Genomic DNA, 142,766 nt, shown 5'->3' with positions numbered 1-142,766 from the left:
CGTTTTATCGAGTTGCTTTACTTTTTCTGAGTTTTGGTACCGTCTATTTGTGCCCCAGGCTCTCTAGTAGTACATGTACAGACTGCTCGAATTATCTTGCAGCTTTTCTTTGCAGCTTTTATTCACGAAATCCTAACAATATTTGACATGGAAGATGTGCTTCCTCAGGTCTTTCTACAGTGGCTGACAGCTGAAATCTTTTCTTGTAAGGTCACATGGTTGCAAAGGGTAAACTCTTACATATTATAAATATTGAAAGCTTAAAATAAAATTTCTATCATTTTAAGGGCGGGAAACTGGAATCTAAATGTCACTGTCACCCTATGCTCACATCATCCATTAGAAAAATAATAGATGACTAAATGCTTTAAGAGTTGGGATTTGTTTACTTCCTGTCTTTCCCTGAACTCCAGTATCTTGATTCTATGGATGAACTAATTGATTGGATTAGCTTTACAATTATAAAGGGCAGCATAATTCCCAGACAGTATCCAAATGTGGAGATTCTAATGTGAGAGAAGTAAATGTAGAAAGTAAAAGTTGATCAGAAATGTGTGGCTAAAGATGGATGGCGTTTTCCAAAACTCATTTGCATAAGCCTACTAATAGAATTAAACAAAGTTTATATCATGCTTCATTTGACTTCATCCTTTAATTGTATGTGCAGGTCTAGGGAATTTGTTCACATTAGTGTGTACACAGCATCACTGGAACTTTCTCTTGGCAGGATCATTAGATTCTCTTCTCATCATTGAAGACAGACATCAGGGCCTTATGCCTGCTAGGCAAGTGTTCAGCTCAGAACTGTATCTCCAGATCTGTTGTACTTTTTAGTATGAGACAGCAGCTCACTAAGTTGCTTAGATGGTCCTCTACTTATGCTCCTCAAGCCTCAGTTTCCTGAGTAGCCAGGAGTACAGGCCTGTGTCACCACGCCTAGATAATTCTTTACATGTATTCTGATTTATATGTCCTAAATCTAAAAAGCAATCTCTACTTGGAAACATTTTACAGTGATTTATTAGCTGATGAGAGTCTTATAGGCTGGCTGCCTAGTTTTGTTGACCTGTTCAAAACCACTTTACTTCCAAAGGGTTCTTCAAGAGCTGTTGGGTCAATGCCACCACAACATCTGGGATCATCTCCCAGTCTGTTTTCTCAGACAATTTTAAAATGCACTGTAATGCAGCTAAGTTCTGTTTGTCAAGTGTGAATGGTTACTGTGAATTGTGTGGCTAGTGTAAATTGTTTTTAAAGGGAAATTTGGGGGAGAACTTTCTTGATAGCTCAAGTTCAAAGGCATGCTCAGATATATTGACTTGAGGAAAGGATGTGTGCGCATATATGTTCTCCTAATATATGGGTCTACCTACATATGTATGAAAGCTGAGGATCTAGAAAACAATTTCTTTAAAAATAATTTTGCGCTGGGCGGTGGTGGCACATGCCTTTAATCCCAGCACTCGGGAGGTATAGGCAGGAGGATCTCTGTGAGTTTGAGGCCAGCCTGGGCTACCTAGTGAGTTCCAGGAAAAGGCGCAAAGCTACACAGAGAAACCCTGTCTTGAAAAAACAAAACAAAAATTTTGCACTTAGACCATCTAATGCAATTGTACACTTCACCAGAATACCTTCTTGAACTGATGACTGTTATTATGAATGTTTTTTTGTTTTTTTTGTTTTTGTTTTTTTTTTTTTTAGGTTTTTCGAGACAGGGTTTCTCTGTGTAGCTTTGCCCCTTTCCTGGATCTCGCTTGGTAGACCAGGCTGGCCTCGAACTCACAAAGATCCGCCTGCCTCTGCCTCCCGAGTGCTGGGATTAAAGGCGTGTGCCACCACCAACCCAGCTGAATGTTGTATTTTTTAAAACGTCCTGTGGCGGTCACAGAGGGTGGAAGCCATGGTGAGAGACACACCCTGTAGACCACATTCATGCAGAGAGTTTTATTGGGGGGAAAGAAGAGAAGGGAGCTGAGGAGAGAAGAGGCCCTCATCTAAATAGCCAAGATGTGGGAAGCACAGATGCAGCAGATGCTAGGTACATCTGGGAAAAGGAAGGGAGAGTGGAAGAGATAGTTTTGGAGAGTGTGGTTCTGGTGTTCCTTGATAAGCAAAAGTGCTGGATAATCATTCCCAAAGAGCTGAAATTTCCCCCCATTAGTTAGATACAGAATTTAGTTCAAAGAGATTTCAAAGTGTCTCTTGTCCTCTTCACAGATCTCAGCTCAACTGATAAATGTCCCACATCCAACGTAGCCCCAAGAATCTTTGCCCATAACCCTCACATCCCTCTTCTCTCACTGACCTTTGCATTATAAAGCCAGGGCATCTACAATGCCAGATCTCTAGGTAGATGTGTTATCTAACAACACTCTCGAAGTGCCTGATGAAGGCCTCTGTGGTAGCTTCTGGCTCTCTGTCCAGTTAGCTTTATTGATGATAGCCACAGTGGCCAATCCCTCCCTCTGGATCTCATCATTGAGATTCAGGCCTCTCTGAAAGATCTCAGCATGTGTCCTGTCACCGCACTGTCCAGGCAAGCACTTGTGAATGGGTACTTTGGAAGAAGCCCTAAAAGAAGCAGCTTATCAAGTTCTACCAAGTAGCAGAGCAGCATGGACTTCAAGGTGTGAAGAAGAGCTCTGGGCTCCCTGAGAGCTGGAGAAACCCCTTGCCTGGGAAAGTCACTGTTCAGACTCTATGTGGGCCAGGCATTCTCTTCTGATGTGGCTTGGCTGGGAGGTTTGCCTCAACGCCTCCCACGTACAAGCAAACTGGCTGAACCAGTTGTCAGGGCCACAGTAGAACACTAGAAAAGGGAACTAGAGGCACAAGCTGTTGGGGAGCAAAAGAACCCAGAGAAATGTGGATTTTCTAACTGAGTTGTTTCTGTGGGCCCCAACCATGAGACCATTTTTCATCCACTCTTTTGTGGGTGTCATTTTATGCTAAATTGAATCTATGGAAGGAGACATTTCAGGAAAGGTGATGGTGTCTCCCATATATCTGTGCTAACTCGTGAGAACGTAGTGAAAAATAAGGCTGAGAGGGGCAATAAAGACAGATACTGGAAGGTATTAAACATCACAAAAGACGCTTGTCCAGGGTTGGAAATGTACCCAAGGTGAAATTGAAAGAATTTTAGTCTTGAAGTAATGGATTTAACTTTAGGCTGTCTGAATGATAAGTTCTAGCTTATTTTTTTTCAGAGACTTTTTTTAAAAAAAAAATTCCCAATGTAGGGAAACATGCATTTACTTTTCAGACTATCTTAAAATAACTTTGTTAACTGTAAAAATGTTTTTTTGCTGTAAAGTGACAGAATGGCAACACCATGGCAGACCTCACCTCAGTTTAAGGTATTCAAGCTCACTTGTGAAACCCACTATCTGTATAACAGCTGCCTGTCAGTGAGTGGGCGGGAGATGTGCTAACGTTGTGTGTTAGGATGCATATTAGAAACTGAATCTAGTCATTCACTGAACAAGTTTTGTTGACAAAAGTAAATGGCAGGGCAATGTCGTTTGTATGCAAGGCAAGTTCTAATGTTAAACTCCTAAGGAATAGTAAAATATACAATATTTCATTCCTATCTAGTTTTAGCAAATGCAAGAAAATCTTGGCCTGACGTTTTCTTTTCATTCTTGTTCCCAGACTATCTGGTGATTTTTGCATCAACATTATTCCATGGGCTCATTGCAATATTAAAATATGTTATTCCCTTAGAGTCTCCATTTTATTTTTTATTGAAAGTATTAGCTACTGAACAAGGCTTGTCTTTTTGAAGTCAGTTTTGGAGTCATTTGTACATCCAGAACCAACTTATTAATGAGCAGTTCTTCCTCAAATAATGCTCATAAAAATTATTGAGTAAAGCAGTTACCATCTTCCTAGGTATATGGCAGAGATGCCAAGTTCAAGCCTAATTATACTACTTTTGTTTGTAATTGAAGGTATATCAAGTACTGGTCTTTTCGTTTGTAAGCCATGTAATTTTCTATGTAGAAAGGAAGGGCAAACATTTCTCATGCAAGTAATGTTCCAGGGCTTTATGCTGGTCACTCCCGTCTCACAGCCTATCATCAGAACTGCTCTGTGTCAGCGGGGAATTCCAGCTGCAATAGCATCTGGGAACAGGAAGGACACATGACCACAGCCCAGTCAACGGTTTGGTTGCACCATAAAGAACTTTTCCCTGGTTTACCTAGGCTTTAGGAAGGAACCATAAAAGTAGGCATTTAGGATGCAGGATGTTCTTAAAGGAAGAAGGGTATCTTTTAAAAATAAAAAAGTATCTTAGTCTAAAAAGCCACGAAATATTTTTGGAGCTGCTCACTCTCTCTCTCTCTCTCTCTCTCTCTCTCTCTCTCTCTCTCTCTCTCTCTCTCTCTCTCTCTCTCTCTCTCTCTCTCTGTGCATCTCTTTCTCTGTATTGTGTGTTTGTGTGTGTATGAGTGTGTGTGTGTGTGTGTGTGTGTGTGTGTGTGTGTATGAGTGTGTGTGTACATAGTATATTTATGTGGGTATGGGTGCATGTGCACAGAGGTTAGAGGTCAACTCTGGGTTTTCTTCTTCACATGTGCCATTCCCCTTCTTTTCCGAGTCTTTCAGGTGGCCTGGAACTCATTCATTCACATAGGCTGGCCAGTGTGCTCAAGGGATTAGGGGAGGATTTTTGTCCTGTAACTCTCTCTCTAGGTAGATACTATTGAGGAAGCTGTGCAAGTTAGAGATTATAGTGTGGTAGTAATACTAAGTATCTTTTAGGATATAAAAATTATTCTGATGTAGAATTCCTGCCACAAAATGCTATCATCTGAAGGTGGAAATATAAAAGTGTTCAGTTGGCTTATACAAGATATGTACTATACACAAGTCTGTAACTTACAACCAGCATCACCATCACCACTACCAAAATAAGAGATCAGATTTCATCCCAACAGTCTGTGGTGTGATGAGGATGTTAACAGCCTCTGCAATAGTCAGTACTGAAGCCAATCATTTAATGCTTTCTAGGGTTGGCTATCTAGTACAAAGGAAAATTCTAGTACAAAAACACAATGTGTTTTTCCCACCTGCCATTGTACTTCTCAAAGTTTATATGCCAATTTTGAAAAGATAAGTTGGGTTCTATGTACCAAAATAACGTTGTTTACTGTGAGGACTAAATTAATGAGGCTAGGTTAGTCTAAGCATGCTTTTAAATTTTAATGCCTGTTTTCAGCTTAGGGTAAGATAACATCACCTGCCTATTTTACTTTCCAAGAACCAGGGTATTTGATTAGAATGTTTACATCTCATTTGTAGAATGATTGGTCACCATATGTGGATAAAAACCTCATATCTGATGAATGGCTACTTTTTATTATCTTATTAACTCTATAAAATATAGGCCTCATTTGGTTAATAACTGCCCAGCCTCTGGTGTTGCCTGCCTAATAAAATGTATACAATGTATAGCATTGTCCACCTCTTTCGATTCTCCAGGAAATTTGAGAAAACTGAATTCCATAGCAAGACATGAACTTATACTGGATAAGTCACCAGTAGCAGTAATTAGAGGATTTCAGAGTTTCCATTGTGGAAGCAACCTAGTGACATCATGTCTAAGTGCTCAGTCTCTATGAGGCACAATGAGGCCCTGGAAGAACAGATTGCTTTTCCAAAGCTGCACAGCCTCTTTGAAGGGAACCGTGACTCAAACCTCAGACAGCTGAGTATCTGACAGTGTCAATTGTTTCTCGACTCCCCATCCGGTTTATGGCAGAAGACCATGATGAATATCCTTAGGAGAAAAATAGCACAGTACCCTTGTGATGAAGTGAAACATCCCACTGAAACCTCTTGAGTACTTTTAATTGGCTATCTATCAAAACCTTGTCATATGTACTTCTTGTGGTTGAGAAGCAGCTGACACAAAGTGCCAGTAACCCTGAGGGGTTGCCACGCCCTCATAAGTGTAAGCTACAATGATGCACTAGACAGTCTTTGATTTAATTGATGAGAAAAGGGACAGAGTTCAAGAGCAAGAAACTAAAGACAAGTAGGAAAATACCTATTTTCATATAATATCATGTAGATTCTCTCCAGTCATTTGCACTTGTCTGTCTTGATACATGCTAGACATCTCTACTCCCCAGTTGTAGACATTAGCAGACACAAGCATGTTGCAAATGCTTAAGAGCTTACATCATCCATGTTTGCCATGAAAGCCAAACACAGAAACTTCAGTCTTAGTGACAATTGAAGAATTCAGCATCAATGACCACTAAGATTACCAAGGAGAAATAAATTAGCACTACCCAAGTGAGATCCTGAGAACTTGAATTATGATACTCATTCCAGATCAAAGAAATGAATGAACTCTTCAATTAAACAATTTTATCATTAAACATGCCTATGCAGAAAGCAATAAGCTGGATTGAATGCTTATTCATTGCTACTAAAATCTTGACAGTTGTCATTTCCCATGATAAAAAAAAAAGGTATACTACAAAGAAAGCATGAAAATAGCCCATAAAATTCTAGCAAGAGGGACATACTGACACTTGACTCTAGCTTTGAAGTACCCAATAGCTTCTGGAATCTTCCTTCAGTCCCCTTTTCATTATTACTATTACTATTACTATTATTATTATTATTATTATTATTATTATTGTTATTATTATTATTATTATTATTATTATTATTATTATTTTACTGGCCTTTGCAACAGGGCATTGCACTGATATCTGGCATTTTATAGACTATTTTTTTTAAAGAAATGTTTCAATAATCTATCTCCTAAATGGAGGATGGAGTATTCTACTACTGTTCTCATGTTCCAGTCAAGCTTGGGTTGTGTGCCCTTGGGCAGAGTTGGTACCTGTGCCACATTTTCAGTCCACTGTAATGTAGACTCCAGAATAACTTACTGTGCCAAGTGGTCAGGGATGCGTTCCCACCACTCCCAGCCCTGCCTGGATGCCCTGACTGATGAAAACAATGTTCCAATGAGCCTGGATAATTCCACTGCCTGAGAACAGCATGGCTGCCACTTGGCAAGCTTCTGCTAGGGCAAGCTTCTGCCAGAGCACACATTAGGACATTCTGAGAGACTGATAGACAGCCAGGTATTTGATTCTCATTGAAAAAAATATGCTCCCCCCTTCTCTTTATCTTATTTTTAAGATATACTTTGACTGACCAGCTCTGTCACTTGATCATCAGTTGATTTAAATCTGATCCTATCTTAATTGTCTTAATCGATTCTTTAAGCAAAATTTTCTAATTGACAATAGTTTGATAGCTTGTCCACTCCAACCTTGGCTTTTCTACAGACGACATGGAATTAGAAGTAGCTGTCGCTCTTCTTTCCAGGGTCGGATGCTGGCTATATTTGCATGGTGGGAAGTCTTCCACACCTGAGCCACCACAGAATGGGATTGGATTGAAGTAGTTCTATATTCAAAGCACAGTGTCTACTTTAAATAAATAGATCATCTAGATGTTTCCTTCCTAGCCTGTAGGGATGTTTTTATAATCGGACTTAAATATTTCATAAGTAGTTGCAACATAATTTTGACATAGTTGACCATCCTCTACTTTGCAGGAAACTCACAGGTAAATATTTGGGTTTGATAAACTTTAGCTCCCTTCAAATTTTAAGCCCTTGAATTTTCATAGCAATCTGTCTAATTTAAGTATAAATAAAAGAGAATATAAAATTGTTATGTCCAATTATGAACTTTAGAAATTCCCTAGTGTTAAATCTGATTTGATGTCATGCTGAGTTAATCTAATTCAGTCCAGTCCCCCATGCCACTGAAAGGTCTTGGGGGACCTACAGAGACTGAGTTTCTTGTTCTATCTTTGCAGAAAGCAGATTAAAAATAAGGAAGTCCATGTAGAAAGCTGGAGGTGGACAGAAAAGGCAGGAGCTGGACCTTTCTTCCAGGGCCTCAATTTTCACTTACCATGAGCAGAATCAGAAGACAAATATTTCTGAAGAGAAACCAATCCATTTCTTTGGGTCTCTCTTGCCCTTGAGCCCCAGCGAGAGTCAGTTTTAGTCCTGATCTTGCAGCTCCCAAATTAGGTTCTGCAGCAGGATGTGCGTGGAGATGCCCTGTCAGGAGGGCATGGGTGATAACTATGGTGCTCTCTGGGCAGAGGGATGAAGATATTCTCTAATGACTCTGTTTCTCCACCCCAAACTCCTGGGCTGGTCTGGAAGGCTGGCATTGTTTGGGTTCTGGGTAAGAACTTAGACACACCTTGATTCTTATTGCAATGAAACCCTTTGTTGGACACCAAAGAAAAATCTTACAGAGTGAGGGCAAGATTTACAGGGAAGATACCCAATGAATAATAAATTACTCACAACATGAAAAATAATTAAAATGCTAGGGCCTATCATCATGGCGAATAAAATTAGAAGGCTCCTTCTGACTGCCAACATTGTAAAAGCAAAATTACATAGACCAACAACACACACACACACACACACACACACACACACACACACACACACCCTGCATGGCCACTACACAATCAGCTTCAACTGATAGAACCTTTAGCAGAGCGAAGGTATCAGGCAGAGATACTGAAGGGGAGATAGAATCATGAAATTCTTTTCATTCTGGTGCTTTCTGCTTTACTCTTAAGAAGTTCTGTGGTTGAAAGACAATCTCAATTTTAAAGATTTCCTGGAATAGGCAGTTGAGTTGAAGAGACTCTGGCTTAACTGGTACCAGTGTGTTCCTTTCCAGAGATGGACCTCCATGATACAATGCTTATGAAACTTAGTTTTCTTACTGCTCATGGAATTTGTGTGAGAAATTGGTGTCAATTTCAAGTCAACTAAGTAAAAGTAAATAATACAAATGAGGAACATGTTTTAAATCACTACACATATTTATTAAGAAGCTGAACTTAGGAATTAGATGACTTAGGAGAAAACCAACACCAAAGTAGTATCTAGATCATATGGGTGTCATTTTTTTTCTTTAATTCCTCTCTTCCTGTTTGTGAGGATATGTCTTGAATGGAGTGAGAGTCTCAAATGAATAAAAAGGAAATGCAGTTTGGCAGCTACTCCAATAGACATGAGAAGAAAATGCAGTTAAATGGTCTCTAATTGCTAATTCACACTGGCTGGAGAGTTTCAAAGGGAAATTGCATCTTAGGTCCTGGCACTGTAGCTCACAGACTACATTACAGGAGTGTTTCTAAAAGACCTTGGTCTCTTGAGAAACTTAGCTTAACATTTTAAAATTAGAGGCATAGGACAGAGTGCAGGCAATAAGAAGGCTGGTGTGGTGCACCCAAAAGAAGAGAAATGAATTATATATTGGAAATTTTTGTGAGAAAGACAGAAGGGAGTTTTAGTTTTGTTCACATAGTGGGGAAAATTAATTGTTACAAAGAGTCAGTATTTAAAGATCCCTATCAAAGTGAAGCTTCAATTTTTTAGAGGATCTGCCTACTTCGAAGTGATGTAAAGTGAACAAATAAAGCTCACATCAGTCTTAAAATGCGTCTTCAGCTAGCTCCAGGGTTATTTAATGGTATGTGCTATGGAGAACAAAGCCTTAAAAATGGATTTCTAATCAGAGTACAAACTGTACTGTCTCAACAAATAGTTGAAAGAGCAAAAAATTTGGCTTGAAATCAGCACTAAATTATAATTTATTTCAGTGTGTTTCAATAGCAGAGCATGCATTTGGATTGGCATGGTGTTTAGAGTAATTTTTAGAATAGCAGTGCAACCAATATTTGCCAGTGATTTATTAACCCATGGTTTCATATTTTAATAGGTCCTTAAAGCAAACCACGGAGGAATAAGATGTACTCAAGTAACCATTTAAAGAGATTCTTTTATAATTTATTTTTTGTAGAAATGGGCTTTCATTGTTCTATCCAGACTAGAGTAGTGCCCACACTCTGCTAACAATATGTTTGGCCTGTTACTGATGGCAATGAACTGTGGACACTTGGGCACAGGGAAAGTGCCTCTTGATTCTCAGTGTGGAGGAAGTCCACATGATGCCATGGACTGGAGACCATTTGCAAGCAACAGTGGAAACGATTCTTTCTAACATACTATGTCAACTTTTCCATCGGCTGTACCTTCACTGCAGCTCTTTGAAAATTGTTAGTTCACAAAGCATTTGGTTTAGTTTGAAATAAAAAAGACAGTGAGAATTTGTGTTAGCGCATGTGGGATAGCCCTTAGCTTACAATGGGATAGCATCTCTAGTCTTAAAGTCATATTGTCAACACACATACAAATGTTTTGTATCTCAGAAATTTTAGATGCAAAGCTGCCTGAAATTTGAATCATAGAAGCATAGGAGAATATAAAGTGTTTCAAGTCAACGGACATCTAGATAAAATTTGGCAGGCCCCTTTCTCTTAATCTCCAGCTAGTCTGCTGGGGTTCCTGAATAGAAAGTCTTTTTTGGTTTTCATCAGACAGGGAATATCAGAGGCTGTTGGAGCATATTTAGAAATTTCAGTATTCAAGTACTGTGCTCTGGGGATAGCAAGCAAAAATAAATATGGGAGACTTAAGATTGTAAGTTATTTTATTTATATTAATTAATTAACTAATTAATTAATTGTGTGTTCATGTACATACATGTGTGTGCCATGACACACATGTAGATGTCAGAGGACAACCTGAGGGCGTCAGGTCTGCCATTCTACCACGTGGGTCCCAGGATTCAAACTCAGGTCATCAGGGTTGGCGGCAAGCACCTTTACCTGACAAACCTTCTTGCCAGGCTGTGTACGACTTCATTGCCACGAGGACCTGCAGCAGTTTTGCTGAAGGCCTAGGCCACCACAATGTGAGAATTCTGCAGAACTCATGGCTACACACTATGGGTCAGCCGGAACATGAAAAGGAACCAAGGGAACAGAGAAGGGACTGCAGCGATGGTTTTCTATTTATGACTACTTCAAGAAGACCCTGAGGTGACGTAAGCTGCAGCGTCTCACTGACGTGCGTCATCTAAATTTCTGCTCTTTAGCCAGTTAATGGGGTGGTTCTGTTTTTCATCCATGTATTATTGAATTAGGGTGATTCTACTTTCCTGAAAAAGGAATGTAAGCAGTTTGAATATTTGTGTCACATTGCTTTTCACAGGGAAAATATAATTGTTTTGTTATTGTTGCCTATAGTCTGATGGACAGACGTAGTTTCCATGTTTTCTTCTTCTGAAAGATACATAGGGTTTTCTGTCTTCACAAATATAATTCATAGAATGAGTTTTAAAAAAATCAAGCAACAGAAGGAAGTGCCAGATAGTTTGGCTGTGTTTCTACATCTGTAACTCTTGAGTTTAGTGTCTCCTAAAACCTGAATCTAGAGATCTTTTACTGATGACTATGTACCAGTCCTTGTTATTGTTGTTGCTATGACAAAATATAAAGGGCTAGATACAGTAAAAAATAGAGATTCATTTCTTTATACACTTTTGGAAGCTGGAGAGTGTAAGATTGAACGAGCCTATTGGTGTCACTGCTGATGGGGATCTCCGGTGATGCACAACAGGGCCAATGGCATCATGGGGGAGGGATTTATAATACAGAAGATACAAAGCAAATACGCGTCAGAGGTCAGCCTTGCTCATTTTATTACAACACACACACTCTTGGGAACTAGCCAGATCCCCCAAGAACTACAGTAACACTTTCTGGGATCAGATCCGCAATGACAATTCTTGAAAGATGAAGTGTGGCCGCAATGCTCAGTACAGATAAAGAACAGCTATTCTCTTTCTCCTGGGGACTTCCAGGCATGGTAGGGACAGAGCAAGAAATATTAGTACATGAGGTCCCGAGGAAATCTTAAAATCCAGTCCCTCTTCTCTTCCTCCTCTGTGACCATTGTTTTATTGATAGCTCAGACAATTAGACAACAAGATAGGCAACAATTCCACCTCCTGCTTCAAAGCCAATACAGATTTCTAAACAGCAGCTACTTTTCAGTATTAGTTGCACGTGTGAAGGTGATAATAGTTGATAGCCAAATGTTACAGCTTAGAAATGACTTTTCCATACTTCAGAGTTTACTAACTCTTGAGTTCGGTAGTTGTTCTTATGAGCAGAATGGTTTTAGTAAGTCCTTTACTGTATGTATATCTGACATCAAACTAGTGGTACTTTCTTAGAAAAAAATGCTCCTTGAATTTTTTTTTTACACTGTGAGTATCACAAGAGTTTATTTAGCAAAAAGTTTCATATGAAAATGTACATGACCCAATTCTACACCCCAATCAAACAGTCCTTAGGGGAAGGATGTGGACTCCTCTGCTGACCAGCCATTGCTTAGACTCTTTCCAAGGCTTCTAACATGATGATATTGTTTCCTCATATGACCACCATGCTGATGTTGTTCTGTTGCCCACTAGTTGCCATTTCCACACACTCATCAATCACAAGATTCATAAAGGGATCTTAGTAGTATACTGTGTACATGTCGGCCACCATTTAACTTCAATTATAACTTTTTGTCCATAAATTTCTTCAGCTCGGGAGTTGCCTTGCTCATGGCAACTTTTCAGCGGGCTTGGTACAATGGAAAAGAGTGGGTGGCCTCACAAACACACGCGCAGCACCGATGTCTGATGTCCGCTCCTTGAATTTTAAGGATTCTTTAGGTAGTTTATCATTGTTTGTGTGTTATCTTCCTGTTTCCAAAAGATCAGAACACCACTGTTTCACACATCCATGTGAAACACAACAATTGAAGTAATGATACAGAAATTCTCTAATGTGATATCCCCTATGACAAGTTCTCTTTGGGAAGAAAAAGGTCCAATACCATACACAGGCCGAGAGGCTATGGTGAGAATGTCAAGTGAATATTTTCCCTCACGTTATGACAGTATAGGATTCCCAGAAAGTGCTATTTAGCTACCTCCAGACAACTTTTCTTCTGAAAGTTAATGTTAGAGGAAAAGAAACTTAGAAATTCTTAGGGTCATGAACTAGTTTGTCAAATACAATGCAATAGTTTTAGAACTATGCAGACAAGGAGGTTTTCATTAGCCTGGGCCTGGGAGATGGACAAACATAAACAGCCTTGTCTTTGTGTTGACCCAGAGTGGTTGCTGTGACGATGTGTCTGATGAGTTGCCTACAGCACTAAAGATAAACATTCTGTGCTCTCATTAAAGCTAATTTATGTATGGTGACAAAGGACCAGCCACCAGGTTATTTAGTAAGTGTTAGAAATCATGGAGGTTAAATGTTAGTTTCCTGAAGAGTCATGTTAATACCATAAGGATGATGCTAGTTTGCACCCTAAAATCATACATGCACCCTAACTGAGGTGCCCTGCTGATTTTCTTTATGTGTAGGATGTATTCCAAACACATAGATACAGAACAGCTTGGCTTCTGGTTCTGTATTAATTAAAGTGTACCGCTTACATATTCACTACATACTTAGACTAAAAATGGCCTCTTCATTGGCTTCTTCATTCCTGATTTTGACAGAGGTACCTGTACGTGTTATTATCACTTAGATGTCTCTCTGCCTTACTGAGTATATTGTTCACCTTATTGCTGTCTACAAGTCTGATGGACAGATGTATTTTACATGTTTTCTTTTTCTGAAAGATACATAAGGTTTTCTGTTTTCACAAATGGCCAGCTCTGTATCTAGCCAACTCAAATATAGTGGGCAACTCAGTCTGGGGAATAAATCAAGGAATAAGAGGATCTGAAAGTAGATATGACTTTTGAGATGTATTTCTTAGGTAATGTGGGGAAAAATGAAGATTTCTTGTCCTCTAGTCTACTGAATTCAAATCTGGGATGAGTCAATTACTTAGTGGATACATGCTCCTGAGGTAATTTTGAGTTTGTTGCCTGGAGTTAGGAACTTTTGACTCAAGGGCCAATGAGATAGTTTAGTGGGTAAATGTGCCTGCCTCCAGCCTGACGACTCAAATTTCATCTTGTGGTGAGTTGAATGAGAATGTCCCCATAGAATCGGGCATTTGAACACTCGGTCTGCAGCTGTTGACATTCTTTGGGAGGTAGTGCAGCTTTGCTGGAGGAAGAATGTCATTGGGTGGACTTGGAGAGTTCATAGACTAACCCCACTTCCCGTCTGTTTCTTGATTGGTATTAAGAACATGATTGCTCAGATTCTTGTTCTGGCTGTTTCCTGACACACCTCTCTAGTTGTGGATTGGACTTTGTAACTATAAGCCCAGGTAAATTTTTTCTTTCATAAATTGCTTTTGATCATGGTATATTTCTATAGCAACTGAAATACATCTTCAGGATCCATATGGTAGAAGGAGAGAACTTATTCTTGAAGTTTTCTTCTGACCTCCTCAAAAACTCCATGCATATGTGTGCCTGTTCCTGTATGCCTACCTGCACACAAAGAAAATGACGTGTGATAAGAGCATTTTAAAAGAACTGTTGATTCAGAGTCATTATCTTATTCTATGGATGGAGCAGAGAAAGAGGGCATCATGTAAATAAGAACTTCATTTTTTCTTTAAAAGTATTATTTATAGCTGGGTGGTGGTGGCGCACACCTTTAATCCCAGCACTTGGAAGGCAGAACCAGGTGGATCTCTGTGAGTTAGAGAAACCCTATGTCGAAAAACCAAAAAAAAAAAAAATTATTTGTAGTGTGTGTGTGTGTGTGTGTGTGTGTGTGTGTGTGTGTGTGTGTGTGTATGCATATGCCCATGTGTGTGGTATCATCCTCATGTACCATAGAGTACATGTGGAACACAGGATAACTTGTGGGAGTTGATTCTGGCCTTCTCTCCACTCAGTGGACCCCTGCTGGGTTGAGTTTAGATTATCAGCCCTGGTAGATTAGTATCATTACCCACTGAGACATCTTGCTAGTCTGTGGACAGTTTTTCTCATGTAATTTAATGTCTTTTCATGGAGGTGGAGAATATTAACCATTATTTATTTTTATATGAGAGGGTTACTTCCTTTCCCCTTTAGTCTATCTTGTTAATGATATAATTGATGCTAATTTATAAACATGCCAACTTACTTAGAAAAAAGTACAGGTGACATCTTTTGGGAGTCTGACCTTCCACATTCCCTCCCCTGCTAATCAATGATGTGGAAACAGGTTTCCAGGATCAGATTATTTTATAGTTGTTGGATGTCCTTATGCTATGAAGGATTATGTTTGGGGAACACTATATTCTTGTCTCAGCTCATTCATATTGCTAAAACAAAAAGCCAGAAACTGGTGAGCTTATGCTCATTTGCTTCTTATAGCACTGAAGGCTTAGAGGTCTAAGACCAAAGCACTGGCAGATTCTGTGTATGTCAAGGGCTTGCCTCCAGCCTCATAGTTGACATCTTGCTGTTCGCTTTCATGGTGGAAGAGGTGATGAGCTTCTTTGGGTATGTTTTTTTATCAGAGTAATAATCCCATTCATGAAGGCTCTGTACTAAGTCTTCATCATTTCTTGAAGGTTCCACTCCTAATGTTGACACCTCAGGCTTAGTATTATATTAGTTCCTTTGAGGGATGGAAGGTTTAATTCAGCGTACAGTGTGAGGGGATGCTGTGCACTATGGTGAAGACATCACGGCAGCAGGTACTTGACTGTACTTCTCATCCACAGTCAAGATGCAGAGAGAGATGAACGCTGGTGCTCAGCATTTTTCTTTTCATTCAGTCCTGGGCTCCAGCCCATGGGATGGTAGAGCCCATAGTCAAGGTGGCTCTTTGAACCTCAATTAACTCGCTCTAGTAATCTCTTGTCATCTACCCGGAGGCTTGTCTCCTTATGATTTTAGAACCTGGAAAGTTGATAATCAATGGGAACCATAACAAAGGTTTCAACATACTGGTTTGGAGGCATGCAGGCAATCAGAGAGCATGGATTCTGAAATACAGCTAGAAATGGAGTAGCTCTACCAGGCATGTTCACAGGTTGCACATGGCTGAGTATCACTACAAATGTGGCCCAATTTACAACTCTAAACTTGCTTGAAACATTGTGAGGTTTTTGTGCCTGTGTTACTTTTTAAAATTAGATCACAGGATCTTTGAGCTTGAACTTTGCTTTGCCTTTTGAGACAAGGTCTTACTATGTAGTTTTGGCTAGCTTGGAACTCGCTAAGTAGACCAGGCTGGCCTTGAACTTGTGGGAATCCTATGCTTCTACCTCCCAAATGCTGAGCTTGCAGGTGTGAGCCACAGTTCCTGGATTCAAGGATTTGTAGATGACAGTGTCAAAAGGCTCTAGACTGAGGCTAGAAAGATGGTTCAGTAGCTAATGCTTGCTTGGAAACGGGGGAGGGGGGTAGAGGGGGGAGACACGGGACTGGAGTTGAGATCTGAGCATCCACAAATTCTTGTAACTCCAGCTCCTGGGGATCTGATGCCCTCTTCTGGCTTCCACAAGCAATGATGTATTATCTACTGTGCATATATATACCCACACAGACTCACATACATATAAATAAAAATGTAAAAACCAAGAATTTGACTAAAAAAAAAAAAGGTTGGACATACCTGGGAGACCTTCCTACTTTGGATGTAGATTTTACCAGATTTATCAGACATTCTTTGTGTTATATGCATATTTGATTAGAGGAATTAGTTACCACCCTTCAATTCCTTTAGGAGAAGGATTAGTGTCCACTCTTACTCTGAATGCTATTTCTGTTTGAGCTTCTGGAGCATAGCAGAATAAAATGCATAGACTCTGCCCCACACCTTCATTTGTCAGTATTATCAGGTCTTATCTGAAGTTAAGTTAAATGTGCAATGCCAGCATGAGATCCCCGGAACCACAGGACCTTTAGATCTGGCTCCACTATTGCCACTCACAGGCTGTGCACGCCCCCCCCCCCCCCCGTGAGTTAATTAATTGCTCTTAATTATAAATTCCCTCTTTTATTTTCTTGGGGAGTCAAATTAGATGTATTTATGCAACAAAACTAGCATGCATCACCTTCTCTTTAAGCAATAACTTTTTCAGCTTTCTAGCCCTCTTATCTTCAACACATTTGACATTTGTTAAGATCTATGGCAGTAGGCATAGATATAAGTTGTTTTTCTACACATTAATATACTTTGAATGGTAATAACTGAATATAGGTTTTATTTCTTATTATTTTCGTTCATCGCATCTCCTTCCTGGTAGTTTTCTCCTGTTACCTGTTTAATGTTCTCCTCTGTTCTGTTTTAATGTGTTTTTGGTGGAGGTGATGAGCTTCTCTGGGTATGTTTTTATCAGAGTAATAATCCCATTAGTGAAGGCTTTTCAAGCACTTCATGTATCTTCTGAGGTTCTGGTCTCTTTTCCTTACTTCAGAGAGAGTAGCTCTCAGGTGTCACAGACAGTCTTCCAAAGAAGGCTGACTCAGCCACAAGGGAGACCCTCCTTCCCTTGCATCCCATTCTCCCTGTGAAAGGTTCCTGCAGGCTCACGTTTGCCCTTTGTTTATGTTAGAAGCAGCTCATTTTGTTGGCAATGAAGTCTCAGCTCCAGCTGATAGAAGATGCTGCACAAAGGAGTTACTCCGTTAGTGTGGAATAACGCTGTCTGTGGATGAGAAGCTGAAGTCCACGTCTTCTCTGCAAAGGATGACCTCCGCTTGCTCTAGCAACTGAGGGGGCAGTCTAAACATTACCCCTTTGTCACGAATAGAGGAAAGATGGAGGGATATTTTGACGTACATCATTGCATAGGGATTGAGCAATGATATCATTTTCCCCTTACAGAGGAAATGTTTCTTTTTTTTTTCTTGCAATGAACAGCATGTGGAAAGCTTTAGAAGTTTTTTTTATGAATTTTACCTCACTGATTAGGCAGTTTTTTAATACATTGTTTGTTACGTTTTGTAGTTCAAATGTCCTCCAAAAGCTTGTATACTGAAGGATTAGTTCCCAGATGGTGATGCGGTTGGCAGGTGATACAACCTGTAGGAGGTGGGTCTCACTCCCAGGAGGAGAGGCCTTGGAGGGTGTGCTGGGTGTCAGTGCCTTTCTGCCCATTTCTTTGTTTTCAGACCACAGTGCAGTGAGCCGGTTCTACTACTGTGTCTGCCATGATGTTCTGCCACACCACAGGCCAGAAGCAAGAGAGCCACGCAACCATGTCCTGAAGCCTCTGAGGCTGAGGGAAGAGCAGCCTTTCTCTCTTAAACTCATGCTTTGAGGTTCCTTGTCTTCCCAATGGGAAGTGACCAGAGCCAATGCTTTTCATCTGCCTGTGGGTCTCTCTGCATCCAGGATGGATTTCTGTTTTACTGTGACTCTGGTTTAAACAAAATCACATGCTTTATCCCATTTTGAGAGTTTTTAGAGGAGGAAGTCTTCTTCAGCTATTTAGAAAATAACCTTTTAATAACCTTTTTTTTTTCATTTTTATTATCTTTTCAGTTGACTTATGGTTCAAAAAGACACTAGTTAGGTCAAATATTTCCAAATCTCATCTTTCCTCTGAAATATTTAAAACACCTGGGCAAGAAACAGCTGCGTTCTGACAAAGTGAAAATGTTTTGTCACTCAATTTGTAGAGACCTGATCACACCAAGGAATAATTCAGAGCAAGTAGCTGTCTCTGGAAGGATAGGAATTTGAGGGGCAGCATGGTGTGGTCCAGGGCTCAGTTCCCACAGCAGGTCCTCAGAGCAAGGATAGATTTCATGTAAACCTCACTTGTCCAAGGACCACATAACTTCCTGAGATGCTGGGAGTGGTAGTTCTTGGAAAGTAACAACCAAGTCACATGGGAAGCACATTGGTGGCCTTCAATAGCTCTTTAACATGTTTCTGGGCCACTCAGGAGGAAGTTCCAGGGAGTGGTCCTGACCAAAGTCCTTCCAGGTCAGTATTTAATATTTAAATAAAGCTTGAACTGATTTTTCTCTGGTGAAGCTCAGGATTAACAACGTGAACCTCAAACAGCCAGCATTTATTCATATTCAGCAAGCAACTGTCAAGCTTCTATTTAACATGTTAATTTAAAAATTGTCGTATGTCAATTCAAAATTTTGTCTTAATTTTATGCGCACACACATATATGTATCTTATGACGATGTAATTTTTTAGTGTGCCCCTTTTCTCCCTTTACAGTGTTATTTTATTTATTTATGCTGAACAAACAAACAGAAATCTCATTACTAAGCACCCCTGTGTTTGAAGACTCTGTCTTGTTTCATGTGAGACTATGGACCATAGCTCTAACTCTGAGTGATTTCGTTTCCCGATTTAATTTTTAATTGTACGGTTACATGAGGGCATTTCCACACATAGATGATAACATACTTTGAACACATTCTCCTCACGTTCTCTCAATATCCTCTTTCTCCTTCCCGTTCTTATTAGTCAGTTCCCCTTTTTCCCTAGTTAGCTTGTTTCACATCATCAGTACATCTATGACTCAACGTATTTCTACTGTCTAGGCCCAGAAACAAGAGAAAACGTGGTATTTCTCTTTCTGGGACTGATGATTTATCTAACATGATTTCCTCCATTTTCTTGCACACAGCATGATTTCATTCTTCTTCATGGTTGTAAAAACTTCCACTGTATGTAAGAGCAACATTCTCTTTATCCAGTCCTCTGTTGTTGGACATCTAGGTTGGTGTCATTACTTAGTTGTGAATAGTGCTGTACTAAATATTGATGTCCCCTTTTAAGATAAGCTAGCTGTCTCATACAGATTACACTGGCATGATGCTATTAGCAATGTGTTGGAAGATACTGCGGTCATGGCTGCAGTGATTACTTTGGTGAACCAGTTGCCTTTGTTTCTGGCAAACAGATTCCCAAAATCCTTCTATCCAGGCCATTTCATAATAAGCAAAGTTATGCATTAGAAGAGAGTGCCTGAGTTCCCAGCAGGGGCAAGCATCTAATTGACGTTGGTGCTATAAACCCACCGATGTTAGTGACAAGGGGGCCTTTACACCATCTGGCTTTGTTACTCAATGCACCAATATGTTGGCTCAGGTGTCATCTTTATTTTTAGAGGAATGCCCAAGCAAGTCCTGTCCCATCAGAAAATTCAGAGAGTAGGTGTACAGATGACTGACAGGTCTTGATGAAATGCTCTTCCTATTTTGCTCATATCCACCTATCCAAACAGTTAGCATATGCATTTCTTTACTTCAGGGATGCCTGAGTTGCTTTACCTCCTAGGTGGCAGGTGGCCTAGGGTATTTTCTGGAAGCAGTCGGCATGTATAAATGTACAGCCTCCCTTACTCATTGTGTGCTTGCTTCTGCAGTGAACACAAAATTCACTGGCTTCAGTTGTTTGTCAGACAGACCGACAAACTTCACTTTGGTTGCCTGTGGCAGCAATTGGTGTTGTCTTGTGGCTTTTTTTCAGCTGCCTTCCCTTTCCTTTCTTTTTTCCTGTCTATCAGTGATTTCATTACCTTTTCCCAAAATCATCCCTGTTGTATAATATTAGTCTAAGATGTGCTACATTAGTTTATGAAAAGATGTGCTGCATTCTTTTCTGTTGCATTTGTTTAACTCCGTGAAGCTGAGTTACTTTGCCTGCCTAAAATACCTGATTGGTTTAATAAAGAGCTGAACAGCCAATAGTGAGACAGGAAAGAGAAATAGGTGGGGCTGGCAGGCAGAGCAAATAATTAGAGAGAGAAGAATATTAGAGAGATCAGAATGAGGAGCAAAAGATCAAGGAGCAAGAGAACAAAGAGAGAAGGATGCCAGGGGCCAGCCACTCAGCCACCCAGCCAGCCATGGGGTAAGAGTGAAAGTAAGATACACAGAAGTAAGAAGAGGAGAAAGCCCAGAGGCAAAGTAGATGGAATAATTTAAGTTAAGTAAAGCTGACTATAAATAAGCCAAGCTAAGGCCTCAGTATATTTATTTGGGAGCTGGGTGGCGAGCTCCTCAAAGAGGAAAGAGGAGAAACAACCAACTACACACGCCAAATTATGTGTTGTGATCTAATTCTGTGTAAATCTAGAATTAGGTCATAGCCAGAATAGATCAGAGAAGCCTAGGCCTGCAATTGATCAGGGGGTTTGTCTGAAAGTAATATCTCACAAGTTGAATAAGGTGTTTTCCTTTGAAAAGGGGTGACATTTATATTCTGGGTAAAACTATGAGCTTTGGTGAGAACAGAGTCTGATATTCTGATGTTCTGGGGGCAGAATTTCTTTCCCCTGGGTTTTGTTTAGGAGAGTCTGAAAGAGCCAGGCTGTGGCACATGCCTTTAATTCCAGCACTTGGGAGTCAGAGCCAGGTGGATCTCTGTGAGTTCAAGGCCTGGTCTACAGAGGGAGTTCCAGGACAGGCACCAAAACTACACAGAGAAACCCTGTCTTGAAAAACCAAAACAAGAGAGAAAGAGAGAGAGAGAGAGAGAGAGAGAGAGAGAGAGAGAGAGAGAGAGAGAGAGGAAACAGATGCACGGGAGGCAGGGGCATGCAGACTGGAGTGTGCAGACTGGGTGCCAAACTAAGAAAAGTCAGTCTCTCCTACAATTTCAGAATTTGTCTTATTTGAACTTAGGCACCAAGCACATGACAAGAAAATGGCACCATTAAAGGCATGCACCACCACACTTGGCATTTCCATACTTTTTGATCAATGTAATAATGTTCCTATTATTCTCAACTTTTTCTTAAGGCAATATACAATGAGATTTAAATTTAATTGTCTGATTTGAAGTTTGTTCTTATGCTTTTCTCAGACATTTTTTTTTTCTGGGAATCTCATAAGACTAAACCTTTGTTTCTCATTTTCCCAAAAACAAAGCTTCCCTAAATGCCCTTTGAGAATCCACTTCAGAAGTCACCAACAACCAGTGTCTCTAAAGATACTGAACCCCTACTCTTTCTTGAGAAATACCAATACCCTCTTGAACCCTGACTCTCCTTTGAGAAGCCCCTCCCCCTTAGATCTTGGATGTCTCTTCCTCCTCTTCTGAGCATGTTTTCTTTTAACTTCCATTTTTTTTTTTTTTTTTGGTTTTTCGAGACAGGGTTTCTCTGTGTAGCTTTGTGCCTTTCCTGGATTTCACTCTGTAGACCAGGCTGGCCTCTAACTCACAGAGATCTGCCTGGCTCTGCCTCCTGAGTGCTGGGACTAAAGGCGTGCCCCACCACTGCCCAGCTTAACCCCCATTTTGAAACCTGTTGGAAAGTCTTCTACTGAACTCCAACTCTGCTCCATCCTGGCTCATCCTCAAATTCTTTGCTAAGGCAAAACCAAAACTCTTGCTTTTGTTGGTGGAGATCTTAGAAAAGCCCTGCTAGGCACTGCAGGAGGCAGCATGGAGCAGAGTTTCTGCTGCCACCAATGCTGACATTACTGTGGGTTTGTCCATCATCTATATGAAACATTGTTGGTGTGTCTACTCAATGACTGCTCTAGCATGTTTTTGGCTTGCACATCTTTGTTTTCTGGCTAGAGACTCATGTAATGTTTAATGAATGCTACTGATACCAGAAAGAGAAATCCCTTAGGGCTATCCATACCCTACTCTTGAGCCAAATGAAACAATACACAGATTGTCCTGAAGGGCGTCTTTATAAGGACACTTCCACCAATATTCTAAACTACACTTTTGACTTCAAGAGGACACTTTAAGACCACTTTGAAGCAAACTGGCTTGGAGTGACACCCAGAGGAACCAATTTTATTAAATAGCACGTTCTGGATTCCAAACACACTTTGTCTTTAAAAGGAATTCCTTTAGCTGCTGGCAATAGCCTGTGGAGGAAAGCTGTAGGCAGAGAATGGAGCCTGCTCCCACAGAGGCTGTGAGTGCTGTTGGAGGCTAAGCTGGAAGGAAAGAGCTACTCATGCCCTTTGGAGCCCAGATGATTCCATCATGAGCTCCGAATACCAGACAGGCAGGTAGATACTGGACAGGTGGATAGATACTAGACAGGTGGGTAAGATAAAGGGCAGGGAAGTGAATACTAGATGTGCAGATACAGGATTTGGTATTTGCTCTGCTGTGTTTCAATCTTGCTTTGGTCCAATCTCTCCTAGCTGTCTCTACTTCTCTTTTTTTTGGAACTAGAATTTTTACTCTGGGCCATTGTGTATTGACAATATGTAACTTGTATTTTGATTTTACAATGGCACACACTTACAGGGTTACCTTGAGAATGGAGTGGTGGACTGCTTGCTTACCATGCATAAAGCCCTGGGTTCAATCCCCAGCCCAGGGAAATTTAGCATAATGGACACACCTGTAATCCCAGCATGTTGGATGTGGAAGAAGGGGGATCACAAGTTCAACATCATCCTTGGCTACATGGCAAATTCCAGGGGAGCCTTGGGGTTGATGGGAGAGAAGAGATTACCTTGGAATTCTGAGCAGTGTCAGGGCTGTTACAAACTCTGTGGGCCTTTGTGGAACTGTAAATGCAATGAAAAGCCTGTTGCTGGGAGGTCATAGACCCCAGTGGAAAAGCTCCTGTTGTTTTACTAAATGGACACCACGAACCCGTTGAATTATCCTCTACATAACTGTGTTCACATCCAGAGGTTAGTGCTGTGTTCACGGTGGTGAGAGAACCTCTTCTCTGAGTGTCAGTGGTGACTGCCGAGATTCACAGCTGGTCAAAGTCCTGGAATAAGGGACTGATGGAGTCCTGTATCACTTCCTTGGAGCTCAGGGAGCATCACAGAAGAGATGGAAGGAATGTGAGCCCGGGAGGGGCTGGGGGTGAGGAGTGGTATAGAAATGACTTCCAGACACAACACAGCCTTGAACTCTTGAACTCACAGCAGCTGTGATTACATTTACAAGGTCTAGACAAGATTGGGCCTGTTGACAGTCTGTCATGGAAGAGGGAGGGGCTCATGAGGTCTCCTCCCCCACTGAGGATTTATGTACACTTAATAGTTGATGGGAGAGGGGGAGTGTTTTCTTTAGTGGTGTAGTCACTGGTAAAGTGGCCACACTCCTGTAAACAAACCTCACCTATGCTCATGTAGCCAACCCTAATGAAACACACTGGAACACACACATACACACACACACACACACACACACACACAGAGGCACACACATAGACAGACACACACACACAGGCACACACACACAGGCACACACACACACACACACACACACACACACACACACACAGAGGCACACATACACACACACACAGACAGACACACACACACAGACACACACACACAGACACACACACACAGACACACACACACAGACACTCACACAGACACTCAAACAGACACACACACACAGACACACACACACAGACACTCACACAGACACTCACACAGACACACACAGCTAGAGGAGAGGAGGAAGCAGATTGCTGAGAGTGGGATTGTAGTTAGAGAGGGAAATTGGAGGAGGATTAAATATGATTGAAAACATTATATATATATATATATATATATTAACAAGAGACATAAAAAGTCAGCCCAAACACACAGGCAAGGAAGGCTATGGAGACTCTGAAGGCAAGGCTGCAATGAAGCATCCTCCACTGTGAGCTGGCCACCAGTCTACTGGGCCAGGGGCAGAATGTCAAATGTCCCCCAAGGTTTGCCAACTAGGGTAAAGCCTGATGATTGGTTTTGTCACAGAAAACATTTTGAAGATGAGTCAGTATGAAGCAGAGCTGAAGTTTATTAAAAGACATTTTTAAACAGGTTTAAGAATGTCAGTTCCCAGACAGAGGGAAAGAATGAGCTATCCTTGAGAGGATGGCTCTGGGCTTCTCAGAGAAGAGCTGTACTCCATGGTCTTTACAACAGTAATAGGCAGGATTTGGGTCATTTATGAAGTTATTGTCTTAAATGGTTACTAAGGAATTCCAATGAAATCAGTGGTGGTTCCTGGGGGCCACCTCATAGGCTTCCAAATGCTGTGGTGGAAGTGTAGATGGCAGAGTTGTGGAAGGCTAGGGTGCCTTCACTATCCACAAAGCTAATAATCTCATTAGTGAGACTCCCAGAAAACTCCAGGGCTTGAGAGGAGCATGTCAAATACACTTTGGCCTTAAGAGTGGGTTATTGCCGTTTTAGCCTTCTTGTTTATAGAAATATGTCCTATTAGAGAAAGACTGTCCCTTAGAGAGTCTAAATGCAAGCCTTATAATTGCTTTCATCTGCACTTCTGAGTGTGGCTAGCTTCCTAGTGAGGGCTACTCTGAGTTGTCACTAGGCAGTGTTGGGAAGAAGACGCCTACAGGAGACACAGAAAGAGAGGAAGCTAAGCAAAGGAGAATGAAAACATATGGAGATACTGTGACAGTAAAATAATGATCTCTCTGAATGTGGAACTCAAATAATAACTAGACTTGATACATTTTAATTATTTCTTCTAATCTAAAATCTCCCAACCACATAATTCCAGAAAGACAGTGGAGGCATATCAATCATTTTATTGTTGTAAACACAACTATTCAGAAATTACACACTGTCTTAAAATAGTCAACAGATGATGAAGCAAGGAACTAGCAGCTCTATCATTCCCAAATGTTTATAGTGAAAGAAAGCACTTTGTGTTTAAAGACTGCAAAAGGTGGATATGAGAAATTAAAACGCTTGGAAAACAGTGTAAGAAAAATACATTAAAGTAAGTACACTTTGGTCATAAAGCATTCTTGCAAATACAGTTAAATAGAAGGGAATATAGAGAATTAAACAATAAATTATTCATCACTTTAAAGTATTTGGTGGATGGCAGGATGATCTACTCAAGCTTTGTCTTAACAAAAACTGAGTAATCTGCAGTGATGGCACATGTCTTTAATCCCAGCACACCAGAGGCAGAGCCAGGTGGATCTTTGTGAGTTCTAGGCCAGCCTGGTCTGCAAAGCAAGATCCAAGACAGGCACCAAAACTACACAGAGAAACCCTGTGTCAAAAAAACCAAAAACCAACCAACCAAACAAAAACAAAACAAAACAAAAAACCAAACCAAACCAAACAAAACAAAACAAAAAACAAAAACAAAAAATTGAGTAATCTGGAGGCAGAGGGCAGATTGAGTTGCATGGGTGTGAGAGCTATATTATGAATACCCCAGGGCAATGTGTGGTGGAGCCTAAAACACTAGGACTGTCCCACAGGCTAGGGCTTATTATGCACATAGGAAAGTGTGCTAAGCACTTGAGAGTTTACTTGGATTTTCAGTGTCTCTTTGGAAGACACTATAATGTTTTTAGGCTCCATTAAAGTTATGCAAAATGTACTTTAGCTGTTAACAAAATCTTGGCATGAATTCAGAATTAAATGGTGTAACTGAAAGCATCTACTTAATACAGAAGTATGATTTTTGAAGATGCATAATTAAAATTCTGTTAGCACTTTACACTGAGTGAAATAGAACACTACAGTCTTTATACATAATATTGAACAGATGTCCAGATTAACTTATATCATGAATCCTCAAAGAATACTTTTTCTGCAAAATTTTCTACAACACTCATGTAGGTAAACAGCACACAATAGACATTTCTGGAGTTATGTGTCAAAATCAATGGTGCATGTCATTTGGTTCATATTCAACAATAAAGAATTTGTGACACATCTTTTTCTGTTCCTATGGACTACCTTTTCAAAAAGCCAAACGTTGTATTGTGGTTTATTTTCAAACCACACACAAATAACACTACGTTGCTATTTATTTCTTTTTCCTTTGGTTGAAATTATGTGAGTTTAAGGTTCAGCCTAATTTATGAATCTAAAATTTAGCTATTTATTTGTGAAAAGATTCTACCTCTCTCCTATATCTGGGGAATAACACCTGTGATTCAGATTAAATCACTGAAAGAGCAAAGTCCTGCCCAAAGGCCATTCATGAGCAGCTACCTTTCAGTGATGCAATGATTTTTTAAAAGTATTATAGGATTCAGGACTAAACAATGCACCATTGTACAATCCTGAAAGAAATAGTTCTATCTGGAGTTACTTTTCCTAGGAAAATGGGAGACAAGTTTTCTATTTAAAATTTTATTTTCTCAGGTCTTATATAATTGATGAATGCTAATCACATTTGTTAAAGATGGTCTTATTGTCACTTGTTAGACAACCCCCCAAAATCTTTGGAATTCACCATGTATCTAAGTGAAGATACAAGGATATAGTTACACTACTTTCCATAGCTAGAGATCTTTCCTTTGGATGAAGTAAGAAGTAAAATTACATTATTACATTATTACATTATTTCTATCTGTTCAAACTTCCAACCAATGCATCTTCAAGTATATGTCAACAAATACCTTTTGAGTTTATTTCTAAAAAAAAATTACATATCTTCAGTGCATTATCATAAATGTTAAAACAAAATAAGAGAAAGACTCCCTTTAAGTGACTTTATTTACACCTCTGCGTTTTGGCATGCTACAAGTTAGCAAAATTTTACATGTTCTTTACAGTTAAAATTAGACGTATTATGGCTTTTAAGACATTCACTGCATCTGCTCTTATACAGAACAAAGTACTCTTGCTGGACTAATCAATCTCTACTAGATCATTGACAAGTGCTGGAAGCTGTATAATGATGTTATGATTCTGTAACAACCTGAGAAATGGATAGTGAGGGAAAAAGAAGTCTTTAAAGGCTGTATATAATTCACAACTCCGGGGCCGGTGTTTTCTCCATTTCTATTTTGCCATGTCCTATTTCAATTTAGTGCGCTTATTTTAACTTTGAAATTAAAAGCAAGAAAGATTCCTCTACCTTGTAATGTAGTAAATGCACCTGTCTCTTAGAAGGCTTTGATTCTTCTGAGAGATTTTAAATCAGGTAACACCATATGGCAAACAGAAACAACACATCATAAATAGCACATTGCTAAATTTCAAAGCTAGAAAAATATAGTCATACTATAACTTGTAAACTGTCTTTAAGTCAGAACACTTAGAAGCCAGGAGATTATTGACAAACCAAGTGAAGAATTTCAAAGTTATATGCATGAAAAATTTTCCTTGAGGAATGGGTTTGTCTAGTAACTATTTTATTCTTTCCAAAGTAACATCAATTCTGGTAAAGGGTCCTGGTTAATCACTTCCAATTGACAGCGGAGGGCCATCAAAGAAAAACACTAAACTCAATTATATCTAATAGTTTGCCATTCCTTTACTGAACAAACAATTCTTTTCTAACATTCCCCACTCAAGACAGTTTTCATGTTCTAAAAACAGGGTTTTCCCCCTTCAGATCCCTTAAAAAATTACCCCAAAGCTTAGCCATACTGCAGGTGCCCCACCCACCCCACCCCACAGCTCAGCGTAAGCAGACTATTTTATCTTTGGAATTATGCACTAAAGACCTGTATAGGATTGAGTGTCACTTACTGCTTAGACAGCAGATATAATACTGCCCCATCTGTGTACTTAGGAGGTAATTTAACACTGGTGAGGACAGCCACATCATGGTCGCTTGCTTTAGTCTAATGTAAACTTGGCAACTTGCCTTTATTATTAATTCACGACTACAGTGGTAAAGAGAAAAATGAGCACTGTGCCCTACATCCTCCCCAGTAAACAAGATTCGTCACAACCATACTTAGGAAACACAACCGGAACCTGCAAAGTCCTTGACTCCACAGGCTTACCTGAAACTCCATATTGAGAGCAGGCTCAGTTTGTGCCGAACAAATCTCACTCTATTGTTTCTGTTTGTGGTTTCCTCCTAGGACATAATTCTTAATTTGAAAATTATTTCCATTAAGTGCAGTTTAGATGTGGTTAAGGTGAGAATAACTGGAGTCTTATAGACTTAACTATGTAGTTAGAATTTCATTAGCCTTGTCCTGAATCTGGGGGAGGGTTTTTAATTTGTATTACCTGTGAAACAAAGTATATGTGAAGAAAATGTCAGAATTTCCTCACCTCAGTGAGCACAAGCAACGCATTGAAACTTTTTGGTTAATTTCTGAACATCAAGAAGAATTCTTCCAATTGCCATTTAAAGCCAATGCTTTTACATAACCACATTTTATTTATTCAACATTTTGGTGATAGCCTACAGGACACACAGATTAAACAAATGAACAAACAAAAACTAACCCTGTAGACCACATAGCCACAAATAAGACTGTGCCTCAAGTTCACTGTCATCATTTCATTAGTGTTAATGCAAGAAAAGGTTGACCAATGCTAGGGAACGCTCTCGCCTTGCGATGTTGCCTTTTGTTATTCTCACTGTGGCTCCTCACCTTATTCTCCAGGTCTCCTCTAACCTGCTCTGCGTCATAATTTGTACTGTTAGATTTGGGGGGCAGGAGTCAAATGTAAATCACAGTGATGATGGTGAACAGTATTTTGGGACCCTGACTACTTGGTATACTGTACTGTACTATACTTTGTTATTCGACTTCGAGCCATGCTTGGGGAGGCAGATCCAACTGTCTGGCTAAAGTGATGGTCAGAAGAACTCCTCATGTGGCCGATAGTGGCTGTCCCACCCATGCTGCTCATGCCCCCACCTCCACTAAAGCTGCTCAGCCCAGTGCCACCGCCAGCTCCACTCAGACCCCCACCACCAGCACCCATGGTTGTGCTCACCAGACTGCTGCTGCCTATACCTCCAATGCCACCACCTATCCCAGTGGTGCCACTAATTCCACTTACACCACCACCAGAAACCACCCTCTCTGTCACAATCACATTGTGGGCATTTGATAACTCAGGGGACATGCTCAGGTTGCCCATCATGGTGGAAGTTGGTTGGATCACTCTTTCTGTCACAACCACATTTGAAGACTCTCTAGGGTTGGAAATGGTCAGAGTGGTGGGTAGACTTGAGCCTGGGGCTATTACCCTTTCTGTCACTATGACATTTGATCCATCTCTTAAGTCAGGTATCTCTAACATCCCATGCAAATCAGCACCAGAGATGGGGCCCACCACCCTCTCTGTCACCAACACATTTGAAGCCTGTCGGTTATCATGAAAGTGGACAGAGGGCTTCAGAGTGCCAGAGGTGGCATATGACTCCATCACAGTGACATTACCATAGCCTAGAGGGTCAGGAATCTGCATAGGATGCTGTACACCAGGGCCAGAGGGGTAGGTGTTCTCAGAAATTACTGTGGTAGTGCCAAAATGTGGGGAGATGGGGGGGTGTCCACTAGTAAGGGGCTCTGTTTGCTGGGGGCACACTGGTTCAGTGCTCTGAGGAGGCCAAGAAGGATCAGGACCTTGATACGAGTCTATTTCTTTTCCCAGGCTGATGTCGGCCAACTTCTTAAACTTGGGCCCCAAGGTATCCAGGAAGCTCTCATCTAAATCTTCTCCAATGAAGCTGCAACAGCCCACGGAGCCTGCAGGGGAACCTACACCTTCAATGTCATAGATGAGCAAACAGTCGTTGGATGGGCGTCCTTCATCTTCATCTGCATAAGCATAAGCTTTCTGAATTTGTAGAAGAAAGAGAAAGTGAAACAAACAGTAACAACATTTTTTTAGATCTGAATGTAATCTAAATTCTAATATTCACTAGAATTACTCTAAACACACGATTTCATAGGTGCTTGAAAGAATCCAGTTCAAAGCTATTTTAGCTATACTTCCAGTACATTTTGATCTTCAAAATTTTCTTTAGATGAACTTGCTTAAAATAGTGCACTTTGAACGTAAATATCACATATAAAACTTCACACATGTCTATTTTGTTACTAATTTAGAAGGAAGGAAATAAAAATAGTATGCTCAAAAAAGTTAGTGGGAGGAACCGTGTTTGGTCCAAAGGGTATTTACAGTTGACAGGTTCACGAAAGATTACATTTTCTCTCTCTTAGGCAAGGTGATACAGTGATTCTGGATACTAGTTTTGATAATTTTTTGGTAAAACAGAACAATTTGATTCTGGATTCAGGTTTTATTTGACAATATTGTAAATAATTAATGGGTTGGAATTAAAAATAGTAGACACATGAACTAACAAATTTTTATCAATGATAAATTTTATAAATTGTCTTAAAGGAAAACACAACAAAGTGTGGAATAAACAGGCTCCTGTTCTGGATGAGAGAATTCACTGCTAAAGCTTCTGGGAAGTGTCGATATTTGAACCGAATCTTGCAAGGTGGGTAGGAATGTGTGAAAGAGGAGGGATGAGAAACACAAACAAACAATAACAGTACACAGCATCACAGAGTGGACCAGAATAACCAGAGGTTCGAGGTGAGTAGTCAGCTGTGAATAAGGGAAGTGCGCTGATGCTCAGGGTGGATGGAGCTCTAAGGTGGCACCTGAACCGTGATTTAGGACTTCATACTAGATACAAAAGAGAGCCATGGGCACTGTTGAAGTGGAGGAGTAAGATGCTCCCCAGTCAGAGCTCCAGAAACACTCAGCGGCAAGTGGGGGCTATTGGGCATGAAGATTAGATTGCTTTCGAGGCCCTCCAGGGAGCCAGTGAAAGCTTGAAATACGGTGGATGGAGAGAAAAGCCTGTGGCTAAAAGCCTTGCCTTACCTGACAGAAATAACTTTCCATGAAATTCATATTGAGACCTCCGTCTCTACATTCTCTCATTGAATTTCTTCTTAACGTTCCTGAATATTCTTGGCAGATCTCAGGTGCGGCTGGTGTTTTAACTCCATCCATCAGTTCAAATGCTGTAGTTCTTTCTCCTCCACCCAGATCTTGCATTTCTCTGCCACAGTACTCATTTGTATAAACTCCTAAAAGCAGTGGGCACATCAAATTTGATTTTTTTAATATAGTGTAAGCTAAAAGCTAACTTACTCTCATGTATAGTTTCTCCATTCAAGGTTGTATTTATGAGCAGGGAAGAGAAGAAGATGATTCACAAAGGATGGATAATTATGATATTTTAAAATTAATATTAATAAAAACAATATTAATAAGTTTGCTAATTTTATCATCTGTTGACATCTTTTCTATGTGGTGCACTGATAGAAGTGCAATGAAACAGTAAAAATTTGTGGGCTGAACAGTTTGATCTCAGACTGCATTAAGTTGAGTTAAGTAGCTCTATTTCTAAAAGTTAAATAATAGTAACAGTATACCTACAATGCATTCCTGGATGCACATGGCATCCTGTAGAAGGCGTAAGGACCACTGGGATTCCAAAAGAGGGGTCATAGTTAACAATGAGAAGAAAAGTTTCTGGAAGTATCTTGGATAAGCGCTTGGATGTGAGAAGTGGGAAGAAGCATGCCACATGCTTGAGGTAGTGAAATAAAAGTAGGGAATTCACAATAGGATGCATGCTGAGCTGGCTTTTTGGAGTCCAATACCTATGGTGGGACACTTTGCACAGCCTTGATGCAGGGGAAGGGGCTTAGACGCGCCTCTCCTGAATGGACCAGGCTCTGCTGAATCCCCATGGGAGGCCACACCTTGTTGGAGGAGGAAATGGGGGGTGGGTTGGAGAGGAAGGAGGTGAGAGAAGGGAAGAGAGGGGGATCTGTGGTTGGTGTGTAAAATGAATAAAACATTTCTTAATAATAATAAAAAAGAAACAATACAAAAATAGAGAGAGAAACAGATGGGCGGTGGTGGCACACACCTTTAATCCTAGCACTTGGGAGGCAGAGCCAGGCAGATCTAAGTGAGTTCGAGGCCAGCCTGGTCTACAGATCGAGATCCAGGGCAGGCACCAAAACTACACAGAGAAACCCTGTCTTGAAAAACCAACCAACCAACCAACCAACCAACCAACCAACCAACCAACCAATCAACCAACAAATAAACCCACAAAAGAAACAATAGGATGCGTGCCCCATCATACAGCATTTTAATTTGAGTTTGAGGGAAACACACTTTTCATATTCCAATTATCCTGATGCCTTCCATGCTACTTTAGTACTTGTGTGAAAATTCATAGACTTAATGAAAGAATCAATGCATAAATAAACATTGGTGATTTTGATGAATTGATGGGTCTCTGGAACTAACTGCAGACTAATGGGGCAGATGTGATCCAGTGAGTTTCTATTTTCTGCATGAGGAGATATTGGCAACACTAACAAAAATGGACACATGATGAGAAATGGGACATGTGATCTATTGTACAGGAGATACGCAGACTATTGAATCCAATTCTACAAAATAGAAACATTCCTATGTTTGATGCATTTTATAGTATTCACAGTAGAAAAGTAATGGAGAGATGGTGCATTGGTTAAAAACACTGGCTGCTCTTGCAGAGGACCTGGGTTTGGTTCCTCGCACCCAAATAGCAGCTTACAACTAATTACAGTTCCAAAGGTTCTAATGTCCTCTTCTGGCCTCTGAGGGCATTGCTCACACATTGTGCACAGATATACAAGTAGGCAAACACTTATACACATAAAATAAAAATAACTAAGTCTTTAAAAAAGTAATAATTGCTCAAAAAATTAAAAGAAAACTAAAGAATTAAGTAATATTTACTATTAAAAATATAAAATAGTAAGGCTATTTCTATTGACAGAAGAAGTTATTTTACTTGTTCTTTTTATTACAGGAGTAGCTTCCTGGTTTCTGCTTGGGAATTACTCCAGACATTGGTTCTAGATGAGTTGTAGATATCCAGTCTTAATTAATACCGTGCAAGGAGAAACTCCCCCATGTGTGCACAACCTTAGCCGAGGGCTTTGGAAGGTTTTAAAAGTGTTTCGTCTTTTTGCTTTCAATTTAAGAATTTAGACAGATGTTTTAAAGGTCAGTGTTTATACTTCTGCCAAACATGAATGTATTTTTTCTCTGTGGAAATGAGTAAGTAAAATAAACAAAACGAAAGAAGACAAAAGTGAGTCATTCTCTTTTGCTTACCTGAGTTGTCAATACATTCTATAATATTGGCATTACCAGGTGGCATTTGTGGCACACAGATAGTAGTTATACCCTAAAAGACAAGAGACATTTTCCTATTAGTAATGAAGCTCTTCTTTTTCTGCTGGAATATAGTCTTATTATAAAATTATCACAGAATTCCTAAAAGAATGCTATGTAGGAAGCTTCTGAATTCTACTTGAAAGTTGAATCTCATGTTTAAGTCTTCCCTGGTGACTTCTATGGAATCTTGATGTACCTCCGGCTCCTCTTCCTTTCCTCATTCACTACCCAAGAACCAAGCATAGTGTAGACTGAATTATTTCTGCCATCTTAGGGCATGTCTGGACACTGGGTTTTTGTGAGTCCCCAAATCTCATTCTTACAGATTAGCACTTACATCGTGGGGTTCAGGCTGTGGGCCCTCTACTGCCCATGTGTGAATTGCTCCATCAGAACATTCTGGAACAGGCTCAAAGCCAGCTCCACCACCAGGGGCACCTCCACAATCACAGCAGAGCAACAAGAATGGGACCACTGAGGGATAGAGAGAGGAAAGGGTTTAGTTGTGGGCTATGTTAAAAAGAGAACAATCTGATTTTCAATCATTCAATGAGAATTCCTGAGCTGTCTGAAATTAAAATTACTATTGTAAATGCCAGGGCAATAAATTAATAATGATCAGATCCCTGAATAAGCGTGAGCTTGGAACCACCAGACTGCAGTGAATTTCAATTTGTTTCATAGTATTAAAATTACAGATGAAATCATAAGATTAAAATAGTTGATTCTTTTCCCTATCATCACTCAGAGAAGAGCAGAAACTAAAGGAAGTTAATTCAGGTAGCACTTTTGATCCTTCAAGCCTCTACTTACTTTTCCATTTTCATACATTTTTGTTTCTCTATTTTAAGGGGAAATCTTATTCAATTACTTAATTATCCTCATGAAGGTTATTGTTTCCCACAGAGATATCTTTTCTTTAAACATTTCTCACATAAATAGAGACTATCACTTTCGCATTGTCTTTTCTTCCTCATCTGTTTGAGGCATTCACTCACGTGTTTACTATTGTCAGAGAATCTTGTCAGATCATTTTGAATGAGTGAATAGAAAGAAAGAATGTATAAACAGTAGAAAGAAACAGAGAAGGACGTAGAAAGAAACAGAGAAGGACGGAAGGAGGAGTGGATGGAGGACAAAAAAGAGAGAAGGCAAAGAATTAATGAGTTTTGCTCTTTTTGAAAATCTGTAAAGCTGAGAGAAGAGTAATTAACCCAAAGGCTTATGTATAACATCGAAAGCCTTTATTAGCCACATTATCTGATATTGGACACTAATCTTAAGGAAACTGAAAATGAAAGTTAGCTATTATTTAGAGTGGTCACCATCTACTCTTTAGTATTAGTTTGCTCTGGTAGAACAAAGAGTTGACTACAAATTGCCAAGGATGATCTGTGCTCCTGTGGAGTTCTTGTTCCATTTCCTCATGCTCACATCTTCCTTTATTTGATTCATTTTGAAGAAAAAGTGTATTTTTCAACTCATTATCTTTCTCATGGAACTTTTTCTGGTCCTTACTTCTATTTTTAATGAGCCAATAGGGATGAATTTCTGTTACTTAACCCAGAATGTTCATTTTTTGAAGTGTATTTCAAATTCTAGAGGAAGTGCTCAACTTTAAACTGTTCTCTTCAGTGTGATCAAATTTCCCCATGGTTTAGATGGATCTATGTCAATGGAATGTTTCAGAAGGTGAGTTTAAAGTCAGCGAAAACCTAGTGAAGAAGTATCCATTTGTAGCTGTTGACTCATTAAGAGAAAAGAAGAGCGTTTGGGGAGGGGGCTCAGTGGCTAAGAGCTCTTGCTCTTGCAGAGGACCCAGGTTCTGTTACCAAGCATACATGGCACCTCACAACCACCTGTAGTTTCAGTTCCAAGGGATTCCTGGCACCCTCTATGGCCTCTGCAGGCACCAGGCCCACATGGTTAATAAAGGTTACACGCATGTAGGCAAAACACTCATATACCTAAAGTAAAAATAAGTATATTTTTTGAAATGAGAGAAATGAAGGCAGAACAAATATTTTAAAATTTTGTATATGAGTTATCTCAATGTACATTTTGTGAATAATTAATTAAATATGTGAGACATATTTTACTACCAAGATTTTATGATTCTACATTTGAAAAGGGCAGTTTTCACATTTTTGTATTTATTTATTTGGAGTTTTGCTGCATATACCTCAGGTTTGTTTCAAACTCATGATCCTCCTGCCTCAACCTCCCAGCTCCCTGCATGGCAGATGTGTGCCGCCACACATAGCTGCAAATGTCAACATTTGTGTTAACTTAATGACATTGTGTAAGCTTCAAGATACTACCCCGTTTCCATCATAATCCAGGGCAATGTTAAAGTTCACCTGAAACATCCATTAGACTCTATGTCTGTATTTCTGTCCATGTCTACTGTGCCATAGACTGTAGCAGCTTTCCATCAACTAGTGGTGTTGTAAAGGAAGTAGCAGTAATTATTTTGCAAGAACAGCAAAACTCAGAATGGTTAGGTAATCCTTAGAAGACATATATTGTTCAGTTGAACACTTGTCCTGTCTGGTTCTTTTTTATTAAATTTTGCAACCCTGCATTGCCTGAGATCCCTCAGGATCCAGCCTGGCTTCCTAGCCTGATTCCTTACCACACAGTTATAGGCTGAAGGTTTCTCGGATCCAGCCTGGCTTAATATTATCATTCAGAGGCTTAATATTATTTATAACTGATCGGCTATTAGCTTAGGCTTATTACTGACTAGCTCTTACACGTAAATTAACCCATAATTCTTACTTATGTGTAGCCATGTGGCTTAGTACCTTTTCTCAGTTCTGCCTTGTCATCTTGCTTCCTCTGTGTCTGGCTGGGGACTCTTGACTCTGCCCTTCCTCTTTACAGAATTCTCTTAGTCTGCTTGCTCTGCCTATACTTTCTGCCTGGCTACTGGCCAATCAGCATTTTATTAAACCAGTGTACAAGAGTATTATCCACAGCAACAGTCAGGCACAGCCTTTATTTCTTCACCATGGGAGTTCTCTATTTCAATGCCATGCCTTTCATCCTCTTGACTTTTTATATGTAGTTTTTTTTCCTCCCAGTAAATTCAATACCTGGCACAAACGTTTCTGGATAACTACATAACATAAGAGGGTGTAAAATATATTTCAACCAAGAACAAAAAAATCTTATTTCTTGCCAGGCGATGATGGCTCCGCCTTTAATCCCAGCACTCGGGAGGCAGAGGCAGGCAGATCTCTGTGAGTTTGAGGCCAGCCTGGTCTATCTACAGAGTGAGATCCAGGACAGGCTCCAAAGCTACAGAGAAACAGAGAAACCCTGTCTCGAAAAACCGAGAGAGAGAGAGAGAGAGAGAGAGAGAGAGAGAGGGAGGGAGGGAGGGAGGGAGGGAGGGAGAGAGGGAGGGAGGGAGGGAGGGAGGGAGGGAGAGAGAGAGAGAGAGAGAGAGAGAGAAGAAAAAGAAAGAAAAAAAAAGAAAGAAAAACATCTTTTTCTTTCCCCATCTTTTAAGAGGCCCATGCCAAAGGAAGCGTTGAAGTACTTACATCCTAGGACTAAGAACCCCATGATGAGCAGCCCGATCCCAGCAGGACCAAAGTGAACGTTGTCTCCAGGGGCTCTTTCCCGGTTAGTGTCCCAGTCTTCCTTATCGTAGGTTTCGCCGCCACTGCCGCCGTTTCCGCCACTGCCGCCGTTTCCGCCACTGCCGTCCCATGATCCTGTGGTTTGCTCGGTGGAAGTATTTCCACTTGTGCCACCTCCTGTACTGCCTCCACCTCCTGTACTGCCTCCACCTCCTGTACTGCCGCCACCTCCTGTACTGCCGCCACCTTCTGTGTTTTGCTCTGTGCTTGTCACCCAGCCAGAGCCACTAAGATCAATGATGACTGTTCCGGTGCAGGTCCTCTGGAGACTGTCTGTAACAAGGTTCACAGTGGAAATAGTCGTCTGTACACAGACTAGGAATTGTCAGAAATCCAGAACCCCTTTCTTTTCCCACCTCAGCTTGTTCCTGTAGTTATTCCATCAACTCAGTAGCTTCCCAGTCAGTCTGTGTGACTGTCATGCATGTGTGATTGTGTGAGGATGGGGGACAACCTCACTAGTGGATCCTCAGGGGCCTGAAACTCCCAGAGTAAAGGCTGGGCCTACTGGCGAGCAAAAGACTCAGTCTCAGGTGTCACCTCCCCATTGTCATTGAGATTACAAGTGTCCACCTACATGGCCAGCTTTTTGTGGGGGCTCTGGAGACTCTCACCAGTCTGTCTCCTTAGTTCTTCTACTTGGTTTTTAAGCCAATCAATGACTGCATTATAACTAACCTAATCATTATTACCAGCAATACTGTCTACTGGATAGTTTATAGTGTTGCAAATTTGATATTATATTTAAGTTGAATAATGTAAAAACACAGACAGATGTGAGTCACAACCCCAAGCCAAGCCATAGCACCAGTACACAAGGATAACTTTGTAGATTCCTTCAAGATCAGTTGTCCTTAGGACAAGGCTTATGCTGCTTATCTATGGTACATTGGTTTGATCTTATGGTTCATCCTACTTGAATGGGATTTGAGTATTTTTTTTCTTTAAATTGTACTCACTTTTTCATGGTTAAGTACACATTTGATTAACATAGTTCCTGACAGATACACACTTTTGTAGCAAATGGACTATGGTTTTCTCACTCAGGTACCTGTGGCTATTGCTTTCAATAATACCTAGTGAAGTCAGTGCTGTGTTAGCCTCTCTGTGCAAACAGCCTTCTATATTTAACACTTTCCCAAAGATTACTGGAAGTGGGATTATTAGATAGGAATAAGGACAGGAGTTGAGTTTGGTTTGGGCTGTTGCCAAGCCATGAGCCTTACTTTCATGGACAGAGCTCTAGAGCCGGCACAAAAGCTGGCACTTACTTAGTTAAGACTCAATAATACTTTCTGAATAAAAGACATGACAGCCACCCAGTCTCACCACAGTCTTCACAGTCTTAGCTGCATGCTACTGACAGTTTGAGCATACAGTGTTCAACATGACAGCTTTCATTGGAAAGGGGATTTCTTTACAAGAGGATAGTAATTTTTAAATTATCCAAGAATATTTATGCTTGTTTTCCTCTGGAAGGAAGTTAAATTGATTTCTTACCATCTATTGATAGTATTGTTCCTTCATATCTCTTATTAAGCATTTGGTATTGTTCCATAGTAACTCTGTTTCTTAAAGTTATTATGCCTGTTCTTGAATCAACAGCCAGCAGGTCAGCCGGGTTATTTCCCATTACATATCTGTATTCAAAAAATGCAATAGAAATTAAAGGTATCTTAAAAGAAGACTTTGTAACGTTACTTTTAAGGTTAGTTAGTGTACAAAATAATGGGTTTATTGTATCTTTTCATAGGTAAGTGTCACACACTTTGTTCTCATGCATCCTTCTTCCCTTTGCCCACCTCAGACCTGTCCTCCTCTGCTGGTTCCCCCCAATAGTTCTTACTTCCATGTCACATACACTCCTTCACCCTCCCTTCCTTCCCCCTTAAGATTGCTTATTCCCTTCTTACGATCCCCTAAGATTATGATTTTAGTTGGAAAATGCCCCTTACCTAACATTTGTTGACTGTAGACCCGTGTCCAGGTCGGTGGCTACAAAGTCTCCTACTTTGTAATTTGCTCCCATTTGACTGTTAACTACGAATGTCTTTGAACCTGGCCGGAACACTGAGCCCTCAATTACATTTAACACAGTTACAGTGATCATAGTTGCTGTGAGTCTATATTGAGAAATAATTGACTGATGGAATTCAGCTACATTTCGAACACCAATACTAAGTTGTAGATTCTTCATGGCTTCATAATCTAGAGGCTAAAAACACAGAAAGAATTAGTTTTACTGTAAGAAAACATTTCAGAGGACAGAGGAATCCTTTGAGACTAGTCAAAGTAATTTATTACATTCTTGTTTCAGTTATAAAATTGAACATAAATCCATATGATTTACCTAGTGTAGTCTTACCTGTTGGGTATTTAGTTTAAGGCGTATACATGAAAATATAAGTAAGGAAAAACATTGAGTTGCTCTGGTACTCTTCTTGAAAAGATTGAAAGCATAGGACATGAATCCTAATTTCTCACCAAAGCAGCTAAATACTTAAATTCAACATGTGATCCAATTAATATATTTGCAGTGCAGAGACAATTTATGTTAGCACATTTCTGAGAAAGTAGCTCTTTTTATAACAAAATATAAGTCAAATATATCACAGATCATTTACCTAGTTTTATCCCTGAAAAACTGTTTTTAAAAATTCACGGGGCTGGAGAGATGGCTCAGTAGTTAAGAGCACTGACTGCTCTTCCAGAGGTCCTGAGTTCAATTCCCAGCAACCACATGGTGGCTCACAACCACTTGTAATGAGATCTGGTGCCCTCTTCTGGCCTGCAGGGACACATGCAGGCAGAATACTGTATACATAATAAATGTTTGGCCCTGCCAGGCAGGGGTTAGGGATTTAGCTCAGTGGTAGAGCACACACCTAGCAAGTGCAAGGCCCTGGGTTCGATCCTCAGCTAAACAAACAAACAAACAAACAAAATCTTAAAAAACAAGGTTATAAAAAAAAAATGATGCCGGGTAGTGGTGGCACATGCCTGTAATCCCAGCACTCGGGAGGCAGAGGCAGGTGGATCTTTGTGAGTTCGAGGCCAGCCTGGTCTACAGAGCGAGATCCAGGAAAGGCGCAACCTGTCTCAAAACAAACAAACAAACAAACAAAAATTCACTTTAGGGTGACTTTTTGAATGTCAATGTATATATACATACATACACACATACATATATATGTGTGTGTGTATGTATATATATGTATGTATATATATATGAATAAATATTTTTTCTTCAACATGTTCTAAAAAATTATTTCATACTATAAAATAATCAAGCAGGAAGTTTTCTTACGAAAGTTGATATCCAAACGCACAATTCGTAAAATTTGCCAAATAGCTGATGTATTCCCCATGTACCAAATATATCTTTCTAATGTTTATGATTATTTTAAATAAAAATATTTATACAATGAGCTCTCCTGTTCATCTAAAGTTCCATATAAAAGAATTAGTTTTATTTGCAACTCAAACTACCAATTATAGCATGTAAGTGTATATAGCATAAGTATATATGCATATGCATACACACCATACTCATATTACTTCTCTATAATTATAATAAAGGGTTTAATGTTTGCTATCATATTTGGGAGAACTATCCTAGTTTTTAGGTAGAGATATTAAGAACAAATAAGATGAATAATTTTTAGAGTAATATAAAATTGTAGGGAAATGGGTTAGAAATTAATTTCCCTAGCATCCAGTTCTAGATAATATCACAGAAAAATAATTAATTTAACAGTTAAGGAAACCTAGATTTAAGTGTCTGTGCCATGTACTAGCAATGAATTTAGGGTAAGTGCATGTTGTCTGAGCCTCCATCTTTTTTCTACAATACGGATTTGACATAATCTAATCTTCAAGGGGTGCTGGCAAAGCTGACCAGAAACATCTGCAAATGGTTTTAAGCAAATGGAAGCAATAGTTTCAGTGAATGAAATTTTAAGAGACATGGGAGCGATAAGCCCACACTCCCTGAAGGAAGGGACTGAGTCCGTTGGAAATCTGCTTCACAGTGTTTTTCTGAACTGCACTGAGCAGGACTAAGGGTAAGTCTAAAGAGACCAGAGTGACAGAGCTAGGGGAACCCTGGGTCTACACTAAGAGACAGAATCCCCAGGGAATGGAAGGGCTCCTGCAGACAGGATGAAAGAAAGAGGTAGATGAAGAGGGAATGATTGTACCATGAATGGTTCGTATTGTGTGCATCACATACAATCATGAAGAATTATTGAAGACTTAAGACATTTGTCCTAGAGTCTTGTACCAGAGGCTGAAAACATTACTATCAGCTTCTCATGAGTCAGGTTTTCACTTTACATCTCAGAGGACATTTCACTTCATGTAAATGTGGTGAACAGTTGACTTAGAGGAGAAATAAAATAAGCCTTGGCCAAAGGCCACAGTGAGATGAAAAGATAAAGGTTCTATAATTCTACAATTGTCACAGTTTAATTCCATAAAAGCACGCTGGAAAATTATGATTTAATTTAGTCATCCTGGAAAAATAATAACTTTTAATTTATGTGATGAATATTCTTAAAGCATAGTGTTAAAGACTCATTGTGTTAGCATGGGTAGATTCTTAAAGTTCATGTTAAATCTGCTTTTTAAAATATTGTTTAATTGTTGGGCAGTGGTGACACATGCCTTTAATGCCGGCACTTGGGAGGCAGAGGCAGGTGAATCTCAGTGTTTTGAGACCAGCGTGGTCTACAAATCAAGTTCCAGGACAGCCAGGGCTGTTACACAGAGAAACCCTGTCTCAAAAAACATAAACAAAATGTTTAATTATTGACTTTGGGCTGGCAAGACAGCAGAATGGTTAAGAGTACATACTGTTCTTGCAGATAGTCAGGGTTCAGTTCCTAAGACCAACACTGGGCAGCTCACAACTACACATGACTTCAGCCGAGGGGATCTGATGCCTCTGGCCTCTGAGGGCACTACACTCATGGTACATGCCCCACACAGATATAGGCACGCATACATGTAATTAAAAATGATAAAAATAAATCTTTAAATAAATACAAACAAAGCCTTAACTTTAAACGTTAATCATACTTTTTTGTTCAAAGCCCTCTTATTTAGAAATGCTTTCCCCGATGTGATCTTTGGAAGACTGTATTGATAAAAAGAGTCTCAAAGTGTTAATGCCTAGTTTCCTGAAGCAATATAAGCACATATATATTCATATTAAAGACATTTGTATTTTATATAATTTTAAAGCATGTAATTTTTATTATTTCATAGACTCATTTATAAAATGTTAATACCAATGTAACTTTGATATTTTGAAAAAGAAAAGACCAGCAAAGCAAATTATTTAGGATAATTATGCCATACCTTGACAACCTTTAGAATTCCCATATTTGTTCTTTCATTCATTTCTATTTCAAACCAATTTCCTTCATTTCCAGAGATGAAAAAAATGACTGCCTTCCAGTTATCTGAGAACTCCTCATCCAGATCAATGACTCTGATCTGCATAAGCTCTGAGTGCAGTTCATTTTCTTTAATGCTGATGTCATACTGAAAAAGAAGCAAAATATCAGAGCAAAGTGGGGGAGAGAGCCTGTACCAGGCTGTCTGCTGCTTGTTTACAGTTAACTATTCAGATACAACATCCTTGCTTGCAATTGCATACTTCATTGTTCAAATCTACTTTTCCTGCTGTAGGAAGTAATTTAAGAGAAAGTGTGTGTCTACACTGGTGTTGTAAACAGCAAATGTAGCAACTACACCTGAATGGGTTCCTAAAAGAGATGGAATGTAATAAATATAATCAAATCTAATTCTCAAGAACAAATGCTTACAGATGACTGCTCCAAGTATGGGATGTTGTCATTGACGTCCAGGATTCTGATGTTGCACTCACATTCTGCAGACATGCCGTCTGCTCCACCATCACGGTCTGAGCCTCTCACGACAAGGGAATACTGGCTATATTGCTGAAAAAGACACATTGCAGGCTATGGAACACTAGGTATAGACAGTCGGTCTTATGCAGAGGTCTTTTAAAACACTGGCTCAACATTTACATAAATCCATGATAGAAGACAAGATATCACAGATGAAAATCCGCAGATCTCTCATCACTCAGTATGGAATTCGTCACGTTCATTTCCAGTGATGATTTCCTAGCATAATCTCAAAGAAGCAACGATTTTGTTAAAGACTTCATTTCTTACTCATTGTATGCCCAGAGGGAGGAGAAGTCTCTAAAGGATGAGACCGGCCAGAATGTTCAAGAGGAGAGAGATATGGTTTGTAAAAGATTCATGGCATGAGCAAAGAACCACTGAATACCCAAGGCAAATAAAGAGGTGGGAAATGGAGTCACTGAAGATGTTTATATTTTGCTGGGCAGTGGTGGCGCACGCCTATAATCCCAGCACTAGGGAAGCAGAGCCAGGAGGATCTCTGTGAGTTCGAGGCCAGCCAGGGCTACCAAGTGAGTTCCAGGAAAGGCGCAAAGCTACACAGGGAAACCCTGTCTCAAAAAAAATGAAGATGTTTATATTTTTTATTCTATTCAGAATTTAGAAGTTAGTGAAAATCATGGAACCTTCCTTAGACTTGTGCACAAACGCAATAATTCTCATTTATGGGTATAATTTCTGTACATCTCTTCATGGTCCCAGAGTACTCTGTGATTGTGGAGGGCCACAAAAATCCCCAAAATCTCAGCAACGAGAAGTGGACACAAAACTAACCAAGAAGCTACTTGCGACTGATACCTGCTGTGAAAGAGAAAACAGTTTCCTCCAGTGGAATGTCACTGGACATATCAACTACACACCAGGGCAGGGCCTATGTCCAGGAGTGTGTACTGTGTGTATGCACATTTTTATTGTAATAGTTATTAATTTTATTTTAATATTTAATATTTTATCTTATTATTTTTTGTTAATTTGTTTTGATAGTTGTTTTCTTTTGAGAAAGAGAGAATGAAATTGGGTGGGTAGGAAGGAGAGGAATCTAGAAGGGAGTTGGAGGAGAGAAAAGAACATAATCAAAATATCTAGTGCATAAAAACATTTAAATTAAAATGTTGATGTAAAAATAGGGCTAGTGAGATGGCTCAGCAGATAAATGTAGTTACCACAAAGCCTGACAACTTGAGAGACATCTTATATGATGGAAAGAGAGAACCAACTCTTAGAAGTTGTCCTCTGACCTTCACAAGCATATCATAGCACGCACATGAACACACCCCCCAGAAGTAAATAAATAAATATAATAAAATATGCAAAATTTGAACACATCCTTTTAGTTTTCCTCTCTAAGTACCCTTACTTTTAGAACCATATCCTTTTGAATGAAACCATTTTAAAGATGAAGAAATACCTCTCGGTCTAGAAAATTATTCATTGTTCGGATTTCTCCATTCTTTCTGTTGATGATGAACATTGGTGAATCTGAAGGTTCCTGTGTTACGATCTTAAAAGCGATCATCGAATTCAAGTTATTCGGCTCATCTGCATCGGTAGCATTGAGTACCATGACCAGCGTGTCTAGGAATAGAGACAATTGCCATAATTTGACAATGAACATTATTACAATAAAATATGTTATCTGTTTTCAAGCAGTGTGCGTTCAACTTTCTTCACTTTGTACAACATCAGCCTACCAATATATTAACTCCTTTCTTTACCTTTGACGTGATAAAAAGACCATATTTGAATAGGAGCCTAGACACTGCTGAAGGGGAAGGGCAATCTTTTACTTTGACTCCCTGTTTATTATTCTGATACAACTTTTATAAACAAGATGCTTATGGTGAAATAAAATAGCATTAAAATTCAGTGTTTTCCCAACTGTGCTATATGACCTTTTTTTTTTTACTGTGTGCTCTTGTCCTTACTTCCCACAGCTACAAATGAGAATTTTAATAACACCACACTCATGTGAGAATTCAATAGCAAATGAGAATATTGGCTGAGTGTCTACTGAATAATGATCTTTTAACGTGTATTATTGTACATTTTGGGCATTTAGGAAGAGGTATTGTTGTTTAGATTGGAATTGACTCTTGTGTAGATCCTGTGTAACTAGGAGATTATAGGAAATGCTTGTTTGATCACATACATTGCCCTGTCCTTATCTTCTTTCTTAATCTAATAAGTAGTTTGATGAGTGATACTACTGGGCATGAAAACATTCATTCATCTACTGGAATTTTGCTCTACTCTCTACATTGTTTCCAAAGTAATTTGCTAGTGTGCCAGGGCATCCCATCCCTTCTCTTCTCTTTCTCTTTCCCCCTCTCACTTCTCCCTCTTAGATCTATACCTCCTGAATAATCTTTAGTGGAATACAAATGGCTAATATGTAGTCCCACTTAAGCAACTGAGTGATTAGTAATTAAATTTGTAGGTTGAGGAAGTCACAGGGTAGCAACTCTACTTTGAGATTGTCAGAGCCCTTGCAGAGAAATTCTAGAGGGGAGAATAGATTCCTTAGTGCTACCTACTTAGCACCAGCTCACCATTTGAGAGATATGCTACAAATATTCACAGTGAGCCACATGCAATAACATTTATAACACACTTCCAATGTAAAAACCAAGTAACGTGAACAGAGAGCAAGCACAACTACTGAAGTTGGCCCTCTGCAGCTGTGGGCCATGCCTACAGTTCAGCCCATAATAAGTGAGAACAATTCAAAGAACTTGGCTGAGTCTATAAAGGCCCATTCATGTCATTAGTTATTGTTATCTAAGAAACACGGGATAATAAATATTTATATCATATTTACATTGCATTGGCATTGTGGTCATCTAGAAATAATTTAAAATCTATGGAGGGATATATGTAAACAAGACTTCATTTGTAAAAGGATGTGAGCTCCCTAGATCTCTTTATGTTTAGGGTTACTGGAGCCAAACCCAGCAGATAAGAAGAGAAGACTGCATCACATGTGAGTGGGGTTCTTTCAACACACTCAGGCACAGAATGAATTCTTATCCCTCTGAGCCTGTCACTACTGTGCAGATCCTGTTGGGATTTATTGCACATCTCTCCTAGGAGCTAGGCCATGAGGCATGAGTGTGAATCCCACTTTTTGCTTTGGAATTACTGAATCGTTGCTTCTGAAGGCTTTCTACAGTTTCTCTCCCAGTTGATGTTTACCTTGACCCAGCTCAGCCCAGTTGCCTAGCAACAGTAACTTAGTCATCAGCACATAGTTTCTTTAGTAGTACAGGTGACTCACTTGCATTAGAATTTTCTTCTATTTGTCCTATGAATGTAGTCATGGAAAACACGGGAGGGTTGTCATTTATATCCAAAATTTTAACTTTTAGCTCCAGTGGGTTCTCCAAATCTTGACCTTGTGCATTCAATGCTCGGCAGTAGATCTAGACATGGAGGCAAAGGATCTGTGGTGAGGTATGCATTCGTAAGTTCTTACTGAATGGAGATATTGCCCTGGTACCACATAGGATTAAGGGATACCATATTATTATTTCCCACTAAAATATGGACACATGCAACACATGTAACAATAAGAAAAGGCAAACAAGAGCACAAAACGCAACTTAAAAGGTAACTTGATACATTAGACAAAGGAAATGCTGTAGATTCTATGTTTAAAATCAAGAAAAAGTGCCAGAGGAAGGGCCCTAGAGAATGTGGTCAGAGAGTCAGAGGACCACCTTAAAATCAATGTGGCATTCTTAAGTGCTGGGGGGTTACATGGCTGTTTATTTCATTATTACTGTTTCCCTTGTGAAGATGTGTAAAGTGTATATTTTCACAGAGGTCATCTGCTCTGTGTAACAATACACTGTGCCTTAGGTGGACTGGTTTGCTGATTTGCTGAATTTGTTGGGAGACACTGTGGAGGGAAGAAGTCAAGAGTACAGATTTGGACCTGGAGGCTAAGGGATTAGAGTAGTTCTGGGGGTGGAGATGAGCAGTGTGAAGAAAAACAGCAAGGACTGAAGGATATTTGGACTTAGTTTGGAATATTTTTTTTTTCAGGGCTGGGGATTGAACCTAGGCTTTTACACACAATAAGCAAATGATGATCACTGAATTACATCCTCAGACCTTTGGTGGGACTTTAATAGAAGAGACTACAAGGACATTGGAAAGATTGTTTTTATATCATTATTTTGAGACAGGGTTTCTCTGTGTAGTCCTGGTTGTCCTTGGACTCAATTGTAGACTAGGCTGGTCTCTAACTCATAGAGATCTGCCTGCTTCCGTATCCCAAGTGCTGGGACTAAAGGCACACATCACCACCGCCCAGCTTATTTTCTTTTAGTTTTTGATTAAGAAGTGTTAGCCATGATGACAGACAGAAATGGAGACAGTAAACGGCTAAGGAGAATAAAAGGGGAGAACTCGGTGATAGGATTGAGATTGTGATGGGTGACAAGGAACAATAGGGTGGCAGACATGGCCTGAGGAAAGCTCCAGGAAGGCAGAAAGCTGATCATGCTTTTAGACTCAGCAGCGAATGTATCTGAGCCAGAAAAGAGAGTGCTATGTGTATGGAGGTATTGGGATAGGTGGCATGTTTGGGGTGGGGGGGCGGTGAACTGCTTAAAGAGAAATAAGGTGGAGCATTAGAAGAGAGGCTATGTAAGTTGTGTAACAGCTTCTACAAAGAGAGAGAGGGAGAGAGAGAGAGAGAGAGAGAGAGAGAGAGAGAGAGAGAGAGAGATTAAGGATGAGTGAGTTTTCAAATTTCCTTTAGAGCTCAGATGATCTCGAACAGTGTAAAGTTATGATGATGTCCATATGGAACAAATAGCAAGTAGCTCCAGGCTCATCACTTGGCAGTGGAGTTAAAGGGAAGTGTTGATTTCCACTGATTTTCTTTTTTAAGACTGAGTAAAAGCTAAAGATTTGCTCTTCCAAACAAATACTCTAGTTTGTCATGGAGCTGATGTTAACTAGCTTTTTTTGCTAACATATGAGGGAAACATTTCTGTATTATTTTTTCTCATCTATTAGGGTACCTGTGAATTAAGAAAGATCTCAGAAATCCCAATTTTGGGACTCTTGAAATCAAATCTGGTACATTCTAAGATTTTTCCAAGAATAATTTATACCTGCATACAGATATTGAAACAAAGCCCACTTACAATGAAAAAGGGGGTGACTTCCCGATCAACGATGGATGTTATATTGATTTCGCCAGTTTTCTGATTAATAATAAAGATTCCATAAGGTGGCTGGTCAATTCCTACTCCAGAGATGCGGTATGTCACTTGCTGGGTTGCGGCACAATCAGAATGAATCTGTAGAAAGATACAAGTGAAGATGTTACAAGGGCCATGTGGACTTCTAAATGTGACATAGGACAACTGTTGTCCTTGAGAATTGTTGAATGTGTTGTCTGTGACATCATTTGGGAGGCGTCAAAAACATAGAAATGTAATAGTAGGTATATGGTCAATATTGTATTTTTAATGGTAAATAGCAATATAATAAAATAATTCCATTTCTAGGTATTTTTTGTTTTGTTTGTTTATTTATTTATTTTTTGTTGTTTTTTCAAGACAAGGTTTCTCTGAGTAACAGCCCTGGCTATCCTGGAACTCACTTTGTAGACCAGGTTGGCCTTGAACTCACAGAGATCTGTCTGCCTCTGCCTCCTGAGTGTTGGGATTAAAGGAGTGCACCACCATGCCAAAACCTATTTCTATGTCTACCAAACAATGAAGAACTAAATGTCACCCTAAGAAGTCTTCATAGCTGTTGTCCATAGATGCCATAATCATAAAACATTTATAGCTCTATTTTTGTATTAGTTTTGGACTTTATGCTAGCTCTTTGTCTAATGTAGGTTATTCCTTGCCTTCTTGGAGAGTTTTATAATGCAATTATCACATAATGTTGATCTTTAAATGAAAAAATAACTTTAAAAACTACAAAGATTCAGAAAAAAATTTTAAATAGATTTTTGTAGTAACAAGTCATTTGAAACTTTTTTTTTTTTTCAGAGCTGAGGCCGAACCCAGAGCCTTGCACTTGCTAGGCAAGCTCTCTACCACTGAGCTAAATCCCCAACCCCATTTTAAACTTTTAATTCTGAAAGTGGGAAAGTAAAGAGCCCATCTCAATAAAGGATTAAAGTCTGGCTTTTTTGTTAAAATGAATGTCTGAATATAAGCAAATCTTATAAGGCAGTTGCCATATCTATCTGTATGAATGGTTGTGTTTGTATCTGTGTATGTCTCTATATGTCTATCGGTGTGAATCTGTGTGTATGGACAGAGTAGTTTCCTGAGTTTGTGTATGAAGAAAGGAAAATAGGGAAAATGATAGGAACTTGAGGTTATGAATGAGGCATGCATTGAATGTTTATAAATACAAATAGGAGTTAAGTTCTAAGCAGAGAGAGCACACACTCTGAACATGAACTGTAAATCCATCTGTAAACCATGGTCTTTTTGGAGTCTAGCATAACAAATATTCATGTGCATTATTTCTGCCAATGAGATGAGACAATATTTAGCTGTTTACCCAAGTACCTAACTTTCTTGGTTTATCCTTTTAGGAATTTTGGCTTTCGTAATGTGAATAGGGAAGTGCTGTTGGGCCATAACTTTTCAGTAGAATGTGTGCACGAAGCATATGCAAGCTGGGTCCTCCTAGAACCGTGACCCTATCCATTGTGCTGTTTGGATGCGTGCTTTGGGGTTGACACTTACTTTGGCAATTGGGTTTCTCTTTGAGTTGTCTTCACCTTCCCGACAAGCTGCAGCAAACTTGATCCATTCACGTTTCTGTCTTCTGTTGGAGTGCCACTTAATGGTACCATTTTTGGTATTATAGTCTCTTAGCTTGAACAGGTAGAGTAAAACATAGTGTCGATTAACTATTACTTATTATTGGTATTCCACTGGAGATTTGGGAGGAAGACTAATTATGTCAGGAAGAGAAGATGGTTAAGCGGAAAATTAAAAATTCTGATTACTTTAACATTTGCAATAATAACATTGCAGTAATTTTGTATTTAGAAGAATGAGGGTTTTCTTGAGTATATGTTGGCACTGCTAATCTATCTTTCCCTATGGTCTTCTCCCTCTCTCCCACTCTCCCTCTCCTTTTTCTCTTTCTTATTTTTAATTTGTTTATTATGTGATTTTTGAGATATGTTTTTTAATGTAGCTAAGGCTGGCTTCTAATCTACAATCTTCATGCCTCAGTCTTGGAAATGCTGGGATTACACTTTATGCCTGGCCCTTTTATTTCTCAGTATAGAAAAATAAATTTGCTTTTTCTTACCTGGACTTGAAATTCACTGTTAACTTCAAGCACCACCTATAAAAAGCAGTCATAATAGTTCATTTTTAATGAGTTTTTTCAATGTTTTCTGTGTTTCTATGTTAACAGATAACTAAAAACACATAAAAATAAAACCAAACAATGCAAATTTGGGCTAAGTTAATGGTAGTAGATGTTTCTTAGCCATTTTTTTCCTGATTAGGGAACTTCTCTCTGCAGTAAAGCAGTGCTATTAAGTAGAGATCTGTTTAAGTTAAATTCCAGATTTGAGCATTGCACGGAACTTGTAGTGAAGTATTGGGACATATTAAATTATTTTGAATCTAAAAGTCTAAAAAAGTCATCAGGTAAAACACCAATATTTACATGTCAAATTAATATTTCTATATTTATTTAAGGCTTGGCAAATGTACATTTAAAAGTTAAGCATTTTTTTTGCATTTATTGTTTACACCAATGTACACCCTTAAATTTTGTAAATACATTTTCAAATAAGAGGTATGGAACTTATAATTGAGTTTTCTCATAACAGCAAAGTCTGAAACCCATGTTAGCACTGATATTAAAAGGTATAGTGTGCATTAAAAAATGAATATCAATAATTTTAAACATAGTGATTGGTTTTTCACACCTGGTTTCAGTTTCATCCTTAAGGAAAATATAAATTTCAGTTGCTAAGAAGATGTTTTGAAAAAAAGTGAAAACAGAAACATTAAACAAACATGTATTTATGATCAACATGAGTATAATGAAGAGAATTATTACCCGTGATACTATGTCAGTCATTGTAACTATTACTATTGCCATTAAATGGATGATAACTAAGTCTAAGTCAATGTGGTCAGAAAAATCTGTCCATTCTCATCATTGCAAACCCAGTAATGGACATTACTATTATTGTCTCCTTTACACAGAAGAGGAAACTGAGGCCTGGCTACTAACTTATGGAAAAATGTAATCCCATACAGTTCATCCTACATATGTGTTTGTTTTACAATCAAGTATAAGATAGACTGTTTGCTCAAATAATTTATTAAGTGAAACATTAGCAAAAATTGATATTACTTCTTAGAAAACCAAAAATTACTCTTTTGATCTAACTTCACATTATGCTTATTAGTTTTGTTCTTTTGTGTGTGTGTGTGTGTGTGTGTGTGTGTGTGTGTGTGTGTGTGTGTTTGGTGTGTGAGCACATGTGTGACCAGGTGAATGCCTGTGCACATGTGCAGAGGAGAGAAAATGACACTGAGTGTTCTGATCTAATGCTTTCAGCCTTATTCCCTTGATATAGGATCTCTCAATGAACCTGGAGATACGCTGGTGGTCAGCCAGCTCCAGCAACCCTTCTGTTCCCATCTTCACAGCAGTAGGACCACAGGAATTTGTGGCCACAAAGCTTTTTATGCAGATGCTGAGGATTCAATCTCAGATCCTCATGGATGAGGATCAGCACTACTCTCATCCACTGAGCCATCTCCCCAGCGTCACTGGCACTGGTTATATGGAAACAGTAGCAGCAGCAGCAGCAGCAGCAACAACAACAACAGTGATACAAGGCAACAAAGGAATCCACACAGCTTAATGATTAGTTAGGGTGTACAACTGCAATGTTGTCTATAGAGCCGAGCTTGACTGGAGAACTCACTTACTCCAGTGAGTAGTAATTTTGGGGACCCTTCTCTTGCTCTTGCTTGTGGGTGGGACAGGTCTGCAGGACTGCCTCATTTGTCTCTTTGGAAGTCATTTCTTCATAGCTACAGCTCTTGTTCACTCATCTGCTATCTGTTACTGCGTTTCCCTTCCCAGAGTGAAGCGCCAGGGCTTACTGCTTTGGGTAACTGGCCAGGTGACTAAGAACTCTTTCCCCAACTTTATGAAGCCAGGTCATCCTCTTTCCCATGAGAAGCAACTTAGGCAAAATACCAAGTAGGTTTCACCACAGTGTCAGACTCACAATTGGATGGGTAATTAAAAAAACTGCCTAGTCTGCTTTTTAAAATGTGGTGGGTAGATGTGAGCTTTTTTTTTTTTTTTTTTTTTTTTTTTTTTTTTTTTTTAATCAGAGTATAGAATAAATTCAGATACAAAGTATTAGGCTTTTATTTTCTTGGAGCTGAGGACTGAACCCAGGGCTTTGAGCTTTCTAGGCAAGTGCTCTACCACTGAGCTAAATCCCCAACTCAGTATTAGGCTTTTAAAGACAAAATGATGACATGGAAAGATCATTGGGTTGTCAGAAAACTATATATACATATATACATACATATATATGTACATATAAATGTATGTATATATAGTAATTCTCTGAACTTTATCTCATTTGAGATGTGGGTAGACAGACTACACACGAATACCTTTCCAGTCCTAACATCAAATCCTTGTGTACCGTAAAAGGATATTGAAGTATTTTGGTCATGGGAAAGGCATGCTGAAATTATAGGTTTGAAAGCTTACTTGGACAATAGATGGTAGGAGCAGTGGGAAGACTTGGAAATTACAGGCTGAAGGCTGTTGGGTCTTATGCACCAAACAAAGTAGAGGTGAGAAAGAGCTAAGTAGATGCAAAGGCAGTGGAAGCCACAGGGAAAGATCTGGAAGGACAGGATCTACAAGGTTAGAGAGTAGATGGGATGCTAGATAAAGAGCAGAAGGGGTCCCTGGAGCTGGCAGTCCTAAAGCGTGGACTAGGGCCAGAGGTAGGACATTGTTTGAGGTGCTGGAAGAATGCCATTGAGCAAAACCCTAGCTTGGGTATGTAATGTCAAGGTGCATCCACTCCCGTAGAACTGTTAAAATCATGGCAGAATTAGATACTTGTAAAGTGGAGGGTGTAGTAAAGAAACAGGCTGTGGGTGAGGGTGGTACAGGGAACTCCTGCATTTCTTTAACTGGGAATAAGTGCAACGTGGGGTGTGGGGAGGGAGCGAGGGAGTGAGGGTGGCGGTTGTGAAGAGGTAGGAGAGAGGGAGAGAGACACAGAGAGAAAAAGAGAGAGGAGGAAGAAAGGACAGTAAAGGGAGGGAGGCAGGTGGAAGGATGAAAGGCTGAAACTAAAGTGTGCCATGTGGACCGGAGGACATAAAATGATTCACAGCTGTCAAAGAGGGGCGTTGAGAGACTGATGGGCATGAAAGCCAGATGATCTGAAAAATGCAACTGTGTGAAATTTGAGGAAAGAGTAGAGTTTCAGTGACCTTTTAGAGGACGTTTTCAGGTAGACGGGACAAAGATCAGCCCTACCAAAAGAGAACAAGGGGTGGAGAGAAAAGGAAGACAGAAAATTACTTTCCCAGAATATTGATGATAAAATAAAAGAGAAAGACCAAATGAGCTTTAGGTGTGGGAATCAGCAAAAATTGTGTGGGTGAGCGAGATACTATGTTTGAAGGTTGAGAAGGGATTTTTGATTGGAAAAAAAGCCATGTAAAAGAAGTGTGACAGAGAGAGCAGGAGAAGACAGGCTGGAAAAGAGCAAAGAGAGAGGAAGGGTGGGTAGAGAGAGGAAGGATGGGGAGAGAGGAAGGATGGGTAGAGAGAGGAAGGATGGGTAGAGAGAAGAAGGATGGGGAGAGAGAGGAAGGATGGGGAGAGAGAGGAAGGATGGGTAGAGAGAGGAAGGATGGGTAGAGAGAGGAAGGATGGGTAGGGAGAGGAAGGATGGGTAGGGAGAGGAAGGATGGGTAGAGAGAAGAAGGATGGGTAGAGAGAGGAAGGATGGGTAGGGAGAGGAAGGTTGGGCATTTTGATACATTGATAGGGGAAGCAAAGTTAGAGAGAAGGTATTCTAAATGACTGAGCCCTCTTCCCTGGCACAGGTATAGTGATTTTCTGATGATGGCAGAGTAACTTGGACTCAGAAACAATTCTGGATTTTGTGCAATGCGGACAGTTATGGAGATCACCCCTAGAGACATGGGTTGCCAAGGTGTTTAAAAAGACTCTGCTCTCTTGTCCACTGGAAACTTAATCTGTCTGAGCCACAGTTTTGTCACAAACATTGAAAACTAAATTTTCTTGGATTCCAAAAGTTCTGTAACAACAGTAAATAACTCATCTCAATGAGTTCTTCCCTTCACATCTGCTTCCAGAGCCAATCAAAATATATTTATTTAAAAGCCACAGGATGCAAATTCATGACACTTTTAATAATTATCTAGTTAAAGTGAAATTCAGCAAGTTTTTTTTTTAAATTAAAATTTGTCCTTTCCATATGCTAAAATTTGACTTGAAGGGTAATTTCTTGCTGAGGAAAATCTTTGGTATTTAATAATAGTGAGATAGTGGTAATTTGTTGAATAAAATGTCTTTGGTAACTATTAGGTACATCACAAGGACAAGCCAGAAAGAATAGTAAAATAAAATTTGTTTCTTTACCAAAAAACAAAACAACCAAACAAAAACAAAAACAAAACAACAAAATCTTTCTTTTGTCTTTCTTTGACAAAGGATATGACATTGGAATTGGTCATACCTCAGTGGGTTAATTTCTCATATTTATTCATGATTGTTCATTTCCTTGACAAATGTGTACTACAATGTTCTAAGACAGCATGATGGTGCTAAAACAGTGGTTTTCAACATGTAGGCCATGATCCCTCTGGGATCTAATGACTGTTTCACAAGGGTTGTATATCAGATATTCTGCATATCAGATATTCACATTGCTATTCCTAACAGTAGCAAAATTACAGTTATGAAGTAGCAATGGAATAATTTTATAGTTGGGGGTCACCACAACATGAGGAACTGTGTTAAAGGATTGCAGCATTAGGAAGGTTGAGGCCCTGAAAGTTCAGGTAAGCCTAGAATGAAATGTGAAGTGGATGCATCATTATACCACAAAGCATTAGGAAAAGGCAACACAATTATTTCTACACTGATTGCCTTGAGAGGATATTCTTCGGATTATGTGTGAGAAAGGGAATTTGAGCTACCCCCAATTTCCCTTTTGGTGTTTCTTTTCTGTACAGTGAGACACGGTGGCTCTCAGTCTTGTATGGAGTCTCTGTTGAGAGAGCTGTGAGTGATCCAAAGGTTAATCAGACATGGAGCTTGCCTTCAAATGGCTTAGAGTCAAAGAGTTTCACAAGCAGGAATCAGCTGTTCATTTGTAGGGATGTGATTCTAATTAGACAAGTATAAAAGACTGTACTCCATGCTCACAGAGTAATTAAGAGCATGGATCACCAGCCATTGGCATGAGAAAGGTTGGACCTGTCTCGGTCCATTACAAGAGTTTGCACGCCAAGCATAACTAGTATGGGCGGCATGACCCAGTACCCTGGAGGGTGTTAACTCAGCAGAAGGAGCAGAAGAAATCTAAGCACAATGCCTAGCAGATCAAGCTTCCTGCCTGTACGTTAAGCAATGTTTGTTCTTATGACACCAGGATGTTCGGCACCAGAGTCCTTGTTGAACACAGAGCAGAGAAGTATCAGAAAGTGACGTGCATAGGGACCCAAGTGTCCTTTGTCATCATCCACCAGCTTCTTCGAATAGGTGCATCTGGATTCATCCCTACCGCATTTGTGGGTTAGCTTTTCTTGTCACTGAAGTGCCCTCTACACTGTCACAGCCCTCATTAAGTGGGGATGGATTTGACTCCACATTTGTGAAAAGTGGAAGGAAGAGGAAGATTTTACTCCTAGATTTTTGGTGAATAAAGAAAACCTTAGTTGTTGGGCGTTGGTGGCGAACACCTTTAATCCCAGCACTAGGGAGGCAGAGGCGGGTGGATCTCTGTGAGTTTGAGGCCAGCCTGGGCTACACAGCGAGTTCCAGGAAAGGCGCAAAGCTACACAGAGAAACCCTGTCTTGAACAAACAAACAAACAAAACCCCCAAAAAACAAACAAACAAACAAAAAACCAAAAAAACCTTAGCAAATATCACATCTGCGGAGATGATCCTGCCTAACTACAGTTTGTGTTTCACTAACCAGAGGAATAGAAACACTGATTTCATTCCCCATAAAATCTTGGGCTGAAATGCTCTTCTCTGCAGTGCGCAACAGTTAAATATATGTACAGGAAAGCATCAGAGTCCCTTCAGGATTGTCTTCTGTTGGGTCTATACCAGCTGTTTAGTACTTTTCTTGGTGTCAGTGAACTTCAGTACTTTCTTTTGTGGTGTCAGTGAATGTAAATAAGGGAATTTACAATATCAGGTTCAAATAAAGAAAGTTAATCAACTGTCATAAATGAGTACCATTTTAACTCCTACTTGTATTCTTAAAATGTTTAACAAATCTCAAAGTGTAGGGTTAGTTTATTGGGTGTCAGTTAATTGAATGAAGTAGTAATCCCATAAAATCATCACAAAAAGACTAAACTAGAGCCTGGTCTAGTGCTGCATGTCTATAACCCAAGCATCTAGGAGGCTAAGACGTGGGGACAGGAAGCTCAAGACCAGCCTGGGCTACATAGTGAGTGTAGGCTAGCCTGGGCTGCAGAGTAAAACCTTCCATCAAAAATCTAAAATGAAGCAAAATCCAAAACTATGATTAGCATCATTTTTGTTAACAGATAAAATGTCTTTTCTCTGTTCTTTGAACTTAATCTGCAGAATGTGCCTCTATGGAAAAGGATGTCATCAGATTTGTCCTCATGTTTAGCAGAGTAATCAGACTTGGTGACTTTGCAGGTGATTTTCTCAGCAATCCCTAGAGTTCTCAGATCTTACTGTACTCCTTCTCACGGAGGTTAAGGATTTCTTTTCATAATCATCACAACCATCTGCAAAGTTTTTTTTTTTTTTTCTGTTTGATGCACTGTTCTCTGGTAGGAGAAAATTATAACTACTCACTGCATATAGATAGATAGATAGATAGATAGATAGATAGATAGATAGATAGATAGATAGGTGATAGAAAGATAGATAATTAGATAGATAGATAGATAGATGCATGGAAGGATGGATGGATGGATAAATAATAGGAGAAGGAAGGGGAGGGAGAGGAAGAAGAGGAGGAGGAAAAGGCAGAGATGAAGAGGAGGGGGGAAAGAGTCAACCCGTGCCTTCATCTTGTAGTGCTGTCACAGATGTGAGCTCTCATCTGTCCAGGAGATGTTTGGATTGGTAGAAAGCTCATGCAGCAGCCTTGGTCCTTTTAGGAGCAGCTTCTCTGCTTTAGTCTCTGTGGTCTAATTTACTAATTTGGACAAGGCTTAAAGAATCCACTTCTACATGTGCTGAGCAGGTCATGCAATATACCACTAACACAAAGTTGCCAAGCTCTCTAAATAGCATTGTTTGAAAATATTATCAAACATCTTAAATATATTGGCCTTTTTCTAAATGTATTTCTATCATGTATTTTCATTTATTGACTTTGAGCAGCAAAGACTATAAAAACTTTGTTATTTATTTACTTATAATCTTTTCATTTGATAAAGAAAAACACACTGTGTGAGGCTAGAGGCAGAAGACTAGGGATGAAAATCATCTGCTAAAATTAGCAGTGAAAATAGGATCTTCAAAACTAGTGAAACATCTTATCAAAAACGCCATATTAACCTGAAAATAAAGCGTTTTAAATCATTATAGTAAAGCTTTCTAAAGATGGGCTGGCACAGTGGTAAAGGGCACACATTGCTCTTCCAGAGGACCTGAGATCAGTTCTTAGCACCCACATTCATTGATTCACCATTGCCTATAATTCGAGCTCCAGGGAACCCACATACTTGTTGCATACATTTACACAGATTCACACGTACCTACACATAAGTGAAAACAGATAAATACTGTAAAGCATCTGAGAAATTTGTGCTATATTCCACAGTAAATATGGTCACAGACTCCCTCTCTTCCCAAAACTAATTCACAGACACAGACATGCAGACAGACACAGACATAGACACACACACTATCCAAGCTTAGAGAGAAAAGTACAAATCCCCAGAAGTTTCTTTCTCTGGGCTGACAGTTCCATGAGAACTTTGATAAAATGGTGTATTTTACTGATGAATGACTAACCAGGAAATAGCTGTTTGGAGGAATTTCATAAGATGCAATTAATTAGAAATAATCACAGAAATCAATAAATAAAGAATTACTTATAATTTCAATAAAAGTTAGCACACAGGTGTTGGAACTGCATTAATGAATGGAAATGCTACAATAAGCCTTAATGAGCCAAATTTAATGGAATTAAAAATTAAAGTATTTGATTATTTAGCAATAGACAAACATTCCTGTAGTCAAATGACCTGCTATATAATACTCATTGATCTTTGCCATAATCCAGGTTGTGACATTAACTGAACCTAAAAATCCACTAAAAGGCCTATTGAATAAAAGTCACATTTGAAGGGCAGCTTAGAACTAAAGCCATTGAGAGTCATTTATAACTACATGTTACTGCTCACAATTCCCTTGCCCTTTTATCATTCACTTCTGGGAACTGAACTCAGGACCTCATGCATGCTAGGCAAATGTCCCACTATTGAGCAACATCCCTAGCCCTATGACCCCTCTTAATAAATAAACTGAATTCAAATCAGCCAGCATATAGTAAACCAAAACTCTAACTTATTACAATACAAATTCAACATTCCAGTTCAAAAATTAAGCAAGTGAGAACAGATAAGAGCCACATTCTGCAAAGCTGGAGGGGGATTTACTTGGCACTTGCCTTTTAAGATTACATTTGTCCTACTTTGAACTTTGAGAGAGACTAAAACTTTAAAACTTACTGCTGAACATTGGTATTGGTATTGGTGTGGCACATTTATCAACTCAAAGAGGAAATGAATGACCCATAGAGGGGCAACAATAAATCATTGAACTGCATGGTCTGACCATCAGATGTGTAGCTTCTATGCCACATCCTTATTGAAGGTCAAGGACAGCTTAATTACATTTACCTCTTAATTATGCTCATTCCCTCACCTGGTATATTAGTTATAAATCTCCTGTACTTGCAGTTTTTGACATTAGCAATGGCTTTTTAATTCAAGTTGCAAACAACGTAGGGTTTTGGGTGTTAGTTGGATGGAGTCTGACAACATCTGGAAGGGAAGAGAGTGCTAGGATGGTGAGGCTCATCACAACATCTGCAGTCCTCATGAATATGAAGTCTTTCGTGGCTTTAAAGCATACCATCAGTGTGTCAATCAAACTACTCAAAGAAGGGGAAAGTGTTTAGATTGAAAACCCAGACACACCCGGAATGTTTAGTTCAAAAGCCCCATCCCCGCCAATGAGAATTTGAACAAGCAAACACAGCAACTTTAAGACTTTCTTCAGTTCAATATTTTCCCAATCAGTATCTGGGATGTCAGAGACGTGGTATGATGAGTGGACTCTGCAGCATTAATATGATCTGGAGTCTTCAATTAAAGAGAGAAACACCACTTAAAACCCCAGTTCGTAAAAAACCACCTTGTCATTAACATAAACTTTTAATGGTTTAGCAGAGAAGTGCCTGCAAATAACATTCTCTGAAAAGGCCTTCTCGGTTATGCTGAGGCTAGAGGGTGACGGATAGCTTTCAGCAGAATCCACTTACCAGGAAAGTGAGCAGCAGGGCAGCTAGTCTGAAGGAGTGCCAGTCCATCGCCGCAGCTGGCTTCTGTTACATCCACGACCAAGGCAGTTTTGTTTGTTCTTCTCTGCTCTTTTTCTTTCTCCCACTCAGCTGGTGTCTGATTAAAATAATTCCCAGTAGATGTTCTTACATGCAGGCTTTGAGGTGTTTCTGCCTTCCGCTGGGGGAAGGAGGGAAGGTACGTATAACCAGTCTGGATCCCCACCCTAAAAACTTGGGCTGGTCTCAGTGAAATGCTTGACAAGATCATCATTGCTCCCAGGTAAAAACTCAGGGACACACCCTTCTGCCAGCTGGAAAGCTGCTCTCTGTGGGGTAGGTTGTGCCTCTCCTCTACTGAAGGCTTTTGGTGGCAGATAGTCAAAATGGCCAAAACATGGGGGCTCCTGTTCGAGCTGAGGGCTCTTCAGCTGCTAAGAAGTTAGCTCCTCATCAGATTGAGAAGGCAAGTGTATTTGGAGTGTCCGTAACATTCATAGGCTTGTACAGCTTATGTTCAGAGCCAAACCCTCAGGTCACGGCAGAAAATTATAAGCTTTTCATTTTAGTAGATGTTAGGAAAGATAAAACTATTTCCTAAGCTGTTAAGAGAATAAATTGCTAATGATCAGTGAGCGTTTTTTTTTTTTTTTTTTTTAAAGCATTTCTGAACAGACAAGACATAACCCTTACAATCATTTGGTTCTCTGAGTAATTCCTTTCAGTGACCTGTTTAAGTCCAGGAAGGCCTCTATTTTCTCTCTATGGATATTTTTTTCTCTGTCTTTAATTTTCTCCTCTTTCAGAGTCTGTCCTTTGAAAACATAGTAAAGCAAACTTGAAAATTTAGCCCAGGTAGATGTAAAGGAAACAACCACAGCTCCCAGTTAAATCCTGTTGAGGTCCAGTGTTGAAATACTAATGAGAAAACAGCAGATGCACTCCAGGTGAGGTGGGTTAAAAGTCAGTGATGATTCCCAAGCACAGGGCCAAGACTGCAAAGTGAGCCAATTAGAACACAGGGAAAGGCTGCCCACACACACAGAGCTGCAAGAGCCTGAGGTTAGCAAGAATGTTGACCCATACAAGGCAATGTTCAGAAACTCTCTTGGGATATCTTCTCTTGAATACTGTCTCAGGAATGGTATTGGAGCTAGATATCGTCAGCGTTTGCTGTGGCATGCTGAAGCAAGACCTGTGTGATAATATGTAGATTATTGTCAGAGAATGCTAAACATATCCCAGAAAAGAGAGAGCTCTCTGGGGGCCAGTCTACAGAATGTTGTCATTTTGCTCTGGGTATGTGGCAACAGTTACTTGACAGTGGTTTGAAATGACACATAACTCATTGTAGCCCTCAGAGGGGTGGATAAGGGAGCCTGTGTTTGCAGTTAGTGAAAATGCTCGTGGTAGGGATTGGCTGGTGTGAATAAACAACATAAGAGATGAGCAGACAAAATTCCTCATTAGTAAATGAGAATGTGAGTATCCATCTATGACACTCCAAAACTATGACTTAGTTTGAACGATGCATTCGTAGGTGGATCTCATGGCCAGGAATGACAGAACACTCACTGGGCACTGAAGGCTGGAGGACCGACTCTTGAAGGCTGTCAGCGACAAGGAAGTGGTCTATCCATCTGGAATTCTGGGCTTGGTGCCAGTGAGCGCATGGACCTCCTTCATCCATTGAATTATCTTTCCCTGAGCCCATCCCAGGCTCCACCCTAACTCAAGGCCTTGTTCCAACAATCCCAACCAACCAGATGGTTTGAGGGACAGCAACTTATCTAGCAGCTTTTTGGGGAGGAGATAGGGTGGAGCCCCAATCTTTCTGAGTAGTGGCAGTCTCAACAGGAGAGCCAGCTCCATCAAGCAAAGTGAGGAGGGTGCTTACAAGTCATCCTTTCTCTTCATTGGCCTCTTCCCTTGTCTTCATTTCCTCAGTGCTGTCTAAGTTTCGACAACGCAGAAATAGTTGCCACTCTGTCCAATAGAGGCCACTGACTGTTAACTGCCTGCTGAGCATTTGAAACAGGACCATTGCAAGGAGGAAGTGCAATTATTTACTTTGTATGTTGTGCATATATTATTTGTATGTGTGTGCTACTTTTGTTCCCATTCCCAACTAGCACTTAATTTTTAAGGCGAAGTGTCTTTACATAGCCCAAGCTGACCTTGAACTTAGTGCCTCCTTGCCTTAGCCCCCCCCACTCCCCAGAGCTGGGCTTGAAGCTATGTGCCACAAGTGTCTGCTTATCCTTTCATTTCCTTTCCTTTCAGGAATTCCCTGAATTGTAGGCTCAGACACTTTCCTGCTCGGCACTGCTCCTGTGCCCTGATGCTGAGGAGAGAAGACACCTTCAAAGAGACTGTGTGGCTCTTCTTCCCCCTCTTCATGTGTTTCCAGTTCTTTCAAGTGTTCTCCTCACAGCAACCCCTTCCTCATTGTGGTGTATGTAACTGTGACACAGTTTGCATCTGTCCATCTCCACACATTCCAAATCGCCCCTCAGTGTTGGTGACTATGTATGTGAATTTCATTTCATAGAAACTTCATGAAATTTGGCGGGCGCGGGGGGGGGGGGGGCAGAGGGTATTTTTGAGTTGGAGTTCCCCGAGTGAGCTGACCAGGTTCGATAATGGGACCAGAATTCTGGTGAAGGGATTTTCCTTTAAACCCCAGAATGTCACCTGAAAGGGATGGCATTTCCACATTTGCTCATCACTTGGGATAGCATAACCCTTTCTTGGAAGACACACATACACACACACACACACACACACACACACACACACACACACTCCTTAAGGGTAGTAGGTTTTACTGAGCTTGCATCCTATTGGCATAACTAACAGAACTCACTGCTTGTCTGAGCACGTTTGCAGAGTGCTCACAGTCGGAGGAACCTTTGAGAGTATGCTACTTTGACATATGCGAACCTCTGGCTTCAATATGGGTCAAAACTATCCTCCCCAGGCCTACACATTCTCTTATGTAGGACAGCTGAGGGGGTTTCAACTACAGTGCTGTGTAAACCCAGCCAGTGATGCAGGCCTGTAATCCTGACATTCTGTCATCCTTAGCTACAGGGTAAATTTGTGGCCAGTTCATTAAGTTTGTTTTACATCTGTACTAACTTTCCAGTGATAGAGTGTTTCATGTTGCTCAAAATGAGATGATGCCTTAATGAGTTAGTGTCATACACAATGATATCCAAAAGATGCATCTCTGCCTTAGATGAAAAAAATAAAGTGCAGTTTTATGCTTATTAGATTCCTGGTTCAACAAAGCCGCTGTGAAATTAGTTATGGGGATGTTTAGGGAAATTTAAACAGGATTATTAGAGAATTAATATTAGGTTTGCTAGGGTAGGTCACAATACATACTTATATACACCCACATATATGTCATATATGCTTGATTATGAAAGGAACTCTTGTAATAATATAAATCCCTTCTGATCATTCAGCAATTAAAATAGATGAAATAAATACAGTAAAATGTTAACAGCTATTAATGCTCAATGGTAGTATAAGGTATTCTCTCTTTTTTGTTTATTTGAAACTTTCTATAATAAAATAAAAGTAATAGAACAGAGTAGGTGTGAAAAATTATAAACATAGATCAAATCTGGCTCTCTGCCTGTTTTTGTCTATAATTGGAATGCCACCAGACTTACAGCTTCTATGGGTAATTTCATTCTGCATAGGCAGAGTGAGTTTTGTAGAGAGCAGGGTGTCTGGAAAGCTAAAAAAAATTATCAGTCTAACCTTTATCGACAGTGGTGACTGACATTTGTTCAGAATGGTTTTCATTAAGGTTTTGAGAACAGTCAGTGAACAGGTAAACAATTCACTTCAGTTTTTTTCAGAAATCATTGTCTTTGCTGTGTTTTTAAAATTCAGTTCCAACCATTTCTTAGGACTATTATGGACGGCAGTAGTTGTGGGGGAGGAGATCACAAAAGTCCCCACTTATTTCCCATTGGTTAGAGAGTGAACTGGTGTAGCCTCTGTGAAAATCGGGGCAGAGGTTTCTCAAAAGTCTAGAAATAGACCAACCCTATGACCGACCCACTTATACCATTCCTGTGCATAATCCCAAAGGACTCTATTCTGCTATGGAGATGTTTCCCATTCATGTTTATTGCTGATCCATTCACAACAAGCAGGAAATGGAAATAACCTAGCTGTCCAATAGCTGATGAATGAATAATGAAAATGTGGTACATACACACAATGGAATATTACTCGGCTATAAAGGAAATGGAATTGGGAAATTTGTAGGTAAATAGATGGCGCTGGAAATAACCATTCAGAGTGAAGTAATCCAGACCCCAAAAGACAAAAACCTCATGCTCTCTCTCATACATGGATGGCAGCTTTGAATCTTTAGATATGTGCGTTTAAATTGGAGTACATGTAGAAGTCAGGAAATTAGTGAGGCCCATCGGAGGAGGATTTTATGGGAGAGGGACAGAACACAGGTGGTATGAAGAGGAAATGGGAATAATAGATCAGGAAGGGCTAGATGGGGTAGGAGGTAGGAGGACAGGTTAGAGGAGGGAGTATGGGGAGGTTTTAACACTTAAAACCTTTGAAAAATCCATGTGGAAATCTATTATTTTGAAGACTTCCTAAATATATACATATAGTAAGGGGACAATGCTTCCCATAGACATCCTAGGCTATTAAATGAAAAGCCCAGTGCTTGAGGCTCTCATTGACACCCCAAACCTTGCATGCTATTGTCATTGCTCTTGGTTACTCCCCAGAACTTGATTGTAAGACCATATTGCTGAAGACATCACATACTTGAATAAAAAGACAATGAGAAATCCAGCTGGTACTGACATCGAAGCTTCATTCCCGAATGCCTAGATTTCATAGTGCTGGGTGTTCTATACATACTATGAGGGAAGAAAAGTCATGGACAGTCTCACCGGCCAGTTGTGAACACTGAAAGCTACAATAACAACTGGCTTGACAGAGGATGCTCTGGTTCCACACCAGCACGAGTGTCTCAGCAGTGGCTGTGGTGGTGAGAATGAGAGCCTCTCCCACAGGCTCAGATGTTTTACTGCTTGGTTCCCAGTGAGTGGAACTGTTTGGGAAAGACTAGGGGGTGTGGCCTTTTTGAGCTTTTAAAATCCCATGCCAGGCCCAGTCTCTGTCCCCCTGTCTCTCTGTCTCTCTGCCTCTGCTTCTGTCTCTGTTTTTTTTTCTCTTTCTCTGCCTGCTTGCCTGTGGACCAGGGTGTAAGCTCTCAGTCCCATGCCTGCCTGCTTGCTGCCATGCTTCTTGTTATGATGATAATGGACCAAACCCTCGGAAACAGTAAACAAGTCCCTAATTAAATTAAGAGGTGCCTTGGTCATAATGTCTTTTCACAGCAATAGAACAATTACTAACACAATGGCCGATCAGTTTATTACTGGATTTAAAATCTGCTCCATAAGCTGGAATTCATGTTGGTATGAACCAAAAACCTGTGACTTGCAAAGTCCATAAGTCATAAAACCTAATCCTTTTATTCTGTAAAATGGCCATAGTAATTAACTGTCCCCCTAAGTTCTTACTTTTATACCTATATATTAGTGCATCTCTCAGCCCTCATCAAAGTAGCTTCCTTTTGCAGTAGATGGCCATTAGCACAGAGACCCAGAATTGGTCATATGTGGAGAATAAGAGACTGTGGAGTGGTTATCTCTAAACAGGACATCTATATCACACTCCTCTTCCCACATTGTTGGGAGCACAGCAGGAAGGTCCTTGTGCTCACAGACTTCAGACAAAGAAGGAATGTTAAGCTCACAGGATTGTCTTACCAATGGGAAAGATGAAAAATGTGTTGTTCTTCTATCCAGAAAGCTAAGAAACGGAGGTGGTTAGAAACCTAAATGACCCTGACAGTCAGGGGGTTCCCCAAGGTCCCACAAACAGGACCAGGAGTGGCTAATAGCCCAAATGACCTCTATGCTATCTGTAGGAACAATACCAGACCAGACCCTGAGGCCCTAAGCTAGCACAGGTAGCCTATCTCTAGAACCAATCTTCTTGGAAGGAATGCTATGCACCCTGAGTTGAGTGAATAGGCTTCTTTGTGCACTAAGGATTGTATTACACCAGGGATTTTTTTCCCCAAATACTGGGCTTAAATGTGTTGGGAATCAACCTCCTGATATCACTCTTTAGAAGTCTTGGTCCAGGTTCTTGAAGTCAGTCTGACCTGAGTTTTCATTCTCATCTTCTTGCTGTTCACTTCTCTGTCTGACACCTGCAGAAACCCCCTCACCAAATCACAGATATTATCATGGAAAAAGAGGTGGAAACATTGTAAGGTCTAAAAGAAGTAGATGTCTGTAGTGAAACAATATCTTCCGGATATTCCAGGGCTGTTGTACAATCAACTCATAGTAGCTGTGGCTGTAAGCATAAGACCTGAACATGATCAAGACAACCAAAATCCCAGCGAGGGCAGGGGAGGGGCTCCTGAAGCCCCACCCCTAGCTGAGGATCTATTGGCAACTGACAGCTGCTCGGGGAGGAGGAATCTGTTTTCTCCAGGGATACAGTGCCACGGAGGCAACCTGTGCTCAAGTAGAGGGTCTTAAATTCAAGAACACACAGGCAGCTCCAAGCAGACTCAGTGGATTAAAAAATGAAACAAAACAAAACATAAGAAGCTAGGAGGGATGAGTGGTGGGAGGAACAGAGAGGAACTGGAGGGAGGGAATGGATGTGGATTTGATGAAAACACGTTATAAGTGTGTATGAAATTCTCAAACAATAAAAACAAATTTTAAAAGGTTCTCATCACAAAGATGATGATAATTTGTCTAGATCTTATATTTCCCTTTTAGGATAATAACTTCCATATGAATGAAGCTAGCAGAAGAAATCTACAAGGGAGATTTGGGATTTTCCATGATGATCATGCTCATAACAAATGGAGAACAAAGGCAGGAAGAAAATTTTATTTCTCAAGCCATTAATTGTGAGAGGTTGGTGAGGGACAGATTAGGGACTGACTATGAAGGGTTCTGATGGCCCTGCTGAGGAATGAGTGTGATGTTCTACGGCACAGAGATCTACTGTAAGGTATTAGCCTGTCAACATGTGTTGTGAGTTTGTCCAGTAAGGTTTCTGAGGAACAGTTAGAAAAGAGACTCTAGGGAGCCACATTGGAAGCAATCATAATAGTTAAGGCAATGAACCTGAGCTAGGAAAGGATACTGGAGACATGATGGAGCTGAAGTAGATTATCCAAGTGGAGGCTACATGGGAGTAGAGGATTGGGGAAGTGAGGGTTTGGGAGGAAAGCTTTCTTTCTTTAGAAATTAGATGCAAAGGGAAGGTAATTGATTTAACGTATATTAACATTTTGTCACAATAGTCTTCCTGTCTGTCTATTTTTCTACATATATATTTCTTGTTTTGATTTTGTTAAAAGATTTGAATATAAGTTGAAGGTAGCATGCTACTTTAATTCCAAGTGCTATACTTTGTATCTTTTAATAACAGAGTTTGCTGCATAATAATAGCCTAAGTGTCTTTGATGCAAGAAGTATCAAAAGAATAATGATGCTTATCATCCCTGGTACATTGACTGAAAAAGAATTCGCAAGATAAATGAGCTCACATGGCTTCTTGGATGAGAATGTCGAAGAAAAGTGAGCTCTCACTCAGAGATTATTGACAGCTGAGAAATTGAAAACAGAACTAGAAGACTTTGACGTTGCTCCTCATTTTAAAATAAATGAAAAGCTGGAATGCAAATAAATTGGATGGTCTCCAAACTAAAACTTTTGTGTCATAAAGGCAACATTCTTAGTGTCACATTTTTCAAGTGAAGGAAAAATAATTCAGTTATTAGATGCAGTGTGTAATGAAAGAAATACATGCCACTCAAAGTACCAACAGTAAATGTAAAGTACTTATAGTGAAGCTAAGAAGAATGCAGAGCTCATGTGATAAAACTTGAAAATTTTCTCAGGGATATGGAGGCAACATGGATTGAAAAAAAACCCACAACTTTGCTTTTGTGCAAAGAAACTCCATATTGTAGGCAGAGCCCTAAGTACATAGATGTGTCTATATGTGCTTGTGCATGTGTGTATTAAGAAACGATCTCCTGTCTAAAAAAAGACAACTTGTTACTGCTGAGAAACATGATTAGGCTCTTGGAAGGAAGTTAGCCTACTCCTTATACCAGAGAAATCTCTGATAAAGATTTTGCTGAAAGAGAAGCCTACTCTACAATCCCTGGAAGCTCAAACCAGACCAAGTCCCAGCATGGAGAGGGGAGGTGACATGAGGTCCCACCCCTGTCTGAGGAGTTATGGGCAATTGAGAGCCGCTGGAGGCAGAGTCGGGTTTCTTTTCCTGTGTAGTCCCTGCTAAGTTGCTGCATGCCACATGGGCAGCACACATTTGGACTTGATGGGTAGAAAGACATATAAAAAAGAGGATACAAAGTTGGGTGGGTAGGAAAGTGGGGTGGATCTAGGAGGAGTTGGGGGAGGGGTGAATATGGTCAAAATATACAAAATTCTCAAAGAATTAATAAAAGTTTTTTAAAAAATAAAAAAGATGCCTGCTGTAGGAGAAAACAACTGAGTGAAGATTTAAGTACTTGAGGTACTTTGAATTGAGTACTACCTGCTCAAACCCAGAATGCATAAAGAAAAAAGGCTGGTGACTTTTGCCAACATGGCAGTGGAAAGTCTATCTGGAAAGTAAACATTAGCACAGAAGAAAAGTGGTAAATTAGGGCAAGATCATTTTCATGTGTAAAATACAAAAGTCCAGTTTTCATAACACAATGAGCGCTTGCAAACCAGAAAGAAAGTCCATGATGCAAACATCATAGCAGGAGCTGTATGTAACTAGAGCGGCCACTCAACAGATGTGCAGTGACTAACAGGCAGACAGAAAGATGGTTGACCTCAGTCAGAAACATAAAAATAACACTGGCAACAAAACAAACAAAAAATGTTCCGCCAGTCACATGAGCCTTTGACATCAAAGCATTAGACAATACTTTTTGCGGAAGAGGATCAGAAACCTGGGAAGCACCTCTCTGCAAGTGAGAATGTGTGTTAGCTTAATGTACTGGGCTGGCAACTTGACAAAGTCTAACAAAAATTAAAAGTGCACAAGCACTTTGTTGCAACAAGCTTTCAAGAAATATTTTAAGTGTGTGTGTGTGTGTGTGTGTGTGTGTGTGTGTGTGTGTGAATGTGCACAGAAGCCAAAGTATCAGATCCCCCTGAAAATGCTCAGTGTGATTGCTGAGAACCAAACTGAGGCCCTCTGCTATAGAAACATGAACTCAGAAGCCCTGAGCCATTTTTCCAGCTCCTGATGCAGCAATGTTCATGTTCTGAACTTAGCCACAGGTATAGCAATTCAACAGATTATAAATCACATATGAGAATATTTGCTGCATTGCTGATAGAATAGTGAAAAATTGCAACAACTTACATGCCCATCACAAGAGAGTTGGCAGAGTAAACTGTTGTACATTTGCATAATAAAAAAAACTAGGAGATATGTCTAGGTGCCAATAGAGGAAGATGTTGAAGTCATAGTAAGTGTGGAAACTGAGACAGGATGGAAATAAAAACAATGTTATGTTGTGGATACATATTTATATATGCTCAAAACTTTCCTGGAATTTTTCACATATATCTTCATATACAACAAGTAAATGTTTAATTTTATACCCTTTCAAGCTATTTTGATAGCTGAAAACACTCTTACTTTATAATAAACAATGAAGATATTTTATGTTTCATGGTTGTCATTCTGGTGTGGTGTTAAGCCTACAGTCATGTTGAATGACCATCTGCAACAGAGAGGTATGAGAAGATTGTCAGTTGAAATGTGTTAATGAAATTGCACAGTGGAAGAAACCATCTAAAAAGGGCCTAGAGAGAAAGGCAGAAGACGGTACCTGAGGGGAAACTCCTGCTTACATTTGCTTAGAACAAAGTCAGCAAAGAAGACTGGAAAGCTGCTGCCAAGAAGTGCTCGAGCCGGTTCAGTTCCACATAATTCAAATCATAGTCAGGGCTTCAGCACAAAAGGCTTCTATAAGAGTCCAGAAGATCTGAGAAATGTGGGAACAGAGCTGTCCCCCACTCAGTGTGTGTGTGTGTGTGTGTGTGTGTGTGTGTGTGCACTCGAGTGTATCTGTACATGTTGTATGTGTTGGGAGGAAGGCCAGAGGTCCACATCCATTTTCTGCTCCTACTGCCCTTCACTTTATTTTTGAGGCAAGATCTCTCCCTGAGCTGGAACTTGCTTGTTTGCTCTATTGGATGGCTGGGAGCTCGCTGCACCATCCCCAGCACAGGGGGTATAGAGATGGGCCACCACACTATGGTCTTGTGTGATTACTAGGGATGGAACTTAGACCCTCATGTTTGTGCCATCATCCTTTTACCTCCTGAGCCCTTTCCCCAGGTCCCCAAACATGAACATTTTCCTTCTGAGCTCTCTGGCTGTTAGCTTTTTGTTTCTCTGTTCCTATATTTTCTCTTAACCGGTCATCCAATGTATCCTCTGAGGCTTGGTTCTCACTCATAGTTTCCCCTAAAAGTGATCTCACACAATACCAACCTGTAAGAACTGCATCCAGAGTTGGCCTTTCCCCAAACACCAGACCTCTACATCTACAAGTTTCTTTGAGAGTTCTCTTAGAATTTGCAAATATAATTTGAATTCAGTGGGTCCAAAACTGGGCAGATGGGGATGAAGACAGCCATCTGTCTATTTGTGTAAGACAGAAGCCCATCAAGCGTTATGAATCTTTCTCTTCTTACTCTTTCAGTTTTATCCATCACCAAGGTCTCCTGATTTTTCATGTAAAATACCTCAAGTGACACCCCTTCTCTCCATTTTGGTAGTTTAACTAAGCGATTGCTTTCCTTCCCCTGGGTTGTTGATAAACCATACTGACAGGTCTGCTTTCATTGTGGTAAGTCTGGATCTTTTCACCATACTAGTGACTGCAAGTAATGTTAATGAGTAACTCTGAGACTACCTACTAAAAAATTAGCAATTTAAAAAACTCACAGACCTTTAGAATAAAGGGAAAGAAAAGACTTTGGTCTCAGGTATGTGGTGTGTGATTGTCTAGCACCTGCCTGATTTCCAGGTTCAACTTATACTTCATTCTTATATCACGTAAGAGTGACCTTCGCCTCGGTACAGCTTCTTTGAAATTAGCATAGCAGCAGCTTGTGTTTATACGCTTGATTGCTTAACATCCATGCTTTCTACTGGACTGTTATGCCCAGGTTCTAGAAACAAAGTGAATGACACTGCTTTATAAATACTTTTGAATTAATTGACATATGAATAAAGACAAAATGAAGGTTCAAGAATAAAGGACATGTGTTTCAAATTTTATTGAGAAATATGAGCAGATGAAATAAAGTACCTAGAAACAACAAATGAATTTAGTGAATTCTAGAACCATCTTGGATAATGAGAGGGTGGACTTTGGAAAGAGTGCCCCCATAGCTGGACTGAGGGCTGTTCTGGAAGGCAAAGAAAAGGAAGTTGTGAATGGTCTGATGAGTGGTGATTAAGAGACACAAGGCATGAGGCCTCCTGGGGTAATAAGAGGCATCAGATGTGAACGAGATCTCCAGGACAGCAGATTGCAGCCCCCAAACCTTCACTTAGAGTTTACATGCTTGGAAGTCGGATCTCAAAAGATTTAGGTGTGGCTCTGGGAACTGGTGTTTATGGAGGCATGAATTATGGTCTGGAGCTGTGTGCATACTGCCTGAAGTGACCAGGTCCTCAAAGAAGCTCCTCCCTTCCCTTGGCTTGTCTTTTATGGGGACCTAGTAAGTGTGCAAAAATATATCAGTTAAATTAAGCTCCATTTTTTTTTTTTTTTTTTTTTTTAAGAAATTGACATCTTGTTCTCTCTTGCAGTATTTATTTCAGCTCTGCCTCATGGTAACCTCTGTACACACTCAACCTCATTACAGTTTCTTGAATGAATAATTGAATAATTAATGTTTATTAAATCAACTGCTTTCTCATTTCTTGGTCTCAAACAATAAGATAGGTATGTATAACATGTATATGTGCACTGATATTTTATATAACTTTTCTACTATTGATGAATTTAATGATTCGGTTGTAGTTGTAGTCAATGAGCAGAGGGTGGAGTCTGGCAATTATGACAAGGGTTACAACAAGAAACCAGAGAACAGGTTTTTAAAACATGTTTCTGGTTTGGCAGAAGTTGGTTGTTTTTTTTTTTTTTTTTTAACTCAAGCTACTGCAAACATCATCAAAATTCCATGATACAATCAGTGAGGCGCTTTGAAACGCTGATGACTAACCTCTGCAAACTCACATCCAAGCTGTCCAACTTGTATATTCTGAGTCACAGAGTGGTGGACTTCCAGGCAGTGAGAAGACACCCAGCAGAATCTGCATATGGTCAGGCATTTGGAGTGTGACAGTAACGCCCAAGTCCGTCAGGATCTTGGGTCTATGTTTTACCATCAACCCTAACTCAAATTAAACTCTAACCAAATTCAAACTATACTTCTCACTGGCGATATGGTAATAAATGTCTTGTATAAAAATAATGTAGAAATTTTTTCTGAAAACATAATAGAAATGTGGATTTTTGGGGGGCTAGATTTTATATCATTTAATCCATCTTTTGAAAGAACGGGGCTAGGAAACTATTTAGATAAATTTTCCATAATGAAATAGATGTCTTTTCAAATTTGAAGACCTTTGATGTGGGAACATGGTTGTTAGTAAGATGTGCACCACAATGTTCTTATGTGTGTATCAGAAATATCCTACAAATGAGCAGAGATTGATAACTAGGGAAATCTCTACGTGATCTGCTCTGGTTAGTTTACAGGATTTCTGACAGTATGGGTACTGTTCCTGATCAGAGGAAATCATCAGGTGCAGAGGAAAAACTGAGATTTTTGAATCATACAAGAGCTGAGCTCCAGCCTGGGCCATCCACTGTGAGGCTTTGGTCAAATCAATGAGTATGTCTTCATTTCCTTATTCGAAGAGTGGACATCAATACCATGTTTAGCAGGCAAGTATGGGCTCATGGGAATTAGAGGGGGAGGGGGAGAAACCATGATGAATTTGTGCGGCTTTCCATAGTCTGTTGAGCTGAACTGAAACATGAAAGGAAGTGATAGATGTGGTTATGAATGGTTTTAGAGCCAAAAGGTATCCTTGAACTTGATGATAGGTTTCCAAATCCCATGGTGCTCTCTTGGTCTTTATCTTATTAGAGCTATCCAGAGCTGGTCTGTGTCCTTGAACAAACTCAGCCCCATTTAACCTTAGTCTCATTATCTAAGAATAAGGAGGTAGCAGTGGGGAAGGAGGGGGTTTAGGGGAGGAGGAGGGACATAGATGGGGAAAGATTTGGTACCATAAAGGTTGCCACTGACAGCCTGCACTCCATCAGCAGAGGCTGCCTGGAGTCAGTTATGTGCACTGTAACTCACCAAGCAGAATGTAAGATCTACTCTTTATTAAGCACACTGAGCTAAGATATTAGGATAGAAGTGAGGCAGATGGACTCACTCACACAATCTGGTCGGGAAATACACGGGGGTCAAAGTGAATTAAAATGTTATGTGGCAAATTTGGTTTTTTGTTTTTGTTGTTTTCTAGACAGGGTCTCACTCTATATCACTATGTATATCTCTGGCTGCCCTGGAAGTTACTCTGTAGACCAGGCTGGCCTTGAACTCATAGTGATCTGCCTGCCTCTGCTTCCCAAGTACTGGGATTGAAGGCATGTACCACTATACCCAGCTAATGTGGCAAACTTTGTGATAGAAGTTTGCATAAAATTCTATAGGAAAAGTCAAGGGGGACCACGAAGCAGGGAGAAGGCCTCCCTAGAAGACTGGATGTTTGAGCCCTGTCAAGGGGGAGGATGAGGAGTTATGTAGGTGGAGATGGATGGGAGGAGAGGAATTTGTCACCCTAGAGAGAACAGTTGGCTTGGCTAATTGGGAGCTTGCTGGGATTAACGGCCCTGACTTCTTTATTCCACTGGCTCTCACTCGCAAGCCAACTTCCTTTTCCAGTCAGAGAGTGGGCTGCGAAGGCCTCACAGGGATGGCATGCCACGTGGGCTGCCGTCCTCTTCCCTACCATTTCCTCACCATGACACGCCCTCACAGGTGGCTTTGCAATCACCACTAGCTTGCTCACAGCCGCCCACATCAAAGCTACCTTTCTGAAGGCCAAGTATAACTTTCTTGATGCTTGCTCATGGCTGCTGTGTGTTCATTTGCTCAGCATCCTGGAACACTCTATGATAAGCATTCCCTTTTCAGCTCACATAGAGAATGACAGTCCTAATGAAGTTTCATGCACCTTTTATTTATCCAACTCAATCAAAATAAACTTTAAAACCAAGAATTCTTTTCCACATGTTTGCTTCAAGTTTATTAGTGTTTCTTTCAGTCATAAATGTTCTGCTGGGGGAGCGTGTCTTCTCAACCTGTGTGTGTGTGTGTGTGTGTGTGTGTGTGTGTGTGTGTGTGTGTGTTATGTAAAGCACAGTGTGTTAAATATTCATCTTCCTTCATGACTATCTTTTGTTTATTGTTAAGACTTTGAGATGGAACCAGGTATGATGGCAAATGCTCTTAATCTCAGCCCTCAAGAGGTAGAAGCAGACAGATTTCTGGGAATTTGAAGGCAGTCTGGTCTACAAAACAAGTTCTAGGGCAGCCAGAGCTACATAATAGATAGACTTTGTCTGAAACAAAGCAAAACAAACAAGATTTTGGAAACAAGAAGGTTTCTTATGGAGCTCCACAGGTCTTGTGAGAGGTCTGTTTTTCTCTCTAATTCTAGAAATAGGGGTCTTTTGGCCTTAGATTTGGCCTTGCCAATAATGCTTTGCTTGGGTCTTTTTAGATCAAGATTCTTGCTCAGAATCAGTTTGGCCCTGAGGGATGCATTACTTTACCTGTAAACTTCATTTTTTTCTTTCCAGTTGAGTAACATCCCATTTTTTGTATGTACTCACTTTCATTATCCATTGACTGGTTGGTGGGTATCTATGTGGAAGCGTGATTGTCTATGTGGAAGGTTACAGAGACCTTAGGGCATTGCTCAGGAACATCTGGGTCAGATAGTGTTCTAATTTTACTGTTTTGAGAAACCACATGTTCTTATGTGCAGATCTCAAGCCTATAAAGCATCCATGTGTGTGTTCAAATGGATGTGAGTGTGGATAAAGCCTAAAAATTTAGAAAGGAGAACAAGAGAGAGAGTTAAAACAGCTTGGGCAAAGGGACACATGGAATATGAAAAGAGAAAAAGAGACCTGGGGGTTATAAGTGGGGATCGGGGGTAGTGAAGGATGGGAGAGATTCCAGAAAGGAGAATCATTAAAACACTGAAAATGTTACACTGACATCAAATACCTTGAGCTATAATTTAAAAGAGAAGATGTTGCTGCCATGGGTTCAGTGGTGCAGATGGATGGTGAGCGAGAGCTCGGGTACTGTCTCTACTTCAGAGTGAGTGTGCCTGTTCTCCACCACACTCTGCCCTCATCACCACCACTTGGAGCAAGAGTCTTCATAGATTATGGAAACAGGAAGAGGAGCCTAGCAGCAGAGTAATTTGAAATAGTGGTAGGTTTGCAGACTTGCCAGTTTGTGAAACTGACCATGTTTTGATTCATGAAGAAGATACATTCCTACTGTTAGGTGCCATGCTATGTGTTGGGATTCAATGCACTTATGAGGAACTCAGAGTCTAGAGAGCCTTTTTTCCCTATTTATGTTAGTATCATTTACTTAATAAGATTTATAAGCCTAATAATTCTACTAGAAATTTGATGGGCTGAATTTATTGTAAGGAGCCTCTGATACCTTACGCTGCTCCATCTTCAGAATCCAAATAATTATTAGATGCAAATCTGATCATCTTCCACTCATTATTTTGAAGAAAACATCTTGAAACACTCCTAAGTATTTTTAGGGTGTGCCTTCTTTGTAAAGTGCTGTAAAATTAATAAAATACTAATTAAATCAATTAGTTAAAACCTTAGTCATTGAGAATTTGCTTGACAGATGTTATTGCAATTTTGTGCTCAGTAAAAACTTTTATACAACTATAATGTCTATAAAATTATGAGAGAATTTTCATACATTAAAAATTGCAAGTTCTTGAGAAAGAACAGCCACAGGAACTTTGAAAGCAAATGGAGGAAACATGGTTTTAAGTCAGATGATGAGGGCTGGGAATGCAGTTCAGTGAGTAAGTGACTCCTTGACTCCCTAGCACACACAATTTCCTGGGTTTGACCCCATGTACAACATAAACTGACTGTCGGGCCTGTAATCCCAGCCCTCAGATATTAGAAGCAGGTGGATTCTAAAGCTAAGGTCATCTTTGGCTACATAAAGCTGGCCTGGGATATATAACACTATGTTTCAATTAAAATTAATAAAAGCAATTAATAATGAAAGATGAGCAATTCATTAATATTGTATTTGTTCATTTCATGGATATTTGTTCAGTACCTACTACTCAAAGCTCACTTAGTACAGAATACTGTATGGAAATTTGATGAGTATGAGTGAAATAACCTACTTAACAAAATACACAAGTTAATTTCTCCACAATTAATTTATTTCTCCTTCATTTTATGCAAAGTTGTTAGTATTGAGCTAAAATGTTATCAATAGTGGTAGATAATATGATCAGGTAAAAGTGTAGGAAACAGTGGCTGCAGTATCAGTGTATTTTTGTTGAGAAAACCTGGAAGTTTCGATTTCCTCTGATTTTCTCTTTCACTTGATGTCTAAATTACCCTCTTCTATCACAAACTTCTTGGGAAATTATAAAAATTATTAAACTTTATGGTATGGGTCACCTTTTCTGTATAAGTATGGCTTTGAGTCCTCATCACTGAAGCTTTACAGCAAGTGGAAACCATCACAGAAAACCACAACTGGACATGATGAAGAGATCAACGGACTGTGGGGATTCCTGCCCCAGTAGACACATCTGCATCCTCACTACTGTGTCTATGACTCAGGGGTATCACAGAAGAGGAGACAGAAAGACTATAAGAGCCAGAATACCAGGAAGTCTTCTGTGGAACAGATGTCTAGAAATGCTGCATCACTAAGACCGGAACAATGTCAACATCAGTAGACATGCTAATATGGAAGGGGAAATGTCATGGGTCCCGCCCCTAACAAAGAACTATAGCATCTACCAACTGCTGGGAGAACTAGCCTTTTCCAGGGATGAGTACCCTTGCTAGCTATCCAGTACAGAATGGTCAGTCTTGAAACCATCTACACACAAACAACAAACATGGACTCAGCAGGCTACATCTATATATATTTGTGCAGACACATACATAAATGTATGCAACAAATATAATCAAAGAAAAAGAGACTATCAATTTGAGAGAGAGGGTATGAGATGGGTTTGAGGAAGGGAAGCAGGGAATGATATAATTCTATTTCTAACAAACTTGATTTTAATTTAAAAACTGTAAAATAAATTAAGCTTTATAAAATTAAAAAAAAATCAACAAGCTGGGCAGTGGTGGCACAAGCCATTAATCCCAGCACTTGGGAGGCAGAGCCAGGCAGATCTCTGTGAGTTCAAAGCCAGCCTGGGCTACAGAGTGAGTTCCAGGAAAGGCACAAAGCTACACAGAGAAACCCTGTCTCGAATAAAAGACCAAAAAAAAAAAAAAAATCAACAAATATGTTGAAGTAATACTTAACAGCATTGTTTTATTATCTAAAATAAATACATGTTCTGAAAGAGTATGAAATCATTAATCTATCACATACATTTTGCTACACTAGTGTGATAAAAAGATTTTCAAACTGAATGGAAACAGTTGGGAAACCTACTTGACTTTTAAATTGTTGTACAAATGTCCACATAAAATGATTTCTTCCTTTGTAATCATTTTGAAGAGAAATATTCACCATCTTTGGAAACATTTGTTTAAAAGGACAGTCTACTTAATCTAGTTAACAGCCTTTAAATTTCAAGAAGCTATGGGACTTGAAAGTAAACTCTGGCTGCTTTTGTGTTCCAGGTCCCATGTAGAATCAGCCAGTACCTGATAGCATGAAGAAGTTAGTCAACTTGCCCATCTTCTCCATACAACCTTAGCACTTCTTGATTTCTAGAGGCTCCAAACATTATCAATAAAGTGTTTGCAGAATCCAGCTAGGTGATGACTCCCCCCACCCCCCGAACCTGGGGAAGTTGTTGAATTTAGGTGGTGATTACATTATAGAATTTCTAGACCCTGCAAGCAGTATTGAGATAAAAGGGTGCATGGTTACTGAACTCTCTAAGCTGAGGTGAGTATTTGGTTGAAACATTAAGCCATTCACCTCAGAATGATTTGAGTTTTAGAGATGTTAGTAGAAGCTGAATAATCTTCCTTTTCCTGCCTAACTATGTGTTCAGTCCTTTGGCGACAGCTCTCAGGTAGGACCACAAGTACAGAGCAGACACCTCCCACTTGCTGAATTGTGCATGTTCGTGTTGAAGTGGAACAACCCTTGCACAACTCGGGAAGGGTTTCCCACTGTTTTACACCAGTTGGTGTCTTATTATCCTACTGGCTACAACAGTTGCTTATATTACTATTACTATTATTTTTCTAAATTAATAGGTCTGGCTAAGGGTGTGCTCAACAAGAACGTGTTAAACTTGTTTTTTCTCTGCGTGGGTGATCCTTGCTCACAGAGCATTACACTCTACCTATTCTCTTTCTTGAGCTACTGTTAGTCACATAAAACAGTCTGGAAGATGAAGGGTTTCAAACAGTTCAGACATACAGAAGCATTAAGAAGCTAAGCTAAATTTTTCTCAGTCTCACAGTATGTTGGCATTAAAGACCAGAGGTTTGCTTGATGACATTTAAGGAGGTTGTGGGTAATTTTCATCAAAACTTACTGCCATTCATTTGAAAATAAATTACGCTGAAGTCATGTTGACCCATCTCTGGGTTGCAGAGTTCTTTCCTCCAAAATGAATTGTTTTGATAGAAGAACTAGAGCTGCTCCTCACCATAGCAATGTGAAAATCCAGGAAATAAGTGTCTGTGATAAATACATTTTCTTCTAAATTACATGTGGCCCATCTCTCAATTCATTATTTCATTGGTATGGCACTTTGACTCCGAAAAGTATAATTCACACACAGTGAGGCAAATATCAGTGTTACCTAACGATAATCAGAACAATGAACTCACTGTGTGTGGAGGCACCATCAAAGGAACTGAGACTTCTATTGGCTTTACAGTTATCCAAGGGAACCACAATTAATAGCTAAAATTGAGGACAAAATTTAAACACAGGAGCAGAACTTTATTGTTTTTCTTAAGTGGAAAACGTTTCTGTTCAGTTTGCCAATCCTCTTGATTTTTAAAAATGCCTCTATTTAACCTTTGAGAAATTTATACAGTGTATTTTGATCATATTCTTTCCTCTCCCTTAGCTCCTTCTGGATGCTTCCCCATGTCTACACACCCAAATTCATGTTCTTTCTCTCTCTAATGATGATAATAATAATAGTAATAGTAATAATAGTAATAATAACAAAAATAAACCCAAGCAAAAATGAGACTGAACAGACTAACAAACTATGGAGTCTGATTTGTATGGGCCAACTACGCCTGAGCATGGGGCCTGCCCTGGTGTGTAGTTGATATACGCAGGGTAACTCCATTGAATAAATGGATTTTCCTTCTCCTAGTAGCTATCTATTCCAAAAAAGTTCTTAGAGCGGGTGGGAATAAGACTCTTGATTTTAAGATTGTGGGAAAATGGGGAAGACCTTATTTTTTAGGAAATTTTTATTGCCATTCAAGTTATGGTAATTTTCCTAGTATCTACATTCTCCTCTTTAGTTAAAGAATAACAGATAGATAACTGCAGGGTTAGCTTAAAGCCTTTCCTGTTCTACTTATAAAATCCCTCTGTCTGAAATGTTAGATATGCAAATGTGTTTTAACCGGGCAGTGGTATAGAGTACTCCTTTAATCCCAGCACTCTGGACATAGAGGTAGGTGGATCTCTGTGAATTCAAGGCCAGCCTGGTCTACAGAGTGAGTTCCAGGACAACCAGAGTTTCACAGAGAAACTCTGTCTTGAAAAACCAATAAATAAGCAAGCAAGCAAGCCAACAAACAAACAAATAAATGTTTTATATTTAACAGGAAATACTGTATTGTTACAATTTATTGTATTAAGATGATTATATCATTTCAAAATTTTACAAGAAAGTGTCAACATGAGTGTTTCTTGAGAATAAGACATGAAAGCAGAATAACTTTCATCATAAAAACTGTGAAAACTTAAGAAATTAAGAATTGCTCTAACTAGCAATATACTTCATTGTATGAGCTGATCTTAGGCAGTGTTATCCATATCTGGTACTAGGCTAGGGCCTCAGTTGTAGACTATGTCAGCGTGGGTTCAGATCACGCTCCAATCACTTCCCACCTGTGTGACTGTGTTGTTTAACTTTTTTGTTTCTCAGGTTCTTACTAGAAAACAGAGCAAATACCCATGTTTACTTGACAACAAAAAGGATTGTGTAATTTAACACATTCTCCAGACTCGAGCAAGTGCTGAGCAAAATATCATTATTGCAGTACAGAAATATATATTGCATGAAATTAATGAAAGTCACACACACAATTTTAATTTCTGTTGTGTTTAAATACATAGTTGAGTTAGTGGGAATTAATTTTGTGTATGTACTATTCTGTACCTTCAGTTATTTTTTCTATTGTGATGACTTAATTTCTGTTCTCTCTCTCTCTCTCTCTCTCTCTCTCTCTCTCTCTCTCTCTCGTGTGTGTGTGTGTGTGTGTGTGTGTGTGTGTGTGTGTGTGCGTGCGCGCACTGGGTCAGAGTGGAAAAAGTATTTCTTGAGATGGGTTACAGTGAAAAAGAAAAGGACCGAAGGCTGCTGTCCCCAGGACCCCAGCTCCTCCAGGGGTGTCTCTAGAGGGGCTGAGGGCTCTCTCAGTGCTTCCCACCCTCTGGTGAAGATTGAGCAGTAAAACTTGCTCCGGGGGTGGGGAGGGCAGGTGCTCACCTCTGGGTGTGGCCTGGGTGTAGGTGGGGGCAGTGGGTGGAGAGAGATGGCAGGGTGGGGCTGGAGAAGATCCCAGAGCAAGCAGCAGCCTGCTTTCAGACTCTGGGCTGGGCTTGGGATTTACTGAGGGCTGAGGAGGCTTTGCTGAGATTAGGCGTGTTTGGGCCTTACAAGGATGGGATGGAGGCTGAGAGAAAGGAGAAAAACACGTGAAAGTTTGCCAAAACTTGCATGGTACCGGATGCAGTTCCGAGGAGGGTGCTGTGGAAAACTCGGTAGAGGAAAGACAGAGGGAGAGACAGGGCAGGGCCAATAGTGAGACTGAAGGGCTGAACTAGGGAAAGGTTGGCACCACCTGAATAAAACTGTGGATGCTCCAGACTCTCCATGACTCAAGAAAGAGCATTGGACTGGGCTCCTAACGCCAATTAAGAGCTGTAGGGAGCAATGGCTGCCAATACCATGATTTGCACTGGGTCCAGGGAGGGAGGACAGAAGGCTGTTGCTGCCTGCAATAGCAAAGTCTGGATTTGATTTCTGTAGCTGATGGTGAGTTGGGTCTAATTGTAGAGTTCATAATGAACGGAAACCCAAGTGTAATGTTCTGATTTTGAGTAGGATCTGTTTAGGACCTTCTCTGAGGAGATATTGAGTCACAAGAGAAGCTATCTAAGGATTTATGTATCTACTTATTAAAAATGACAAACTGAGGCTAGCAAGATGGCTCACTGAACAAAAAACAAACAAACAAATAAATATAAAGAACATTATAAACAGCAAAAGATTGGTGAGTTGTGATTTGTGGGTGAAGGGGCTGAGTAAAGAGTTCTGATACTTTCATTATAATGAATCTCTTCCAATGTAGTGAGTACCCCAGACTACCACAAAGACCACCCTTTTAACACTCCATCCAATCATGTCTAGGATTTCTTGGAATACTTCATGTAGCATGAATCTTAAAGGTACTTATTAATAAAACTCAAACCCAAGGCCAGTTATTGGGGTGATTGCTGGAAGATCAGAGACACAGAATAAGCCACAGCTATCTGATCTTGCTAGTTCCTCAGGTGATCCTGTTTCCTCAGGCTGGAAGCTTCTGAGTCCTCCTCCACATGAATCTCAGCTGAACTGTGTTGCTCCAAAGCCTGAATGCTAAACTAACTACATGCTTTTTCTCCTAGTTCCTGGTCCTCACGCCTTATATACCTTTCTTTTTCTGCCCCGGTTCCCTGGGATTAAAGGTTGTGTTTCTGGGATTAAAGGCGTGGGTCACCATGCTTAGCTGTTTCTAAAGTGGCCTTGAACTCAGAGATCTGGCTAGCTCTGCCTCCCAAGTGCTGGGATTAAAGGCATGCGCCACCACCGCCCAACTTCTGTTATGGCTTACTCTTCCCATTTTTTAGCCACCATTTTTGGCTTTGTTCTAGTGGCTGTCTGTTCTCTGACCCCAGATATATTTATTTCGGGGAACACACAATATTTCAGGGAACACCATACCCACCACAACTTCATGCTAGTGTTCATGAGTAGAGCTGGTCAGAATCCATGTGTCAGTGTAGATGGCCCTTCCTCAGACACTGGTCCTTCTTCAGTTGGGGAAATAGACCAAGATACAGCCATCTGAAGTGTCCCTGGTTTTATTGTATAAAGTATCTCAAATTATCAATGTGTTATAGTAGCTTTTAAAAATGAAGGGTTACAGCCAAGAGCCTTTGCTTCCAGCACTTGAGAGACAGAGGCTGGTGGGTTTCTGTGAGTCTGAGGCCTGCCTGGTCTACATAGAGAAGACAGCTAAGGCTGGGGAGTGAGATCCTGACTTATGTAAATAAACAAATATTTTTTTAAATGAAGAGTTTTGAGCACTGTCTACCCAAATCTCAGGCGTAAGCAGATCAGGATGTGCTCTGCTGATGAACAACACTATGTGCTCTGTGGGCTTCATCCTCTCAGACTCTGCTGCTGGACCCAGCTCTGCCTGTCTCTTAGGATGAGGCCTCTGCATGGCTTCACAGCCACATGTGTGTTACTTGACCTCTTCACCCTAATTTAAAATTATTAGAAAGCTTCAAAGTTTCAGAGCTGGAGGGGATGCAAAAAGTGTTGATGATTTCATTGTAGAGATTTTAAAGTAGTTTTGCTTTCACAGAGGACTCTTGTGGTACTCACAAGGAATAAACAAACACATCAAATGTATTCTCTCCGTGAGTGCTAAGATGTAAGAGCTGTGGACTTGTGAGATGTAAGAACGTGCACACCAGAAAGCCTCCCTTTCTGCTATCCAGCTGTGTACCTCTGGGCTCAGTGAAGAGGGGGTGATTGGCCAGGACTGACATGCATTCCAGGCACAGATGAGATATATGAGAGAGAGGTCTGTTTGGGAAAAGAGTGTGGGGAAAAAAATTACTCAATGAAACAGAAATTGTTTAGCTCTCTGCCCATTTTTAATTGGATTATTTGGTTTGTTGATATGTAGTTTCTTAAGTTCTTTACATATTCTAGAAGTCAGCCCTCTGTCAAATGTGGGGTTGGTGAAGGTCTTTTCCCATTCTGAAGGCTGTTTTGTCCTACTGATGGTGTCCTTTGACTTACAGTAACTTTTCAGTTTCATAAGGTCCCATTTATTAATTGTCAATCTTAGTGCCTGTGCTATTGGTGTACTGTTCAGGATGTTGTCTCTTATGCCAATGTGTTCAAGGCTATTTCCCACTTTCTCTTATATGAGGCTCAATATAACTGGATTTATGTTGAGGTCTTTGATCCACTTGGACTTGAGTTTTGTACAGGATTATAGATATGGATGTATTTGGGTTCTTCTATATACCAACATTAAGTTAGACCACACCATGTGTTGAAGATGCTTTCCTCTAGCCATTGTATAATTTTAGCTTCTTTGTCAAAACTAGGTATGTACATCTCAGATAATTTCTCCTCCATGCAGTATTTCCTGATTCTTTGAGGAAGTGGGTAATGGTACCCAACACTTCCTGCTGTTTGATTAACTGCTAATCTGTCATCCATACTGGGCCAATTCACTTTTCTTCCATTCAAGATGGAAATTAGCATCAAGAATCTTCTAGCTTGTCTGTGAACAACCAGTGAGTGAGCTAGTGTAAGCTAGATATTTTATGTGATTTATATCTTTAATAAGGAGTAAGGAAAGATGTCAATAATTCACTTTCTCCACTTTTCCTTTTCTCACACTAATTTCCCTTAAAACACCTTAACTAAACCTAAACACACACACACACACACACACACACACACACACACACACACACACACACACACACGAGAGAGAGAGAGAGAGAGAGAGAGAGAGAGAGAGAGAGATTGATCAAAGTAGAAGGAAATTAAAGAACTCTGAAAAACTAGATTAATTTATCTAGAAGTGGTAAATTTGACATTTATATTCTAAATCCATGGAACTATAAAACATATCTGCTGGGCAGTAGTGGCACATGCCTTTAATCCCAGCACTCAGGAGGCAGAGGCAGGCAGATCTCTGTGAGTTCGAGGCCAGCCTGGGCTACAAAGCGAGTTCCAGGAAAGGCGCAAAGCTACACAGAGAAACCCCCAAAAAAACAAAAACAAAAAAACAAAAACAAAAAGCCCCCAAAACCTCCATATCTATGAATGTATAAATGAGAATGGTATTCCAAATATAGGATAAACTTTGATACTTTGTAAATTTTGGATAATTAAAGGAACTAGGACCATAAAATCTTGCAATTGTAAAGGAACTCTGGGGTCATTAAATTAAGGTCCACTCTCTGTCTCTCTGTATGCAGAGGACCTAGAGAAGAGAAATTACTATCTTGGCATCAAAATTGAGAGAGTGTTTGCCAGGTGTTGGTGGCACACCTCTTTAATCTCAGCACTTGGGAGGCAGAGTCAGGCAGATCTCTGTGAGTTCAAGGCCAGCCTGGTCTACAGAGCGAGATCCAGGAAAGGTGCAAAGCTACACCGAGAAACCCTGTCTTGAAAAAATACAAAAAAAAATTTGAGAGACTGTTAGCTTATTCTTCCAAGTACTCTATTTACTACTGCATAGAACATTTCAGAAGAGAATTATCCACAAGAGATAATGTGTAATTAGACACTTGGCTTGTTAAGCAATCTCAAATACATTATCAGTTCCAAGCACATCATGTGAACGCTAGATTCGCTGGATTGAAAGTACTTCTTGCAATCGATGACAGGAATTGCTGTGTTAGGCATGGAGGCACGGGGCACCATTCACCAGAGAAAGAGAAGCACTACCTAGATACTTGACTTCAGTACTCTCTACACTTTATAAATGGTTTCTTAGACTACTAATACCACTACTGTGTTTAGCCAAGGAGGTTAAATTGCAGGGATTAAGTTCCATGGGAACAGAGAACTTGGGCTACTAGTTAACTACTTTATGTTGAACATACACAGCAGAATTGACATAAAATATTTAAATGTTTGTTGAATAATAAAGTAGTACATATGGCATTGAAATCAAATTATAAGATCTTTGCTGATTTCAACATGCATGCCTCATGGACTCTGGGCTCTGATTTGAACAGAGCTTGCTAACAGTGAGCAGAGGAGCTGTGAACCACATATTGTCTCTGAGAAGCCAGCCCTCTTGTAAGCCTTCCCTTGGCAGAGAAATAAGTGTATGTTTTAGTCAAATATAAACTCACCAAATTCTGCTGTCAGTAAGTCATACTGTATATTGAACCATTCAACAAAAATTGAGAAAGAATATGTATTATGCTACCCCTCTATTCAACTGCTCCCCAAATTAAAAAAGTTTTTTCAAATAACCGAGTGCTAAAGGTATTTATGGGGTACTAACATAAAATTGTTCTATACCCAAGGATGAGCTTTGGTAGCTATCATTACCTCTAAAGTTTGGTGTGCAGTTCCTTGGACAGAACTGGGTTACGTTACCTTCTCATTGCAGAATAAAGCTCCCACATGTGCCCAGAACAGCCCAAGTGCTTGCTGATAGTTATGAGAAGACCAAGACAAAAATGTCATCTGTTCTCTTGTACTGCAGAGTGTAACATGGCACGTGAAACCCACAGCTGAAGGCTTTATACTACATACAAATTTATAAGGACAATGCATGCCTGTAATTCCAACATGGGGAGGTAGAGGCAGGAAGATCAGGGGTTTAGGCTCTTCCTCAGGCACACAGAAAGTTCAAGGGCAGGCACCCTGTCTAAAATCAACATCAACAACAACAGCAGCAGTAACATCAATAACAGAGCCTAAATCTTACAGAACATCTGCAAGGCAGGTCAAGAAATTGGCCACTCACATGATGCAGTTGTCAGAGGCCAGACCTATTTGCCACTGAAGGGCTCAAGCTTATTGCTTCTTCTAAGACAAACTAATTTTAGATTTGGGGATAATACCATAAATGAAGTTGCAATTGTATGATAAACTAGGAAGCCAAGTTGGAGACTTAAAGGTGGACTTAAAGCACTGTATTGTGCAAACTCTGAAGTGTAATGAAGGCAATCATTTTCATGACTGTTCATTGAGCATATGATCATCAGTTCCCATCATGTGCAAAGCACCATTGCAGGCACTTGAGATGTAAGTAAAATATTCCTGCATCCCTGAGTTAATGGTGATTACAGTCTTGTAGGGGGAAGCAATTAAGGATAATAAAATAAAGAGCTTGACAGGTAAGAATGTGTGAATTATTTTGGGAAAAACATAAATTGAGGAAGGGGAATATAAAAGTGGAACTCCTTGTGGGTAAATAAGGGGATTAAGTTAAGTTTTATTGAGCCCATAATTGTTGAGTGCAACTTTGGAAAAAAATGGGGCTGTCTAGTTATCTGGGGAAAGGATAGTTTAACTGGGGGAAAGAGCCAAACAATCGTCTTTGCTCTTTTCTCTTTGTTTAAGACCGTGTCTCTAACATCCCAGGCTAGCTTCCAACCTCCTGTGTAGCCTCCACCACCCAGTCCTAGGATTATAGGCACTTACCATTACACTGATTTTATGAGGTCTTGGGGAGTAAACCTAGGGCTTCATGAATGCTAGGCAAGCAATTTCTCAATTGAACTACGTCCGTGGCACCTAATGAAAATATCTTTAAAAAGCAAGTCTTTAGAGTTTAGAGGAAGGAGATGATGTCAGGAAGCCAAAGGCAGGAATGTGGCAGATGATATGGGGGATTTTGCAAAGCCATCAAAAAGGAACTCAAAAATTTCAATGAACCTGAGATAATATTGCCGAGTCCTAACAGAGAGAAGATGTAATTTGGCTGTCGTGTTCAGAGGATCCCTATAGCCACAGTGTGTAATTCAGACTCTGGTGATAAACAGAGTGACAGGCATGGGAGCTGTAAAGCTACTGAAGTAACTCAAGAGAATCATCTCAGTTGAAGCATTAGTACCAGAGCAACACAGGTGGGAGCAAGCTGTCCAGAATACCTGCCGCAGGTGGGGCCAAGAGGACTTGCTGGTGGATTGGACGTGGGGCATGGAAGGAAAGGAGGAATCTGTGATGTTGTCACTTTTCTTGGTGAGATGGAGTTGTAAATAATAATTATGTTATTTCAATGGGGAAAAAACTATGGATGCTGTGGTTTCATGACAAATGAGTACATATGTAAAGAATTTAGTTGAAATGTTAAGCTTCATATTCTGATGAAGTTTCTAAGAGAAGATGTCGATTTCTCAGTTGGATAAACTTATTTGAACTCAGAAAGGAAGACTTGGCTAGATATAAAACACTGGTAGTCATTGTTGCCTACAAGATTTTTCAGACCATGAATCAAGAGGAGAACACCAATACAGTGTAGGGCAAAAGAAGAGAAACAGGGCAGGATTGGGGAGCCCAAAAAACAAACAAACAAACAAACAAATAAAAAACCTAAGAGTTCAGGAAGGAGAGGTAGAGCTAGCCAATGAGTGTAGAAATTGATAAACAGTGAGGAGGAAACAGGAAGTGTGCATACTGGGACCAAATGTTTCCTATATTGAACACGGTTGCATTATGCTGAGCATGAGAAATTGACTCTTAGTTGGTTTCAATTTCTGAGAAACTGAGGAATGGAAACCTGGCTAGAGAAAGGCTTAAGGGAAAACAGGATTGAGAGTGAATACAGAGAACTAACTCTTCCAGCAACTTTGGCTAAAACTGAAGGATAATAAAGAGAGGAACCGAGAATGTAGCTCAGTCTCTACAGTGCTTGAATAAGAGTGGAAAAAAACCCAGTTCTATTCTTAGCAACAGCACAGAGCATGGCCTACACCTATACTCTCTGAACTGGGGAGCTGGAGGTAGGAGGATGGGAGTTCAAGGTTATCCTCAGCTACAAATTTGAGGCCACCCCAGACTGCACATATACACAGGATCCTATTCCTACCACAAAAAAAACAAACAAACAAACAAAAGACTTTTGGGGTTGGGAAAGGAGTATTCTTTTGTGTGTTCAGGGGGAATTATTTGGTCCAGAGAGTAAGTTTTTAAAAATATTTATTTATTTTTATTTTATGAGTATAATTGTTCGGCTTCATGTGTATGTGCACCAAGTGCATGCAGTACCTATAGAGGCCAGAAGATGGCGTTGGATACCATGGAATTGGAGTTATAGACATTTATGAGCAACCATGTGGGTGCTGGGAACCAAACCCTAGTCTTTTTCAAGAAGAGAAACACTTCTCCAGCCATGTATGCATGTGTGTATGTATGTATGTATGTATGTATGTATGTATGTATGTATGTATGTATGTGTGTGTGTATGTCTTATTTAAGACTGTGTCTGTGACAATGCCTCTCCATCACATGAAGGGAGATTCAAGATAAATATTAGAAACAGTCCTCCTGGCCATCTGGCAGGAAGACCAGGATATGCTATCACAGGAAATTACCTAAAGTTATCCACCAACAATGGAAAGATAAGATCGGAACACAAGAGATGGCTTAGAATGCTTCCAGTGCCAAGTGAGCTTCCGAAACCACAATGGTCAGAGACACCCAGTTTTTTGTTTGCAGGATTTCTTTATAGAAGATTGGCTAAGAGTCTGGACCCATGGCCAGGCTGGCTGGCAGAGGTGCTGGCTCTGTTACAGGAGTTATGAGCTATGGGGCCTACGACAGGCTACCTGAACTCTGTTCAAGTTAACATATTTGTAAAACAATAATAAAGTAAGTGTTCCCCGTCAGCTCTGAGAAGTAAAGAGAATGAATGATGTAACTTAACAATGTGAGCTACAGAGCAAGTGTTCTGTGTAGATCTCTATAAGACAACTCCTGTCTTATATGTGCTCATTTAATTTAGATAGGCCTAGACAACCATGGCAGTCAAGAAAAGAAGTTGCTTATTAGTACTTCAAACATTTTTGTTACATGTAGTTACTTTGTGTGTGTGTGTGTGTGTGTGTGTGTGTGTGTGTGTGTGTGTGTGTGTTTATATGTGTGGGTGTTTTGGAATATTGTTTCAACTGGGCAAAGATGTATTACATTTGTTTATGATGCAGAATATTGTTTAACTGTGTAAAGGTATGTTACTATGTTTTATGCTGCATTTATTTAACAATGTAAGGATGCATGTTTAATTTAATGATGTAAAGATGTGTTGGGTCTGTTTCACCTTGCCTGCCTAAAGCACCTGATTGGTCTAATAAAAAGCTGAAGGACCAATAGTTAGGCAGGAGAGAGATAAGGAAGGGCTACCAGGCAGAGAGAATAAATAGGAGGAGAAATTTAGACTCAGAAGAAAGCAAAGAAGGAGAGAAGAAAGAGGAGGAGAGAATGAAGGACACATCCAGAGCAAGAAGCCAGGCAGCCGACAGACAGACAGACATAGAGAAGCAGTCAAAGTAAGATGAACAGAAGTAAGAACGGCAATAAACCCCCAGGCAAAAGGGAGATAAGGAGAAAGAGGTTAGTTTAAGTCAAAAGAGCTAGCCAGAAAAGAGCTAAGCTAGGCCGAGCATTCAGAACAAATAATGAGTCTCTGTGTCATGATTTGGGAGCAGGTTGGTGGTCCAAAAGAAAAGCCTGGTAGATTCAGGGTGTGTGTATGCCATGATGGGCATGTGGAGGTCAGAGTCACCTTTTAGGAATGGGTTCTCTCCATCATGTGAATCCCAGGGACTAAACTCGGGTTGTCAGGCTTGGCTGCAAGGGCCTTTAGAGTTGTTTATTTTCACGGAATTATCAGAAGCTGTCATAGAAGCCGTATTTAAGGGGATCCACAGAAAGTGTCAGATTTGGTCAGGTGAAGCCAAACAAAGAGTCTGTAAGGAAAAGCCAGGGTTTGAATGTGCACCCTGGTGAGCTTCCAAATGAAGCTGGAGCTATCTGGACTGTGAATTGGTGCCTGGAGACAGAGTCCTGTATTGGAATTTACACTTGCTCTTTCTCTAGGGAGCTGGAGTTCAAACTCACTAGACCTTGTAAAACCTGGGCCAACAAGGAGCCTCCCCCAGGCCCACTGCACATCACCAGGGGAAACAGCTGCTTTCCCTGGCTTCAGTGACTTCACCCTCCACTCCAACTTGGTTTTCTCCAGTCTCCGGTTATGCCTGTCAATCATCTGCAGGTTCCCGATTTTCACATTGTCTCCTTACTTCTGTTGCTTCTACTTCTTGACTTCAGGGCCAGCTTGGGCCAAGCGCTGAAGCTGTCCTTGGTTCTTCCAGCCAGTATGTCATTCCCAAGGCCCTCCCAGAATGCCATAGGTTCTCTCAAGGAGCTTTCTTTCTTTCTTTCTTTCTTTCTTTCTTTCTTTCTTTATTTATTTATTTATTTATTTATTAGCATACAATGCAAAGGTAAACAAGCCACAGCACCAGGAATGCTTGTGAAATGTCTTCAGTTCTCACACAATCCCTAGAAGACAGCATGCTGTAACCAACGCTGAAAATGGCTAAATGAATGTATTAGCAATTTTTAATTACATAGAAAATAAGCTATCAAGCCTGGCATGGTGTTGTATGACTGTGGTTCCAGCCCTTGGGAAGTGGAGGCCATAAGGTTCAAGATTATCATCATCCATAATTCCACCCCCCTAAAAATAAAACATTAAATCGCACTTTTGTTAAAGATTGCACAAAGCTGATTGACTGATTAAAAACGTCAGTGATCATGAAGAACGGGGAGTTTCCAGCCCAGGATTATTTATCTTGCCTTATCTTTAGCTTCCAAAATAGACATTTATTAACTACCTCTGTGTTTGACTTAATATCCTTGTGGTTTTTCAGTTAAAAATCCCCTTTTCTGGAATGCATAAACAGATGCCCTCATCTCCAGCAACCCAAAGGCTTAGGACACTATCAGATAACATCTGCAGCTGTAACAGAAACATCTGCGCTTTGCCCTCACCCGACTACCCAATCTTTCTACCACTGTACTTAACTCTACCAATGCTTTGATCCTAACTTTCTTTGTTCCGTTACTGCCAAAAGTTTTGGAAACTGTTGCTGCATTAGAACGTGGCATTTGGAGTAACCTGAACCTGTGCCTCTGGATCATGGTCTCTGGTGTTCCTCTCCAGCATAAATGATCTCTTCTTCCATCTGAGATGCACGCTGTGTTTTTGCATCAGTAAAGGCTGTCCTGGCTGTTTGAGACTTAGCTTCAAAAACTCATTAAAGAAAGAAAGGTTGAATAAAAGTGGCCAGGAAATCAGGGAAGGGGGTATTGAAAAACTTGGGTTAATTTCTTATTACATTTGCTGATTAAGTAAATGAATATTTGAAAGCATATGACAAAGGCTCAAACCGAGACCCAGATACCATATTTCTAAGGTCTGCAGTAAACAGGAACTTTCAACAAGAGAGAAGAGCGCTCACTCCAAGAGACTAGCCTCTGACCTGCAGTTGCAATCCATCTTACTGGGACCATATGCACCCCAGGACACATTCGCTTGTTCATGGCATGTAAGCACCGTGTTTCTTCCAGATAAAGACAGGCAAGTGCTGGTCATTTCCCTCATGAGCAGTGGCCCCATCCTTTGCCCTAGGCTCAGCTTCTGCAGAGAATGCCTCCTCTACTCTGCCCATAGTGTCATGGTGCCATCACAGTGCCACCAGTACCTACCTACCCATGGGCAAGATGTAGCCTTCGTCCTTTTGCACATGTTCTTATAATCTTATAAACCCCCTCCTCATTCCGACTTGAATGGCAGTTGGTTGTTTATATACATGCCCCTGCTTAATGTGCCCTGTTGTATATACACTCACACCCACACACACCTTACCCCCACCCTACTCACCGCCACCCGACACACATACCCCACACCTATTCACACACACATACTCATGCATACTCCACACACCTCCACAACCCCCCATCCCCATACTCATACATACCCCACACCTACCCACACATACACTTATACATACCCCACACCTACCCACACATACACTTATACATACCCCACACCTACCCCCCCACACACTCATACATATTCCATACCCCTCCACACCACACACACACACACACACACACACACACACACTCACCCCCCACACCTCACACATACCCACACACACACTCATACATATTCCATACCCCTCCACACCCCCAACACACACTCACCCCCCCACACCCCACACATACCCACACTCACACCCACCCATGCACCCACACCCACACCACATACTCAATATAACCTCCTAGGAGAAAGGGGAGGCGTCTGTCTCAGGTTTCACAGGGCCTTTCCTGTTGGACTTACTGTTCAAAGGAGGAAGAAACCTCCTTTGGTTTGGGAGAGTAAATGAATGTCAAGTGCTGTGTAAATGCTTCTTGACCATTTCCACATAGTAAAAGAGCTATAAAAAAGAAAGAAAGAAAGACAATTAAGAAGAAAGAAAGAAGCCCAGAGGAATTAGGATACACTGCTTACCTTGTATTATAAGATGCAATTAGGTGGCACCATTTCTAAAGCCTTTAATTGAGGTCTGAGGAAAGAACGCTTATATGTCTCTTTTTAATAAAGCATTTGCTTCAAGAAGGGCATGAAACAAAGGAAGAAAAGAGAACGTGGTTCCAGAATCTGTTCTGTGGTTTTAAACTCCATGCCTGAGGTGCCTCTGTAAACAGGGCGTGTTGCGGGAGCCCTGGCAAGACGTGAGCTTGGACTTGTTGAATTCTGTGAGAAGTAACATAGAAACGTACTGGTGTGGTTGAGATCTTGACGTAGACAATGAAGGTTACAGACACCGTTTCTTTTTAATACGACATTTTATTAATTCTTTGAGAATTTTATACATATTTTCATCATATTCATCTGTCCATTTACTTATCTCCACCCCCTCTCAAATCCATCTCACCCTTGTTGCATCTTATGTCTTCTTTTCTGTATGACCCAAAGAGCACATGTCATCGTATGTGTGCCTGTCAGACTAGCCACTACAGCTTGTGCAACCTACCCTGGGCCACACCCTAAGGAAAAGCAACTGCCCCTCCTCCAGAAGCCGTCAGCCGGCCACAGCGCCTCCGATGGGGGTAGGCGCTTGTGAGCCCCTCGCTCCTCCAAGCTGGAGTGTTGACTCTTTGGGTCTTGTGCAGGCAGCCACAGCTGCCGAGGGAGTGTGAGTGGAGGAGTCCTGTCACGGCTGGAAGACAACCCTGTCCTCTCCACCCTCTGGCTCTCACAGTCTCTTCTGACCCTTCTTCCATGATGGTGCCTGAGTCTTGGGAGAGGGGAGTGGGATAAGTGTCATATGGATGTTCCACCTGTGGCTTCACAATCCACGGACACTTATTCTCTGTATTTGGCCAGTTGTAAGATTCTGTGTTGGCTTACTGCACAGCAAAACTTCCCGGATGAGGTCTGAGAGCTGCAGAGACCTGGTTGTTGTTTTTTTGTTTTTTTTTTAAATTGAACTGACTTTTTATAAAATGTGGGGGATTCTCAGAAAAGGCGGACCAGGTGCTTAGTAGTTTACTGATCTAGATGTCAGCCGGTGGGTATGAGCAGGCATTTAGCCAGCAACATTGTGCACCACCTCTGAGAGAATATGAGCAGCGTTGTTATTCATCTTATGTTTTAGCATAAGTTGTGAGCCATCACGTGGCATTCAGTTATTCACTTTCAGGAGCTGAACTCTTAGAGCCTTGTGGAAGATGGAGATGTTTTCAGACTTCTGCCTGTGATTAATTTCCTAAGGCCGTTCTCTTGGTACTTATGATCATTAAGTTCTGTATCTAAGCACTGGGGTGCAGGTCAGTGGCCGAACACCCAGAACTTCCTTTGTTCCTCAGTACTAAAGAAAAAAAAACAAAAATCCTGTAGCTGAGGGTTGGAGAGAAGGCTCAGTGGTTAAGAGCACTGACTATTGTTCCAGAGGACCTGGGCTTGATTCCCAGCACCTTCATGGTGGCTCATAACCGGTTGTGACTCCAGTCCTAAGGAATCTGGCTTCTTCCAGCAACTTGGGCCCTGGATATACATGGTACATACACATGCATCCGGGCAAAACACCCATACACATAAGAAAAAAATCCTGCAGTTAAAATCCTGTCACAAGGTTCATGGCAAAAATCTCTATTCTTAGCAGGTGGACATGAACCCTCCATGGGGTGCACTTCCATTCAGCACTGCAGAGATCTCTCCTGAGATGAGTCAATGCTCCACCACCAAAAGCGGTGTGGGACTTCCTGGATGTAGGTTTAGTGAGGAAGTGGGGGCTCTAGAACTTCCCCGTGTACCCTCACTGTTCCACAAACAGCTCCCCATCTTACTCTAGAATATCAGTTTGCCTGTGAAAACCTTCCATTTCATTTTTATGAAGACCCAGATCTCCCACACGGGAGATTCCTCCAGGCATCTAGGGAAATTCAAACAATTGTCCAGGCCAAAGACAATATGTGCTTCTGGACCTATTTGTCCAGAAGAGCAATAAGCAATGCAGGAACTTCTTTGCCATGACATCAGGATTCTTTTTTCAAAACTGTAGCATGAATATTTACCCCCAAGAAGAAAGCGCTAACATAAAGAGCTATATGCAGAACAGCATGAAGATGATTATATCAGAAAATGTGTTTATTAATTTTGGAAGGGTATAGATGAAAGAGACAGAAATGGACTGAAAAAATAATTTCATGAAGGAAATAAAACAAACTGGGATTTTGAAGCTTTCTAATAACGATTATAAATTCCAATAAAGATGCTATTTACAGGGAACAAAAGCACAGCCGCATCTCATCTTCTACTGTGTTGACTTTAATCAACAAATAGCTCTTCATTTAAAACCACACATTAAGCATAAGTCTGATCTAGTGACTCTGCTCACCAGAAGAACTAGTCTCTGACTCTCTTCTTAGCAGGGTGTGGAAAGATAATCTCTGCTGACTGGGTGCTTGGCCAAGAGCCAAAATGAGCACCCATGAGCACTCAAAACAATTAAAAAAGGACTCCTTCTGAATCAGCGGGTATCTGCAAACAGGAGATTTATTAATCTGTCCTGATTGAAATACTTAAAACACAGGCTTAGAAGTGGAAAAGCCAGTGAGCAGGGGAGAAGACATTAAGTCAGAGTCAACTAAATGTCCAAGTACTCAGAACACACAGATATTCCCAGAAAATACAGTTGATTAATACCTTATGGCTTTTCAGTTGTTACTTTTTTTTCCATTTTAAGAGAAAAGTTTGAGTGCTATAATTTTTGGTTTACAATTTTTAATTTTTTTTATATTTTATAATTTTATTTAATTTAACATATCAGCCATGGATTCCCCTGTTCTCCCTCCTCCCGCCCCCCTCCCCCCAGCCCAACCCCCATTCCCATCTCCTCCAGGGCCAAGACTCCCCTGGGGATTCAGCTCAGCCTGGTAGATTCAGTCCAGGCAGGTCCAGTCTCCTCCTCCCTTTACCCAGGCTGAGCAAAGTGTTCCTGCATAGGCCCCAGGTTCCAAACAGCCAGCTCAGGCACTAAGGACAGGTCCCAGTCCCACTGCCTGGGGGCATCCCAAACAGTTCAAGTCAATCAACTGTCTCACTTATCCAGAGGGCCTGATCCAGTTAGGGGCTCCTAAGCTAGTTCCTAGTTCATGTGTTTCCACTAGTTTGGCTATTTGTCCCTGTGCTTTTACCAATCATGGTCTTAATCTCTCTCTCTCATACAATCCCTCCTCTTTCTTGCCGATTGGACTCCTGGATCTCCACCTGGGGCCTGGCTGAGGATCTCTGCATCCACTTCCATCCAGTCATTGGATGAGAGTTCTAGCTCAACAGTTAGGGTGTTTGGGCATCCGATCACCAGAGTAGGTCAGTTCAGGCTTTCTCTCGACCATTGCCAGTAGTCTATTGTGGAAGTATCTTTGTGGATTTCTGGGGACCTCTCTAGCACTCTGCTTCTTCCTATTCCCATGGGGTCTTCATTTATCATATGCTGGAGAAGATGTGGAGCAAGGGGAACTCTCCTCCACTGTTGGTGGGAATGCAAGCTGGTACAGCCACTTTGGAAATTAATATGGTGCTTTCTTAGAAAATTGGGAATCAATCTCCCCCAAGACCCAGCTATGCCACTCTTGGGCATATTCCCAAGGAATGCTCAATCATACCACAGGGCACATGCTCAGCTGTGTTCATAGCAGCATTATTTGTAATTGCCAGAACCTGGAAACAACCTAGATGCCCTTCAAGTGAAGAATGGATAAATAAAATGTGGTGCATATACACAATGGAGTACTACTCAGCAGAGAAAAACAAAGACAACATGAGGTTTGCAGGCAAATGGATGGATCTAGAAAAAATCATCCTGAGTGAGGTAACTCAGACTCAGAAAGACAAACATGGCATGTACTCACTCGTAGGTGTATACTAGATGTAAAACAAAGGATGACTAGACTGCTACTCACAACTCCAGGGAGGCTACCTAGAAAAGAGGACTCTAAGAAAGACACAGGGATCACCCAATGACAGAGAAATGGATGAGATCTACATGAACAACCTGGACGACAGTGGGAGTAATAAAGGGCAAGGTTTGAGGGAAACAAAGCTTAGGGGAGCAGGAGATCCCAGCTGGATCAAGAACAGAGAGGGAGAACAAGGAAAAACAATTTTTAAATTTTAAGTAAAATCTAATTGCATAGTTTCTCCACTTCCCTTTCCTTCCTCCAGCCCCTGCCATGTAGCCCCTGACTCCCTCTCAGATTGATGGCCTTTCTCCTCAGCTTTGATTATTATTGTTATACATATCTATATGTAAACACATGAATATGTAAATTCAACCTGGTGTGTGCATTTAGTGTTGCTTGTGTGAATGTGATTTCAGGGCTGACCACTGTGTATTGGATAACCAGTTGGGGTATCCCTGGCAGAGGCTAATTCTCACTCTGTGCAGTCATTAGTTGTCTGTAGTTCTTTGTCTGGGATTGAGACCTCTTGAGATTACTCCTTCTGTGTCCACTGATGTCGCTGCTGATGCAGCCATACTGTTGAGATATCTGTTATCACACAAACTTGACTTTGTGAAAGTATAGGAACACAAATTTATGTTTCTTTGAATTCTGATTGCCTTTTTCTTAAGAGACTTTCTTCAGTTTTCAATTTGGACTGAAAAACCCAAATAAATACCCAGCAGAGACAGTTATAAATTAAAATTAAAAATTCGTCTTAAGGGCTTGACAAATGGCTCAGCTTTTACAGTGGACCTGTGCTTGGTTTCCAGTACCCACACGGTAGCTCACCATCATCTGTTACTCCAGTGTCAGGGATCCAGGTCCTAAACACATGCATGGTGCACATACATGCTCATACTCGTGAAATAAAAATGAATGAAAAAATTGAAAGTCCCTTTTATCCAAAGATGTAACCTTCTTATGGCATTTGTATGGAGTTAAAGGTTTCTATGGAAACACTGGAGTATATACAAACTGTCTTTCAAATAATAGTACTTCAGAGTTGGAACCAACATATGTCACTACTATAGGTAATCATGTAACATAGATACAGGCCATTTGTTTTCGGAATTGTGGTCAAGGGGTCAGGACCTATTCATCACTTTGTGGGTATAGTTACAAATAGCTTTGAGGGAGAGCAAGGCACGACCCAGGCATTGTTATTTATTTCACAAGTGCAATTAGCTATAAGTGTTTCTACCCACAATTCATAAAGCCTTGGCATATTGTTTTAACCAATAATAGTCAGGTAGATACTGGAAAGCTAGTGAGATTACAGTATGTTTCTAAAAGCTCTTTTTCTGTAGTAATTTTGACTTCCTTGATTTTGAAAATATTTTGAGGTCAGATGTTGGAAACAAAAAACTCTTGGATTTTCTTCAAAAAAAGTTTTACTGTCATCAATTTATCTCCAGGATTTGCCATGACTCCATGATGCAAAAGAATGTCTCAAAGTCTCTGAAAAACATTATCATGCTAGAAAATAATCTCTGGCGGGAAGGCGTGTCTCATATCCAAAGGTTGACAGATAAAGGGAAGCGACTTGTAAAAGTTCGATTAGAGGCCATTGAGTCCACGGGGATCACCCTTCACTGAACCTTTGCTCTAGCTTCCTGCAAACACCCATCATTTAAATAATCACACTTCCATTTTTCTCACCCAGTGAATGAGATAGCCAGCAACACACACCCACTCACTGGACAACAATACTGTGTTTATAATGACCAGAAGGAAATTTCTCAGAACACTCCTAGAAATGTTAAGGTTATCTTCAGAGTTGGCAATCTGATTTTACTTCAGGATTTAGTCATAATTTCTACAGTTCTGTGGTTTGGAAGTTTTCCTGAAATGCGCTCTGCACATCTACTTTGACTTGTTTTCTGCTTGATTTTGCCTCTCCCCCACCAGGCAGGCTGAGCAGCAGTGTGCTCCCGAGGCCACACCGGAGTCTCTATATTCACAACACCAGCTAACACAGGCCTTTTTCTAGTCTTTCAGCATAAGGTAACACACTTCCCTCCCCAAGGTGTGAGCTTGTCCTATTCCTTCTCCTGACATTCCCCTTCTTTTCCTCCTTTCTTCTTGAAATCTCTACTGCACTGCAAAATGTCCCTCTGAGCCATTCTTGCAAGGTCACAACTCCACATTTCGAGTCCAACTCTCAACTCATTTCCTGCAGAAAACGTGTGTGTGTGTGTATGTGTGTGTATGTATGTGTGTGTTTGTGTATGTGTGTGTATGTGTGTGTGTGTGTGTATGTGTGTGTTTGTGTATGTGTGTGTGTATGTGTGTGTGTTTGTGTATGTGTGTATATGTGTGTGTGTTTGTGTATGTGTGTTTGTGTGTGTATATGTGTGTATGTGTGTGTATGTATGTGTGTTGGTGTGTGTAAATGTGTGTGTGTATGTGTGTGTATGTATGTGTGTGTGTTTGTGTATGTGTGTGTATTGTGTGTATGTGTGTGTATGTGTGTGTGTATGTGTGTGTGTATGTGTGTGTATATGTGTGTGTTTGTGTGTGTATATGTGTGTATGTGTGTGTATGTATGTGTGTGTATGTGTGTTGGTGTGTGTAAATGTGTGTGTGTATGTGTGTGTATGTATGTGTGTGTGTGTGTGTGTATGTGTGTGTATGTGTGTGTTTGTGTGTGTATATGTGTGTGTTTGTGTGTGTATATGTGTGTGTATGTGTGTTTGTGTATGTGTGTGTATGTGTGTGTATGTGTGTGTATGTGTGTGTATGTGTGTGTGTATGTGTGTGTATGTGTGTATGTGTGTGTATGTGTGTGTGTATGTGTGTGTATGTGTGTTTGTGTATGTGTGTGTATATGTGTGTATGTGTGTGTGTATGTGTGTGTGTGTATGTGTGTGTATGTGTGTGTATGTGTGTGTATGTGTGTGTATATGTGTGTGTGTTTGTGTATGTGTGTGTATGTGTTTGTGTATGTGTGTGTATATGTGTGTATGTGTGTTTGTGTGTGTATGTGTGTGTATGTGTGTTTGTGTGTGTGTGTGTGTGTGTGTGTGTGTGTGTGTGTGTGTGTGTGTGTGTGTGTGTGTGTGTGTGTGTGTGTGTGTGTGTGCAGGCCAGAGATAAACCACAATTGTCATTCCTTAGGTATCATCAACCAGCTTTATCTCTCTTTCTTCTTCCTCCCTCCCTCCCTCTCCCCACTTTCCTTCCTTTCTGCCCAGTGCTGAGCTGGAAGAATGACAGGGGGATTCCTGGGGTTGGCTGGCCAACCAGCCTTACCTAATTGGTAAATTCTAGGCCAATAAGGAACAGACCTTGTCTATAAAATAAAGTAAAAATTTTAAAATGACACTAGAGGTCGACCTCTAACTTTCACATACAGGCACATACATGCACAGTTGTGCATACATAGGAAAAAAAAACACCAAATACACATGCACACTCATGCACAGAGCCTGGACAGACCTTCTTACACATTTGCATTTATAAAGAATGTTGTTTGGGGCCCCTTTAGAACTGCTCAGGGAGCAGGCCAGCAAATCTACCACAGGGCTGCTAAGCTCAAGACTGTGCCCATAAGCACCTGCTCTAAGTCCTCTCTAACCTGAAGAGTAGTTCTAAGTATGACTTCCTAGAGTATGAGGAACAAAGGGTCTTCTCAAGAGAGAATCTGACCATGAGCATGTGCTTTCTGGCTCCAGCTGGGAAGCCTGATTGTGGGAGTGGAAATCCTTTGATAGCACAGATGTATCCACCAAAGTCAAGCATGGTGACTGGCAGAAGAACTTCAGCATGGACTATCACCCCCAAATTGTGAAAATTATGAGTTTACATTGTCCTCTTGCCCCACTTGTCCTGGAATTCCAGAGCTGGGACCCCCTAAAAGGAAGCATGGAACTGGGTGAAGGGGAATGTGATGCCTTTGGTGCTCCCAGCCAGGTAATCCTCTGTCAAAGGCTAAGGAAACTGCGCATGGGATAGCGCTGCCAAGCCTCTCCTTTCTCTTTTTGCTTTGGCAAAGAACTGGGTGTGTATGTCTTTTGTGTCAAAGGAGGGATCAGGACACACAAAAACTCAGCTTCCACGTAAACCTGAAATTTTCCAGGTGGTTGAACATTGAACTATGGACTCAAATCCCTACCTGCTCACTTCAGTGTTTGAGCGTCAGAAATCAGCTTGCTGGTGTACGCGGTTCACTGATCATCACACCCTGTGAGATTGGGGCGTGAAAACAAGTGAACATTTGGGGATGAAATCACCTCTGCTCTCAATGATGATTGAGCTTCGTGTTGTCTTTCGGGGCTCACTGGGATATGCACTTGCTAGGACTCTTTTATTTACTTGACCTAGTTCAGAGCAGAAGTGTCTCTCAGCACTCGGTGGATTTCCTTTGATTCTGGTCTGTAAGTCATCTCCGCTGGCAGGTGATCTCAGACCAGCCCTCCAGTCTGGACAAGCCTGGATCTTTCTCAAGGTTATTACTTCAATCATCAATGCTTTCTTCCAGCTTTTAGGTCATTTTCTGTCTCTTAGCTTTGGTGTCACTTTCAACATTATAAACCTGGTTGTCTTATTTGTTTTATTGCCCAAGTTACTCTAGCTTTTTTTCCTGTGGGATAGTTATTGATTTCATAAGCCCTTCCCCTGGTTTCTGAATCTGAGCTTCTTGTTCCGCCATGTTGTCCGAGTTCCCCACACTGCACCAATCACGTCTGGCTTCTTTTTAAGGTACTCTTCTCCATGTCACTCATACATATGTGGTTCTGTTCCGAGCTTAAAGTCACTCATGGGCTCTTTTTCTTAAGCCTTCCATTCTTCATGGCCATTTTGCAGACTGTAGAACACAGCAGTATGACTTCCTTCCTACACAACCCTTTGTCTAAATCTATTATATGCTTTCACAATTGTGGTAATTCATGTTTATGTAAAAAGTGAAGAATGTTTTTTAAAAGTTTTAAATATGCAAGTCTCATATGTGAAAAAATAAAAATCAGGTATTAGATGAATAGTTTGGATAATTTAGTTTTGTTAACTTATAAATCATTTATACAGAACTTTATTTGCCTCTGTGTTCTATTATCTCTAAAGTTATTTGGGTAAATCATGACTTCACCGCCACCCAGTCACAACCACAGTTTTGCAGATACAGTCTGGGCTACAGGTGCTTCTGTGACCGCAAGTCCAGGCCTGGTGGTTTAGAGCAACACTGGGTACGCCAGGAAACTCTCTAATATCTGCTAAGCTGACAGGCAGACATGAGAAAGGTAAGGACAGAGGAAAAAAGGAAGGGAAGAAGGAAGGGAGGGAAGGATGGAAGGATGGAAAGAGGGAAATGATATGTAGAAGAGAGAAGCAAAGAAATGGAAAGAAGAAGATAAAAGCATGCAATGATGGAGAGAAAATCCTGCCTGGGAAAAGCTTTAAGAAATAATTCCAGGACATTATGTGGCACCTGTGTCATGGGGACTTGTGCTGAGCTGACCAGCATTGGTATGTCTGGATTTGCTGGCTTCCAAGTCATGAATGTACAAAGTATCATGTCCCCGAAGCTACGACACAATGGGTACAATGTCTTCCCGGAAAGTTCAGTTACATGGCAGTCTGATTTGGCATATATACATGGAGAACTGGGTGTTAAAATTTAGATAGTAGGTCATTAACAAACTCCAGAATTTGGCTATGTGCATTTCTGGTAGTGGACTAAGGAACAAGAATCAGCGAGATGTAGGGCCTCACCCTTCAGCTCAGAGGACAGGTTTTCAGCTTTGGAGGAACTGGACAAGGGGAACAATGAAGGGCTGATGTCTGAAATTTCCAAGGCTGGTGTTCTCTTTAGAGATGCATGAATGGAGAAAATGTAGCTGCAATTTGTTTGGATATCATGAAATGTCTGTTTCAATCGCCTCTTAAATACTAAACACATTTCCTTAAGGGGATCTTGGTCTTGGGCAGGGTCTTTAATCAGGGATAGCAGTGATCACCATGGTCACTGTCGTGAGGACAGATTAGAACATTCCCCTTTTAAAACAGTAATAGCAGCCATAGTGTGGCTAGTTATTGTGGTTTTAAAGTACATTGACAAGCAGTATTTAATTGGCAGACAAGAAGACACCATGGGGCTTTATTGAAATCAAATTGTGAAGAGAACTGAGTGCAGACAAAATTGGTTAGGGGTGAATGGAAGGGTCTGTGTTTAAATTTATTTAAATTTATTCAAATTATAATTTGTTTCCTGATTTCTGGGGTCATTCTTAGTTTCAAGGATCATGATACTAGTATTCAACATATGTTTTCCCCATACTGTGAGTAATTTATAGAAAGGACTGACATCCAATTATTTCCCTCTAAGTAAATGTAAATTCCTTCAGAGAGGAGTGGGGACATCAGGATGGACTTCCTGCCACCTCCTGACCTAGTGTTTGTGTTTAGGAAAATGTGTTCCACCAATCAGAGAACCAACAGAAATTCTCACAGGCATCAGAGGCCTTGAGAAAGATATCTGTATTGAGTTGAACATAGTGGCAAATATCTGCTATGGTTTAGGAATCTTAGAAATCATGTCATTAGGTCGAGTGCTGGGACACTTGCACACTCAGGGCAGTGTCTTGTTGGTATCCTCTCTCACCAGCTGTGCCGTGAGACCTCATAAATGAAGGCAGCTTGCTGCAGAGACTGACAACACACAGGCTCCTCTGAGATGGCCACCACCTTTAGGAAAGCCTACTGCACAGTAACATGTGTCTATGACATGGGGAACATACGTCGGCTTAAAGAGTACCAAAGTGATATGGAATCTGTTCTTTGCCTGTTTCAGAGAGTCAAATGTCCTGTTAATAATTATAGTTCTGTTCTGGAGGAACCTGTGAAATGGGCTATTATTCTACTCAGAAAAAAATAGTAAGAAAAATACAATGTAACTGTAATGTACTTTTTAATAAAAAATAATTTTTTATTGATTCTTTGGGAATTTCACATCCTGTACCCCAATCTCACTCATTTCCCAGACCTTCCACATCTGCCTTCTACCCTTGTAGCCTCCCTGCAAAAAGATAATAAAAAAAAAGAGAAAAGAATAAAAACCATCTGGCCAATCCTTTTTGGCATGATCTACTCTTCTACCAGCCTAAGCCTTGTCTCCCCTGTCACAGCTGTTGAATCTCCAGGTCCACTGTGCATGTGTCGTTCCGCTTCTCCATCTTTCCCACCTCTCCAACACCTCTTAATTTGTCTTAGTGGCTTTGGAAGCTGCGGTGTATCACACCGTATACCCTTTGTCCCAGACAGCTTTACCTGCAAATGTTCATTGCATTGTATTATTGGTCTGGTTCAAGGCTTCTAGCTTCTGCTACACCATCTATACTGAACCATCACCAAGATTCCTCTCAGATATCCTGCTGTTGCCGAGTCATGGAGATCCTGCTGCTATGGTGCCACTGGACCAGTCCCTTCATGACATTCAGCAGCTCATAGATGGGGTAGATGTTGGGGTGGGCCAACTCAAAGCTCCGGATCTGGGCCTGAGTGATAGCTGAGCTGGTCAGCCCTGGAGTATCCACTAGCCCCCCTCCCTTGGCCAGGGCAGGGCCAGCTCTCCCACTCCCATGCCACAGGGTCAGCTCTCCTGAACCACTAGGAGAGGGGTCGAGGCAGCTCTCTCACTGCCAGTGAGGGGCCGGGCCAGTTTAATGGCAAACAGAAATCAACATGGCTTCAGGAGGCAGCCCAGACCACTGACATCTGCGTGGCCTTTGGTGGCAACACAGGCTATAGACATCAACACAGACTCCAGCTGCTGTAGGGCCAGGGATCCAGACATGCCCGTTAGTGGCAGTATGGCCCCCAGACATCAACATGACCTCAGGTGGCAGCCTGGTGGCGACAAGGGCCATGGACATCAACACAGATGCAGTAGAGTCATGTCCCTCATCTCCACAGCACACAAACTGCTCCCCTTCTTTCTTTCCCATCTCTCCATCACATATTTGTTGACTGCAGTGGCACCCACCATCTCTGCTCTGAGGCCCAGGGCATGTACTTGGGTGTCTTCCAGCCAACCCTGAATGTAATGTACTTTAAATATTATATCTGACATTGCTGATTACAGTTTGAGAAAAGATTAACTAATTTATCTTCTTGGAACAAATTAGATGATAAAATCCCTTATAGTTTCTCATGTATCACACAGCTAGAGCTATGTTATACTTTATTCCATAGAATATTTTCATGAAAAGTTTGGATTTATTCTGAAAAAAAATCTTTTTTTTTTTCAAAATAATTGTGTGGAAATATTGCTAACTATGTTGAAGCTGATTCAAGGTTGTGGCTGATTATCAAGGTAAATCCATCTTGCATTTTGGAAATGACAATAAAATCCTCATGTTTCTTCAATTCTTATCATGCCTTGAGTACCACTTTAATAGATACAGATACATGATAATTAAAAAGCACTTTCTTTGCAAAGAAATTCTCCTGTTTCCACAGAAGCAATATTCTAAAGTTCATGCATACTATAGTAGCATTTTTTCCATATGGGGACATGTGATTATTTTATAAAGTTACACAATAATTTTTTTCCCATGTACCTCTGATTCTTAGGTCCCCTCCACACTTCTAAGGCTCTGTGTCTACGTCTTCTGTATCATGAACAAGTCTAAATCCCTTTTATTTATCAATTTGAAGGTAAAATTTCTGTCTTATTTGTGGTGTGAGAGTTTCTCTGACTTCAATGAAATGCAGGCTTTGAAGGCTTTTAGTGGTCGTTTGGGTTTTTCTGTGACTCTGCATGTCTGGTTCATAGGCATCCTCACTTCCGCTCACCAGCAGCTGCTGGATTTTGAGTAGGAGCTCTCCTTCTAAGCCGGTGGCCCTTTAGGAAGTAGAGGGATGCATTCCTGTGGGCTGCTGGGATGCTTTCCTGAAAACTGCATATATTGTAGGAGAGAAACAGCTGAGAAGTAGAAAAATAAAGCAATTTATTGTTTGTGAGACTGGATCTTCATTGTAGTTACTGTGTCCACTTTCTTTACCACTTAGGCTCCTGTCACTCTGCTCTGAAGTGGTCTAGGCTCCTGTCACACTGCTCTGAAGTGGTCTAGGCTCCTGTCACACCGCTCTGAAGTGGTCGAGGCTCCTGTCACACTCTGACATGGTCCAGGCTCCTGTCACACTGCTCTGACGTAGTCTAGGCTCCTGTCACACTGCTCTGACGTAGTCTAGGCTCCTGTCACACTGCTCTGACGTGGTCCAGGCTCCTGTCACACCGCTCTGACGTGGTCTAGGCTCCTGCCACACTCTGACGTGGTCCAGGCTCCTGTCATACTGCTCTGACATGTTCTAGGCTCCTGTCACACTGCTCTGATGTGGTCTAGGCTCCTGTCACACTCTAACATTGTCTAGGTTCCTGTCACAGTGCTCTGATGTGGTCTGAGTATGGGGTTCACAGCAGCTGAGACACTTGGTAACCCCCTGTATGTAACAATTCTCCTCTGCACTTGTGGGAGGGTTAGGAGGGAAATGGAGAACACTGATTTATATCATGAAAATAGCATCTACTTCAGTGTAGGTGGAGGCTAAGTGAAGAAATGAATGTTTCCTCCAACATACCATGTCATTGAGGGCCCAGCCTTTTCTCATTGCAACAACACCATCCTCTGCCTGGTTCATGGCTGAGAACCATGCAGTAGGGCTACAAGAAGAACAAAATATCTTCATAATGTTTCCGGTTTATGATCATGCGTTGAGCTTCCTCATAGCTATTCTTGGTTGAATTCTGCCTGAAGGCAGTGGGTTGGGCACACATAAATGAAAACACTTCAAAAATTAAAGCATAAGAAATATTGTGTTATTGAAGAAAAGCAAACTGTCTGGAAATGTTAACCTTTACCTGAATACATTTATTCCAGACTTGACTTTATTTCATGTATGCTGTTATATTGTGCTAATTCTTTCTAAAGACAAAGAACATGTGTATGCCTGCACACACACTCACATACACATACACATACACATGCATACACACACATACACACACACACACTTATCATAAGAAGCAGAGGTAGTTCATATCTATAACATTAGCCTTCCACGTTATCTATGATATTAGTCTTTGCTGTTGTTAAGACAACATGAGTGTTTTCATTTGATTCTTTACTTCCAAGACAAGCTCCTTTCAAAAATAACCATGTCAAATAAGTAAAACAAGCATGAGTTACTTTAGTTAAACATTAGATAGAGTGCAAGGTACCAGACCCTGATAAGAGAAGAATGCGGATCTGGCTTTCTGAGTGAGAAGCGTTAAGGAGGTCTAGCTTGCTTTGTAAATAGCAACCTGTACCAGCACGTGTGCTAAGATACAATGGCAGGCTCCACTGGATTCTAATAAACTTCTATTTCTATTCTATCTCCATTCAAATTTTCATAGGAACCAACTTTAAAGGAGTAAGTGGAAAAGAACATTCAGTTTTTTGAAGTAGATAAATAAATAGGGCAAACTAGATAAATAAGGGTTTAAGCATTAAAAATAAATAAACTAGATAAATAAGTCAGGGTTTAAATATTCTCCTGAAAATACCTCTTAGGTAACTGCATGGACTTTCATGTGAAAATCTAACGTTTTCTTTACCTCAGTAGACAACCGAGGTCACTAGGGCTGTTACCTCCCTGCCTCTTGGTTTCTGAGCATGTGCAGTCCTTCTCTTCCTTCGGCCATGAGTTGTGCACAGCTCATATGCTGAAACTTGACACTTAAATATATCTAGAAACCTAGGGAGTAGACAGAAGCCTTAGAAATTCCCAGTCTTATCTGTGGAATTGTCTGAGTTTATGGGTCCACAGGACCCTTCCTGTTCCTGGAAGGAATCTCCACAGAGTCCACTTAACTCAAGGCTGGCAGGGACAGGAGTCAGATCCCAGACTCGCAGAACCCTTGGTTACAGGAGACAATATGGGCATCTACCTTACACAGTTAGGAACTCGGCCTCTTAGTTCTGAAAAGTTGCTGAAAATAATTCCGAGTTCCGAGGCTCTTGCTGGAGGGAATGTTATGATTGATTTGTTCTAGAAACTCTCCTGGAATTTGTGGAGGGGACTCATTAGACCCACCTATTTGGATGGGTTTAAATCTAGATCTTCTGTGTTGGGAATACGGTCCATGGACTAAAGTTCCTGCTGCATAATCGTAAGGACTGCAGTTTGTGTCCTCCGTACCTATGTGCGTTCCTACAGTGCTTCCGAAGTCTCAGGGTGAGCTGTCCATCGAGACGCCCCATGATCTGTGAGCTCCAGACTCCACAACTTAATTTGCCCAGTATCCAAAGTCCAAAGTCCATGCCCAGGTCTCCCCCCCCCCTCTCCCACATCTACACCCAGGGATTTATACACTCTACAAAATCATTGAGCTACATTTCATTAGCTCATTCTTAAATACAAATTGTGTAAATTTCTCAGCAACCCTGAAAACTAGAATGCAGAATAATAACTTTTAATGCTTGTGGGAAAATGACCATTTACCTGGAACTCTGCTCTGAAACAGACTATCAGTTCAGTATAGGGATGCCATGATTAGATACTCAATGTCTTAACCTTTTTCTTTCTGGTGTCTTTTTTTTTGTTTGTGTGTTTGTTTTAAGCTTGAAAAAGACTTAATTTTTTAAAATGATGACTAACCTAAACATGGGATGACATGAGCTTAGATGTCAGGAGATTCAGCACAGGAGAGAAGAAAATGTGCTGGTTGATGGATAAAGGGGGGCCCAGAATGACAGCCAGCCTAGAGAGCCATGCAGATCAGTACAGAGAAACTCGTCTCCAAGAAAAACGATTGCCTACTGATGTTTGAATGGCTTTTCCTTCTCCTGAAGACTTCAGGATGGTGGATCCATATAAATCCTGGCAGAAAATCAGGTACCAAACTGAGCTAGTGTGCATCTCAGTGAACCAAGAGTGTATTGCTGCCTGGATGTTTCTATCTGATGACACACAGTTTTAACTTGGAGCAGTGCAGGCTGGAGTTGTAGTTCAGTGGTAGAGTGCTTTTCTAGCATGTGTGAGGCCCTGGCACTAACTATTTGGGTTCCAACATCATAGTACAAAGTTGTTTACATGAGCTTGAACATATGGTCATATTTTAAAGGAAATAATTCAAATCTGTCTTCTGTCAAGACCTTATTATGTTTTGTTTTCCAGCTTTTTGTCCAACATGCTTGAGTCAGTGTTTCAATCACTCAGAATTTTGCTCAGTCATCAACACTTGGTTTAATCTGTAAATCTGTAAAAAGCACATGTCCACAGTTATCACTTTACATTAAGTTCCTCTGCTTCCTTTTCTTTATAAGACATATGAATTCCCAAAGTGACAACTTTTGAGTCTTTGTATATGTGTATGTTTTGTAGCTGGTCCTGTGCTTTATCCCAGAACTTAGGACATTCTATGGCATCTGGTTAAGTGTTTTTAAACAAATAGAATGAAAGAACCCAGAAGATTGTGAGTTTGGATGGAACAGAATCTGTTTCACTCATCATTTTATGTCCAGTCCCTTGCCAAGTGTCTGCAGGTCTAGCTATTCCAGAAGCAGTGCTGGTTTAATGGAAAAAAATAGATAAATGAAATCCAGGATGAATTCTGTCAGGACAAAATAAAACATAATTTTACAGTATTTGAGGACTTCACACAACTAAAAAAAATGCATTAGAGCTCAGGATGCATGATGAGATGTAGTTTTCTTTCCTCCATCAGGGAATCACAGAACCTGAGCTGCAGTCTCTAAAGACATGTGTTCCCTGACTCAAGGGCCTGGGCAGATCCAAATGAGTGTGATTTCTGCCATGGTTAAAAAGGTGGAGGAGTATACTCCATAGTCAAGGTCAATGTCAACTCTCAGTCCCTATGAAGTTCAATTCAGGCTGGGTGCTCTGTTCCTTCCTTATGTTTAATAAACATTGAAGAAAATAAGGCAGATAATTTTTTATTTTATCTATGAATAATACATTCAGGATTCTACTGATTTTTCTTAGAGTATTATGAAAAGATATGAATATTCAAACAAATGGGCCCATTTCTGACAGCAAGGTAAGCATGGACAGGCTCTGGGAAGACAGACCCTGGTTAGCAGTAGTGTGGGTGAGATGGTGGTACTGACATTTTCACCTCTCTCTGTAGAAGTGTTACACACTAATTATATATGCACATATACATACCTATACATTTATATTTCTCCAGGGTGAGTTTCTTAATCAAATCATTTGTGTAACATATCCATTAAAGAGATAGAAAGAACCCACATCAAGGTTTAAGAAAGCCCTGACTGAAATCAGATTTCACTGCTCAGTCTAATGTTTTGAAGAGTTGAGGGTGTGTTCTAGGAGGTGTACTTTCAATCAGCAGCCCCAGAAAAGCTAGGCTGTAGCTGCCCTTAAGCTGAAGGCAAGATCCAGCCTGCTGTTTGTGTGAGCCTTAGTATGGTATACCACTGGAAGATTCAAAGAAACAACTAGGTGAGTGAAAATATAAAATATGATTCAGAATAGAAGAAAAATCCCAGTCTAGGACACAAACACATACACACACACACACACACACACAGACATACACACACACACACACATACACACACATATACACACACAGACACACACATACACACATATACACACACACACATACACATATATACATACACACATACACACTGTGGGGGATGCCAAGGTGACTCAATTAACATACATGTGAGTATTCTTATTCACATCAAAACTTTTAACTACTTTGGATTGTTAATAGTATTGACAAGTCTTTTGGAAAACTTAACTGTCAAAATGACTTAATAAGTGTTGGTGAGAATGTGGAGAAAAAAGGAATCACTTGCATACTGTGTATGGGAGTATAGATAATTGTAGCCACAGGGGAAGAAAACAGAGGTCCTTCACAAAACGTAAAACAGGGCCAGTGATATGGTTAAGTGAGTACAGGCAGTTAGTGCAAATCCCAATGTCTTAGGCTATAACCCTGAAACCCATGTGGTAGAAGGAGAAAACTAACTCTCAAAAGCTGTTCTCTGACCTCTCTATGTATGCTGCCCACCCCAAATAAATAAACTTAATAAAAATTTTAAAAATAGAGCTGATGTGGTGGCACTTAGCCATAATTCCAGCACTTGAGAGGCTGAGGTCTTCAATTCAAGATTTAAATCCAAGTTTAAAGTTATTCTGGACTACCTAGTAAGAATTTGTCCAAATAAATAAGTGAATAAACAAATAGTAAAACCACCAAATGATCCAGCAATCTTGCTATTGAGTCTTGCTACTCAATGAAACAAAATTTCAAAGAAATATCTGCACTTTCCATGTGTATTACCGTGTTATTCACAGCACCAAGAAATGGAAATGATATCTGCTAATAGATAAATGGTACAGAAAGTATGCATGGTGTGAGTGTGTGTGTGTGTGTGTGTGTGTGTGTGTGTGTGTGTATTTAGTCATTAAAAAGGATTTCCCCCTACTTTTTACAGCACACATGAATGTAACACAAATCTTTTGTTAGTTTGTTTTGTTTTGTTTTGTTTTGTTTTTCTCCTTTTTTATTTATTATATTTGTGTTTTACTTTTACACATCAGCCATGGGTTCCCCTGTCCTCCCCCTCCCGCCCCCCCCCCCACATTCCCCCAGCCCCTCCCCTCTATTTCCATCTCCTCCAGGGCCAAGACTCCCCTGGGGATTCAGTTCAACCTGGTAGATTCAGTACAGGCAGGTCCAATCCCCTCCTTCCAGGCTGAGCAAAGTGTCCCTGTGTAAACCCAAGGTTCCAAACAGCCAGCTCATGCACTAAGGACAGGTCCGGGTCCCACTGCCTGGGTGCCTCCCAAACAGTTCAAGCTATTCAATTGTCTCACTTATCCAGAGGGCCTGCTCCAGCTGGGTCTCCACAGCCTTTGGTTCATAATTCATGTGCTTCCATTCGTTTGGCTATTTGTCCCTGTGCTTTTCCAGTCTTGGTCTCAACAATTCACACTCTTACAGACCCTCCTCTTTCTCAACAATTGGACTCCTGTAGCTCCACCGGGGCCTGGCCGAGGAGCTCTGCATCCACTTCCATCAGTTATTGGATGAGAGTTCCAGCACGACCTTTAGGGTGTTGGGCCATCTGATCACCAGACTAGGTCAGATCAGGCTTTCTCTTGACCATTGCCAGCAGTCTACAGAGGATATATCATTGTGGATTTCTGGGGACCTCTCCAGCACTCTGCCTATTCCTGTTCTCATGTGGTCATCATTTATCATGGTCTGTTATTCCTTGTTCTCCCTTTCTGTTCTTGATCCAGCTGGGATCTCCTGCTCCCCTAAGCTTTCTTTCCCTCAAACCTTGCCCTTCATTACTCCCACTGTCATCCAGGTTGTTCATGTAGAACTAAACAGAGAATTCTCAACAGAGGAAGTTCAAATGGCTGAAAGGCATTTAAGGAATTGCTCAACATCCCTAATTATCTGGAAAATGCAAATCAAAACAAGTCTGAGATACCACCTTACACCTGTCAGAATAGCTAAGGTCAAAAACACAGAAGACAGCTTATGCTGGAGAGGATGGGAAGCAAGGGGAACTCTCCTCCACTGCTGGTGGGAATGCAAGCTTGTACAGCCACTTTGGAAATCAATATGGCACTTCTTTAGAAAATTGGGAATCCATCTCCCCCAAGACCCAGCTGTAGCACTCTTGGGCATATACCCAAGGAATGCTCAATCATACCACAAGGGCATTTGCTCAGCTATGTTCATATCAGCATTGTTTGTAATAGCCAGAACCTGGGAACAACCTAGATGCCCTTCAACTGAAGAATGGATAAATAAAATGTAGTACAGATACACAATGGAGTATTACTCAGCAGAGAAAAACAATGACATCATGAGGTTTGCAGGCAAATGGATGGATCTAGAAAAAATCATCCTGAGTGAGGTAACCCAGACTCAGAAGGATGAACATGGTATGTACTCACTCATAGGAGGATACTGGATGTAAAACAAAGATGACTAGACAACTCCAGGGAGGCTACCTAGAAAACGGGACCCTAGGAAAGACACAGGGATTGCCCAATGACAGAGTAACACGAATCTTAAATGGTCTTATTAACAAAAACAAACCCAGAGCTAGGTATTGAGATGAATGCTGAATGACCAGAGAAACAGAACAAGCCTCAGCTAACCTCACCTCAACAATTCCTCAGCTGATCTTGTTTCCTTAAACTGGACGCCTCTGTGTCCTCATCCGAATGGATCTCACTTGAACTGCTGCTAAAAGCCTAAAAGCTCAGCAAACTTAGTTCCTGGTCCTCATGTCTTATATACCTTTTTGTTTCCTGCCATTACTTCCTGACATTAAAGATGTGTGTCACCATGCCTGGCAGTTTCCAGTGTGGCCTTGAACTGACAGAGATTCTGGATCTCTGTCTCCCAAGTGATAGGATTAAAGGTGTGTGTGTGTCACCATTTTCTGGCTTCTATGTCTGTCTAGTGGCTGTTCTGTTCTCTGACCCCAGATAAGTTCATTAGGGTAGACAATATATTGGGAGGACACAATATCACCACACATGAGCCTGTAGGTCACAGTGCTAAGTGAAATAAGCCAGTCATAGGAAGACAAACACAGTATAATGTCATCCATGTGTGGAACCCAAAGTTTGAAAGTTGAATGGTAGATGCCATTTATTTGATCTGTTTTTCTTAATGGTTTTATTTACTGGTTTTCATTTAATTGTTATTTTAAATAAGCATTATTTTAATTGTATGTGTTTGTGGGATATAATGTGGTAATTCTATTTTTATATATGATATACTGGTCAGCCAGGGTAATTAATGTTTCCATCTCCTCATTATTTTATGTTCAGAATCTTTAGTGACTTCTAGTAATTTAGCTGATTCATAGCATGTTATTATGACCTGCAGCCACTGCACTGTGCTATAGATGATGGGACTGTTCCTTCTGTCATCCAGTAAAAAAAAAATTTTTTTTTTTTTACTTGTAACCCACACTTGAAATGTTAGTTTCTAAGTTGGAACTAGATCCTGTGATTTGTGTATTATCTTAAAATCAAAGAGTGACATATTCTCTCAACATCACTGAGAGACAGGACATAATTATGTTCACTGAATACATTTTAAAGGATTGTGGGTACTAAAAAATTTAATTATATTTTGATTTAGCCACAAAACAATCAAACGCAAGTGACTTGACCTTCATGTGAATTATCACTTTAAGGGAGCAGATGAAAAAATGCTAGTTTAATTAATAGTCACCACATTTAGGAAAACCATTTAATTTCCCATCTCAAATGGTAGTGGTACAAATGTTAATTTTGTATTTTCTAAATTTATGAGCAAAGTCTATAAGAAAGTGTCTCTGCACTTAACAAGGATAACTTGTGATCTTCTCAAACATCACTCAACACAGAAAGGCTGCATGTGGCCTATAGTGTCTAAAATTGCTTCAGGATAAAGCAGCAATTGGAGAATTTGATGTTCTCTAACCATTAATATTAGAGAGCAATTATTTGGATGTAAATTAATGCATTCTTTAATAAGGGCAGGATTGCACAGACAGCTTTTTAGAAATTACTAGAAACAAAGGGCAAGCTGCTTTCCTTGCATTTCTCTATTCCTAATTTGGTGTCTAACAGATCAGCACATCTTACTGCTGTTACCCACATCTCCATCCCACCACTGTCCCTCCAATCTAAGGTCCTATCTCTTATTCCTCAGATTGCTTTGTCTTCTTGCTCCTACTATAAAGTCTCTGATCAATTTTCATTATAGCAGTCAGAGTGACCATTCAAAAATATTTAACCAGATCACATCTTCACACTATTTAATTTAATCTTTTAATTAAAAAATTCACTTTATTTATTTATTTTGGGAGGAAAAATGAGCCAGAGTGCATTTAGACATCAGAGGTCAAATTTTGGAAGTTAGTTCTCTCCGATTGTTTGTTCCAGAAATCAACTCAGTCATCAGGGTTGATGGCATGCACTTTTATTCATCTATAGAGCCATCCTCCCAGTCCTCCCAGTATTTAAAAACCTCCCAATAGTAGTGTGTGACAGAAATATGTACATGTGTGAATCCTTTTGTGACCCAGCTTCTGCCGCCAGTCTGACTTCATTTCACTTTCTCTGACCTACAGCTTTCTAACTACCCTTGATAGCAGCACAGCCAATTAGGTGCCACTTCCTCAAAGGCCCCATCTTCATACTGTAGCATTCTGTATCAATTACCCACAGCTCACTCATTTCTAGTGGTTGTCACACATGTATATTTGTTCCACTATATGGCAGACAGAGCAGATGGTAATCCTTATTTTTGCCTTCTGATAGTCGCACTTTTGTGTGACGTCTTCCCCTTGGATAGAGAAAGAATGTCACTTGTTTCTAGCCACTGTCTAATGACAATGGTGGTTGGCTATCACAAGTTGCAGGTAGCAAGGGCAGTGGGATGTCACTGCCATGGATTCGGGCACATTGCAAAAGAATCCCTTTTATTAACTAGCTTGCTCTACTCTCTCTTCTCTGGCTTTGAAGTAGCCACCTGTCAAGCTGTGAGAGAGCCCTGTGGAGATGCTTGCATGACAAGAACTGTGTTTTTATTAATGGAATAAAACAGAGAAGTTCAACACTTGCAAAGAACTAATTACTTGGAAGCAGTATCAAATCCCAGGTAAGGATCCAAGCCTCATTCATACTTGATTTCTCCCGTACAGGACCCTAATAAGAGGATGCAATTTGGCTACCTTCCACTCATGACCAACAGTAGCTATGTGATAATAAAGTTGTGTTGTTTGACTTGCAAAGTCAGTGGTAATTTATAATACACTAGATGAGCACTATACAGGCGTCTTGTCTCTCACTTGCTAGATTGTAGGCTCCAGTGCCTAGAAGATGGCTGGCCATGTAGTCTTTAATAGTTATTTGTGAAAAGAACAAATGAAATCAATTAGATTGTGAAGCAGTTGAATAGACGATTGAAATACAACACTGAGTCAGTACAATGGACAGACAATAAGTACATGATGTCAAAATGATGGATTTAAGATTGAGTAACCCTAGATTTCAACAGCAGGTCAAGTGGGACCTCAACAAGGAAATGGTTTTACCTATAGTTGTTTTGTTTTTTGCCTTTTCCTTTCTTCCTTAGACTATTTTCAGTTATTATTATTATTATTATTATTATTATTTTTTTTTTTTTTTGTGTGTGTGTGTGTGTGTGTGTGTGTGTGTGTGTGTATTTGTCTGTCTGTCTCTGTGTGTGCCTGTTTGTATTGTGCTTATACCCAGGCATGCCTGCCAAGGCCAGGAAAGGGCGTTGGACTTTCTTGCACCTGGAGTTACAGGAAGTTGTGAGCCACTCAATTTGGGTACCAGGAACTGAACTCCAGTCCTCTTCAAAAGCAGCAAGTGCTTTTAATTGCTGAGTCTTATTCACTTCTTATTTCTTAAATGATGATGATAATGCTTATTTCATGTACAAAGTACATCATAGGGAAGGATTAAAAATACAGCATCTAACATCCAAAACATATAAGCATGCAGGAAGCTAACTATACAACAGAAATCCACTTTTGTATTTGTTTTTAATTTTTTCCTCAAAAAGAAGGAGAGTTTGTAAATGCCATATAACTAAAGAAATTCTTAACACAAGTTTGATGAGAATTTTGGAATTTAAGAGAAAGGCAAGTGTGATATAAGGAGGAAAGACAGAGGCTATTTTTGTAATACCAAGTCACGATTTAGAAAAGTATCAACAAAAATCACAAACAAAATGAAAATCAAACTTTTCAGAAATTATTTGGGAATTTAAAAGCTATTCTGAAAATACATAACATTTACTGAGCACTTATACTGTGTCAGGTACCCAACTTGTCTCAGAGCTACACTTTAATGTATATTCATTTAATGTATAATATAAGAGCACTGCATAATGGAGCTCAATTTACAAGTAAGAAAGGTTCAAAGGCAAGTCATTTGCTTTCTCTTGGATTTGTTTACTTGTTCTTTTCTAGGCCTCTCATCATAACAACTACACTTAATACTTCCCTGTCCTGTAGGTTCTGGGGTAAAAGAGCCAATGGGAGGCATTGAGGAATAAGGGAGGGAGAGAGGGAGAGGAGAGAGAGAGAGAGAGAGAGAGAGAGAGAGAGAGAGAGAGAGAGAGAGAGAGAGAGAGAGAGACTCCTGTTTTCTCAGCTCCCAGGTCTCTCTAGGAATAGTCCCTTCTCTTTGTCTGTACTTCCTAAGAGGCAGGTCTTTTTACAAATTTTTTTTAATTTTTATTTTTTTTTTATGACCTTAGCCTCCTCATGAGGTCATCCCTATTTATTTCCCACTAGGTTCTGGAAACGTCTTCACCTCCTGATGTTTTTTCTGGCCTTGAATAATAGACCTACTTCCCGTTGTTATGAATCTCTTTAGTCTTATGATCCTCTGATGGACATCTGAGTAATTCTATTATTTGAATAACTAACTTCATAATTTAAGCTTCCTTTATTTGAGGGACTAATTCATTTCTACTTCTAGCTTTTTCCTAACTGAAATTTTAAATATAAAATTCAAGTAAAAATTTCAAATAATCTTCAAAGCCTGTACTTTTGTTATTATGAAGAAAATTAATTTTTCCAATGGCAGGAAAAAATGAGTATGTTTCATATGACCACCTGTCATAGAGTAATTAAGTATAATTTAATTATATAAAAACACAAGACTGTCAGTATTAATTACTGTATCTTCTGAAAAGTATGATTTTATTCTTACAAACAATATTGCTTAAATCTTCAACAATCGCTAAGTACTTTTTGCTAGTTTCACAATATAACTTTTGCTAGACAGTGTAACACATTAATTATATTTTGTTGAATTAAATTTTAAATATTTTTAGAAAAAAATACCCAGTGCTGTAGTTCTATAAATTCTAAGTATCATTTCTCTTGCTATAAAGTAGAAATGTGAAATTACAAACACTCTACAATTAATTAACATAATTGGCTTTGTTTGAGAAAGTAGAGTTTGAAAGAGGAAGACAAAGAAAATGACCTTAATTGTGATGGTTCATTGAGATTATTAAGGTCAAACTGATAAATGTTTTTCAAAAATACATACTATTTATCATTATATCTACTTTTATTTGGACTTTCAGATTTATACTTGAATCTGGAAAAGTATCCTAAAACATTTGATTATCTGAACCTGGTATAAGCCAGTCCAGTTTTAAAAGCACTTGGGGTTAAATTCTCAGTAGGAGAATCCTCTACCTGCTCTAGTACAATGATAAGCAATAATAAAGACTGCATTGGAAGGTGACTTTGAAAAAGATGTATCGATTATACAGAAAAGACTAAAAGCTGAAATACTAAGGCTTTTGCTTCCATATACATTGGACAAAGTAACAGCTTAGAATTCTTAGCCCCCAAAGCCATCAATTTGAATAAGATATGATAAAGAACTACTACAGAATAAAATAAAATTTGATGCCCATGAAGTCCCAAATACAAGTCTCAATATAGCTTCAAATATAACTTAAATTCCATATTATACTTTCTTGTACTCTGAAGCAATCTGTAAAACCAAGTTAGGAATCAGGAAAAATGTGCAGATTGGTATTTTATAATTCATTTTGGCAATAGCAGTCTAAGAATTCATATCTTTCTTCAGTTATGAAAAATTCTTAGCTAATTCTTAGCCCAGAATTTTACTGAATGGTGGAACTTCTGGTGCTGTTCTTGGTTCAAAGCTGTTCCGTCACATACAGAACATTATACACGCTTCTTTGTTACAGTCATGTAGAAGTGTGACCTTACCTTTTAATTTGATGACCTCTTTCTTTGCATCCAGTATAGAGACTAAATCCTCTATTGAGTTTTCAGTTGCCCATCTGTGGACATATTTAGAATTTTAGAAGTTGAGTATTTTTATAAATACCTCTGTTCTTGTTTCATTTTTGCCTTGTCTGATTTCTTCCTTTACTAAGAATTTTTCTTTTACCTATGTATTTAATTATATTTTAAAAGAAGTGATTTTCAGATTCTCTTACATAGTTATTTTACCTACTATAATTTATTCTTGATTGTCCATATTATTTGTTAACTTTATTACTGTCACATAAACTTGCTTGTTCAGAAATTTTGATTTGTGAGCTCAAATGTTAGTTTGTTTATTCTTTCTTCCGTCTCTCTCTCTTCACCCTCCCTCTTGAGTTTTGAGATGATTGACAAAAGCCTAGTGGTGTTCAGGGCTTTGTGGATTTAGGCTCTGTGCTGTCACTGTCAACACACTGACCTAGTTATGAGTCTGGAAGTGCAGAGTCGGTTCCTGACTGGAACAGCCTGTTTGCTTTCTCTAACTTCTCTGGTGACTTTGGCTTCACCTGTGGCAAGAGTTAGTTTGAGCTTAGGTGGTGTTTCCACTCTGGTGCCCTCATTTAAGCAACCAGCCAGGCTTTCACACTCGTGTGTTTAGAGGCATGAGTCACATGTCTACTGTTTCATTTGCTGTACCATTACATTTTAATGTGCATGTGTGTGATTTTGTATTTTTATCCTTTGTCAAAATAGAGCAAAGGCTTTCCTCCTCTTTAACTACTTATTCAGGAATGTATTTCTGAACACAAACACGTTTATCTCTTTCAAAGCACATTAGTGCACTTTTCTTTTCCTTAAATATGTGTGAGTGATGTGGCGGTCACACTACAAAGTCTCCTTATACCACCGATTACTAGTCCTTTCCTTTGTAAGTGTTGTTTAAAAGAGTATAAAGACTTTGTCACAGTGGCCCTGGTTTACCTAATGACTGATAGAAGATTTGGCCTCAAATGCACAGAAATTCACCTGTCCCTGACTGTAACCAAATTTTAATGTTTCAAATGGGCAGGTGGAATGGGCTTAAAGAGAAAAATATACTTTTAGAATAATGTTAATAAGTAGTACATGCAAGGTCCTGATTCCTAGTGCTACAACAAATAAGAATAAATGAAGTGAAAGCTAAAATAATATAAAATAGTGTAAGTACTGTGACATCATTAAGAGAAATGTTCCAAAGTTGTTCAACACTTATTCCTCTTACTACAACCAGCTGGGTTCATATAGAAACACACCTAGACAACATACCATATTAAAACACTTCAGGCCTCCTTTGAATAATCTCCCCACCTGTCCTAAGTTCTCTGATGGTCCATCTGTGTCTGTTAATGATATAGCTGTCATTTGACAGTGGCAAGAGACCGCTGAGAAACAGGTCTCTGAAGCTGTCTTTTTAAAGTGGGTGGGCAGGTGGAAACTATCTCCAAACATGGCTGAGTCAAAATTAGAGACCAGTGAATCTCTCTCCATAACTTTTCAATCAGGCCTACATATAAGTCTCAATATTTTAGAAATCTTCTATGGCCAGTAAAATGGCTCACAGGTAAGGCACCTGCTTCCAAACCAGATGACCTGAATGTGATCCCTGGGATTCATCTGGAAAAAGAGAACAAATTTTCACATGTGTGCAAGTGCACATGAACTCACTTACAAATAAATAAAAAGAGTCTTCAGTGCTGTTGTGCCAGCTTTCTGAAGTGTAGACCCCGTCACCAATGCACATTTAAGCAGTAGGCCTGCTGATTCCCTGAACATTACATAAAATCACTCAACGGCATCTCTGGAAGAGGAAAGGAATCCACAGTCAGGATGTTTGGATTCGAGTCTCTGCATCTCCTGTAAATAATTCTGGTTCTCGAACAAATGACCTCAAGACACCTGACTCAGAAGTGCAGTCAAGTAACTGGCGTGGATGACCAGGATGTGGGTTGGGAAAAGGTCCTAAAACTGTTTTTAGTGGTTTATTTGGCTTTCACATCCTTTTATATAACTTAAGGCCATTCCCAACATTTTTAAAACTTTGCTTTGTACTTTTTTTTCACTCTATTACAGATTTGTATGGCTTTGTGTTGGATACCATTTTTATAAAACTTCATTTGCTTATAGTTATGTTACTTTCATGATAATTTCAATTCATTTTTGAAATTCAAGGAATTTTCTTGCTAAGCTTCTAGCTAACACAGTGCAGATTGCCCTCCAGGCATTTGTTGGCATCATTGAATATTTCCTGATGTTGGCATCTCATGGTTTGACTGAATCCCCCAGAACACTTTCCTTTTCCACCTCCCAGACTATTTTTAAAAAATTAAGTATTTCTTTGTTTTACGAGTGTTTTGACTGCATATGTGCATGTGCTGCACATGTGTGCCTGGTGACCACAGAGGTCGGAAGAGGGTCCTGGATCCCCTGGAACTGTAGGTAAGGATGGTGGTGAACCACCATATGGGTGCAGGGAATCGATCTCAGGTCTTCTACAAGAGCAGCAAGTGCTCTTAACTGATAATCTATCTTTCCAGCTATTCCCAGATTATTTTTTTAAACCATACTTTTCTTTATGTATAGGAATATAGACTACATATTAAATAACAGAGCAATAGAATGATTTTTATCTAGTTCCAAACAGAAGAGAACTTTTGGGTTATAAAAGCCTTCCCCAAAACAATTGTAAAAACCAGTTTTCCTAAGTGGGCTGATGTGACAGATGTGCCTCAGTGACTAGTCTCGTCAATTCCTAGTGCACTAAGTGGTCAACGGACTACAAAAGTCAGCCCATATGTCACAGTTACTCCTCAGACGAAGAGCATGCATTGGATTGTATTAAAATGTAAAAATGGTTCTCTTTGCTTCAATACTCAGATAATTGAAATGAAAGTCAGGCAAACACACACACACACACACACACACACACACACACACACAAAATAAAATGAAAAAAGAAAAGAAAAGAAAGGAAGGAAGGAAGGAAGGAAGGAAGAAAGAACATCAGAATATCAGAGTGGAAATTAGGGAAAAAGAAGCTTTATATCTTTTTTCCCATGTGCCTCTTTGCCTATATTCTTCATCACCTTGGTCTTGGGCTCCTTAAATTCTCCTAGATTTAAAACAAGGGCATAGTGCTGGTAGGTGAGAGGGCTCAGTGGGTATAAGCACTTGCTATACCAGTCTGTCAACCCAAGTTCAGTCCCCACAACCCACGGTGGAAGGAAAGAGGGGACTCCTGAAAGTCGTCCTCTGACCTCCACACGTGTGCTGTGGTACAAGCAAGCTTCACACACACGTCACACACAACTGATGATAAAGAGACACACAGCAAATGATACTTTTCGTATCCCTGTATTTATTTATTTACTCTTTGTGTGCTTGTGAGTATGTATATGTGTTCTGGTACATGAATGCCATGCCCATGTGTGGAGGTCAAGGACAACTTGCAGGAGTCAGTTTTCTCTTTCCATCATGTGGGTTCTGGGGCTAAAGATCAGGTTGCCAGCCTTGGAGACAAGCACCTCCACCCACTGAGCCATATCGATATCCCAATATTTTTTATTCTTGAAGGAATTTAACTTAACTGTAAGCTTCTTAAATTTCCTATCAGGTACTGACAGAAAAAAAGTCTTATTTATCACAAGTTTCCCAACTATAAAATTATCCGTGTATGCACAATTTTAGTTTTGATCAATTACCCTTAGGCTCATGGAAAAAATTTTTACACACTTCCTGGATTCCATCATTTTCAAAGTTTCTGGCATTAGATCTAGAACTCCTTTGCAAGTATTTTTTTGTGTATTATAATAAGTAATTCTGACCTCAACCGGGAGAGATTGAAGAAATTGCTTGTAATTAATTTTTCCTCATTGACCTGTTGTTATCTCATGCTCACATAGAAAACTGAACCTTAACTTTATTCCCATAATAAATAAACAACATGATCTTTTCTTTTTTGCTTTGTGTCTTCCTGGAACTACCATTCCATTACCAATGTACTCATTTAACTCCAAAACTTAGGACCATCAGGGGACAGACACATCACTCAAAGAGAACGTTACCTGGATGTTTCTAGAACTATGCAAATCCCTTCTTTTGTGTGTGTGTGTGTGTGTGTGTGTGTGTGTGTGTGTGTACATGCACACACATACGCTCACACACACAGACACACACAAAAATATTGAGTTTAACCCTGAAAACCCTATCTATAATATGATCAGTAGGAATGGAAACTCATTTAACCTACCAGAAATGATGAAAAGTCACTTTTAAAGTGTTGCTGCTATTTTGAGCCATGCCTGGAATCATCACTAATAACTGTTGTCTTGTAAAGGTTAAAGGTCAATTGATGATACCAGAGAACTGAGTTTGTCATCTTGTCTGGGCTATGTAGTGCCCAGATATTTGGTAAATGTTATTTTGTGTGTGTGAGAGAGGGCACGTTCCTGGATGAGATTATTACCTTTGAACTGAATAATTGAGACACCTCATATGGGCAAACCTGATTCAGTCAGCTAAAAGGGGGATGAAACCAGAGGTTGACCTTCCCCAAGTGTCAGGGACCCCTCTGGCTTGCCTTTGGATTAGGACATTGGAGTTTGTTTTGGATTTTATTTTCATTCTTGGACTCAAACTCAAGCATTATTTCTTTCTAGGTCTCCAGTCTCCCAGAATTCATACTGCAATTACACCACCAGCTCATTCCAGAATTCTGATTCTAATTACACTTCAGCTTCTTGGATCTCCAGCTTGGTGACTCATCCTGCAGATTCTAGGACTTGCCCACCTGCAGAAGTACTGATTTGATTCTTTTAAATACATCTCTTCTCATGTTCTTCTCTGGAGATCTATGACTAATGCAGACGGCTTATTTTTAGATGTGCATTTTTGGGAAACAGAGCCTCATTTTTAACATACAACATCCCTCTACACACACACACACAAAAACAAAAACAAAAACAAACAAACAAAAAAACATACATCCCCTAGATATAAGAATAAATGCTAGCCTTAGAGTCAAGAACTGTGTGGTTGATTAGCTAGGTGTAAACCAAAACAAAACAAGACATCAACAATAGCAAAACTCTAAAACCAACAAGAGAAAAACATTTGTAAGTGATCTTTCCTAACATCTGAGGAAAAAGAACTGCAGGATATCATACTGCAAATGCATTGGTGTTTATTAGCATAGTGGTTACTGTCCTCAGTGTTAGTCAGTTTTCGTGTCTTAGGTGCTATGACGTGAAGGACGGATAATAGAAACACTACAACTATCTTTAAGAAATCACATATTTGGGGCTCCGTGGGGCTTGTCACCAAGCCTTGCATCCCAAATGTGATCCCTGGAAACTGCACTGAGTGGCGAGAGGCCCTACTCCTACAAGTTGTCCTCCGACCTCCACACATGTTCTGTGACATATGCCTGCATGTGCACAAACTGGCACAGACAGTAAATAAGCAAGTGTAGAAAATGTATTTACTTTCTTTGAAAATGAAGAGGAGAAATTTATTTAGTACGTTTCAGGGAACAGTAGACACGACAGGTATGGAAGAGCCACCTCCTCGGTCAGTATTTTAAGGGGAAGCTGTTCATTGGCCACGTTAGCTATCTTGCCAAGGAACCAAGCCTGACTACCTAACATTCGCAGTATGCATGTGTTCTTCAGCAGGCGTCACATGTCTCTGTTTAGGAACTAAGTAAATAATGCCAATGAAAAAAATGTGTTTGAAGCTATCAAGCAGAAGTAGGAGCTGAGAGATGTCCATCACTTTCATGACACAATCCCTAGAAAGGCTCCTAGAAACGATGCACCTTTTGTTACAGTCTGCAGCATCGTTTGCTGCGTCTGCTTTGGATGGTGAAGAACACAATGGGAAAGGAGCTGACAGTGCTAGGCTTAAGGCCCATCACCAAGGGACTGTCTCTGACATCTGAGGGCATTTCTTACCTCCATGGTGGAATTGCCTCCACACCCAGGAGATCCCATTTTCTCTGCTGACACTGACTCTTAAATTTATGTCGTGTGTCACAGGTGTCTGCAAGATGGTGGAGCAGAGCCATTAAAACTTGATGAGGGAAGTACTCCTAATACTCACAGCAGCTCAGACTCAGGGTTCTGTTTCCCCAAGAGGAGTGGGTTTTTTCAGGGACTGATTTCTTAGAGCCAACCCAAAAAACTGTAAGGTGTATTCTTTGGTTGACTTGTCTTGATGGTGGATACATTGTTTACAGTAGGGTTACCTAGCTCCCAAGGGAGGAATGGCTAAGTGCATTGTCAGTGGTGCTGCGACATCTTCCTCCGAGAGTCCATGACTTTCCTGTGGTAATGGATTTCATGGACTATTTCTTTTTCCTGTAAAAATGTTTTATTTATCCTTTGAGAATTACATAGAATATACTATGATCATATTCTTTTCACCCCTCAACTCCTTGCAGATCTCCACCATCTCTGAGTCCCAGCTTCATGTCCATTTTCTCCTTTAAAATGACAGAAACAAAAAATAGGACCGCTGATTGGTATTGGCCAACTACTCTTGAGCATCCTGCCCTGGAGTATGGTTGCTATACCTGTTGTCACTCTATTGAAGGAATCCGAATTTCTATCTCCCAGCAACTATCAATTATTAATAGCTTCTTGAGAATTTGGGCTCACTTTTCCTCTGACTGCTTCTAAAAGGCTCAGCTCCCTCTCTCTCCTTCTCCCTCTATTTCATCCCCTTCCCCTCCCTTTCTCCCTCCCCCTCCTTTCCCCTCTCTCTTTTTGTTGGTTTGCACACTTGCTTGGTACATGTTTGTGCATGCATATGGATGTAGGCCAGAGGTCAACCTGTGCTTTATAGAAACCATCCACCTCGTTTTTTGAGACAGTGTCTGTCACTCGCCTAGGGCTCACCCAGTAAACTACGGTGGCTGGGCAGTGAGCCCCTCCTACATGTAGGCCTCCCAGGCAATGAGATTGTTATATCTGTTAACCGCAATAATCTCAGACTGTTTTATGTAATTTCTGGGGATCAAACTGAGGTTCTCATACAATGCTACTTAACTTGTCTGCCTGAGCTATCTCGATAGCCCCTTATTCTCACTTTTCTCTACTCCTTAAGTTGTGAAGAGTGAAACAGTATTTCCAGTAAAACAAGTTTAAGATCTCAATGAATAGCAAATTCCAGTCATTACTTCTATGGAATTTAACCTCTCTCTTTCACACAACTGTTTAGGTTTTCTGTTTCTTCCTGGGGCTGCCAGGCAAGGCTTATTCCTAAGAGTAGTCTTCTAGGTTTATCGTAAGGTAGAATCTTGAAGAAAAATGTTCTCAGCTAAGCTCCTGAGCTAATGGCACCTCTGCTCTAATTCCTCTGGGATTGCCTCTGGCTTTCACAGTCAGGGTCTCTGACTTCCTGTTCTGGGCAAGGGAGCAGATGCAGCAGAGGAATGATGCTGGAGGCCAGCCATCAGCCACCCTTGCCCTCTTCAGTGAGCGCAATTAACGTATACCTGAGGTACCTAGCCTCCGGGTTTCCTCAGACCCCACTCATATGCACTTGCTATACACTTCAAAGCCCCCTTCCAGCTCCTCCCAAACTGCCCCTCTCCCAGATCGCATAACTCATTCTACTAATAACCTGGAGATTTTCATCATCTCGCTTCTCTCTGCTTTTCCGAGAAACAGCCTTGGCAGTTTGAAACCTTTCTTTTGCCATCCACAGTGCAGCCATTTGGGTTCCTCCGAAGCATCCCTGGAGTGCACGGAATAATGTGGGGGTTCTTTCTATCAGCAGCAGTGAAAGCCTGCTTCTGTTACAGAAGTTTTGAATCCCAAGTATGGTTGGAAGTAGAATATTAATGGTAGACAGCCATTCAACCTAACAAGGGAACTCAAAGCAAAACCATTAAAATGGAAGGAATGATGGGATGGTTAACACATTTTTAAATGGAAATAAAAATAATTTGCAACGAAAGATGGACTTTAAGACAGAGATTAGGTAGCAACAGAAGCTGAATATCCCCAAAGAACAAAGAAGCCACACCCATGGGAAACACTAGCCTGGTGGTATTTTTAGGTGTGACCACTCTGAGAAGTTGCTTTAGTTTCTTAGTGTGAACAAGGAACAAAAATCCTCACATTTTTGGATTCTCATGTCCTCTCCAAACCATTTTAGTGCTTCTTTCCTTTCCTTTCCTTTCCTCTTTATTCCTTCCTTCCTTCCTTCCTTCCTTCTTTCCTTCCTTCCTTCCTCCCTTCCTTCCTTCCTTTCTTCCTCCCTTCCTCCCTCCCTCTTCCCTCCCTCCCTTCCTTCCTTTCTTCTTTCCGTTTTTTTTTTTTTTTTTTGAGTCAGAGTCTCTTTTTATGTAGCCTAGGCTGTTCTGGAACTCATTATGTAGACCAGGCTGGCCTCGGACTCACAGAGATCACTTATCTCTGCCTCTTGAGTGCTGGGATTAAAGGCATGGCACACCACACCCAGCCCCCTTTAATGTTTTCAAATACGTAATACACTGTGATTTTAGCAAGCTAAGTCGTACATAATGCCTGATGTGTACTAAGGAGAGAAAGTTCATGTAAATAAACTAAAAATTTGAAACTATGATTCTTCTAGGCTAGGTTGACTAATATATTCTAATAATTCTTCTAAAAAAACACTCCTTTTATTCTGTGCAGGTATGTATACAATGAATTGCTAAGGAAAATCTCATTCATGTTAGACTCAGAAATCACTTCTTCCAGGAGACTATAATGTGAGCATGGTTCGTGTTTCAATATGGCGATTACATACATGTCTTCATGTTAGACATGGAAATCCCCTCTCCCAGGAGACCATAATGGGCATGGTTCACGTTTGAATGTGGTGATTAAATGTGACTCAATTCCTCCTTTCAACTCCCTATACTTCATTTTCTATCACAACAAAAATATTTTTTATTATGGCCGGAATAAAATCTTGCTTTCTATTCAAACACTTTATGGTCACCTTTTAAGAACATATGTCAATAAAGATAAGAAAGTGGAAGTCAATTTCTGGCTTTATATTAACACATGTCTTTTAAAAATCCTTGCTACAGGTGAGTTCTTTTATGTGCCCAGGTCCTTCCTATCGATCCATGGTTCATTTCACCCTAAGAATTTCTTCTCTGGAGCTGAAATGTTCTTGGACACATTCTGAAACCTGCAAAAGTGCTGAGCTTGATCAGACAAAGAAGCTTTTTTAAGAGTATGTGTGTGTTTGTTGGCAGTGAAGATTGATATTGCCTGTCAAGCCACTGAGACACAGAAGTTTCCTTTCCAATTAGAAAGTTCTTAGAGTCCTCAGGAATGAAATCTTGTCAGACAAGAGAGATTCGGCTAAGCAATCATGAGAGACGCAGATGGACTCCCTGTCCTTCACTTTTAAGACTCTCTTCGGAGACGGCTATGACTCAGGTCATGCTTCCTGCCACCAATTCTCCCTTGACCGCTGCTGCACCCTGGCTTCTGCCCACAGAGGTGCTCCGCTGGGCAAAGTGTCTAGGCTGTTGTCCTCAGGAACACCATTCCCAAGCCTGTCTATCAGTACCTAGATTCTTCCAGATATAGCTTTATCATACACAGCTGAGTTTCTACTTCGTATTTCTGTGGCTTTTAGCAAGTACCTATGCCTCGGACAGACTCGATCAAAGCCAGCAAGACCCGGGCATAGAACATTCCTGCCTCTCTCTACTGGAATGGCCTTCCCAGGAAGCTTGGTCTGATCAGTTCTGTTCTGCAGTGGCTATCTCAGAAGCCCAAGGCACTGCCCTCTTGTGAAGCTATTATTAGGCCAGCGCTGTGCCAAGTACAATACACAGAGAAAGGCCAGGAGCAGTTAAGGCGCTTGACTGCACAGGCCCTTGGATCCTACTGAGTATTTTCATTTCCTGTTTCTTTCTGGATCCTTACAAAAATTGTGTGTTAGATGCAGCACCCTATCCCTCCTCCATCTGCACCCAACTCCACCCTTCCCTACCCCACCCTTATCTCCACCCTATCTCCACCCCATCCCCACCCCCACTACAGGAACATTTGAGCTAATAAAGATTCAGGAGTGGCAGATTTCAAGCCTGCATCTTCAGACTGTATTTTTCCCACACAAGGAGACCAGTTTTACTTTATTTTCTTTACTATCCCTTAATTCTCTTAAGTACAGACTGTTTCTCAAAAGCTAAGAAAAATAAGTGGGGAGGAGGAGAAGTAAAGGTGTTGAAGGTGAATTTGGAGATAAATTGTCTGTTCCTTTTAGAAGCATTCTGGGAGAGCAGAATGAGGAAGTGCTACATGAGGAAAACACTTGCCTGATATGGCCAGTCTTCTGGAGCAAAACACCCAAGACTTATGCCAAGGATGCGACTGCTCTTCCTGACCACCACCGAGTAGGCAATCTTACCTCAGCTGCTTCTGACCCTCGGTGGGATGACCACAGCCCTGCTCCTCCTGTGAAAGCTGGCTCTGTTCTATGTGGATTCCCTGTCCTGCCCTTCCCAGGCTTGTGTACAGTGCTAAAGAAAACAAATGACCCCATCTCCTGTTCATGACTACACTCTACGTGTCAGGTTGAAATAGGAAATCTTAGCTTGTATCTTGTCTAGGCAACCGGAACTATCTGTCCGCGGTATCCACACCCCTCTGAGACCATAGAGCAAGCCTAGTTCCTACTTCCAATGGAAAGCTAGTTATTGGATTCAGCGAATATCAGAACCTTGAGCTTATTGATGAATTCTAGATAGTATTAGCAAGTATTCCAGGAGTCCTGTCTATCTGTGGGCTTTTTGTTGGAGTAGTGAGAAAACGTGAAAAACCTGATCAGTTTTCAGAAGAGATCACTTGCAGAGACTCATGCTTAGAAATAAAATTTAAATGATTGGAAATGTGTAGTTCTCTATGTGGCCCTGAGCAGTACCAGCATTTCCCCAGGAACTATTGTGAAGACAGAGCTCCAGGGCTGTGATTTCATTTGGCTGCTGTTGTAGTCAGCCTGCTGTGGGCTGTTTAAGACTTGAAGTGTGCCATGGTCAATTCTGATAATCACACTCTCCTTTCAGAAGAGAGTGGTTTAATTCTATTTGAGAAAAAGGAGAAATCAAAAGCAAATAAAGACACACCAGGAGAGTTAGCACTGACCTTTGCCCTGCTGTATTACGTGTGTCGATTCCTACAGTCTGAAACCACCAAGTTTTAACTTATCTAAATGACTGTTTTTACTTGTCCTATTTCCCACCTCACGTTCACTTCCCAAGAGCAGAAAACTGTTTTACACTAAAGATATAAGAGAGTACAATCGACTTCAGACAGCACCTTTACCAGCTTCATTTGTTACGTAAAGGACCCACTATTCTCATAAACTAGTTGGAATAGGAACATGGGTGTCCCTGAGAGTCCATTCCCAGTGCTGCTCATTGTCAGGTGATCACTCATTGAGTCCACTCATGCAGAGCACATCAATTCATAGGCAATATGTCAGGCACCTCATTAAGTGTTGAGACTAATAAAAAAAAAATGCAACAATACTCTTCTTGCCTCAAGGAATTTATTATCTAGGAAGAACAAAAGCACACCACACTGAAACTACTCCCCGAAGTGGGTTGGTTACTCCTCCACCATGAAAACAGCCACAAAGTTCTTGGGCATTTTTACCAATGACACAGAAGTTTGGCACACACACTTGGGTAGAGTAAAGCATATTACACAGTATATCAGCACCCTCTCTCAAAGTTGTCAGCCTTCATCTGTTCCTTAAGATATCATGACAGCCACTGTGGGCACACAGTTAGAAAGTCAGCAGCTCTTTACACGGCATCATTGGGTATGTCTTCCAGCTCACCATACTATGCCATCTTTTGTCACATGATTTACTGACCTCCTATGGGCCACCATAAGGAAAGGGGTGAACAGGGACTGGAACACATAATGAGTTAAGTTTTCATTTCTAAGCCTTTAAATGAAGCCTAGAATCTTCTGAGAACCTGGGGTATAGTCACTAGTACCGGCAGGCAAAAATCCCACGTTGTCAGCAGAACTTTGATGGTATCAAAATACACATGAGTCATCTAATTTCAGCTTTCTGAAGGTGGGGCTTGAGAAACTGGAAAAGAAGCTTCCATCATGAGGCAGAGTGAGACACCCCCAGCCTGTGGGACGGAGGGCTCATTAGTGGCACTCCCAGTTTGCAGTTACAGAGCCCACCATCGGTGAATGTGCTGCAGTCCCCATGGAGGATTTCCTCTTGCTTCTCTGTCTTCTGATGCTGTGGGAAACAGGCTCCTTCTGTGAAGGCTGCAGTCTCAGACAGATCAAAGATCTTCAGAGGTGGAGCTGCTGGACGGTTTCATTGCTCCAGGCTGATTGTTCCCACTGGAGATTCCACCCAGGGAAGCCGCAGAGCCGGTTTGCTGGCTGCCTGGTGGAGACTTTTAAAGGGCCACCGCTCCATTTCATAAAAAAGGATTTATGAAAACCGTGCTTGAAGAGAGCAGTGAGCAGATAAGCTACTCTATAGCAAAGTGGACTGGACTTCTGATTGTCATCCATTAAGAATGAAAGGTGAACAAGTCATCGTTTGTCAGCAAACAGCAGGTTCCAAGGGCAGATTTCAGTGTTCTTTACAGGTGGTGTTTTTTAGCTGTGAGTGGCTGGAGATAAGTTGGAAATATGCCAGGTATTACTGTGGGAAAATCATGATAAAACATTACTCAATGAAGCCCAGTTTAGAGACTACACATGTGTGTACACACACACCATGAACAACCATGCTTCTAAAGCCCAAAGAGCAGTGTGTACTTGATTCCTTGCTTATTATTATTTTTTCTTCAGTGAAATTTGCTTAGACCAAAAAGAGTTAAGAAAGAAATTCTTTTTTGTTTATTAATTTATTTTTTAAGACTTCCTGGATCATAACAGGAGAGTTGAACATGTTCTTTTAAAGATGGTGAAATTATGGCCTGATTCCGTGTGCTTACCCAACTACATGGGAGGCCAAGGCAAGAGGATCACTTGAGACCAGGAATTAAAAAACAGACTGGCCAGCAAAGCAAGACCTCCCCCTTAACAAACCACCAACTTGTTAATAATTAATTGTTTGGTCTGATTTGAAGACACTTGGTTTAACCACTTACAGGCAGAACAGCATGGGATGCTTCCTCTATGAGTCTCCATAGTTCAAGCGCTCTCTCTCTCTCTCTCTCTCTCTCTCTCTCTCTCTCTCTCTCTCTTCCTCTGTGTTCATATATGTTCATGTCTGTGTGTGTATACATGTGTGCATGCATGTGGAGGCCAGACTTCAGCATTAAGTGGTTTCTTCAGTCACTGTTCACATTGTTTTTTGAGACAGGGTTTCTCACTGAGCCTGGAGCTGAGTGATTCAGCTGACAGACAGGCTACCTAGCCTGCCCCACAGCTTTTCACATGGGTCCTAGAGACCAAACTCCTGTCTTCATGCTTGTACACCAAATACTTTACTGGCAGCTCTCCTCCCAGACCCCAAAACACATGCATTTTATTTTCTTATTTCATTTGTAGCAAGAGATCATCATGGCATAATCATCAATCATCATCATCATGCTTGAGAAAGGAGGTTTCCAGTCAACTGTTTACGCATTGTTGATTATATTAAAACAAAAACAAAAAACGGAGTTTTTATTTATTTCTCTCTCTCTCTCTCTCTCTCTCTCTCTCTCTCTCTCTCTGCAATGAAAAGCGTCTGAAGTTGGATTTAGTGTGTGTATATTCTGCTTTTCTGTTGATGACATAGGCTTTATAAATGTCTATTCTATCAGATACATAAAGTCTATAGTAGAATGATTTGTGTGGTCTGATGAGGATTTCAATGCTTTCTATTAAAACACTATTAATTTAGGGTTAAGTTTCAGAAGCAAATGTCTTTATTGTGTTCAAATGTGGTCAGATCCAGGTAGAAAGATGAATTCCATGTGATCTCACACCTACTATGTCCAGGCAGTGCACTTCACATAAAAATCACCCCATTTAGTTGTCACAAGAAACCCGAGCTACAGTTCTGTCCATGTCCATAGATGAAGAAACGATGATGTAGAGAAACTTCCTAGTTAGCAATAGGTGGAGCAAAAGTGACCCCATCCAAACTTGGATCTGTCAGATTGTTCTAACAGGTCCCAATGTGCTTGTCTTTTAATATTTTTATTACAGTCATTCACATACTGTTATTTAGAGTTTTTTTCTGAAGATAGCTTATTAGTCTCCCCACAAGAGGAATATTCTGTGGAAAAGGAAGAAAGTGGTCACTTGTGAGTAGGAGAGGGAGGACAGAAATGAGATGCTATGGCTGTGCATTCTAAAGGGAGGATAGAGTGTCCTATAAGAGCCACCTGGCAATGTTACAACTTGTGTGGCCTTGCCCTTCTGCTTATTAGTTTCTTTGTTATCTTTATTGAAAGACTCTTTCAGAGCTTGAAATTGATTAACTACCACCCATTGCAACATTTGGCCCTCCTCTGTTGTAAAAGATTCTAGAGATATCATGGAATCATACAATTTTTTTTTTATGTTCATCTGAAACATATTACATCATAGACTTTATTCTATCAATAAAAGATAATCTTTCCTCCTTATAAATTATCTGAATGGCATTAAGATTGCTCTGAAGAGTTATTGTTTTATCCATTAAGTATTCATATTTATTATCAGTAGAATTAAATCTGGATGTCCAGTTATTATTAATGGACTGAAGTTCTTGGGGTCAGTTAGCAGATTCCATAGAAAGACTTCATCTACTTAAGTCATTATTACCAGTTTGTAAAGCCTGAAGTTCTGGTGGCAAATTAGCAGATTCTATACAAAGAATCCATCTAAGTTCTCATTGACAGTTTGCAAAGCTGGAAGTTCTTGTGGTGGGTTTTCAGATTCCATGGAAAGAATCCTTCTATTTAAGTCTTCATTATGACCTTGTAAGGCCTGTAACAGTCCCATTAATGTCTCATTTTTGCTGTTATTATTAAGCTATTTTTTCAATAATATGATGTGAATCACTATGCTAATTGCCATTCTAGTGAGCATTGTATACATCCCAGGAAGGTCATATGTGTCCTATAAAATTTCATTCATACTGCAAATAAAAAGTTTTTAAATTCCTGAGATGTGATATTGTCTGCAATTTTTTAAAGAAATATTCAAATTTTGTAAAGAAAATTTTTATTGAATTATTTGTTAATCAGCTTAAGGTGTAAAGTTATCAAGTAATTTTACCTTAGATGAAATCCTTGAGATCTTGTGTCCCAGTTCTCATGACTGTTGGCTGTGTTTCATTTTGCAGAATTTGCAAGATTAAAGTATGAATACTATACTATTGGCACTTATTTAGATTTTCAGTGGGCAACTCCTGTGAGTTCTGAAAAGACTGATTCTGTAATTACACACCTATTGGAAGTTATGGCCATCATAGGAATACCTGTACAAATTAATACTGACAATGCTTCAGTTTTTATTTTTTTCTTATTACAATATAAAGAATGTTACAAGTATACCACACAATCCCACAGGCCAAACAGTCATAGAAAAGATCTAATCAAACTTTAAAGGATATGCTGAATAAACAAAAAGAGGTAACAATGACTACTAGAAATAGATTGCATAGTGCTTTATTAACCTTGAATTTTCTCAATGCTGATGAGAAAGGGGCAACAGCTGCGGAGAGGCATTGGACAACAGACAAAACTCCTGAGCTAAACCAACCTGTTTACTTCAAAGATGTATTGACCTCAGAATAGAAACTGGGATATGCCTTACATTGGGGAAGGGGTTTTGGTTTTATTTCTTCAGGAGTAGAAAAGCTATGGATAACAACAAAATTAATAAAACTTTGATTCAAACAGGAGAAACCTTGATGAGGAGAAGTAAAAGCTCATCCACCAATGTGACATCTCTACAAGTTGTAAGAAAAACTCACAAATAAGGGTCAGGGCAGGATTCTGCTTTTTGTCTTTACAAGATGATAGAAGTACCCATCTTTCAGAAATTATAAGTCCTTGGACACCCAGACGTCTACAGCAGAAAAGAAAGACCTATTGGTGCCAACATACTCCACAGGGTAATATCTCACTGCCTAACATCATTATCTCTCTAACTCTAGAATAATTGTGGTCCCAATTCAATTATAAATCAATCTGGCTTTGGAGTTGGAATGTAGCTCTCTCCCTCTTTAAATCCAAGAATATTGCTAAAAGAAAAATTAGGAGATTCTGTCTTATATCAGAAGAGCCAACTGGTGCGAGACGGAAGAAAACCAGTAATCCAGGGATCATGGTGTCAAGATTCTATTTATTTCCGTGCTTGTCCTTGTTTTTGGAGAATCCTTTTTCTATACAGAATAAATCCAAGCTTTCAATTTTGATATTAATAATGTTAAAGTTTTCCACAGTGAAAAATAAGTCTTTCCAATAACTATATCTGAAGTCTCCAGAAGGAAGGTAGGGCCCCACACAATGACTCTACCCAGTCCAGAATGAGGCTATTGCACCCATGATCATTACTCAGTGATTTACCTTGGACTGAAAACTCTCCAGTACAGTTCCACAAAGAGGTGATCCATCACACTACACTTCTAGCCAGAATCTTAGACAACCTACCCATTACTCTGAGACTGGCTAGAGAATTTACAGCTAGTCCTATTGAGACCTAACTACATGAGCTTTCTTACAGTACCCCACAGAGATACTGTCACCCTCTAAATAGCAGGAAGTAATTCTAAAAAAATCTATGCCCCCTCTCCCAAAGGTTTAATTTTTCTCTGGGTTATGGATAATGGTTATAGGGTTGAGGGTAGAACAATAAAAATTAGACTTAATATTCTCCTTAAGAAAAGAAAAAGGGAAATGAATATAGGATATTAAGGTATAGGATATTAAGGTAGATTATTGTGTATACTAGTAAACGAATTTAGTAAAATATCATCCTTAGATAATTTGCACTGTTATGTATTCTTGTATATTGATACAAATGTAAACTATTTTTATATTGCTATTTAAGATAATTTGTATAGTGATACAAATACAAAACTATATTTGTTGTACTGTACATATATTTCTACTCCTATTTGAAATATCTTATATATTGATACAAATGTAAAATTAGATTTGTCATACTATATGCATGTTTTACCTCTGTTTAGGATATTTTATATGTTGATACATATTAAGGATTGTTGTCATATTGCATGTTGCAATATACATTTCTACTTCTGTTTAAGATATTTTGTATATTATCACAATTTTGAGGTCATCTGCTCACAGACTGTTTACCTTGTTTATATGAAGCCTTAGTCTTTAGATTATTTATGTAGATAAGACTTATAGATTTATAGTCCTATGCTTGTCATTTCTATAGTAATATTAGTTAGATTGTCCAGATTTATAGATATATAGGTCAGATGGGTAGATCATCTTCAAACATTTTATAGACCTAGAGAATATGGCATTTAAATGTTTTGATAACTTAGAATTCTGTTGACATAAGACATGATTGCTCCTGGCAATACCAATCTCATCCCAAGAGAATGTTAGGCTTTTAAGATACTTTGTTTGAAAGTTTCTCTTCTTCTTGGCACAAAATGGCCTGCTGGGCAAAGAACTGCCCTTGCTTTGACTGCTGACAGCACTAATACTGTCCTTTCTGGATGAGCAGGATACAAGGGAAAGTGACTACTGAACTCTGCCAAGACAGGGTAAGATGGTCTTTCAAAGTTCCTGCTTCTGAAAATGGTCTGTCAGATATTCTAGGCGATGTCCCAATGGTGCTGAGAAACTTCAGGTGATTGTCCAGGCTGCCAGCTGTCTCTGCCTATTCTCTCAAGATTTTCGAAAATTGTGTGTGTTTCCTGTTTTCTCAGGTATTATTATATCCCTTCTCAGGTCTTTGATGGAGTTGAATACTAATAGATGCAGTTATAATCTTCTTGTATCTTAGCTAGAACATATTAAGTACTACATTCAGACTCTTCAGGGTAGGACAGCTTTTGGAATAATCTCTGTAACTTGCCATTTACCTATGTTCTGAAAATTTTAGTGTTTCTAGTTTGATGTTGTTCTTGTTGATTGTAGTTCCATTTTTATTTAGGTCATTATCCTTTATTTCTCCTAGACAATACATGATAATCATTCCTACTGTATATAGTTTTGTGTGGGTTAGAACTTTCTTATTTAGACAGAAGGGTGAGGTGTAGTGGGTAGGTGTTCTAGCTATGACCTTGAAGCACCACCTCTAGTGAAGTAGCAGGTAACTGTAATACCTGCCTATGACCTTGAAGTACATGTCCCTGGGGCATGTCTGCTTGGGACTCTTAAGACCTGGGATGCATGTACATGCACTTTCTTCTTTCCCTTGTGAGACTTGGATGCTGGGATGATCTCAGGAGGAAGAACAGTGTAGCACTGTGCCTCACCCTTCGAGGATACTGCAACAATTCCTCTGTTCTGTCTAGTGAGTTTTCCTTACCTAATAAATTCCTTTGCCCTTAAAGCAGCCTTTGTGGATTTCTTACATTATCTGGCACCCAATGTGGGGCACCAAATTGTAGCCGAAAGTTTTCTGTGTCCTGTGCAGCCCTGAGGTTCAGTAGCTGCTTATAAAATAATCACTCAGAGGCTTATATTAATTACCAACTGTATGGCCTAAGGAAGACTTCTTAATAGCTAGCTCTTTCATCTTAAATTAACCCATTTCTATTAATCTATGTATTGCCACATGTTCTATGGCTTTACCTGCATCCTATTACATGTTATACCTTGGATAGTGGTTTGGCATCTCCCCCTACTCTCCTTTCTCCTTTCTCTCTCTTGGATTTTCCTGCCTGGCTCCATCCTGCCCTGTCATAGAGCAATGCAGCTTTATTTATCAACCAATCAGAGCAACACATATTCACAGCATACAGAAAGACATCTCACAGCATTGTCCAGTTGCTTGGGGTAGCAGCTTTTGCATCATTATGTCCAAATTACTGGGCTTGGACAGCTTCAGAGAGGAGAGATGTATTTTGGCCTGCAATTTCAGAGTTGAAGTAGAGTGGCTTTGACCATGGTAGCAGAAGCATGAGGTGGGGGTTGTTCACAGAGTAGACTGGGAAGAAAAGAACATATAGAAGGGCCTAGAGGCTGGGTAGAATCTATAAAAGCCTGCATCTTGGTGCTTGTTTCTACCAGCTAGCTTCCACCTCTTAAGGGCTCCACAGTCTCCCAAGTAGTGTTACTTGCTGGAGAGGAAGCACTGAAAACACAAGCTTGTGGAGGATATTTCAGATTCAAACCATAGCATTCTACCTCTGGCCCCAAAGGACCTCATACTGCAAAATTCATTTAGTTTAATTTCAAGAGGCCCCCAAAGTTCATATGGTTTCAAAGTTCAATCAAAGACCCAAGACTAACTTTTAACTATGAGCCCTTTTAATATCAAAATGAAAGTTGCATACTTCAAATATAAAACAACACAGAGTAAGAATTCCAGTTCCAAAAGGGAGGGATGAATGAACCAAAGAAAGCAAGGCATAATCCCTTTAGAACATACAGTAAGTCCTGTGTCTCCATGTCTAGTGTCCAGAGCATATTGCTATATAGTGTGATTATACAGGCTCCAGTGGGCTTGAGCAATCCCACCCTTGTGGCTCTGCTACCTGTAGTACACATGTCCTTTCATCCAGGCTAGCAATAAGCATTTCCTAAAGTTTCTTCAGTGTATGCCTCATGTTCCTGGTATTTCCTGTTCAGTGTCTCATGGTAACTTAGACTTCATCCCTACAAATCCAGGCATCAAATTGTTAGGCACTCCCTGCAGGAAATGTGCAGTAAGACATTTGGCCTATCCTCACAAATTCTTCTTAACCATTTGTGTAGAAACATCCATCACTCTGTAATAGTTGAATTCTGAAAGCTTAAAAAACTAGTACCATATAAATGCCATCAGGTTCTGCTACTAGCTTGAGAAGTAGTTGGATCACAGATGTGGTAGCCTTCTGAGTACCTTGACAGCTGAATCTGGGTTAGACAAGGAGCCAGGGGAAGGGGCTTTGGTAGGTGATCCTTTTTGAATAGAGCATTCCTACAACACTCTAATTACAAATGGAAATCTTTCGAATGAATTTTCAGTTCATACTTTAGAGTCTAGGATGGGTGGGGTCTTGCCCTCCAAGGATCTTTGCTACTGTGCCAATTCAAATTGTATTTAATGGTACTTCTATTTAGCAGTACTAATCTTTTTGACAATTATGGATTCTGTATCTACAGTTGCCTTGTCCACAATTTTCAATGTGCTGGCACTCTTTTCTTCACTAAACTAAATGTTCTCCTCTACTCCTTGAAATGGATTCTCACTGTAAATCTGACTAAACACGGGAAGCAGTAAATATGAAATAACCTACATGTTTTGCTTATTTAAATTTTACTTTGTCAAATAAATTATTTGACTACTTTTGAATTCAACTACACTCAGATTTTCAGTACATGGGCTAAACACAGACAGGTTCTTTGCCAGAACATAGCATGATTGGTCTTTAGCTTAAGTCTCCAAAGAGTCACATCTGCCTGAGACTTGATGAACACTGTCTTCTATTACTGCACTACCACCAGAGCTGCCTGTTTATAGCACAATTCCAACCTCCTCCACCTTCTTCCCACAAAGCAGCTCCAAAGACCCAAGAATCACATGACCATGTTTAGTTATAGAAATGACCACATGACTCTTGGCATTAATTTTCTGTGTTTGTTAGTTTCATATTGTGTGAGAAAGCCACTTGATACAGATAATTTGAGAGAAAGAATTTTTTTTTGTCTCACAGTTTTAGAAAGTGTTAATTCACTGTTCAAGAATCCATGGAGATGGAACAGGATGTGGAAAAGGATGAGGTGAAGAAGGATCAGGAGGTGGAGGATCAGGAGGTAGAAGCTCCTTGCATCATATTGTAGCTGAAGAGGAAGCTGAGAGTGTGCAGCAGGCACTAGGAGCTAAGTTTGACCTTCAAAGTCTTCACTCGTAGTGACCTTTTTATATCAGCTTGGTCCCATTTAATAAAATAGTGCCACCAGTGTGGGGATGAGCTCTAAAGTCATGACCCTGTGTGGAGCATCTTGTAGTCTACCTGTAACTGCACCTGTTGTGCTTGTGTTTGTCTTGGGTTAAGGAGGGTACCTGAAGGGGAAGACAGGATGGTAAAGGTAGTCTTCAAGAAATTGAACTTAATTGTTTTTAATAATGTGAAATAGAGTGATACATCTTCAAACAGTAAAGGGGTGCCAAAAGCATCTGTGATGGCTGGAATGAGAAATGTCCCCCTAAGCATGTGTGTTTGAGCACTCAGTTGCCAGCAGGTGATGCTTTGGGGGAGGTTGTGATACCCTTAGGAGGTGGATCCTTGCTGGAGGAAATGGGTCACTAAGAACAGGATTTGGAGTTCATAGCCTTACTCCACTTCCAGTTCACCCTCTACCTTCTACTCCAGTGACCTGCTGCCATGCCTCCACCATCATTATGGATGTTCCCTCTGGAATTGTGAGTTTATATAAACTCTCTTTTTTTAGTTGCTTTTGTACTTTTAGAGTTACTTATAGGCTGGACAGTGGTGGAATACTCCCTTAATCCCAGCACTTGGGAGGCAGAGGCAAGAGGTCTCTGTGAGTTCAAGGCCAGACTGAATTAAAAAGTTAGTTTCAGGACATCTAGGGGTGCACAGAGAAACCCTGTCTCAAGGATCAAAACAGAACAAAACAAAACAAATACATCTTTGTGTCTTTAAATTCTACTTCTTTTACATTTTCATTCTTGCAAGAGAATATGAATAACAATTAAGAAGAATATGATTGAACAGAACTGTTAGGATGGGAGAAAGGAGAGGAATAGGAATTTTTACTATATGGAGCCAGGGACTCATGCAGAACCACATCTTGCACAGTGGTACCTCAAGTGTTGGAAGTTGGAAAGAAGACACATCCATTCAGCAGGTGAAACACAGAGCCTGAGTTTCTGCAGTATATATCTGTTGCTAAAAAGGAGTCATAGGCACCTCTTAATCCTCTGAACAAATAATAATACAAGCAATAGAAGATTTACACCAAATGTTAAATGGCTAGACTTCTCTTAGACCTCCAGGCTGTAGCTTCACTCCAAAGTAAAACATGAGTCCAGAGTGAATGAATTTGCCTGAAATGACTTCAGGTTTCTTACTAATGTAGCCAGGAGTCTGATACTGTACCTGTCACTGTGGTCAGGATTTTATCAAATTCATATGGTCACTATGAAGTCTGAAGAGGTGAATCCTGTGATAAGATTGGTTTAGTACTTTGCACATAAACTCTCTGTCACTCTGTTTCCCCCCAACAATGGATCCCAATGTTTCAACTAGTCTTCAGTCCACATCGTCGTTAAGGTTTAAGAGTCCTTCAGGATTCCAACTTCTCTACGTAGTGGGTAGCTGTTCCAGCTTTGACTTGGAAGTACTACCCCCATTGAGGCTCCTGTTTCAACCCTGCCTTGTAGGCATGGCCAGCTAGCTCAGTCAGTAGAGCATGAGACTCTTAATCTCAGGGTTGGAGGTTCATGCCCCACATTGGGTGTCAGATTTTGTTTGTAGTATTAAGGCAACTCCATGTAGTTAAAAGGGAGGTTTATTTTGTGGGGTAACTTACAAGTAAAGGGACAGGTTACTGGGTCCAGGAAAGGTGTAGCACAGTCCAGCAGTGTTCTCTGAAAAACTCTGCTCAGTCTACCTCCAGCGTCCAGTATTTAGGAATCAAGAGAGCCAGCACATCCAGATCTCGGGTCTTCAGGGTTCTGTCTTGGCCCTGCCTTGTATGGCCCTGCTTTGGCGTGACAGTTACCAAAGCCTCAATGGGTGTGTGCCAGCTTCTATACCATATTTCACTGAAATGTTACATGACTGAAAGTGTGACAGGATAGAAAGTAGGAAGGGCGATGGACCCCAAGGCCTGCCTCCCAAGAATCCAGCTAGGTCCTACCTCCCCAAAAGTCCACAATTTCTGCAAATAGTATCACCAGGTGGGGCTCAGCTCTTCTGACCCGTGAGCCTGTGGGGAACATTCTACATACAAATCATGCCATACAGAGGTTAATCTGAAACTTAGATATGCTCCTAACTCCTAGACTTGATGGGAAAACATGAAGAGATAAGTTTGGAGACCTTCATGAAGTCTCCCAGATTGGAACCACTTTTCCATTCCTATATGCTTCTTCCACACACATTGACTGTTCATTTACTGTCCTGATCTACAAGTCTTTAGGAGATGAACAATACAGTAGTGGCTGAGGAGATGGTTCAGTAGTTAGAAGCACTTGCTGCTCTTACAGAAGACCTGGGTTCTGTTCCAGAGCATCCACATGGTGTCTCACAACCACTTGTAATTCCAGCTCTAGGGGATTTGATGTTCTTTTCTGACCTCTGTGCGCTCCTGTACATGATCTACATGAAGTCACATAGATATACACATATGCTCACAAAATAATAAATAGATAGATAAGCAAATAAATAAAAAGAGCAGTATTACAAGTATTTCTAGGGAATTTGACTTAAATCCAAATTTGACTTAAATCCAATCTAAGTGATTAGAGACTAAAAAGTTCTAACATGGGAAAAAATTGCTTCTAGAGAATTAATACCAAGTGTTGCCATTGACATCAATTTAGACTTCTGTTATCAAAACAATATTGTCTTTTGAATAGATAGAAAATAAAAATTAATTCTGATATA

General features: G+C 40.2%; 2 protein-coding genes and 1 pseudogene across 3 annotated transcripts in view; all 3 read right to left on the bottom strand.

Annotated features, from left to right (window-relative positions):
• Positions 1-8,131, bottom strand: part of Dsg4 (desmoglein 4) — a 38,137-nt gene extending 30,006 nt beyond the window's left edge. Inside the window, exon 1 of the mRNA XM_036204914.1 lies at positions 7,956-8,131. Coding sequence (XP_036060807.1) covers positions 7,956-8,003 — 48 coding nt within the window. The 5' untranslated portion in view covers positions 8,004-8,131. The remainder of the gene's footprint in view (positions 1-7,955) is intronic.
• Positions 8,132-12,315: 4,184 nt separating this feature from the next.
• Positions 12,316-12,538, bottom strand: LOC118594761 (annotated as a pseudogene).
• A 16,720-nt stretch (positions 12,539-29,258) lies between these two features.
• Positions 29,259-60,240, bottom strand: Dsg1 (desmoglein 1). Of its 2 annotated transcripts, none has more exons than XM_036204915.1 (16): positions 60,193-60,240; positions 50,686-50,721; positions 50,109-50,240; positions 48,537-48,692; positions 46,655-46,799; positions 44,789-44,955; positions 43,255-43,389; positions 42,785-42,970; positions 39,379-39,638; positions 38,924-39,063; positions 37,325-37,696; positions 34,111-34,247; positions 33,711-33,783; positions 31,404-31,612; positions 29,465-30,338; positions 29,259-29,410 (listed from the first exon to the last, which is right to left on the bottom strand). In XM_036204915.1, exons 1-16 carry the CDS (start codon positions 60,238-60,240, stop codon positions 29,259-29,261), a joined length of 3,222 nt encoding a protein of 1,073 aa, XP_036060808.1. The 2 variants fall into 2 exon arrangements, with proteins under 2 accessions (XP_036060808.1, XP_036060809.1); XM_036204916.1 differs by having other exon boundaries at positions 29,259-30,338; positions 37,325-37,396; positions 37,601-37,696; positions 38,924-39,098; positions 39,384-39,638.
• Positions 60,241-142,766: the final 82,526 nt, after the last annotated feature.

Source organism: Onychomys torridus, chromosome 13 (genome assembly GCF_903995425.1).
Source record: "Onychomys torridus chromosome 13, mOncTor1.1, whole genome shotgun sequence".
In the NCBI taxonomy this organism is placed as follows: domain Eukaryota; kingdom Metazoa; phylum Chordata; class Mammalia; order Rodentia; family Cricetidae; genus Onychomys; species Onychomys torridus.
This window is presented reverse-complemented; position numbering and strand designations above follow the sequence as displayed.

What these genes read in the sequence shown, in the direction of transcription:
- Dsg1 (XM_036204915.1), bottom strand. Translation starts at nt 60,240, where the DNA reads ATGGACTGGCACTCCTTCAGACTAGCTGCCCTGCTGCTCACTTTCCTG. An exon ending in CATACTTGGAGCAGTCATCT is followed by an intron (nt 42,971 to 43,254) that starts GTAAGCATTTGT and finishes CTTCTTTTTCAG; the next exon opens with TATGACATCAGCATTAAAGA. An exon ending in TGGAAAGTTATTTCTGTCAG is followed by an intron (nt 30,339 to 31,403) that starts GTAAGGCAAGGC and finishes CTACAAATTCAG; the next exon opens with AAAGCTTATGCTTATGCAGA.